The sequence below is a fragment of the Spea bombifrons genome, chromosome 13 (assembly GCF_027358695.1).
Source record: "Spea bombifrons isolate aSpeBom1 chromosome 13, aSpeBom1.2.pri, whole genome shotgun sequence".
NCBI lineage: Eukaryota > Metazoa > Chordata > Amphibia > Anura > Pelobatidae > Spea > Spea bombifrons.
Window position 1 is genome coordinate 27,304,096 of NC_071099.1, and position 122,709 is coordinate 27,426,804.

At 44.0% G+C, this 122,709-nt stretch overlaps 4 protein-coding genes and 1 long non-coding RNA gene across 19 annotated transcripts; 2 read left to right on the forward strand and 3 right to left on the reverse strand.

Moving 5' to 3' along the window:
- Positions 1-3,159: 3,159 nt before the first annotated feature.
- Positions 3,160-51,425, reverse strand: DLGAP4 (DLG associated protein 4). Of its 3 annotated transcripts, XM_053454172.1 has the most exons (13): positions 51,344-51,425; positions 35,639-35,696; positions 35,111-35,223; positions 33,087-34,143; positions 32,318-32,529; positions 30,772-30,886; positions 29,352-29,883; positions 11,753-12,105; positions 10,304-10,392; positions 8,232-8,605; positions 7,712-7,803; positions 5,272-5,424; positions 3,160-4,818 (listed from the first exon to the last, which is right to left on the reverse strand). In XM_053454172.1, exons 4-13 carry the CDS (start codon positions 34,083-34,085, stop codon positions 4,594-4,596), a joined length of 3,144 nt encoding a protein of 1,047 aa, XP_053310147.1. In that variant the 5' UTR covers positions 34,086-34,143; positions 35,111-35,223; positions 35,639-35,696; positions 51,344-51,425; the 3' UTR covers positions 3,160-4,593. The 3 variants fall into 3 exon arrangements, with proteins under 3 accessions (XP_053310147.1, XP_053310146.1, XP_053310148.1); XM_053454171.1 differs by lacking the exon at positions 35,639-35,696 and having other exon boundaries at positions 51,344-51,403; XM_053454173.1 differs by lacking the exons at positions 29,352-29,883; positions 30,772-30,886; positions 32,318-32,529; ... (2 more) ...; positions 35,639-35,696; positions 51,344-51,425 and adding an exon at positions 22,452-22,536.
- Positions 51,426-65,968: 14,543 nt separating this feature from the next.
- On the reverse strand, positions 65,969-68,538 carry AAR2 (AAR2 splicing factor). The gene is made up of 5 exons (XM_053453698.1): positions 68,481-68,538; positions 67,746-68,289; positions 67,366-67,583; positions 66,857-67,086; positions 65,969-66,402 (listed from the first exon to the last, which is right to left on the reverse strand). Exons 2-5 carry the CDS (start codon positions 68,285-68,287, stop codon positions 66,205-66,207), a joined length of 1,188 nt encoding a protein of 395 aa, XP_053309673.1. The 5' UTR covers positions 68,288-68,289; positions 68,481-68,538; the 3' UTR covers positions 65,969-66,204.
- A 1,501-nt stretch (positions 68,539-70,039) lies between these two features.
- Positions 70,040-108,502, reverse strand: EPB41L1 (erythrocyte membrane protein band 4.1 like 1). Of its 11 annotated transcripts, XM_053453875.1 has the most exons (27): positions 108,360-108,493; positions 108,183-108,268; positions 96,317-96,349; positions 90,129-90,304; positions 89,627-89,770; positions 89,323-89,427; positions 88,993-89,035; positions 88,608-88,683; positions 88,176-88,394; positions 85,033-85,120; positions 84,658-84,810; positions 84,441-84,538; positions 83,898-84,073; positions 83,470-83,600; positions 82,427-82,459; positions 81,130-81,288; positions 80,388-80,492; positions 76,653-77,915; positions 75,611-75,721; positions 74,558-74,875; positions 73,964-74,062; positions 72,980-73,045; positions 72,242-72,343; positions 72,030-72,107; positions 71,749-71,829; positions 71,528-71,644; positions 70,040-71,051 (listed from the first exon to the last, which is right to left on the reverse strand). In XM_053453875.1, the coding sequence occupies exons 4-27, from the start codon at positions 90,288-90,290 to the stop codon at positions 71,043-71,045; spliced, it is 3,936 nt and encodes a 1,311-aa protein (XP_053309850.1). In that variant the 5' UTR covers positions 90,291-90,304; positions 96,317-96,349; positions 108,183-108,268; positions 108,360-108,493; the 3' UTR covers positions 70,040-71,042. The 11 variants fall into 11 exon arrangements, with proteins under 11 accessions (XP_053309850.1, XP_053309852.1, XP_053309851.1 ...); XM_053453877.1 differs by having other exon boundaries at positions 80,388-80,489; positions 108,183-108,501; XM_053453876.1 differs by lacking the exons at positions 108,183-108,268; positions 108,360-108,493 and adding an exon at positions 96,462-96,546.
- On the forward strand, positions 107,695-109,672 carry LOC128471893 (uncharacterized). 3 transcript variants are annotated; one of them, XR_008346128.1, is made up of 4 exons: positions 107,695-107,863; positions 108,711-108,983; positions 109,086-109,134; positions 109,230-109,672. It is a non-coding gene; the product is annotated as an uncharacterized LOC128471893 (long non-coding RNA). The 3 variants fall into 3 exon arrangements; XR_008346129.1 differs by having other exon boundaries at positions 108,737-108,983; XR_008346127.1 differs by lacking the exon at positions 107,695-107,863 and having other exon boundaries at positions 108,665-108,983.
- A 4,954-nt stretch (positions 109,673-114,626) lies between these two features.
- SRSF6 (serine and arginine rich splicing factor 6) lies at positions 114,627-120,144 on the forward strand. The gene is made up of 6 exons (XM_053453888.1): positions 114,627-114,781; positions 115,868-116,018; positions 117,688-117,834; positions 118,124-118,326; positions 118,494-118,649; positions 118,986-120,144. Exons 1-6 carry the CDS (start codon positions 114,675-114,677, stop codon positions 119,704-119,706), a joined length of 1,485 nt encoding a protein of 494 aa, XP_053309863.1. The 5' UTR covers positions 114,627-114,674; the 3' UTR covers positions 119,707-120,144.
- Positions 120,145-122,709: the final 2,565 nt, after the last annotated feature.

The window sequence follows — 122,709 nt, forward strand, 5'->3', positions numbered from 1 at the left end:
GGATTGGGAGTAATCAGTACACACAAAAAAAGTCATCATACACGGGACGCCTGAAGCCACAATTTAGTGCCATCCTTTTTGATAAAATATCCAGATTGAAATAGATAAATAACACAAAACCTTTACTTTTCCTCTCACTCATTCAGGAGGGCGTTTTATCTCTGAATAATAAGTAAAAACGAAATAGTTCAATTTATTCCTATAGTAAGTAACCAAATACAACCAAATATACAACCAGGACAGGCTCTGCCACACCGACACCCAAACTAGGGTGTTCTCATTTCCTAACTTCCATTCAGTGACAGTTACTTTGACGGATGCATTGCATCAAAGTTATGCTCGGGACTGCCGAAAACATATTTGCCAGCGCATTTTCAGTATTTACGCAAACAGGAACAAAACAGCTAAACAGAGCCAACCTGGTCCCCAAACAGGGCCAAAACAGCTAAATGGTGCCAACCTGGTCCTCAAACAGGGCCAAAACAGCTAAATGGTGCCATGTTGCTTTCCAAACAGCTAAGTACCATCTTTACACCCCCGCAGCTAAGCAGTGCCATCTTTAACCCAGTGCCATCTTGATCCCCAAATAGCTAAACAATGTTATTTTTGTCACCTTTGTCCCCAGCTTCTTATAGCCATCTTTGTCACTAAACATGGGACTATGGGAAGCTGTTTAGTGACAAAGATGCTTATGGGAAACTGGGGCCAACTCCTTTAGTCCCAAGTTTTAGTCACTAAACAGCTTCCCATAGTCATCTTTGTCACTAAACAGCTTCCCAAAGTCCCATGTTTAGTAATGGCTATCCTATAGCCATTTTTGTCACTATCTTTGTAACTATCTTTGTCCCCAGCCTCTCGTTGCCAACCCTATCCCCAGTTTATCAACTCACCTGACTGAAGACTGCGCTTGATCCCTTCAGTCCTCCATGCGCCCTGACACCTTGCTGGCCTAGTTTAATCATGATGGGTTGACCACCCAATACAAAATATAAAGACCGTATTGGAATTGATTTGCCTTTAATGGGTTAATAGTCCCAATGTCATTGTTACAAATGTACCTATTTAGTTGAGGCAAGCAGATGTAATAACGGTTATATGAAAGAGATTAGACCTCCCAGGGATCCTGGAAGTCATCAAATCGTCATGGGACTTTCATATCCTATTGACCTTGAGTGTTAGTAAAGTGCAGTGAAAACTCTCCACGGTCTGGTTATCCAGACACTCTCTTTTCAGTTTTCTCTTACATTCAGATAAATCCTTACCTGTATCAGCTTTTGTCCGATCAGGTCTTTGTACAGTCCATCAGGTCTTTTTGTAACCACCGTTCTTTCCAGAAGGTCTTTTTTAATCATTAAAGGTTCCTCATGCTGTTCCATAAACTGCTATTTTCTTCCAGCCTTCATAACGCTGCATACATCAATCTAAAAAGGTTCTTGGTATCCCCAACATGCGCAGGTGTCCTCCATCAGCACATGATACTCAAAATTAAAGGCACTTATTGATCCACCTGGTCCTCCTCCCAACTCTACCCAAACCTATACCGATTTACTTTTGCTTAGTTCTAAAGCTTCTTATAACTCTTCCTTATATTAAGGTCGACCGTAAAATAATCCATCATATAAGACACGGTATTTTTATTGAATGATTTGCTGTATATATTTCAATTAGAATTAAATACGATATGTTTGCTCCAAATAGCCCTTATACTTCCTCCATGGGGGGCGGCTTCATATTAAACGGAGACATTTATGAAAAAAATGTATACTGTGGGCTGAATTAACAACCACTACTGCCTTGTAGGATGTATTTTGATGTATCCCAGTTTAAATAGGGATGTATAAGCCATCTCTACCGTAGTAGTTCAATGGAGCTCTATATGACGCTAAAAATATACATTTATTTCCTCTTATATGATACCAAATTGCCTTCCCTGTAACATCCGACATGATATTCACATCACCAGTAACCACGCATAATTATAATTTAATTAATAATAATTATAATTCTCAAATTCCGTCGGCCAGTCTAAGGTTATTTGTCCTCACTGGAGTTCATTATCTACACATTGTGCAGGGCAGCTCTGCCCTTCTTGTAGAATGATCAGGGTTGGTCCTTCGTAATGCAGTTCTTTTGTTACAAAAGCCCTTTTCATCTGATACGCGCCAATGGACTCACTTCTAGAGAATAATAGTACATGTTCTGTTCTAGCCGAGTCTAGCTTACAACGAAGATCTGGGTCAACAGCAAAATATGTTGGCTTGGTCTGAGAAGAACATACATAACCCCGCTATGGGGCCATATTCATTTTGGTTATGTCACCACTGACATTCCATAAGGTACATTCTAGAGTTGCAAAGTTTTTGGTTGAATGTTGTTGGAAATCACCCCTAGGTACCACTGTTGCTTTGATAGCTGATGAACCATCCATGGTTGTGAAGCAAACTGACACTGTCTTCTAGATGAACCCTAAACAACCATGTTTTCAAGATATAGGATGATGGAAACGCCAATATATTCTAGTCAAGGGCAACTAGGCTTAGTGTGGTTGGTGTGGGAGCAGATGGCCCTCTTGAGCAATTGGGCTCCATGATAGGCCTCAGCCTAATAGGCTGGTTGGGTAGAAGCTGTTTTGTATCACTTGGTGAATTTACACTATAGTTTCTAGTTCTCTTTGTGCAGAATATGACTTCATAAAATGGCGTTCTAGAGGTAGAGGAATCACCTTGGCAAGGTAAACGCAAGATGAAGGCTACAGGTACTGCTTTGAGGTCATTGCCCCCTACTTAATTTATGTTGCCCTGATCTACTGTCTTATGGCATAGATTCCTGCTGGCCTCGTTGACATATTACTCGTTATAGTTGGTACCATTTGCAGAAGATGACAGAGTGTGATAGCATTTGACACCACTAATGGAAGTAGGAAATCGTCCACACGTGGACAATGTTGAAAAGTGTGTGCATTGATCAGAAATACATCTCATTTCTCTCCCTGCTCGAAACATGTTCCTTGGCCGAGTGTCCCAGGTGAAATTTAACCCAACTGTTCCAGTCTATTCACTGGTATCGATGCAACTGATTCCATGGACCAGGCTCTATTGCTGTTTATTGGGTGCGTCCCTAGGAATAGATTTTTTTTTTTCTCCAAAATTCATCAAAACATCCGATTTTTCTGAAATTTATTTTTGTCCTAAAAATCCAGTTTCCACGCCTTTAAAGCGTGAAGTTCAGTCCTGCCCGTGTTACATGGGGGAAGAAACCAGCAATCCTTAGTGACATCATCAACAAAAGGAGGAAGGGCACGGGAGATCACGATGTCATCAATCTATAAAGATACTCTGCATCATTATACGGCGCGGCCTGCTCATTATCAGTACATCAACAGCCCGCATCATTATGTAGCATGATGGGTGTTCCGGGAACGTAAAGGGACATTCTGTATCACTAATCGGGGGGGGAACTGAGTCTCTTAGTATAGAAATACTTCACATCATTATACAAGCGAGATGTGCATATTCAAGGTATTGATACTCGGCATCATTATACAATGCAGTATATTCAGTATTAGTGTGTACAGATACCCAGTATCATCGGGGCAACGGGCTCGTCGGGGAACAGTGGTATAATGCATCGTTATACACATGGTGTATTCATTATCAGTGTATACAGATACTCAGTCTCGTCATATAGTGCAGTGTGCTTAGTCTTTCAATGTTTTTGCTGGCCCAGCTGGCACACAAGGTGTTAAAATCAGTGATACGCTCACCTTGCAGCCCAGGAGAGGATATGTTTGGCTGTAGTCCCCCCCGCACGGAGAGAACTCCCCTAGGACGCCGCTATTTTTCAGTAGAAAAGGCATAATTTGTGTTTAAAAATAAATAAGCTTTATGCGCGAGTTAGGCCAGGAAACACATTGTGGTGGAGAGCCCGATACACCGAGCGCGGAGCAGAAGTGGTCTGTACCGTGCTGAGCAGCACCGCGGCGCCGCAACGCGCAGCTCAATGTCTGTTTCATCCGAGCGGTCTGCCGGGAAAGACGGTTACGTTCTAATCAACCACAAAGAAATTTGGGGCTGGATGGGCGGCATACTGCTACGCAACCATCCTACAAACGGCGCATGCTCCTGCTCCAGGTGAAAAGGGGAGGCTGGGCAGGGTAGGGAAAAGTGGGAGCGACTCCTTATTGCGATAGGTGCTACTTACACACACAAGGGTGATACAAAGATGACATAGCGTCCATAAAACAGGGTGCTCTCTTTGTGCAATTGTGAGATTTTGGGATGCCTTATTGCCTCAGCCCTGGATAAAGAGGGGAAGGGGTTCTGCATCGAGAGACTTCCCCGTCCCACTCACCCTCCACTTAGGGTCTCTTCCCCGCACAGACCTGAAAAGCTCCTTAATATTAATAAGAATAATTAGTTAACGAATAGTCCTGGCACGCTCTCTCTCTCTGGTGCTCTTCTGGTGCGAGACTGCCAGAACCAGCGTGCTCGTGTGCCTTCTCCCTGTCTCTCCCATATGAGTCTGTCATTAAGTCTGTGGATGCCAGCGCTCTCTCTCCGTCCCCCTCTCGCTGAGCACCCAAGGCTTAACCACTCAGAGCCGCGTCTGAGCCTCGGGAACGTAAATCTCGATGCTGTCCGCGCTTTCCGTGGCAGAGTTCTGGCGCACCGATGCGGCTCTCTTGGCTGCCATGAGCCTCTTGCGGGCTTCTTGACGCTGCTTGTCGGTGTTGGAGGGTCCGGCTGTCTTGTCGCGACTAAGTGGGGGCTTGGGCCGTGCTGGCTTCTTTGGCACAGGGGGCGGTTGCCTCTTTATCTCCTGTGTGGGGATGGATGAAATATAAAAGTTACATTTCATGTCACGAGAACGTATCCCCAAAGCTTAACAATGGTTTGCAGGCATCTAAGCCAAGTGGGCGAGCTGCTGCAGCGTCCAAGGATCTGCGTAATCATTTCCAAGGATGTATTTTTTAATAAAGGGTGAATATTTCGGTACGTAAACCCCCCCTCTGATTTTTGCTTCAGTTAATTAGAACACGCATGGGATAGACATACGGCTCCTCGATCTAAGACGAGACCAACGACTGCAGGAAAAGTGGGCGATTAGACGAGCCGAATGGGTCAGCCGCCAAATTCTACGCGTCTATGGAAAGCTGAGGATCAATTTACACATAGACGATGGATTCTGCAGGCTCCTAAGAGCTGATCATTCGCAGGAGGAGGAGGACGGGAGTATTCGGAGTTTGGAAACCAAACTCGGAGGGTCACTTACGTTCCTGTCAGGCATCTCGCTCAGCACCCAGCCGTTAGCCTTGAGCTGGAAGAGTTCATCGAACTTCATGCTAATATCCTCTATAGAGAGCTGGAGCAAGTCCCAGAATCCAGCCAGGTCCTGGGCCGAGGGGCGCGGGTTCGAGTTTGGGTTCTGTGGGTAGAAAATAAGACAAACAAGGACCCTATTTAAATGAAGGTACGTTTATCACTCAGCTTATGTCTGTGTATACATTACATACATAAAAGGTACACCATACGACACAAGATCCGGTCAAAAGGGAGAACAAGACGTAGCGGGAGAGCAGCAGTATTTAACCCCTGTCTGATGCCCCATCCTGGGGCCGATGAGCCACCTGCGGTGCTGCCATTGAGACTTTTCTTCATCAGTCCAGCAGCTTTTGGTTATTTTATTTGTTTTATTATTATTAATATTAATTATTTCTCGTTCGCCGGCTGCTAACGTCATCCGTCCGGCCGCTACGGGCTCCATATATTTATCACTCGTGCTACACCCAGTTTGATTATATGCGTATATATACACGTCACACAGCATTATGTTTTACAGCAAACAAAACCTGAATATAAAACAAATAATTACACATAATACCAGGCACACCCTTTCCATGCCAGAGGCCGGAATTACCCCACGCAACCAGAGCTCCCAGTGAAGTAACTGGAAAGGGGACCTGGCCTTTATTGCTTTTACTGGTAGACCATGAACGGGGTCTGGAGGGGGTGAAGGACATCCATAGTGTCACACCTGGGTGACTCAACTCTAGCATTTTAAATCTTACAAAGAACCTACTGTGCTCTATGTGATTCTTACATGTTATTGCAGAGCCGTCATGAACACAATAAAACGTATTACATACAATGTATGAGATATACACAGGTGTGTCACTGTCATTGTCTCTTAACACACAATTGCCGGCATGATAAAACAAGAGACGCCACCAGCCTGACAGTGCCACCTAGTGGCGGCAGTAACCGGCTGGCACCTTTCTGGCCTGGCGGGGGGGCAGGTAAAGCCAAGTAGCCCCTTACCTCCCGTTCCAGTAACTCACATATGCTTTGGTACACGTTTAAACACACACTCTCACACAAGCTTCCATATATACGCTAACACACATACACTCATGCTTACAATAACATACACTTACAAACACATGCGAACGCACACTCCAACATTCATGCTCACATACAAATTAATGCTTACACACTCACATACATACATCTATACACACCTTCAACTCACGCACAGCTTTCATTGTAGCTGATCACACATTGTGCGAATGGCCTCGCTTTTAAAGCAGGGTCATCTAATGTCACGTTATTATGTAACCCTGCTGTGTTCCTGCTTCCCCAGGCCAGTCAAAAAAACTTCTTCGCTAAGAGCTGACCAACCTAACTGAGAGTAACAGTCCAAAGCCGACGGCCATAGGTGTTTTCTCGGCGTATCCACCACTATGGAGATATATATAATAAAGTGCTTTACAAAACTGGGTACGTTTCCCACAACGATTGAAAATGTTTCCGCCAGTGGGCGTTTTGTTTACCGGAAAAAGAGGGGAAAAAAAGCTGGAAAGATTTTCCTACCGTCGAGACAGACAATGTTATCTGGAGCAGGGGTTCTAGAATTACCGTTCTCACGGTGCTCTGCATTTCTAATTAAATCCGCTCAGAATTGTGAAAACAATCCACACTTTGCCAACGGTAATTCAACGACGTGGAAACGCTCGATAAAAATACGGAGGCTGTGTGGTTAATATGACCCCCCCACACCCCCACCCCTGACAGCGATACAGCCCTAGAGGTGCTGACACGTTAATGAAACAAACACTGTATTAAGCGCTAACCATCATCCAAAGCAGATCACAGGCTCCCCGGGGTACGAGACGGCAGAGAGAGAGCGCTGCGACATGTTCCTCTAGAACATCTTAGCATGTCTGATGGGATTAAGCTCAGATAAGCAAGCTGGCTATATTACATGGCTGCCGGTGTTTATTGTTTCATTAGGGTCTTGTGGTATTCCATTCCAAACACCGGCACGCGCTTACAGTAATCTGCCTTAACATACGGACAATTCCAAGATTCCAACCGGCTGGAGAACAAACTATTAGCAGATGCGGAGGTTGACAAGGAAGACGCATTTTACGCTAGTTAGCGTCTTGTACTGTTTAATATGAACTATCGTCCGAGCTGATTGAAGTTATGGAGTTGCTGGTGGAAGAGCCTTCCAGCAGAAGCAGTAGATGATAATTTATGCATGTATGGGAACGGCACGCGGCTATCCTGAAGCCAAGATAAGGCCAAGCAGAGATCTTGCAGCGCGTGGAATGAAATGGCCATGTTGATGCTCCTTTCTGGAATGAAATTCTTTGTTTCTGTGTTTTACCAACCTGTCCTAATAGGCCCTTTTATTTTGAGGTATAACTCACCAGGTTTTGCTCGCACAAGCCTCGGAACTGCTGGAATTTCTGCGACATCAGGAGCTGAGCGCTGCCCACCGCACTGAGGACCTTCCCGATCACTGAGGAGAAAGAAGAGGTCAGAAGAAACAGCTTATAAATGTCATGTCCCACTGGAGTGTCTGTATTATACTCTATACATGGCTGCATCGAATATCTGACGTAACCAAAGTTATGATGCACTGATTATTTACAGTTGCTAAGATTGTTCTTCTTCGACTACCAGGGTCGTAAAACAAGAAGCAATCATTAATGTTACGGGGGAGTGAGTAGAAGCCAGAGATAACCATTTCCACCTCATGGCAAGTATGAAAAGTCTGTTTAATAGGAAATAATTAAGGACCAAAATATAAAAGACGTCCTAAAAATGCACAGATAAGGTGGCCAATAGTGCACACCGGATCGGCTTTGATCTGATCCGGCCATCACCATCGCAAGCACTAGAGGTAGATGGTCATCCTATACCAAAGGAAGTACAAGGTCATGGTACCTTCTTCACACAGGTTGTTATCGCCCGTCTCCCTCTGCATTTGTTTGCACCAGCCCTCCAGTCTCTCCGTCTCGGCTTGTAACAGCTTTAGGAACCAGTGTCCATCCCTGCGGCACGCACCAACTTGGCTCGGCTCCGATGAGGGGGGAGAGGCCGCAGAGTCCAGCCAAGGGTCAGGAGGAGGAAGGGCTGAGGCCTCCGCATCTACGCCATCTCCATAGGAGAGGTGCTTCTTGGGGAGGAGGCCCGGGGGCCCTGTGGCAGGTTGACGGGGTGGGGGGCAGTCAGGAACACTCTTATCCGATGAGTTACTGGGTTCCTGCGTGTCCGAATCTGTCTCCTGCTTCGACGTCATACTGCTGGAACGGCTGTTCCTGTTCAAGAAAAGAGAATCTAGCATTGAAACCCATCCTCATACCCTTGATCCACATAGCACCTTGGCTAGGCTTGGCCAGGGCAATGGCTCCTACCGCGACGAGGGTGGCCGGCACAGTCCCCGACGGTGTAAATGGACCAGTTGGGGAGATCAGACATCTCCCTTGAAAATGGCCATCCAGCATCGAGGGGTTGATCGCCCAACGGTTTGGGGATGTCGGCTTAGACCATAAGACCCCACTGGATGCACTACAGAATCCTCACACATCATACATGAGGTATAACATGGATTACTCTCCGATAGAACATACTCAGGTGTGAATCGCGAGGACATTCGGCAAAGTATCCAGCAACTTCTGAGTTGCAGTGGAAGGGTAAACGAGTCCAACGCCGGCATGCTAAAGAAAGAAATCAATTGGATAACATTGATAAGCGTCTTAAAGGATTTGGCTGCTTATCTCTGACTGATGATTTATCGTACGACCTACAATCACCTGCACAGCCTGGGGTGAAGATCAGGTTTATTCTCACACTTCTATAAAAATATATGTTTGTTCTATGCAGTACAAGAAAAACATTTATCTTCCTACTGGATTACATAATAGAAAATGTTTTTTTTTCTATTTTTGTGTTTTTTATTTTATTAAATGCAATAGTTTTGGGGATATTTGGTATATTGTAAGGGATTCGTTTTTTTTGGTAAAGCTAATTTCCTCCCCGCCATGAGCTCACATCCATTCTATTCATTCCGCCTCCGAAGGCTGCCGCCGAGGATGATGAGTAATCATACAAATCCTCAGAGCAGGAACTTTGAGAGGGATGCTTCCGTGGTTTACACACAAAGGGGCTTATTCACTAAAGAAAGATTAGGCAGGAGAGCTGCAATTTCTTCTCCCAGTTTTCACTTTACATCACAAAGGATCGACCCCAGAGAGTTTCTGCTGGAAGATTAGCTTGGATCGCCCTGTATGAAGCATTTTTAAAATTAGTGAGGTTTCTGGGCACTCGCCTCAATGCTTCAACTATACTTTATGCAGGGCCAGCAATTTGCCGGGGATGACCCTTCATAATGCACGGTGAATTCTACAGCAAACTCTATTTCCGACCCCCACTCAAGTACATACACATTACCGTTCAAAGGTTTGGGCTCACTTAGAAATTTCAATGTTTTTTTTTGGGGGGGGGAAGCTAATTTTGTCCATTAAAATAACATGAAATTAATCAGAAATCCAGCGCAGACGGGGTTAATGTTATAAATGACTATTATGGCTGGAAACCGCTGATTTTTAATGGAGTATCTTCATAGGCATACACAGAGGCCCTTTATCACTCCCATCACTCCTGTGGTCCAATGGCCCTTTATCACTCCCATCACTCCTGTGTTCCAATGGCCCTTTATCACTCCCATCACTCCTGTGTTCCAATGGCCCTTTATCACTCCCATCACTCCTGTGCTCCAATGGCCCTTTATCACTCCCATCACTCCTGTGTTCCAACGCCACGTTGCGCTCGCTGATCCAAGTTTAAGAGGCTAACTGACTAATGACCCCAAACGTTTGAACGGTAGTGTGTGTGTGAATCTGCAGGAGTAAATGCACAGGTTAAGTCCGCTGAGCTGTATAACGTAGGATTGGTGAAGACAGCAGACGGCCGTAAGCCAGAAGAGACGTTTATTTCATAGTAAAGCGTAAATTTACCTCCACTCTTCCTCCACCTGAACCCCAATGGACTGGAATCTGGCCGGAGGCGGGGGCTCGGGAACGGGAACCGGCTGTATACTATCCACCTGCGGAAACATACAGTTATTCGTTTTTTGGGCTAAAAGGACATTAGCAGTCAGCCTGCTCACGCAATGTTCCCATTAGCGGCATACTAAAGAGGAACGCAGGACGCTTAAAAGCCTGTTTCATACCATATCAGACACTCAGGAGCCTCTCCAACAAATGAGCTCTTTCTAGAATAAATGATTAGGTCAGGGGTGTCCAACCTGCGGCCCTCCAGCTGCTGCAGGACTACATCTCCCATAATGCTCTTTAAGCTAAGGGGCTGGCTGAGGAGTATGGGAGATGTAGTCCTGCAGCAGCTGGAGGGCCGCAGGTTGGACGCCCCTGGATTAGGTGGCAACCATTCTGAGTAGCAGATATCTCTCCAGAGTTGTTTTTGCCCGCTCTCTGGAAATGGAAACTGTAACCCAGATCTCAATACTTTGTCTATTGTGTGTAGGAAGCTACACTTCACTGAAGAAGCTCACACAGGCTGAAACGTGAGTCTGGGATTTACCGATGGCTTTTAGTAGTGGGACTAGTCAAAGCATCATGGCGCTGCTAGTAAGTCTCGTTCCTTCTCAGTTAAAGAAAAAAGGAAATAAGCAAAACAAATGCACATCTGCGGCCCTATCAAACAGCTGTTCCATCGGCCGGGGGTAAAGATATCATGCCAGGTTCCGGCAGAGATCAGCCCCGCGTTTTAACTAGCCAGCTGTTCATTGGGACGGAGCTTCCATAATCCACCCGACTCCAGATTTCAGCAGCGGCACTAACTGGCAGCTCCTGGCTTTCTTCCTAGGCCCGTAAGGCCTTTAATTAATGGTAACCGGCATAGTCGGCACTCCATTGGATCATTTCGGGCTAATTAAATGGCACACCGTGTCCAAAATGAGAGGGTACGTGTTTGGTCATAGACTTCATTCTTCACATAGATACTTTGTATCAGAGCTACTCTGTACCAACAGTGAGGGCTTTAAAGAGGTACCAACACCTAAAGGCAAAGTGATCGGCATCCATAAAACATCACGTACTTCCAAGCCGATGTCAATTTTCCGGCCCGTTTGCTCTTTAAGTGGATTTTGATGTGTGCTCATTAATTATCTATTCATAAAAAGCATCGCTATAGAGCGCGCTGCCTGGAAATGCTTATTAAAATACTCATAAAAGGGATCTAGATAAATAACATGGCAGATACTAGAAGAGGGGGGGTTCGTCAATAAAAAAACAAAAAAATATTTTTATAATAAACAATAATTATATTATTAAGGGAAAGGATCCACGCAAAGCCGTATCCTAAATTTATCTTGTGATTAAATGCATTTTTTACTTAAATTTCTACCCCCCCCCCCCAAAAAGGATATAAAGAAAACAAGCACTGACCTGGATGCCGATGGAGGACAGCTTGCGTTTGGGGAGCGGATCCGGGGCGCGCGTCTCTTCTTTGATGGTTTTCACCGATGCATTTTTGGGGGGTATCTCAGGGGGGACTTGTCTGATGGGGGTCGGTGGGGCTACGCGGGTCACGCTGGGGGCCCGGGTGCTCTCCAAGCTCTCGGTGGAGGTACTGAGCCCTGACTGGCTGTTGGCCTCACTCTGTCCCTCCTGCGCATCCAGGTAAGAGTCCTGCGCAGACTCGGTGCTGCTCTGTACAGTCACAGATATGAAGGGTTTGGACGTGGTGCGGGGGGGCACCGGCGGGGGGGTCTTCTTGTAGCCCACCAGACAAGAGGAACCTGGAAGAAGCACAGGAAACGATCATTAGGAACTCCCCGCATAGCTTCACTGCCTGACCCACAGGGCTTGCAATCTAAGCACAGAGCTTTAAATATTTTGTCCCTTCCGGCAACCAACATAAAACAAACCGACCAAACAGCAACCGGAACCGAGCATAGTCTACAAACATTTACGCATACAGTCCAAGTATTTGGCCAAAGCTGTTGCCATGGCTGCGCTAAGGAAGCTCCGCCCCCACACCCAAAGTAGCTACTCTTCTGATCCGGGACGCTAGTCAAACTGCAACTCCCATGACTCCGAGGAGGATGACGGCTGAGTAAACATCAGAGAGATTGCAGACCTAATTACCGCGATGCCATTAACGAACGGCACTCTGTAGGCATGTCGTTAGCTGGCTGAGGGTTATGGGATTTCTGTGCAGAAAGAGCCGGTATGGTTTTTAGGGGATGAATGTCATCCAATCGCTGGGTTCAACGTGTATTTGTGCAAAAAAAGTGGGTCAAAGGAAAAATATTAGCAGGAATGTCCAGGACTGATGGGAGTTATAGTTTGAGAGCAGCTCCAGAGCCTGCCGCTGCCTGCCCTGACGGAACGCGGCAGAGAGAAAGCAGCACCTCTATAATCCTGCGGCAATCAGCGCAGCGAGAGACGCTCACGGGGGATAATCCTGGAAGAATGAAAGCTTCTCGTCACTCACAAGGTCCCAATTATGTCAAGAAGCAGCGGGAGGGGGCTGGGTGCCGGTAATTACTGCTTCCACAAAACTCACACTCCCATCACACCTCCGCGGACTGAAACTCAAACACACGTCTTAAAGGGACACGGTAACCTAAAGCGAGCGCTGAGAACAATGCCAGCGGAATCACAGAGCCACCCCGGCACTTCTCTTAAGAGTTTTACATAAACACACAAAATCTCTTCCCCAAAAGTGATATTTTTTTGTTTTTTATCCAAATATATAAAAACTAACACTGGCTTTCACCCCCCCCTTCACATTATTATTACCACTATAGAGAAACATAGAATTTGACAGCAGATCAGAGCCATTCAGCCCCATCTAGTCTGACCATTTTTCCCTAATCATTCCCCTACAGTATTACCCTGTACCACCTCTGCCGGGAGTCTGTTCTACTTATCCACCACCCTCTCAGTAAAGTAAAACTTCCTTACATTCCATCCAAGCCTCTGATCCTCTAGGTTTACATCATGACCTCTTCTTCTAACATTTCTCCTCCTATATTTTGTTTCTATCGCACCCCCCTCTCTTCTCCCCTCCATACTTAGATCCCTCACTCTTTCCCTTTAATTTTTTTTGTTCATACCAACCAGTAATCTCTCCAAAATGTGATGTCATAAGTAATAAAGCCAGCCAGCGTCTTATTATTATTATTGTTATTATTGACAGGGTCCCTTTATAAACAACACAGCCTAACAGAGCAAACTAGCACAACAGACACACGGAACAGCAGACATGTTCTGCACCATACACATATGTAGACACGCAGCCTGCGCAGGCACACTGCGGGGATTAGTGTCTGTCTTTGCATCCTGATTGCTTGCCTTGATGTCTGACCTACATTTCCTGCTTCCAAGCCCGTCCCGGACTGCTTTCCCCTCCCCGCACGCTCTAGAAATGCAATCCACATTCATGCTTACACTACACATTCCAACACACACAACCCGGCATTCTTTACACATAGCCCACATGCTTACGTTTAAGGGGAAGCCCAAAAATAAAATTGGGGCAATAACGTTATAAACAGAACCGTTTACGTTTTCTATAAATTCTAGAATCTTAGTACGGCGCAAGGGATAAGCGATTTAAATACCGATGTACCGCGCTGCAGAATAATAATAATTAGAATTAGCACAACTCACTAATACAATAATTTAAAAAAAAAAAGGGTCAAAGGTCTAACATCCTCGAAAGAGAACATTGTCGAGCACAAGGAATGCAATAAAAATACGCATTATCGATATTGGCCAGGCTATTTTGGCCAAAGTTCACAGGAATATTTGTTTTTTTCTTTTAACACGCGACAAAATACTAATTTTTTATGGTCTGGCTTAATGCAACATCCTCCAATTTTATTCTAAGCACCGAGGACCCCAAGACCCCAGATACTTGTTTTGCGGACACTCATGCTGTAATAATAATTTTTTTTTTAATTGTATTTAGTATTTTATCCCCCCCACCCCCGATATAAAGGACAGAGCGTAAAATTGTTGGAAGCATGATGTAATCTGGTCAAGAGTGATGTCACAACGCAGCATGTAATGTCATAAGTGTTACGGTTAAACGCTACACGCTGATGACATCACAGCTGCATTCTAATATTGCGAGGCAGAAGATTGGCAGGAATGGGTTAATAGTTTTAAGGGCCCCTGGGTCAGCTCATTCAGAAAATTCCCAGGAATGCGTAGCATGTCAGCGACCTTCCCCTCCTCTGAGAAAATATTTACCGGCAGATTATTAAAGAGCAGAGCTGGTGGGACTGAGACCTGCGTTATTATGTATCGATTTGCGCTGGATCCATTTCTTTCCAACAACTAAAAATATTTGTGTGCGCGCGTTTATTTATTTATATAGTATACATGTAAATAAAATGTAAAATAAATAAAATGAAATTAAATATAATATATAATAGAAAAAAAATAATATATGGAAAAAAATAAAATAAAATTATAGATATGTATATAAAAAAGAATGTATATAAAAAAATACAATATATAAAAAAAAATGTAATTAAATATAATTATATATATATATATATATATATATATATATATATATATATATATATATATATTTATATATATTAATGCTTGGTGTATGGGCCACACTGTGTCTCCAGTTTCTTGTACCGCTGCTCTCCAGGAAATGGCCGCCGGGCCCCAGATGGCGGTTTCTAGGCAACTGCCCCTATCCTTCCTCACGATTGCTATGGTAACACCCAGCCAAGCGTCCTCCTCTTAACCCCTCTGTTACTGAGCAAGGCCCCAAGCCTGACTGGGGACATCACCACGGCAACCAGCAAGTTCTGAACTAGTGAGGGGGGGGGGAAAGGAGGGGAGGGCGGCTGACTGCAGCAGGAGGGAGAGAGGTCCTGGCGACCCTTTCGTGGCCTGCAAAGGGGTGAAAATAATAGGTTTATTAAAATCTATCAGAATAGACGAGAAGCCTCGAAACAAGCGTGCCGAAAATAACTTAAACTACCTAATCACTAGCGACAGGCAACCGCTGATGGCAGGGACTGAGCATGATGGGAGTTGTGGTATGTATATAACTTCTTACAGGTTTAAATGCACACAAAGTCAGTTTGGGAACGGGGGCGGCCTCATTTAATGATGCTGGGACTGTCCCGATAAAAGCGTGATTACTCACTGCTATAACTCACATAGCGCCAAAAGTGCTATCTGCCCGCTTTATGGGCATGCCTCCCAACTGTCCCGTTTTGCGTAGGGCAGTCCCGATTTTGCCACCCTATCCCTCTGTCCCGCCGAGCTCGGGACAGCAGTACTCAGGACCATAATCCCCCGATTTCAGCAAAACCGACCGCTGCCCGGCATAATGCAAAGCCGCCAGCCTACCCAAGAATGATTTGGGGCGCCGGCGACTGATTCGGTGAATTATGATTTGGTTGTTTCATTTCACAGTTTTATTGCCGATCAGGCAAATTTTAGCCTCGTGGAGCCACTCATTTCTCCGACATTTTGTTCCTATTATCCGACGGCTCCTGTGTGTTCGTTATTTGGATGTCTCCTGAGTGCATTTAAAAGAACCTTATTTAAAAAAAATACCAAATATTAAAATTGTAGCCATATATAAACATATAATGATTATTATATTACATAGCGCCATAATATTCCACAGCACCATACAACAGTGTATATATAATATAACATATATTATATATACACCGCTGTACTATAATATATTATATATATATATATATATATATATATATATATACACACACATATACATTATAGTTATATAACTTGCATATTACACCTTAATGGAATAAAGATAAGAGATACAATATAGAGAGATACATTCCATGTATCTGACGTTGTCGGATAGTAGTAATAAGCCCCCTGGCCCGATACCCTCCTGTTCATTCACTGTACATTTCGGGAAGGACTGGTCTTTTAATCCAACATACTGTGCGTGGAGTAGAGTGATGGCGCTGCCCGGCCAGCAGTATGCGCCTCCCGCTGCTTTCACGCACTGACATCAGCTGAGCGAGGAGGCGGCCGCGCTTCTATTTCTGGATTTGGGAATTTTATTGGGCTCCACATCACAAAGGGAGTCACAGGCCATTAATTCTGCTTCCCATAACCCTGCGGGGCTCTATAGCCAAACAGAGTATCCACCCAGCCCTGTATATAGTGATACCGAGTATAAACTTTAGGCCGCCTGTTTTTCTTGCTTTAAAGACTCAAGCCCTAATCAGTCGTTGGTCTCCTCTTAGATTCAGGAGCCGTATGCCTGTCCCATGCATGTTTAATCCCCTCACTGCATTACCCTCTACCACTTCTGCTGAGAGGCTGTTCCATTTATCCACCCCCTTCTTAGTAAAGTAAAATAAATGGGGTTTGGATGACTGATGATGGAGTATTTCGTAATGATAAAGAGCATGTAGACACGGATTGTGGTTATGCTGTGCTATATGATGATCCTGAGTATGTATCTGTTGGCAACTATCAGGCGCATGCATAATGAACCTAGACAGCAGCTGTTGTTGTTGAACTATAACTCTCATTATGCTTTGTCAGCCTCCTGGGATTTGCACTTGCCTGATTCAGACGCTGACTATTAACAGGTTAAAGAATAATACAAGACACGATGGGACAGATATTACTGCAGGGCAGGCACATACAGATACCCGGCATTACTATACACTGCGACATGCTCAGGCATTAGTGGTGAAGGAACAGAGCTATGCACTGATAGGGAACAAGCTGCTCATACGCGATGACCTATATAATGAGATGTTGTACCCTAGCCATGTCTGCCGGGTTGGAATGGCGAAACCAGACAGCGCTCTGGTTCTCGGCGTACGGGGTGGACCTCACATCTCCAAGGATGCTGAGAAGGGAGTAAACTCAGTAACACCCTATTGTATCACAGCGTTACATAACCAACGAGTAAGGGAAGCACCGCACCCCCACCCCTGGGAACATCTGCCCCATCTGCCTCTCTCCCTAGCACCGGGCACAGCACCAACCTGCAGGACTCGCCGCCTGTCGCTCCGCGGCTTCCCACCATGAGGATCAATCCACACTCTGCAGGGCCACGTAAAGACACACGGGACACGTAAAGCGACACGCAGGCTCTACCAGCGTGCTGAGTGATGTGTGTGCGATCACCCGGCGGCACTCAAAGGGTTACACGTAGTGCTGTCACACTGAGAAGTGTGAGCTGGCAGCCCCGCCCCCTTTTAAAGAGACGGAGCGCTCGGAAAGACAATTGACATATGAGTCAGAACAGGCTGGCATCCTGACGCACACCCTTACATGTGTCATGTGTGTTGCACGTACAGCCAAAACACAATGTTTCTGCGCAGTTACACAGTATATACCAGTGTAACCAATATATACATACATAGAGAGAGAGAGAGAGGGCGAGAAAGAGAGGGCAAGAAAGAGAGAGCGGGCAAGGGTGCGAAAGAGAGAGCGGGCAAGGGTGCGAAAGAGAGAGCGGGCAAGGGTGCAAAAGAGAGAGCGGGCAAGGGTGCAAAAGAGAGAGCGGGCAAGGGTGCGAAAGAGAGAGAGCGAGGACGCCAAAGAGAGAGAGAGCAAGGGTGCCAAAGAGAAAGAGAGGGAGCAAAAGAGAAAGAGAGGGAGCGAAAGAGAAAGAGAGGGAGCGAAAGAGAAAGAGCGAAAGAGAAAGAGAGGGAGTGAAAGAGAAAAAGGGCCCGAAAGAGGGTGCGAAAGAGAAAGAGGGCGCAAGAGAGAGAGGGAGGGTGCAAGAGAGAGCGAGGGCGTGAAAGAGAGCAGGCGGGAGAGAGCGTGAGGGCAAGAGAGAGGTATATAATTATATAAGGGGTTAAGATTTTAGCCCTGGGTCCCCCCCTGCTGTCTGGGAGTTATATGGAAAGTGAGATGAGTCGGGAGGGAAGAAGACGCGGCTCTTACAATCGCCAATTTCCAGGAATCCTCATAATGACATTCCCTGCGCGGCGCTCTCTACATCAGGACTGAGTATATGAACACCGGCGCTCTCTACATCAGGACTGAGTATATAAACACAGGCGCGCTGGCTCGTACAGCTGCTTTCCCGTCAGCTGCTCCTCCTCGCTTATCTAAACGGGCACAGGGACAGCTGAGGGACAGCTGGCGGTTTATGTACATTTGTGAATGATAATAATGTGCGTCAACACAAATAAATTCCTCTGCACGGGCTGTCTAAGAACACATCGCCCACTATGGGTTTTTCTCTCTTTACTTTCCTAAGGGGGTGGTAGATAGGTGGAACCGGCTCCCAGTAGAAGTGCCTCTCTTTGCCATTATTCAGCTATAAAGCACCAGACGATAGCGGGATTGTGTCACCCGCAGAGCGAGGCGGGAGGAATATTCCGTATCCCCCCAGGCCGGGTAATATATCGATATTTGTTGCGGGGAGGACGGCTATTAATACCCCGGCGAGTAATGTCAGGCCAGCTATTAATGTTTTATAATAAACTATTTATAACATGCGCTGATTATCCTCTTTTGCCCCCTCGGGTCCACGGACTGGAGATATTATACCCAGCAGATCCCCATCGTGTAAAGCGTGTATATCATACGGATTCACTTTGTACAGCGCTGTGGCATGCGACGGCGCTATACAACACAATCACCATAATCATTCACAAACCTAAGCATCTGGCGTTTTATTTCCGAAGAACAGGCCGGGTTTCCCCCCGAAAACTCTAAATTCTATTACATTTCATCGGCTTATTCTCCGGCGTGGTATGTAAATAAGTCACATTTCCCTTTATTCTAAGCTCCTCTACCACTCCCACTGGAAGGCAAATCCGCATATCTACTTCCCTTTCTGGTATTATTTATATGTTAGATTATTCTCTCGTAGGACGCCTCTCCTGGAAAGATGATCCCGTCACACAGATGGGATAAATAATTATGTGACGCATAGTTGTGTTTTTTTTTACAAATAACTCGTGGAATCAGCGGCCACTACTGAGCCAAGCGGTCTATTCACAAAAACACACAATAACTGGTGGAACAAAAAGGAGCGTGCCTCCCAACTGTCCTGCTTTGTGCGGGACAGTCCTGATCCCCCCACTTATCCCGCTGAGTTCTCCCTCTGTATCTCACCAGGGCAACAGTTTGTGATATACACTGTAACCATGGAAACAACCCCAGGCCTATGCCATAACCAAGCTAAAGTAGCTCCTGTTCCTAAACGCATGCAGGACTAAACCAGTCTGCCGGCTAACAGTACTTACCCAGCTCCGGGAAACAACTCCCATCATGGCAGCCACCCGCGGCGAGCAGCGGGAGGTCAGACCTGATCTTACCCCAGGTCAATAAGAGCCACAAGCCATGAGGATAATCTGTACAGTGCCGTGACCTAACACGGACCCCCAAATCCAATAAAGGGCTAAACAGATCAACACGGAGGGGCTTTTATATACTAAACATCCCGAACTATGGAGCTTTTATATCAACCATTCATGCAAATACATTAAGCAATAATTATTATTAATAATTTATCAAGCCATTTAAATAATAATAATAATACTTATTCAACCCATTTAAATAATAATAATAATAATACTTAATCAAGCCATTTAAATAATAATACCATTAAAAAAATAATAATAATGCTTCAACCCATTTAAAACATAATAAATAAATAATAATAATTAAACTCAATCAGGCCCTTTAAAGAATAATAATAATAATAATAATAATAATAATACCATTAAATAATAATAATAATGCTTAAAGCCATTTAAAACATAATAAATAATAATTAAATTCAATCAGGCCATTCAAATAATAATAATAATAATAATAATAATAATAATATGTGATTTTAAAGTTATAGAAAATGCTATAGAAATGCGAAGGCGATCACGCGGGGCTGCATTATATTAACGGGACAGACCCCCGCTCGCCTGCCAGTAGTTAGTCCGAATTCTTATTTCCAGATGTTTGCGGGGCACACAATCCCCGCTCATTGCTACTATTTACGTTGCGATTTTAAGTAACATTTTGTTTGATGTTTTTTCGTCCGCACAAGAAACAACGCTACAAATATACCATCGGTGAGCGGTGGTATACCGGCAGGTGACCCCCCCTACGGCAGAGTGTCCTTATAGTGTGATACGCATTCTATAAGGGGTCTGTAGGCCATACATCAGTTTAACAACAGATCCCAGAGACACTGTATATCTTGACCATATATAGAAAAGTACGGATATATAAACATACGGTGGCGCGGCACGGTGTGGCCCCCCGGGACAGATTCTGTCGCCTAAATGACAAGTTTATTGCGGTGGGCTCCTGTGTTATGACAGTTGTGGGTTTCGGGTGAATGACAGGTCCAGCATCTGCTCTGCCTGATCACTTGCAGAAGACCCCATTCCCACCCATCCCGACAACACTATCTACCCCAATGTCAGAACTCCGTGAGCCTGCAGAGCATTGCACTAGAAAAGTCCCCGCAGAGCATCGCACATATAGCTGTCAACCTGCCAGGCTGCTATTTAGAGCGTCGGACAAACAACAGGAAGACCGTCGGGGACCCCCATTGAGCACTGTGTGACACCCAGGCTACTGATGAGACATACAGATACCACAAAGGAAACGGGAATCCACCCATACACGGAGCTGCTAGGGACTTCAACTCCCATCATCCTCCCATCATGCCCAGGGATGCTGTCCACAACCTCAAAACTCCTTGAGATCCTTAAAGGCAAGACATAAGTTGTGGCCGACAAGAAGCTCAGCCCCTCGCGTACATTACGGGACAGCGGTCTCAAACTTTAGACAGCCATCGACTGTCGCTGGATAATAGGAGTAGTAGTCCATGAGAGAATCTACCGGGCACATGCCAAATCACTGAGGGACTTACCAAACGGCAGGTATGATACACCAATGAACAATACACCAGATGGGCCAAATTCTTGCGCACGCACAATGTTGTGTAGCTGCATTTAATATATTAGTCACTCTTAATTTAGAGACACGCTTGTACAGCCAAATCAGTACACACGGTATGTCATGTGTGATTAGTCTGCCTAATTTTGCCAGCAACGTAACCCAGGGTTACAACAGATCTGATTCATCGGAGACAGCGCCAACGCGGGCCACATGCGCCTCGAACTAGAGCGATGCCAAGGGGCTACGGGGCACACATCTCGGCCATGCAGGACAGCGGAAAGCAGACTACTAACCGCACGCGGCTAACAAAAGCCCTTCATGCAAAGCGAGCGCATCACGTCTGGCACCAGCCCTGCCAACGTCTAGGTTTTGTTTCCATGCCGCACACATCGTTAAATCCCCCCCCCCCTGGAGTGTGTAGTCTGGACAGGACAGAGCATGGACCCCGTTCACACGCCGGCGATCAGCTGCCAGCGCTGAAAGAAAGGGAGGATGCTAGCACATAAACGGTCCATTCTCTAGCAGAGCTGCTGGCATCAGCGTTTCCACCGCAGCGCACCAAGAGTTAATTGTACCAATCAATACACGCAGGCTAATGGCACTTAAGGAAGGACACCAGCCTTCCCGTGCCCTCCGCCGCTGGCATGGCTGTGCCATCTTAAATCCCCAGCACAAGAAGGGGGTTTCCGAGACACTAAATCACCAGCAATGCCCATACATATTAATTACATATATATACCGTATATATATATATATACATTCCAAACCCAGCCATCACAAAGGGACCCCCACCCAGGAGGGATCACACAAGCCATGCCATGCAAAGAGGGCACCAAAAAGGGTCCAACTCACATTGCTTCAACAGCTCTTGAAACAAAGCCAGGGTGATGGAACCAGTGAGTGGGAGAGACGGGGAGGGGCTCTAGGCTAGCAGGGGCTATATGGGGTATTTAGGAGGGCACAAAGAGGTCCCGGTGCCAAATGAGAGGTGATGGTGGGGGTTAGACGTGGATACGGAGCAGGGGATCCGCCCTACTCATTCATAGGAAATTCTGCAGAGGATTGAAAGAATAAGCTATAGATTAAACCCCATAGAATGTATAGAGTCAGCAGGCCGGAGGGGTGAGGAGGGGTGGTGGGCACTGCCCCTGGTGCTCGGGTGGGCACAGTGGTGCTAGTGTGGCCGGGCCAGGTGACAAGAGACAAGGGGACAGACACAGACACTCACCCTCCTGCCTGCTCCCTTTGCAGCGTCTCCCCTTTAAGAGGCGGAGCAACATTGGTTAAAGCCCAGGAGAAAAACCCCGCCCCCCGCAAACCGTCATGCCAAGCTTGGTGGGGCGTGGCGTGCATTTACTCATTGTGATGTAGGCAGTTAAAAGGACAGAGGCGCAGAAGAGGGGGGGCTCTTAAAGAGACAGACACACAAAGCCAAATGTACATGATGCCAGCGATCCATAAAGGCTGCAATATATCTGCCCACTGCTACACGCTTAGAAGATCCGGCCCAATGAACCTCTGAGCATTACAGCTCACAATAATAGTACTAATGCCATACATCGCCTTAACCCTATCGATGCCACAGGGTGGTATCATACATGGCACATACATATGTTTTTCATACATATTTTTCATTTACCGGGCTTCTAAAGGGTTATTCTGGTCTAAAAATCCATAAGCACATATAGATGTTCTGTGGGCAAAAGAGGTGTGTCCATACTCTTGGCATTAAAACAGGCGATCGGGTCACGTGTAGTTAATGCTAGAATGCCCTTTCTTCTAAGCAGTACGTTTATAACTTGTAAAGTATGATTGTTAAACCGGTAAGTAAAGGAAACTGCCCACCTACCTCTGGTTTACAGGGAAAATGCCCCCTTCCTGGCACTGCCCACACCAGTCTATAAAAAGAAGGCAGTCTTGACAGCGGCAGACAGCCCACAACAAAGTGAACATGTCACCGCTACTGCCGCCAGCAGAGGCACATGCCGGATGCATTGTGAGCATGCAGACAGCCCCGTGTACTACAACTCCCAGCATGCCGCGCAGGCCTTTACATAGCTTTGCACGATGGGAGCTGTAGTTTACAGCAGGCAGCAGCTGGACCCAGCGGTTTCAGAAGTCCCATCATAATACTAGGATAATGCATTACTGAGGTTAAGATCTATTTCGCTGGGGATTCCTTTTCATTAACCCTTTAATTCTCACTCAACCAATGTCACAGATTGTAAGCTCATAGGAGCAGGACCCTCTTCTCCTTTCTGTACCGGAATGTATTAACCTGGGTTAACATAACGTAAAGTATCGCCAAATTCTTCCATTGTAGCCTAAAGCATAACCACGAGATGCCAAAGATGCCTTAATAACAAGTTCCAAAGGTATGGATCCAGTGGAAAGGCGTCCAGAAGCAGGACACTGGATCAATAGCCCAGGACTCACTGAGCTGGCCCAGATCTGGGACAGCTGGTAAGTATGAATTTGTCATATAACTCCAGGGCACATCCAGACACAGGGCTGCGTGGACAGGGTTATCGCCTATTCTGTGATAAAGCGGTTGGGTATTTAAATGCCAATAACAATTCTATTTAACCGATAGCCTGGACAGTACGTGTAATCTCAGGGGTAGTAGGCTGGAATTTCCAACACGACTGGACCTATTTTGGGCTCCATCTATGGGCTTTGTACAGCCATTGACACTCACTGTATATAGAATGCTATACCATTTTTATCATTCGCTTTACAATTCCAGAATATAGAAAAATAATAGGTTTTATAAGAAAGGGGGGTATTTACGGCAAAAGAGTCCCTCTTTTGGACCCAAATCCCCCTGTCCCCCTTTTCCTCCCCTGATGTCCCTCTTTTCTAGGGGGTCGGAATGTTTGCTGGGTATGAGGGTATCGCTGGGTTCTAAAAGTAACAATAATGTGTTTCTAAACAGCAGAATATTTGTGTTTAGATTAAATCGTGTAAGAAAAATATTTTTCTTTTTAGGAAACACTTTATGAACAATAGGAAGACTTAAGGGGTTATATGAGCAATGGGAGGAGTTAAATCCTATATCGTGCAATAGAAGGCGTTATAAGGAGGGGTTATATGATTATTATTATTATTTATTGTTTTATATAGCGCCATCAAATTCCAAAGCGCTGTACAATGGGTAGACAGGACATAACAAGTGGTATGTAACGTAACAAATTGACAGGTGAGGAGGATCAATGGGAGGAGTTATATGGAGGGGTTATATGGATCAATGGGAGGAGTTATAGGGAGGGGTTATATGGATACATGGGAGGAGTTATAGGGAGGGGTTATATGGATCAATGGGAGGAGTTATAGGGAGGGGTTATATGGATCAATGGGAGGGGTTATAGAGAGGGGTTATATGGATCAATGGGAGGAGTTATAGGGAGAGATTATATGGATCAATGGGAGGAGTTATAGGGAGGGGTTATATGGATCAATGGGAGGGGTTATAGAGAGGGGTTATATTGCGCATACCGGGACTAGCTTGAAAACAAATAATGCTGCATCACATACAGCGTATCGGAAAACATTGGTGTTTTTTTTTTATGTTATTAAGTGAAAAGATAGCATTATTATTTATTCATCTGTTTTATAAGTTTGTTAATTAGGATCAGTAGCATATTCTGGACTAGCACTAGGACTGGGCCCGGGGTATCAGCTCCTGACCAGCATTACTAGATGCCAATCCCCTTATTGGGCAACTGGCATCCCTAGTGGGCATCTGCTCTTAATGGCCGGTCGGGGAGATCAAAGATCACTCATTTATTATACTGTGTTGGTCTTTGCAGACCTCGGGTGCATCTTCTCCATGTTATGCAAGGAGTCTCAGGATATAAAGTTATGTTCTGGTGCGCTGAAGAATGAAGACACAGAGGGGAGGAGGACCACCATCATGGTAGGTCTCGGGGGGGGCACTGCCTGAGGTCAGGCCTGGATCAGCAAACACAGGAGTGATGGGAGTGATAAAGGAGTGATGGGAGTGATAAAGGCCTCTGTCCGCCTGTGAAGAGATTCCATTAAAAATCATAATTTTTTTCATCATTTAAAACATTAACCCCGTCTGCTATGGATTTCTGATCAATTTCATCTTATTTTAAGGGACTCCAAACCTTTATAGTGTAACCAAGCGTTACATGACCCTGCCACATGAAGAAGGTTTAGTAGTAGTAGCACAGCAGCTCACACACAGGTGAGTGAGTATATGTGTTACGGTATGGTGTTGGAGTAAGTGTGTGTTAATGTATGGTATTACAGCGAGTGTGTGTTAGGGTATGGTGTTAGAATGCATGGGTGTATGTTAGTGTATGGAGTCAGTGTGTGTGTGTTAGTGTATGGAGTCAGTGTGTGTGTGTTAGTGTATGGAGTCAGTGTGTGTGTTAGCGTATGGAGTCAGTGTGTGTGTTAGTGTATGGAGTCAGTGTGTGTGTTAGTGTATGGAGTCAGTGTGTATGTTAGTATATGGAGTCAGTGTGTATGGAGTCAGTGTGTATGTTAGTGTATGGAGTCAGTGTGTATGGAGTCAGTGTGTATGTTAGTGTATGGAATCAGTGTGTATGGAGTCAGAGTGTATGTTAGTGTATGGAGTCAGTGTGTATGTTAGTGTATGGAGTCAGTGTGTATGGAGTCAGTGTGTGTGTTAGTGTATGGAGTCAGTGTGTATGGAGTCAGAGTGTATGTTAGTGTATGGAGTCAGTGTGTATGTTAGTGTATGGAGTCAGTGTGTATGGAGTCAGAGTGTGTGTTAGTGTATGGAGTCAGTGTGTATGTTAGTGTATGGAGTCAGTGTGTATGGAGTCAGAGTGTATGTTAGTGTATGGAGTCAGTGTGTATGGAGTCAGTGTGTATGTTAGTGTATGGAGTCAGTGTGTGTGTTAGTGTATGGAGTCAGTGTGTATGTTAGTATATGGAGTCAGTGTGTATGGAGTCAGTGTGTATGTTAGTGTATGGAGTCAGTGTGTATGGAGTCAGAGTGTATGTTAGTGTATGGAGTCAGTGTGTATGGAGTCAGTGTGTATGTTAGTGTATGGAGTCAGTGTGTGTGTTAGTGTATGGAGTCAGTGTGTAGGTTAGTGTATGGAGTCAGTGTGTATTGAGTCAGTGTGTATGGAGTCAGAGTGTATGTTAGTGTATGGAGTCAGTGTGTATGTTAGTGTATGGAGTCAGTGTGTATGGAGTCAGTGTGAATGGAGTCAGAGTGTATGGAGTCAGAGTGTATGTTAGTGTATGGAGTCAGTGTGTATGTTAGTGTATGGAGTCAGTGTGTATGGAGTCAGAGTGTGTGTTAGTGTATGGAGTCAGTGTGTATGTTAGTGTATGGAGTCAGTGTGTATGGAGTCAGAGTGTGTGTTAGTGTATGGAGTCAGTGTGTATGTTAGTGTATGGAGTCAGTGTGTGTGTGTTAGCGTATGGAGTCAGTGTGTGTGTGTTAGCGTATGGAGTCAGTGTGTGTGTTAGTGTATGGAGTCAGTGTGTGTGTTAGTGTATGGAGTCAGAGTGTATGTTAGTGTATGGAGTCAGTGTGTATGTTAGTGTATGGAGTCAGTGTGTATGGAGTCAGAGTGTGTGTTAGTGTATGGAGTCAGTGTGTATGTTAGTGTATGGAGTCAGTGTGTATGGAGTCAGAGTGTGTGTTAGTGTATGGAGTCAGTGTGTATGTTAGTGTATGGAGTCAGTGTGTGTGTGTTAGCGTATGGAGTCAGTGTGTGTGTGTTAGCGTATGGAGTCAGTGTGTGTGTTAGTGTATGGAGTCAGTGTGTGTGTTAGTGTATGGAGTCAGTGTGTGTGTTAGAGTGAGTTTGTCCCCCCAGCAGGCTTGGGGGGATAATATACAGTTGCGTTTCCACTTTAAAGCACTTCCTTAGCATTGTCTAGGATACAGAAGCAGAGAAAATTGCTTCCTGGGCTATAAAAAGACCTCGTGTCATTTTAAAGGGTCCTCACCTTTGAGTCTCTGTGAGTTATGCCGAGTAATTGCTTTAGGGTAGAGAGGAGTCAAGGTACTTTAGTACTAAAAAAAATCAATCACAAGCATTGAGTGAAACGTATGCATTTAATGGGACGCTCTAGTCATTATATATATACATTAATGTATATGGTAGCTGGAAGGTCCCTTTTTGAAATGTCACGATGTTCCCCCATATGCATTTTTCCAAACACATCTCCTAGCAAGTAATATACTGACAGCCAGTCAGCTCTAGGGCCCATTGGTTTCAAGCAGCCAATCAGCGGTGAGAATTATCCATGGAGGAAACAGGGAGCTGCAGCTTCTCTCTAAAGGAAGCTGGAAGCTTCTCCATTATTTACCTTTTTTAAATAATGCATATTAAAGTACCGTATTTGCTCGATTATAAGACAAAGTTTTTTCAGAGCAAATGCTCTGAAAAATATCCCTCGTCTTATATTCAAGGTCATCTTCTAATCAGACCTCAAATAGAGGTCAGACAAGACTAAGATCCAGATCCCCCGCAGCGCTGCAGGGGGACCTGGATCCTCCTCTCTGGCAGCCTCTGCTGCTGCCAGCACTTCCTCTGGGGGCTTCGATGACGGAGCGCCGGCATCACATGACCTTCTGGTGCTCCACCATAGAAGCCCCCAGAGGAAGTGCCAGCAGCAGCAGAGTACTCCAGGAAGTCTGAAGCACGGGCCACAAGTAAAGGGATGCACTGGTAAGCCGGGGGGGGGGGTTCAATGGTTTTCTGGAGGCAGAGTGGCATGTAGGGGGTTAAAAGGCATATCAGGGAGACAGCGTGGCATATAGGTGTATAAGGCATATCTGGGAGGCAGAGTGGCATATTAGGGAAGCAGAGTGGCATATAGGGGGTATAAGGCATTTCTGGGGGCAGATGCGCATAACTGGGACAGAGTGGCAAATAAAAGGAAATAAAAACAAAACATGCATTTTTCTCAATCATAGTTTTTATTAATAGTTTTAAATAATAGTTTACATGTGAATTAATATTTACTAGTAAAAAAAAATGTCCTATAGGGTCGTCTTATATTCAGGCTTTTTTTTCCTAAATTCATATTCAAATTTTGGGGGTGTCGTCTTATAATCAGGGTCATCTTATAATCGAGCAAATACGGTACTCACAAAGATAGTTAAACAAATGAAAATTCAGTTTTATGCTATCAGTAAAGGCATCATTTTTACTCCACTGTTGACATTTGTTTATTACAAAAGTACTTTGACTCCTGTCTGTTCTGCTGGCTAACACGGAGCGTTCCTTTCAAGCTTTCCCGACCAAAATAGAATGCGTTATACTGAAGAGATTCTACTTCCGTGAGCACAGAGTTACAGAGCAGGGGGTCCCAACAGGTTTTAACAAAGACCCCCTTACAACCGTGAAACAATGGGGAACTCTGGGAAGCGACACCTCTCCAGGTGGACACCTGATTCCTTCGGGTAGCAGGAGTAGGGTCCTGATGCCACCCACTCCCTGCCCATTTCCTCCTTAAATGGGGGTGTGGCCCATGACATCAATGGGACCACCCACTAATGTTAGCGGGTAGTCCTGGCCACATCCTGCAAGTGGGGGGGGCTCCGGGCAGCCAGAGCCTGAAAGTTCCCAGGTTTGCCAGTGAGACCGACGTTGGCCTCGGGTGCCCTGGGATCAGGGTTTGGGGGGCAGGTGGGGTGGAGCGTATGAACCCACATAAGGTGGTATAGAGTTGCGTAATGTTGAGAATCAGAGCTATAGAAGGAGTAGGAAAGGGGTTAAATGGAGAGCAGTCTTTAAAGGAAGGGGTTATATGGAGTAAAAGCAGACGTTATGGGGAGAGTTTCTATAGGACAAGTTATAGGGAGAGGTTATCTGGGGCAATAGCAGGTGTTAGAGGGAATGGTCATGTCAGCAATGGGAGGAGTTTAGAGGGAGGAGTTATATGAGCAATGGGAGGGGTTACATGCGAGAGGTTCTGTAGAGTATAGAAGTTCTGGGGACGGGTTATACGGAGCAGTAGGGGGGTTATAGGACACTTTCATGCGTGTCAATCAGTTTACATGCATACGTATATATATTTACACAGATACCCTGGTTAAAGCCTGCAGGCTCAGAGCCTTGTCAGTGTCGCCGTGCCGTTTCCAGACACTTTGTTCTCGTGCACTCACCGATGTGTCTGGGGAGTGTCCGGCTGGTGATGGGGAGTGGGGGAGACATAGACTGCAGGGATGTTGTGTCATCGTCCTGGGAGCAGCCCGCCTGGATGGCACGGAGGTAGCTGTGGCTGCGTGAACGGAAGTAATTAGGCAGGTGAAGGTCAAAAGCCTCGGTGTGGACTGGATTAGCATCCCCAAACACCGCTTGGCCCATTGGGTACTGGTCTCTCTTCTCTTCGGACGGGTATCGCTCCCTCTGCTCCTCCGGCACCTGGCTCAGCGGGTATCGTTCCAGTTCCTCTTCAGGCACCTGGCATAGCGGGTACCTCTCTCTCTGTTCCTCCACCACCTGACATAATTGATATCTCTCCCTCTGTTCCTCTGGCACCTGGCACAACGTGTACCGCTCTATCTGCTCCTCTGGAACCTGGCACAGTGGGTACCGATCCCTCTGCTCCTCTACTAACTGGCAAAGCTGGTACCGTTCCCTCTGCTCTTCTGATTCTGGGGTTTGGTACTGCAGGAGGCAGCGAGGTTCAGTATCCTAATTAAAGAGACGAGAAATCATTAAAATAATGGAGAAACAAAAAAAATCAACCATCCTCAACAGCACAAACCTAAAACTATGAATTATGCCCCCCAGACCTACTTTATAATGCATTCTTTAGATTGATTTCAAACAAAAGGTTGAAGCTGCAGCTCTACATCTGCAGCTTACCACCTCCTCTGTTGTCCAATGATCTGAAGACCCAAACGCTGGGCTATGGGCTCCAGACTGATCTGCTTGTGTTTCAAAGCCAATCCTTGGACCCAATATAGTCATTTGTGTAATACCAGAGTCCGCCAGCAGATGGCGCCACATATCCGCTGGCGTAGACAGTGATCTTTTTATAGCCGTTTGTTTGATAATTAGATTTTCGAACGCTGCTATTATCCCCCTCGCCCTCCCTACCCCTCCGCATTCTTTCCACGCTCACTAAATTCATTCACGGCCACCTTAAACTGCTGCGATCTGCACCTTTCCAGTCTGTTGCCGACGACATCTCTAAGATGTTCTGTGATTAGTATAGATTTTGACTCGATAAACGGATAAAATAAATTGTCAGTCGTATCGTACGGCAATACTTATTTCTTTCAGATCTAAACTACAGGAGTAATACGGCTATCCCAACGTACTCAACTAGGTTCATAGATACAAATAAAATGTACATTTCTACTAGGTATCCTGCAACGTGGTCTCACTGTAGCCTGCTTTTACACAGGTGTGTTATTGAGAGCAAGACTACTGTATACATCATACTGTATATCTTATCAATTAACACAATGCCATTTTATTTCCGCTATGTTATATGCGTAGTGGGAGACTCCTCTATGCTTGAAATCAGTTTCGGGGATACTCTGTGACCCCCCAATGTGGTTAAAAAAGACCCACCTGACACAGACTGCTCTCCTCGGTTGCGCTCTCGGTCAGCTGGTTATAATCCTCCTCCCAGCTCTGGAACTTTGGAGGGGACAGAATGTCCATGGAATCCACACGGTCCAGACTCCTGGGGGGGGGCACCACAATAAAGCAGAAGAAAAAGGACCTTTTACTGAATGACAAACAGTGACCAAGGAAATAATTGCTGACATCTCAGCGTCCCATTTGGAAATCCCTGCTTAAATACAGGTGACCCACTTATGGAGTATCTTCACCTTCTAACAAGTTCTTAAGTATGATAATGACCATTATTACAACCGCTTGGTTGCCAAAATGATCAACAGAATCTTTGGGAAAGCCACCTACCCCATTGCCGGTTGTTAGAGAACCGCCGGAGGAGACGGCATCTCATTGACAAGACAAGAGTTAGGGTCCAGAATCCGGAGATAAAACATTCGTCACGCGAGATTACTTTTGTGTGCACATAACCATATTTTGCTCACCAGGGGGAGCTGAATAATATTTAAAATTTACATTTTTAGAGTTGGCCGTATATTTTCGGAAGCGCGGAAAATGTATAATTAAAATTCTAAGACAATGCAATGAAAACCACCCTAAACTAATGCAAGATTACAAAAGAACCCCCAAATAAACGGAACTACCCCCAAAAACGCATGGATTAAGACGATACAAGTTTATAAATAAATTAATTAAAGAAAATGCGGACCTGGTTGGCCCTTTGTGTATTTTATAAAAATACTTCCCATTATAGAAGGTTTTTTTTTCCATGTATTTAATTTTTTTTAAAGGGGATATTGTGCTGTTTTCAATCTGCTAGACAAACGCCCGGACCCCCTATCATACTACCCATGGGAGTCAATAGAATAGAATAGAACAGTTTAGGAAGACCCTCCATGACTGTGCCTAAGCGCACAAAGCAATGTCCATAAAGACACGGTTGGATGAGTTTGGGGTGGAAGAACCTGACCGGCCGCACAGAGCCCTGACCTCAACCCCACTGAACACCTTTGGGATGAATCGGAACGGAGATTGAGAGCCGGGCGTCTCGTCCAACATCAGTGGCTGACCTCACAAACACTCTACTGGATGAACGGGCAAGAATTCCCACAGAAACTCCCCAAAATCTTGTGGAAATCCTTCCCAGATGAGCGGAAGCTGTTATAGCCGCAAAGGGGGACCAACTACGCGTTAACGTCTATAGGCAAACCACCCAAGTGGCCGGTCCCTAAAACGGCTTGTATGTTTTTTTTGTGTGTCAGTGTATTTGAGGTAAAGGGAGTGGGGAAATCTATCGCGGTCATTAAAATCTGTTTCATTTTAACATGGCCTCTAGCAAACGGGTAACTGCTAACACTGATACATCTCACATCCAACCTGGTGCCATAGAGGGCATGAGTCACGGCAACTGTCTAACAAAGTGGCCACAGGGGGGCGATCAAGGCTCACAAACAAGTTCTAACTGGAAGTACATTAGTCCATTCTGACAGAATACTCTTTTGTCCCCCCTCCTTTTTATTATTATTTGCCTTTCTTGTACCTCTGCGTGGTGCTCTGCTCGCTCAGTGACTGCTGCGTGGCCTTGAGGTAGCTCTGCCTCCTAGCTGCAGTTTTTGGGGACGGTTGGGGGCTCCCCTCCGAGTCTTCGCTGTCCGCATCCCCCATTGCTTTGATGTAGCTGCCACTGCGCATTCGCCGGCATGGGATGTCATCGTCTTTACATGGGGCTACATTCCATTCCCCGCTTGGGACCTGAAACCAACACAGCATTCACGTATCAGCGACGGAACGCGGAGATAATCCCACCAGGGGTTGGGACAGGGATTGAAAATCAAATAACACAGAACAGTCAAAACAATGAACATCCCCTCAAGACATTTCCTTGCCTTATCTTCTTTCTCTCAGGACCCTTTCTCATCTCAGTTCCAAGACACACTTCCTATCCAGTATCGTCTTCCTTTTCCGTTGTCCTCAATTTCACCTCTATAAGGATCTCCAGTAGATCTTGACTTGAGGGCCATTACCTGCTGGCCTTTCCCAATTTGAAGACCTTGGCAGTAACATCTGTACTTTTTGGTTTTGTTTTAGCAACATAATGTGTATATATTAACTGAGAATGAGGTTATTTCTCTTTGGGTTGGGTACTCCTGGGACAATATATGCATCTCCTTATGGTAGGTCTGGATTCTCTATAAATTCTATTTTCTTATCTTACAGGTAAGCCAATCCCTTCCTTTCTCATTTTAACCTATTTTTGCATGTACGCTACACCACCAGAGCCTATGCCTCCTTTCACTTGAGTCACTCACCTGTAAATACTGGTAGCTGAGGTCCTGGTGACATGACTTTGACTTGAGCAGAGCCTTGTCGATGGTGGCAGATGCCTTCTGACACACTTCTCGCGCATGGCTGAGGGTCAAGGTGGACCAAGATCCTCTTTTTAGTGAGGACGTTGAGTTGGCGGGGACCACTTCATGGGGTGTTGGCAAAGGGGACAGAGTAAGGGATGGTGGTTGGAAGGGCGTGAATTTGAGGTCATTATTGCTTTTGGAGGCCTTCAACATGCTCTCACTGATAGTGTTGTACCCGCTCAAGAAGTGTCGAGTCGAATGCTCTGGACGCCTTCCCAAAGTCATCATACCCGCCGGATTGCGATAGCCCCCTGTATCACTGTCCAAATTATCATCTGAACTCCACCAACCAGATACCGCACTTCCCCGTTGCTGTCCCTTGCCATCCCCCTTGCCGCGTTCTTTACTCTTGCTCCGCCTTGTCCCCTTACCATCCTCAGATGCCCCCTTCTTGCCATTTACACTGGCTCGACCACCACCTTCAAGAGAAGGAGACTTGGCAAAAAGTTTCTGCACAGAGTGAACCAAGTGCCGAATGCGCCCGGGGCTCTCGCTGCGGTCTTTGCCCTCCGGTGCCCCTCGCTGGAACTGTAGGGTGCTAAATCCATCTCTGTGGATGGGCAGCTGTTTCTCGAACTGGTCCAGCAGGCTGGCCGGAAGCCGGTTGATCTTTGCTGGGGGAGCGTGCGGTGTGGGGTAGGGTGGACTCTCCTCGGGGGGCTCATAGTGCGAATTGAAGTGTATACGAGGGAAAGTGCTGCTGTTGGAGAGTTGGTTGTTAAGGGGGTACAGGCAGTCAGGGTGGAGGGAGTTCTCAGGGTACCTAGGCTCCGGCGGATAGGACTCAGTGGAGCTAATAAGATAAGGAGTACGTTCCTGTTGTGCAAAGAGCGGGTCTGGGTGCGAGTCCAAGTTCCCGGAGAGGTGCCGGCCGCGCGAGTCCCCCAGACCCTTCATTGCAGTCGGCACCCGAAGAGCATCTCGTCACAGCTTGGGGATGAGCCTTTCTGAAACCCTGCAATGAAGGCAGGTGTTAGCCTTTATGCCAAGGACGAGGAAGGGCACGCAGGTATTAGATGTATCAGATAAAAGCGCCGTCCCTTTAAACATATACTTAACTATATAGCAATGTCCTAGGACACTTTGAACGTAAGTACATGAAACACCAGAACAAAGAGTCGTTACATCAGGTTAAACGGGCAGACTAGATGGGGCCGGATGGGCCTGATCTGCCGTCACGTTCTATATTTCTATATTTAATAAAAACGACAGGATTTCCCCTTTAAGAGCATCCCTGGCGTGTCATTTACTCTCGCTGTCCTTGACACTCATCCTCCCATTGATTTCTCGTACACCCATCTTGGGATTAGGGATGAAAAAACATTATTAGAATTTACAGTCTCCCCCTCTTTGCCCCCCCCCCCACTCCTTCTGCATGTCATATAACGAGGAGAGCGGAGAGCGGACCCCAGACGGAGCAGATCATACACACAATTCACAATATTAATCTTCTCCGTTTAACCCTTTTCATTAAAACACAGAGCTATCCCGCATTACCTCCCTGCCGGAATCGCAATACTCTCTGCTTCTCTACGGGCGGTAGAAAAAGTAGAATAGCCTCCCAGCAGAAGTGGCAGAGGCTAATACAATGACGGAATTGAAACAGTCGTGGCATAGGCATACGGCTCCTGGGTCGAAGACGGGGACCGAGGACTGATTAAGGTTTGAGTCTTTAAATGAGGAAGAAAAGACAGACTAGATGGGACGAAAGGCTCTGATCTGCCACGATATTCCACGTTTCTACGCACTTCTTGCATAAAATCTAAAAACCATATAAGTCAGCGAAGCAGGCGACGGAGTTTAATTTTGGATCGTGTTCTAGTTGATGGTACCAAGAGATAAAACCATGTCCTAATTACCTCCCCCACCAGTCCCCGGTCCCGATCTCCTCGCCCCCAAGCCACGCAGCTACAGGGACTCACTTTACGCATAATCCATTCCCTCCTTCGCACTCCACCTCTGTCTAGTGACTTGCTCCATCTTCGACGTGTCACTGTCTCTTCTTCCTCCGCAAACTCACACTTTATCTCTTATACTAAAAAAAAAAAAAGAAAAGAAATAAAATGGTTAGGTGGGGATCGGAATCACGGAGTGTTAGGGGGTACATCATGGGGGGGTAGAAAAATAGAGAGGTGGAAAGATGGCAACGAGACATAGAGACGAAGGATTCTGGAGGTTCTCGGCGCTGATGGGGAGGGAGTGATGCAGAAGGGGAGCGAGAATGACAGGAGGAAGGTTGGAAGTGGAGGAACCGGTCAACAAATGGAGGAACGGCATAGCGCTGGGTATCAGGCCGGACGGTGACGGGCTAAATGTGCCAGCGAGGCAGCTCCAGATCTCCGCCTGCGTGAGATGTGCCGGGGCGAAGCTCGGAAAACGAGCGCGGAGTCCAGGGAAGGCGGCAGCTGCCGCGTACGGCGAGGACAGCTGCTTCGGCTGCGGCCTCATACCTCAGCGCGCAGAGCCATGATACGGAGCGTCTCAGGAGGGCCGACCCTTGGATCACAGCTGGAACACGAGAGGCGAGGCGGTGAGGGAAACAAGGACAAGAAAAATGGATAAAAATGGGAAAAAAAAAATAGTCCTAAAATTATACTCGGAAGACATTTGTGCTTCTATTCCAACTACATAGAACTACAAAGAAAAGACCCTTCAACCCAATATCGCTGCACTCACATCAAATATATTATATATATATATATAGATCAAATATCAAGCTGTTTAACGTTTACCCCGATCCGTTCTAGATTCTGTTAAAAGAATAAAATCCCCCCAAAAAGTCCTGGCTTTGCATTCCTAGAGATTAAAGTCAACGGATTCTGGAAACCCGATGGAGACTCTGGAGTCCTTTTTGTGACCATTGTGGGATTTCATGTGATATAACAACGTTATAACCCCTCTGCGTATAACGCTCCAAAAGAAGACCTTTTTTGGGGGGAGAATGTCCTCTTTTAGCGAGTGTTTGGATCGTTGGTATGATTTTGCTTGTTTTTTCCGTTTGGGTCGTGCGGTTGGATACGGACTGCATGCACCATGACTTTGTAAAAATAATTTTAGAGCAGGGGTCAGAGCGCTCGTTGCGCAGCCTGCAGAATTGTTGTGACCTGGAACGTTACACAGGCTTGTAACGCCGATGCCAGCGCCCCTCGTGTTCGGCGCAGGAGGCTTGTTTTTAGCCGGCGATCAGCTGGGATAGTGAAATGCTGGATTAATGCAAAAGACCCGATGTGGCAATAACTGGAGCATGCATTGATCTGGTATTTAAATCTCCGGGGACACGGGATGTATATTATGTTTCTCGCTAATGCATTTTAAATATCATCCCAGCATCGCTCCCAGCAGTCCCAGCTCCGTTCACGGTCACCGTGTCAAATCCCAGTGACGGTGTTCATTTATTTGGGTCCCCGGTAGGCTGCGGCACCTTCTTCCGGGTTTATTGGTAACAGACTCAATGGACTGTGTTGGCGGGGAGGGGGCATTTGGATTGCTCCAAGGCTCTCGGGTTTTATGTGCGCCCCCTAGGGGTCTGGAGGAAGGGTACAGAAAGATCTGTGACCCCACAGACTGCCCCCGTAGATTGGATACCCATCAGCATCTACGGGCCAAAGAGCAGATTCTGAGGGTCACACAATCTGGAGCTGACTCCTTCCTAGTCTACATGGCTCCCATGTGACTCCCAAATTGGTTCTCTTGCTCCCAGTATGTTATGGTTGATCTCCCTACTTGAATGCAGGACACTTAATTAAGTCTATCTTTAAATAATGACAAGTCAAGGTTTCCTTGAGAAATGGTATTAGAGCCGTTTGGAACCATTTGGCGAATCACTACAAAGAATCTTCACGATGACCTATTAGAGGGTCAGCTCTTTTAGAAAGTTCCCAGTTATGCCCATTATGTGACTGCCGTGGAAGGGATGGCAGCATTCAGCCTGGCGGGAAAGTCCAGCCAAGCGGCCTCATCTGGTGATCGTCTAAAAACCCAGGGCTATGGAGATACTTGGCCCTGCTGGGTTCTAGCCACACGCCTATTGGTTGGAAGTTCCACGTGTCATCAGGAGACAATGCGCCAGAAAATGATGTCATATCTTTGCACTGTGCATCATCAGGGGCCACGGAAGGGTGCAATAGCAGGTTTCTACCTTGCTTAGGGCTCCGTGGAGCCTTTATCTGGGGCCGCCACAAGACCTAGACACTTTATAGACGTATATGTTACACTCTGGTTGATTTTTTTAACCCACACGAGGCGTTTTATGTCATCACCTGAGCTGTCGCTCGCATCACTTCAGGTAATCTGAGGTTTATTCAAATGCTTAAGCATGATGGGTTATAATCCACCCTCAGATGGAGGGCCGCTGGCTGCCAAACCTTAATTTATCTTGATTGCTTTCCAAAAAGAAACATTAATCTCTTTAGACTATTTATAGCGCCAACATATTCCACAGCACCGTACGTTATACCGCATCTCTACATATCACATACTCTCCAGCGTGTTATTCCACCATCGGCTACGGAGGGTAAGATGTGGGTTTGGATCTCATTTGCATATATTAAATATGCAACTCGTAAACTATGCATATCGCCCATGCTAAGAGCTCACATACAAGACGTGCATCATGTACTAATGCGGTGCGTTCCCTCCGGCGTACACCCTCAGGCTGAAAAACTAACTCCGGACTAAAGAATTCTACATCTGCACAGCTCTGGCGTATTGACCCCGATATATGCCTTTTACATTCCCTTTATAGTTGCCGTCTTTCCTCCTCCTCCTCCTCCTTTCCTCTCTCCCCCTTTCATCTTCCACGCCATCCCTCTCCCCGTCCTTCATCTGGTCTTTCCAAGCTCTCTGTATAGAAATCAGACCCCTTACGGCTTCTTAATTAATATCATTAACAGGATTAAATGTCTCCGTATCAGAGAATTTCTAGCCTACACCAGCATTCCTTCTCATTAAAAAAAACCCTTTTGTGTACTCAACGGCAGGATTCTAATACCCTCTGCCTCTTCCCCTTCTGCCCCCCCAAACCTGCCCCTCTAACCAGACGAGGGCCTAAGGAAGGCGCTTGACCCTTTCAAAGAGCCCTGAAGTTATACACTCCATGCTTTTAACAATGTACATGACGCTGTAGAGGGCCTATAGCCAGCTCAGGGGGCCACAGGAAACAGAATTGTGGCCCCGCATTCTCTACGCAGCACGTATATTGATTATTGGATGTACATGCCCAAGATCTTCAAACTGGGCAGTTACCCTCGAATACCTGGGGTAATTGTTTCTTTCAAGAGCGCTGCCCTCATTATATCCCCCCCTCACTATATTGTGTCTTCGTTTCATACGGCTCCTAAACATCGCCCTTCCCTCTGCCTACCGCTGCAAACAGACTCAATATCATGGCCCGCTTAAATACAGCATCGTCACCCGTCCCGTGGAATAGCCACCCAGCGGAAGCCTTCACACCTCGTGCTATCTGTCCCAGCTCAAAGGTCCTAAAATAATTATAGAGCATCATGAATCAATCCGTTCCTCGTATCCACGCGCCAGCGAATGAATGAAGACAAGAATGTTTGCCCCCATCAGCATTAGCGTCAATCTCATCTACTTCCTCCATCTTTGACTCTTATTTTTGTGTGCACTGTTACAATTTTGACACCATACACCGAGTTGTGTCTTGTTTCCGCCAGAACCGACCTGCTTCTGCTTCATTCAGTGCGTTTCCACAGGCTTTTGTATTAAACTCACCCCCACACCATCTCCCTCCTGCCCTGTAATCATGACTCACTCCGAACACTGCCCGTCCTGCGATCCGTCGCTGACTGATATGTGGGCCTGACCCTCTTACTCTTCAAGAACTCACAATCAACACAGATGACAAAACATCGCTGGACTTTAACACATCGCATGGATGCCCACAGATGCACAACGCAAGCTTATTAAGGGATGAGAGGTGTCTAGGAACAGATGGAAGGATCCTATTGGCTGGCTCAGCCGGCTCATTCATAAAAAAAAAAAAAAACGAGGAACGCCGAGAAGCCGAGAAACAAAACAGAAACAATTGTATAAAATAATATACAATAAAAGCAAAAAAGACAATCGCATAATCTGACAGGAACATCAAAGAGACAACAGCAGCCTGTGAATTATACCGGGAGCTGCATCCTGTGACAGCGAAAAAGAGATGGTCACTCAGAATGACATCAAAAGACAGCGCTACATTGTAACACACAGACGTTGTAATCACACGTCTTAACATATACATTGACATCGGGGAATAACAAACCGCCAGATAACGGCAAACACAAAAGGTACCGCCGGCACGCGACAGGAGCCGTGGTGGTTGTGTGCATTTTTGGGCATAGATCTACATTTTGGAAAATGCATACACAATATAAAAAAATTTACAGAAAGATATACATTCATGATGTATGCAGGGACAATGTAAAAAAAAACATGAAAAAAGACACGTAATAAGGTCTGGCTCGTTGTCCTGGGCCATTTTGGGCTCATTAAGACCTCTATAATCCAGAGATCTAACCATGGAAACACTCCACCATCCACATTATTATTTACTATTACTTTTATTCCGCACTCAAAGTATTAATCCATGCTTTCTAAATATATATTCACAATATGTATAAGTGACACATAAGTAACAGGAACGCGTGTTTTAAACACGGGATAGAACGTCTAGAGGGTCTCTCTGGAATTCTCGTATGATGTAGTAAGTAGGGACACGAGCTCTATCGCCATGAAACCAAATAACCATAGATCCTTGTCATAGAAGGTCATTACTTCACTCTGATATCTACAAGAGGGTATGAGGACTCATGATTAGAGGACATGGACATCCTCCACCCCTGCTTAAATTTTACTCCTCTGCTCTCTCCTCCACTGCTTCAATAAGAAGAGCCTACAGCACTCCATCGGTCCCACCATCGGTCATCGTTTGGCACTGTATGTATTTATGCTTTGTGTAATAATCAGATGACATTTGGTCACTGAGAAGGTGAGATATTTACCAAGATTACATCTAACAACTAAGCAATTCCTTTAACCAGAGTTCTTATTCCCATGTGGGTAAGTAACTGGCTCAGTGATAGGAAACAGAGGGTGGTTATTAATGGTACATACTCTGAGTGGGTGACTGTTACTAGTGGGGTACCACAGGGGTCAGTTTTGGGTCCTATTCTTTTTAATATATTTATTAATGACCTTGTAGAGGGATTGTATAGTAAAGTATCAATCTTTGCAGACGATACTAAGCTCTGTAGCGTGGTTAACACAATAGAGGACAGTGCACGATTACAAATGGATCTGCATAGGTTGGAGGCTTGGGCTGGGATGTGGCAGATGAGGTTCAACACGGATAAATGTAAGGTTATGCACATGGGGAAGAAAAATCCAGGCTGGGAATATGTATTAAATGGGAAAACACTGGGGACGACTGACATGGAAAAGGACTTAGGAGTCTTGGTTAACAGTAAATTTACCTGTAGCGACCAGTGTCGGGCAGCTGCTGCTAAGGCAAATAAAATCATGGGGTGCATCAAAAGGGGCATGGATGCCCATGACAAGGAAATAATTCTACCATTGTACAAGTCACTAGTCAGACCACACATGGAATACTGTGTACAGTACTGGGCACCAGTGTACAAGAAAGATATAGTGGAACTGGAGAGGGTTCAAAGACGGGCAACCAGAGTAATAAGGGGAATGGAAGGACTGCAGTACCCAGAAAGATTATCAGAATTAGGGTTATTTAGTTTGGAGAAAAGACGGCTTAGGGGGGACTTAATAACTATGTATAAATATATAAGGGGGCAGTACAGAGATCACTCCCAGGACCTATTTATACCCAGGACTGTATCTATAACAAGGGGACATCCTCTACGGCTGGAGGAAAGAAGGTTTCTACACCAGCACAGACGGGGGTTCTTTACAGTAAGAGCGGTGAGACTATGGAACTCTCTGCCAGAGGAAGTGGTAATGGTAAACTCAATAAAAGAGTTTAAAAGGAGCCTGGACGTGTTTCTTGAAAGCAATAATATCACAAGTTATGGATAGTAGATTAATAGGGACAGAACGTTGATCCAGGGATTTATTCTGATTGCCATATTTGGAGTCGGGAAGGAATTTTCCCCCTGGTATGGGGCAATTGGCATCTGCTTCATAAGGGTTTTTTGCCTTCCTCTGGATCAACACGGTAGGGACACAATATGTATATAGGTTGAACTTGATGGACTTTGGTCTTTTTTCAACCTTATGAACTATGTTACTATGTTACTAAGCTACCCCACCACACTAAGCATGGATTCTTGAAGCCACCATGGCAGTGGGCACTGATCCCTCAGTTACTCCATCTGTAGAAAGCATGACACGTAGAAGCCATCTCTAAGTAACTGCAAAGTGCTGATCTCTGTTACTCCACCATTCGGAGTATGGATCCACTAGGTACTCCATCAGCCACTGAGCCTCAATGGTTCCATCAGCTATTTCAAGATCACGGGTTACTTGGTTATACCCAAGTCCCAGTTCCAGAGCGATCACCATCCAGATTCCTGGCATCGCGGCTTTCTTCCTTCTTAACGATGTCGTGTTACTCTATCGTCTGGATAATAGATGACGGGTTACTCCATACCCCAACTGCTGATCATTAACTTACTTCATCGGCCAACTACTGATCATTGTCCGTGGACACAAAAAGCTTCGCTCATTCATTATTTTTTGCCTAGGCAGCCTTCTGCACCTGGAACTGGCTACAAAGTGCATTGTGCCCATCTGGCCAAACAAGATCTAATCCGTGCCACAGCTGCAGGGCCAAAGGTGCATCACCCTCCTGCTTTTATAGAAACACAGAAAAATACAATCCGACGGCAGACAACAACCGTATATATTTATAAAATAATGTTTTCATGGACAAGATAAGACCCTGGGATAACAGAATGTGAAATAATGTATGTTCTATTGCGCATGCTTCAGCACCATGGACAGATCACAAAGGATTTCTTTCCAGTCCAAGGAATCTGAACTGGGGAATGTATAGGATACAGCCACACCGCACACTCTTGGCCCTAGGGAGGGTATGTAATGCATACAAATATGCAGAATCCCAGCATGCAATGCACAGATCCTTCCAGCAATAAGCATCCCCGGCACAGAAAGAGCATCAATGAAGCAGCCAGCCCCTTCATCCAGAATGCAGACTCCAGATACTATACCAACGAGTAAAGCATCAACTCCTACTGACGGTATGCACTGCACAGTCATCCAGAATACACGGCCCATGGGAATCGCTGAGAGTATACCTTCAGCACATACACCAGATACTCAGAATGCATCGTGCGGATAATCAAACAAGTCGGGGTTACTCAGACGTCTATTCCAGATGCTCCTTGCTGGCAGGTGTGCAAGATCGGGCATTTAAATCCGGCCAGCTATGAAAGATACATTCCTAATAATTACATGAAACAAATCTAAATTTTTTCGATAGGTTTAACAAAAGTTAGTTTTAAGGTATCTGATTCCTTCATTTTTGGGATTTCTTAACTAAACTGTGAGTTTGCAGGTGAATTTGGTACTATCTGGTATAGACGGAGGTCCCGGTGAGCTTCTCCTGCATGAAGAGCTTGGTGGGCCCTGTGTAATATCAGTAGAGGTTCTTCAAAATCACTTTTCTATCTGAACGATGCATTATGGGGGCAGCGGCGTAATTAAATCCGACTCTGCCATAGGACTAACCCTCCTCAACGCCACTGTACATACTACTCGGCTTCAGGGTATGACATCATATCCGAACACTCCACTTCTGCACAGTGCAGAACTATGGAGGACCGTGCCGGCTCGGTTAATGGGCTGGTTGGGGAGATCAGTGACCCCACCCCTTTTAATTGAGTAGTGGTGTAACATGGCTCATTGAGTAGTGGTGTAACGTGGCTCATTGAGTAGTGGTGTAACATGGGGAAGGACTGCCAGCTTTACATAGTAAAGCCTTAAGCCTCATCCTTTTACCTCCTTTATCTCCTCTCTTCCATTCTCTTCTCTTTCGGCACTAAACATGTATTTTATCTTGAGCATTAGCGTGTTACCTGCTGATACTTTCATAAATAAAACATTCTTTTAACTAAAAAAGAAAAAATCCCTCTTCCCTGAATATATTGACTGCCATCTAGGTCAGCGGAGCCACCGGTTACTTATGCGGCTTTGTAATGACCTCTGCACAATTAATGAAAGCCGAGAAGACGACCCTCCCTTTTTTTTGGGTTTCAGACACTTATCTCCTATTTTTTTTCCCCGGCTGATCTACATTATTTAGGAGTCGGTGTCAGGGGAAATCAATGGAAATTAGTTTCACTAGCTTATAGCCGAGTCTCTGTAGTTTGGGGAAATGGTCACGGAATCAATGTCAGGGAGCTCATCCGCCGTACCTTTCTTATCTTAAGAAATCACAATAGACACTCAATTACATGAACGATGATTCTTATCAGCTATATGACATGTTATTCACACTCAACATACGTACACAACATACTCAACAACACACGTACACAATGATCTTTTGGTTTGTATACCGGCCCGCACATTTAGCACCCTTAAAAACTGATTTATGGCATGTGACATATCCATACGTTTTTATTTGAAATATGTAAAAAGCATGAAAAGCATAAAAGCATACATATTCAGCTTCCTGGGTTAACTACACAAAAAGAAGCACGATTTCTGCGCATACCCAGCAAACAAATACCATTTGTGGTGTCCATTGCATGACAGTCTCCTTGGGGTTAAAATGCAATGCTCCTTGGATAGCCATGAAGTATGACAGGGGGCGTCCAACCTGCGGCCCTTCAGCTGCTGCAGGACTACATCTCCCATAATGCTAAGAAGCAAGGTGAGGAGTATGGGAGATGTAGTCTTGCAGCAGCTGGAGGGCTGCAGGTTGGACGCCCCTGAAGTATGAGATAGGATTCGCCAAACTTGAGGTACTTTGACGTAGTGGTGGGCTAAGCAATATGTGACCATACAGCGTGACGGGATCCCCAATATTTGTGCCATAGATATTATTTGCTGGGGATGCGCTGAATTCTTGCTTCATTTTTATTTGCAACAACAACTTAAGATGGCAAGCAGACAATCACGCTTCAACATGTTAATTGTTGACCATACAGAAGTAGAGAGCTAGAAGTGGACCACTGAGTCACCAGAAGGGGGAAATGAGTTAACGGGCATAGAATATTGCCAAGCATAATATATGGTGGAGCCAACACCAAGAATCAGCTTCTGTAACTTCCGTTGAGCTTAATTATGGCGTCCATCCAAATCTAGACACGTTCTAGGGGGTAACTACCTTAGGAAGAACTAGATAGGTCACAATTGCTTGAGATCATGTGAACCACGCCGTTCTAGAACAACATATGTGGAACCGAGCACTAGGAAAACCATCTTGGCCAGAGAAACCTTTATAAAATATTGTCCTCTGTCTCCTGTCTTCTTCTCAGTACCTCCTTTGAGTTAAGGTCCCAGGTTACCGAGAAGCAGGCAAAGTAATTGTATGAAAATTGCAGATCGATTGAATTATCTATGCAAATCGAGTAAAGATGTTCTCACAAAACCACGCAGTGCTGTAGGTGCAGGATATTAACAATAAATTACAGATTTGGCTGGCAGATAGACACAAGTTGACCCATCTAATCTTCCATTGCCTATAAAAAAATGTATTCTGTTTCCTGGCTGGCAGTTATCTCTGTATCCCAGGCATTCCTGACCTTCAACACCAAATTCACTTACAATTTATGTTCGGAAAATGCATTTCCTGGTTAATAACCCATCTTTCCATACTAGGCTTCAGTCAAGGGGTGGAGAAGACCCACCAGAGAGTCTCATAACGTTCCAACCCAAAACCCATTTGATACAAGATGGTATGGTGAAGAAAACCCAGAAAGGTTAAAATCAGAGTATAAGAGAAAGGTTAAGGCCAGGGTATAAGAGAAAGGTTAAGGTCAGGGTATAAGAGAAAGGTTAAGGCCAGGGTATAAGAGAAAGGTTAAGGCCAGGGTATAAGAGAAAGGTTAAGGCCAGGGTATAAGAGAAAGGTTAAGGTCAGGGTATAAGAGAAAGGTTAAGGCCAGGGTATCAGAGAAAGGTTAAGGTCAGGGTATAAGAGAAAGGTTAAGGCCAGGGTATAAGAGACTGGGTTGGGTTGGGAAAGAGAGTTTAGTAGAACAGGACTTCAATTCCTATCATCCGCAAGCAGTTGTACGCGTATGACAGTGTGTTATCAATTAAATTAATATATAAGATAACCTAGGCCGGCTTTTTCATCTTTGGTTAATTTGGATAATTTGATCATTTCTATGGTGTTCTTTATTAACTGTTTATTATCCCTCTCTTCCACTTGCACCTGGTCCAACGTGCCTTTTCTATGTAGCGTCGATCTCTGCAGCACAGCCGGATAGTCAGGCCGGGGAACTATGTACGGATTAACCGGACCCGGAAGAAACTCAACCCTTGGCTTCCCAGACAAATTTCAATTCCATTGATCCCAGGGTGTCCAAAATCTGCAAGGAACTGCGTGACCTTGTAACGTCCTTGTCATGCTAGCATGCTACTGTGCTCATCTTTCTGCTCCCATACCAGCCGAGTGACACACACTCCCCAGGATCCAAAGAAAAACTCATCCTTGCATTGCTCAGCAATAAAAAGGGTTAAATCTTTGTTGGGCCATAATTCTTAATGAAATTACAAATTGATGGTTTTCAGAGAAAAAAAAATGTAAGTTTTTAGACAGTAGAAGCTTCTTGGTCGGAACAGCGACAATCATTAAGACCAGTATGAATTGGGGTGAAATACATGAATTCAACCAAAACGGGGTACCCGGCCCTGAACGGGTGGGCTCGTTCCAAGTACTGCAGACACAACCAGAGGACAGACGGCTTCAAAGCCTAACTAGAACAAAGCATCACTCAAAGAAAACAATTAACGAGAATGTTAAATCTTCCCAAGAGAGGGATCTGATACCAAGCAAAGGAAGAGAGGATGTGTACTAGGCCAGAGAGTGAGATAACGGGGGGGGGGGAGAGACAGATCTAAAGAGAGAGAGAGAGCGTCTCGGAGATTCATTCTATCGACAGAGACAGCTACAACCAAGATAGAATTTAGCTATATTAGAGGGAGCGTCAGAAGGAACAGGGGGATAGCTTAGTCATGGTGGTTCGGATTAGACATGTATATATATATATATATATGAGCGGATAACTGATTATCTATCTGTAATATATGTATATATAGGGGGGGATAGACGACATTGTTATGGAAGTTGCTACCAGTTACGTCAGAGCGAAAGTTGAAGGAAGGATGAAGATTGAGGGCTTGAGATGGTGAGACGAGAGAGAGAAACAGATGCACCATGGGGGGGTGGGGGGTTCTCAGTATAAGGGGAGGGTGGGGAGGGCAGCAGATGATGGCGAGCAGGATTAACCTGAGGGAACACAAGACAGCACAGTGCAGATTACACAGGGGAGAAGAGAGAGCGGAGGAGAGGGGGTGGGGAGTGAGAGAGGGCAGACACAGTGCGAGAGATAACAGGATATGAGGACTATGGAAGAGAGAGAGTAAGGGGGTACATAGAAGGAGCAAACTGAGACTAAGAAGAAGAAATATGGGAAATTAGGCCATAAGGAGGGGGGATATAAGGGAATAGCAGAAACTGGGGGATAAGTGAGACAGCAGGGGGGTAAAGGGGGTACTAGAATGGTAAATGTGTAATAAAAGAAAGCACAGAGGGCAAAGGGGGAAGAAATAAAAATGTGTAAGAGAAGCAAAGATGGGAGAGGGAGGATAAAACCATTTAATATAAGCCCTAAGCAGGTGCTCACCCCCATGATACGGGATTGCTTATAAGACCGTGGGTCAGGTAGCTATGACTGGGTTCCCATTACAGCAGAATACTTTTTAATAGAATAAGAAGGGGCGCCCCCACCCCAACCTAGTCTGACTACGCTTCTCCCTCCTTTCACCTATGACAGATTTGACAGGAAGGAGGCAGAAGGTGGGAGAGGAAGAGAACGATGAAGATGAAGAGTCTGAGGAAGTAGGGTCATGCAGTATTAGTCCGTGAGTGTTGGCCGACGTGAAACGCCGAAGATCTTCTTGTTTTTCAAAGTCCACTAATGGAAAAATAAAGTTGGAGGTTTGGAAGCAAGTGATGTCTTGTCTGGAACATCACAAGTCCAACCTCAAAGAATTTGATCACAAATTATTTTTCAAGAGGCCATTGTAGACAGGACTGGTCAAAAGGAGTTGATGACCAAGGCTCAATGACTTGACTTGGACCTTTACCTGCCCGTTTTCCTAATACTATGGTGAAAATGTTTATGGGTCTAATAAACAGGATCCTCCACAGCTCCGGTACCTATTTAACTCGTTATTGTCTCTATAACCCATTGTACAGAACTGTGGAACGTATTTTTCATATAGATAAAAGATAATAACACAATAAAACAGGGCGATAGTATCTTACCGTGCTCCCAACATACCACATGCTGTTGGGCGAAAGTTGACAAATGAATGCAGTATTTCAGACTGCAAAATCTGATATAAAGAGCTTCCAACCTTTTAGGAGGCCTTCCGGCAGAGCCATGTCAGGGGCCCAACAGCATTAAAGACTGCCTTGTCCATAGACGATAATAGGGCCACTGTCAGTGAAATACTAGGGACGCATTTTAAGCAGGTAACAGATTACTGTTCATAGTGAAAGTTACCCCAAAAAAATGGTGGCGGGGAGGTCTGTGGAGACGTGAAAGAAAAAGGAGCTGGGGTCTCATCTGACTCTTGTTGGACCACAATGCCCCTCAAACCCAAGCAGGTGGAGAACTGTATATTCCATATCATGCTTTATATATATATATATATATATGAGGAATGATTACTAATCTGAGCAAAGGTTTCTAAAGGAGGAGAAAGATAAAATGGCATAAGAAGATGAGACACGGTGGGGGAAGGAGGACATGATTCAGAAGGGAATATTAGTATAATAATCACTGGCTGCTAAATTTCCTTTTGCAAATTCTTTACAGTTTTTCTACCTGATTGCAAGAAACACAAGATGTTTTTTCTATAGTCATATGCAGTGAAAACTCTGATATTACATTACTTCTGTAAAAATATAACCGGATATTCGATTCGATTTACACCGACGGACTGGCAGTGATGAGGTGGCACTGGCACTTTAAGGCCAGCAGCCGTCTGATGACATAAGTGCAGACGATGGCTGGATTTGACAAGTTGGGTTGTATGGTTTTTTAAGCTCATCTAGCGTGTTGCCGGGTGTATTCTGCCACTGGCCACACGCTGCATATGCCCAGTGTGCAAGATGGCCAGTCCGGCCCTGCTCAGGTTGAAAAAACACATATGATCCATTAAGGATTACCCTTCCAGGTACTCGTGCTGATCCTGAATAAGGTTTCTTCACTCCAAAGGCTATAAGATCTTTCCCCGTATGAACAAAGTTAAATTGTTAGCACCCCTAATGCTTGTGTTTGCCAGAAAAGCTACTAAATCGACCAAAACCACTTCCATTACCAGTGTATTCCGCATCTTAACTGTCCTGACCAAAAAAAGGCAAATTCCTTTCCTCTAATCTTAGATGATGCCCCCGTGTTGACATATAAAGGCAGTTAATTCTTATTATACAAATCACTATGTTGCAAGTGTGTTTTTAGACAGTGTAGCTGCCGTGCACCTGCTGTCCATTTTTTAAATCACCCCATTGTTTGAATGGACGGACTGCTGAAGGAACAGTCACCTACAGAGCTAATCAAAGGAACATTTATTTATGGTTTCAATAGTAGGTTCAGCAAAACCAGAGGAGAAGTGGGCTATAGATCTTGGAATTGATACATATTAGACAGATCAGAAAGATAAAGGCCAAAGAGGCAAGGCTAGAACAGTATGAGGCACGGTGGCAAAAAAAATGTAAAAAAGGAGATACAGCCAAGGAATGGATAGAACAGAAACAGTAGGAGATGTCAAGGAAGAACAGAAGTACAAGTCAGAACATATCAAATGATAGGAGAGGAATAGAGAAGGAGAGAGAGAAAGACAGAAGATAAAAATGAAGAGTGGGGAACAGTAGGATGCACAGTGAGAACTTCTAGATCGAGACACAGAGCTGGAGAGACGGTGAGATGGTAGGAATAGGAGAAAGTGTAGGTGACGCAAGACGGGCAGGCAAAGAAGTTCAGGAGAATCAGAAGGGAAAAGAATATAGAGAATGAAATGAAGAGGCAGAGAGTTTGAGATGTAGACGTAGAACTGGAGGAGTAGCGAGTAGGTGACACAGATGATCGGTGTAAAATACACGAAGTAGGTGATGAAGATTTTCAGAAGCAGAGATTGTAGTAGATGCACAGAGAAAAGGGGAAGAGGAGAAAGTGCAGGAGAAGCAATCGCAAGTAAGAAGCACAGAGGAGACGGGCAGCACAAGGAGCAGTCAGAGAGGGGAAGACGCAGAGAGATAGATAGATAGAGAGATAGGAGAACCAGAGAAACAAAGCAAGAGAAGTAGAGCAAGACTTGGCAGTATCCATCCACTGATGATCTGTATCACGTACAAGGGAATGGTGGGGGTTCTCACTATCAAACTGCTATCTGTTTAGGGAAGGTATGAGAAACTAATCAGAAGCGTGGAATCTCTGAAGATTTATACAGTGGGGTGTCCACAGGTTTGGCCTGGTCCCAACTAACTAAACACATCCCTCGGCAGAAGACAAAGGGAACTGAACAGCCAAGACAATCTGCAAGAGGAGGCAAAGGCATATGGTGGAAGAAAGGGTACATAAAACAAATATAGAGCAGGAAAAGAATGGGAAAACAAGGAATGAACAGGGACAGAGGGCAGATGGACGGGGTATACAGGGGAGGAGGAGACAGACCAATAAGAGCAATGGACAGACATGGCAGGCATGGGTAGATACAGGAGAGGGGGAATGTATGCAGGCAATGTGTTTGGGGGGATGGGTAGCCTGTTGCCAATGCAGCTTTCCCCTCACTAACAGGTGAAGAAATGACCCAAACCAGTCAATTTACACCGAGCACAGCCTCAGCAGGAAGTAATGCCTCGCTACTGGATGATCTCAAGGCAAACACAGGCTCTCTGCAGTGGGAAGTCATACCCAATACTTCTGTATTTGCAACCTGTCTGCCTGGGGGAAGGAGTGGTCTGTTGCTGCTGATGATGTCAAGATGCAGGAAATCCTAAGTGACATCACATTTGACATAGTCAGTGACATCGCAAGAGGGGGATGTGACATCCAGAAGTAAATACAGTATCCTGGTTAAAGAGATACAAAGAAAACAGATACACAGATATGAAGGCATGCCCAGGCAATGCTGGACATGCAAGTGGACCTCTATAAGGACACATATGTGGGTGAAAGAATGAATGAATGAATGAATGAATGAATGGACAAAATGTAAACAGGCCTAACAGCATGTTTATCCTACTCTGCACTGCATCCAGACTATGTCTGCTGCTCTACACTGTACCCAGACTATGCACACCCTTGTCTGCTACTACCACAATATACCACCATACAGCCTTAACAGCAGAGAGTTTGCCCCTGCTGATGGCAGTAAGTGGCAGTATAGGAGTATCATAGGGGGATGCAGAAGGGAAGGGGCTCCATAGAAGTACAAGAAGGGGAGGTCAGGGGTGGACAGTGGGGGTTCAGGAGCAGCAGCAGGGGTGGGAGTTCAGGAATAGCTGTATTGGAGAAGGTAAAGAATTGCACTCTATGAGGGGTTGTATTGTACTGTATACAATACCAGTTGTGATTGCACTGGAATAGCAGAGAGATGCTGTGTTTATCTCTGAATGTGAGCAGGGAGTAATAACCCTATGAGCAGCTACCTCCATATTCAGTAACAGGGGCCTCTACCCCCTGTTAATGAATCATTGGGATTATGGGGTCAACACATATATCCATTTCATAGGATTAACATTATAAGAGCCCCCAACACAGTCCTATACATATTAACAGGCTACTTCTTTTACAACAAATAATAAAGCAACAGCATCTATAGCCAATTGGGGAAGCTATCCCATCCCCTATACAACACCCTAAATATCACAGCACCCTCCCCACCTTACAGAAGAAATAAACATATCTTACCAGGTGACGTTGAAGATGGAACACGGTTCCGCTCCCCCTCCTTTTGCTCCTTATTCTGTGTCTTCAGGTACAAACCGGCTTCACCCCCCTCCCTGCTGCCCCCACCACCACTACCCCCTCCTCTGCCCCTTTTCCACCTCCCTCTCCCCCAACAACAAATATCTCCCTCTCTCTCTTGTCTGTTCCTCCTTTCACCTCCTCCAGACTACCCCACAATATTCAGGTGAGGTGCCCCCCTTGTTTCTCCCCCCACCCCCTGTATCCCACTCTGGTGGATGATGGAGAGCAGAGATGCTGTAGCTGGTGCTGATGCAGGCACTCTATGCTCTGCCTCCCTACAGAGGAAAGGGGGAGAGGAAGGGGGGGAGGAGTGGAAGAACAGGCCTGGAATCCTGGAGGGATGGGGATTTAGGACATAGGATCTGGAGCTGTCTGTAAATCCATACTCACAAGATGCTCCCTCTTTATACATGTGTGGGAATGATGAATGAACTGTGCATTAACATACAATTCATTCATTCCTACATACGTACATATATTATTTATATATTATATGGATGAATGCATGAGTACACATCAGCTATAAGAACTAGCTACATTTAGTATATGATATATATATATATATATATACTATATATATGTGTGTGTGTGTTATATATATTATATAATATATATAGATATGTTATATATATTTTATAACATATACATTAATTATTATGATTTTATTTTCAAATTGTCAACCATAACTGGAAAAATATACAGAATATAATAATAATAATTATAATAATAATAATAACACATTATAAAACATAAATATATGATATTATAAAAATATATTATTATTATAACAAATACAAAAGTTAATAGGCAAGCAAACTGGCCTATTAAAGAATAATATGAAAGCAAGCACTATAATCTAAATATATATATATATATATATATATATATATATATATATATATATATATATATCATATATGTTATTATATTGATAAATATGTTACATGTATAGGAAAATGACCGGAATGCTGTGGATGGAGGAAGACACAGTACATGTCACTGGATATGCTTATGTCTCTGTTTAGTAATGGATGGCACAGTGGATAGAAATTTAATCCAAATTAACTGCATAGAAATGTAATCCAAATTAATATGTATCAGTAAGACACATGGCTCCCTTCTTAGGATGCTGGAGTTTTAAGTAGTTGGGGGGGGGGGCATGGTATTTTGAGTCAAATCTTACATTTCTGGATTGCAGTTTCTGGAGATCTGTCACCTATGAGAATTTACAGAATATGAACAATGGTCAGGTTTACATTATTTAATTGGTTAAAGATATTTCTGACTCACTTTCTCCAGAATTTGTATCTTTTGGAATATCTGTGACGCCTCATTTCAGGAGAGGAATTCGAGAAACCGGCTGATGTACCGGTATATGTTTTCTGTGGTATATAATAATAATCTCAGTCATTTACGCTGAAATGTAATATTTTCCTTTAAAATAACTTCAAGTGCCATTCTAGAGGATGTGGCTAGGAGAAGGACTTTATCAAGACTTGGTTTGTGACTTTGTGACCTGTTTTGTGAATATTTATTTATAAGGCCTTTATAAAAAAACATACTTAATACATGATTTAATTTGTAAACATGTTTATTGTTGTTAATAAACACATTATGGTTACTTTTGTGGCTGTAGAACCCTGTGATCCCCTCATACCCAGCAAACATTCTGAGCTCCTGGAAAAGAGGGCCAAAGCAAGTGGAAAATTTGGGTTGAATTAGCCCAAAAGAAGATAGAGTCTATAGTCAATACCTTTTATTGGACCAGTGTAGAAAAAATCAAATACGCTTCTAAGGAAGAGACCACCGAGGTTCAGAAAGCTAATGTGGCTTTAGATCTTTTTTCTACATTGGCCTAACTGATGAAAGTAAAAATCAAACATAAATTTTATTGATATCATGGGTCTCATACTTTCCGCATCTCCTGGGGGGACCCCTTATACTAAAAAGGGCCCTAGGCAGTTATTTAGTCTGTTTATATGTTAGCAACATGAGAGCTCTGAGAATGTTGTACCTTTGAAATACCCAGGGATAGTTCCTAATCATGGGTACCTGCACAGGGAGAGGGACTTAGCTTGGCAGCAAGAGTTTGGCCAGAAGACCTCACTTTGGGTGGCATGACATGCCGCAGACCTGAGTGCCAAGTATTTAGATCTTGTCCCTCAGCATCTTTTTTAATTAGGGCAACCATACCCCTTCAATTCAATTAAACCAGACAGATACCCGTCTACCCTCCTTGAGTGTTAGCCTCCTCTAGGGTCTCACAGAAACTTCTTCTGGATATGTTGGGTCTCACAAAGTAAACCAAAGTCCAAACTAGGCCAGCAGTGCTTTTTAGGTTAAGACGTACAAGACCTAACTCATCAGGACAACCAGCTTGGTGTCACCAACGGCACAGATCTGTATCACTTGCTCCCTTTGACGTTGGCTGGGATGAGATATCATATCCAGATGCTCCACACTGAGCATTCTCCGCAGTGGTTCATAAGTGTGCTCTGCCATGGACCGGCTGGCACAGAGGACAGGAGATACTTTTTAGGGGCTTTAGAGGTTGTTGCCACTATTGATACCTTGGATGGCACCTCCACTAAATTTATCACTGACTCACATGGGGTTCCTCCACTAAACTCTGTAGGGAACTTGCTACTTGAACTTAGTAAAATGTGGTCAACGTTGTAGAAAGGTTTGTCCCATCTGAGACAAGCTCAGGGCATGCCTATCTCTTAAGTTTTAGGCTACCATCTCAATAGCTAAACGCCGTGGACGCGTTAGTCCCAGGGATCTGGTCTGCTCCGCCGTGGCTTTGCTTTCATCTCCCATGAGAAAAAGAGGATTTAGCCAACTTGCGTGTCTGGTATCGGGCAGGAATTAGACTCCTCTTTGCAACATTGAGCCGGATTCCTCTATCTGTGATTAAATATATATCTGGTTTATTCTCTACATACTTCCGTAAGCAATGGCCTGGATTTTATTACCTGTGAAAATGTATAATGTGCGATATAAGTCTGCGCGTACGGCTTGCAGAGACAGCCAATAATACATCGAGCTTTGTATTTCAATAGGTGGGGATTTTTCTGATTTTTTTTTCTCTATAAACCAACAAGAAAAGCCAGGATTAACTTTTCTCAGTAAATTGTTTCCAGTTCTCAGTTTCTCTGAGAGGTGGAAATGAGTCTCCCCTTCTCCCTGACCTATAAAGCTAAGCCAATAACTCATTTTTTTAGCATGGTTAGCAATAATAATAATAAAAAAATATATATTAAAAAAATAAAAATAATATTATATATATATATTAAAAAATAAATATATATATATATATATATAATACACACAGTAGTATTTTGTATGAAAGGGGATAAAACATAACATCCATCCCACACAGGTATGGAGTTAATTGATCATAGATAAATTCAATACATGTTACGTAATATCATCCAAAAAAAAAAAAAAGGTTTGAGATGAACTCACCGAGAGCCAGACGTGGACCTCATTGCTCCCTTGTGCCTGGAGCAATATGAACTGGACCCGATTGACGAGACCCACGATCACCAAAATGTTCCTATGGGGTTGTTGATGCCCTCGTGCAGAGGAAATTTGACTCACAATTCGGACACGGACTGCCCCTGGGGCAGGATCAGACTATTATGTCGGTGGAGATTTTTCCCATGTAATGGCAGGAGAGGTAAAATGTGAGATGCGAGGTCTGACTTGGCCTCAAGAATAAACCCAAGAAGGCCATTTCCAACTCGGGGTCGTGACCATTGAATTTACTTTAAGAGGTCACTAAGACCCTCTTGCAGCGGAAAGTCACTGGAGTTGGTTGTGACCACAGGTGAAAAGCCCTCTATATTTTATTAATATTTTAATATTTGGTTTTAAGCGCAAACATCTGGCTTACATTTGGCAAGAAGATTGGGGAAAAAACTCAATTTTTGTTGCTTGTATTTTTTATATATTAATATATTAAGTTATTCCAAGAATACCTAAACTCACACAGTTCATTCCTGATATATTACTATGTCCTCCCACAATCTATACACATAACAGACCATGGATATCCATGCCGGGGCATGGGTGAATAAGTAGTTGTGACAAGGATATCCTCAAAGTACTTTATGAGTTCCTGCTGCTTATATATATATATATATATATATATATATATATATATATATTATATTATATTATTATATATATTATATATTATTATATTATATATATATATATGTTTAAAGGGTCTTCCTAGCCCCTAAACATAAGATCTTTTAAATAGCATCAGAGTTTGTGTTGAAGATCCATGCATGGCTCTTTTATGGATGAATATCAAACAGTATTTAATACCAATAAAAAGGATTTTATGAGTCCCTTAATAATATATCAACGTATTTTATGTTTTATTTACATAAACAAATATATATATATTTATCTAAAAAGCCTAAAGCCCAAACACTGCGGTATTATATAAATGGTAATGTTTTAGCTATCTTGGGGGGAAAAAGGTATAAATGGCATTCGGAGTGCTAAACATCATTTGCAAAAATCCTATTGAAAGATTCCGCTCTAATGTACAAGTTAAATCTAAAATGTATCCATTTAAAGTGCTAAAAAATACACTTTATGCCTTATTGTAGCTGTAAAATTCATTAAGAATACATAAGAAAGTTCAGTATGAAAAAATGAATACTTTGTAACCTATTTACGGCAAAGAAAAGTTCATAGAGTGCATGGAAAATGACATGGAACGACAAAAATTATTACAGCAGCAGGAACAGATATTGGAAGGGAGCCTGCATAATAGAAAGAGAGGGTTATATAGGGTTAAAGGGACCAGGCAGCCTTTCAGACTTAGAATGCACGTTAAAATGCTACGTAAGTAATTTAATAGGTTTTCTTCACAACTGTCAAAAAAAAAGAAAATATAAATCACGTATCTTTAGCAGAAGCTGCAGCTCTAGAGCTGCAGCAGAACGCTTCTTCCATTTTTTCCGACGTTTGATGCCACTGGTTGTTATATTGAGCAATTGGAGGTATTCGAGATAGCAGGTTGTAAAAAAAATTAAATATATATATATATATACGGTATATAGGAGCACGTATATAAAGCACGTAATTATGTAAAAAAAAAAAACAGCCATAATAAAAATAATAAAAAAAAATCCATAATAAAAATAATATTAAAAAAAGCCATAATAAAAATAATATTAAAAAAATCCATAATAAAAATAATATTAAAAAAAGCCATAATAAAAATAATATAAAAAAAAGCCATAATAACAATAATATAAAAAAAAGCCATAATAACAATAATATAAAAAAGCAGCCATAATAAAAATAATATTAAAAAAAAGCCATAATAAAAATAATATTAAAAAAAAACCATAATAAAAATAATATTAAAAATAATAATCAGTAATTAGGTATGGCTGTCATGCTGTCATGTCTGTGCATACATATTTGGTACATGCCTGATTAGAAAGTCATACAGTGCCCACAGCACACGTATGACGTGACTTTTTCCCAGTGGCTACTGGTTATTTCTTTAGCTGAGAATCTGAAATATACGCAGGCATTAGCTGACCGTATGTTCGAAACGCTCGCTATCATCTCCCAGCGAAGATTATATTCAAGGTGACCTCCGCTGTATCATGAAATTGAACACGTCTGTTGACTTGTATCTCGGAGGTGGACCAGCTCAGATTCCCAAAGCCCATAATTCCCGCAAAAAAAAAAAAAAGAAGCAATTTCCCTCCACCATAGGCTATGGAAGAATGAATAGTCAGATAAAACACCGAGCGAACGGAGATGTGGACCCCGTCCCTAAAAACCAGTGCCTTGCTTTGAGAAACGAGAGTCTTCCATGTTTGATCTGCACAAACCCAAAAGCGGCATTTCTGTAGTGATAATAAATACCTTATTTAATATCATGGAGACATTTGCTGGCCAAACATGGGCCTTTGGAGGCCAAGGAACAGAGAATGTACCAAGCACACCTTTGATTATAGTTTTAAAGTATAGGCCAATATTATTTCAGCCGACCCTGGACTGGCCCTTTAAGGCCTGTGGCCGCCTGATGCTTGGCCAACTGTTGGCCGCACGCTGCAGCAGCTGGGTCTGTGGCCCACTGGGCATTTGCCGACTGTGCCAGATGGCCAGCACAGGCCTGCATTTCAGGGAAAACTGAAATGTGGGGCAAAATGTAGTAATTTTCTACTTTCTCCTCCAAAGCCAGTATTACCCAACACAAAAAGGCTAATTTATTTTAACGTAAATGCAAAAATATATATATATTGGCCTATTTTTCTAGAGGCTCATGTGTCTTGATCCTGAGTAGGGAATTCCTTACCCATCATTCTTTCTGGAATCCGAATAAATTGTGTTATATTATTGTGTTTATTTAGAGATCAGCTTCAACTCGTTAAATTATTTTATTCTTCCCCAAAAAAATAACTTCTATTTAAATATAAATTCACAACGTTGAAGGTAACAAGAATTTCGATATATTTAGTAAAAATGTTCCACCCTTTCCCCCCCTTTTTTACATAAAAAAAAAAAATAATTATAAAACGTAATATTTGTTTCTATTGCAAATGATCATAAAAACAGACAGGAAACGGATCCTGCGCCTACGGTGCTTCAAATGAAGCTGCAAACAGCGGTCTATGTTTATCAAGGAAAATTGGAGCAATTCTGTTTGCAAAGTGCTAAATTTAGGGCAATCATCAGAAAAATGATGTAAGTTTACTCCGGGAATATTTCCAAATTGAGTGCGTTGACCCAGACGTGAACAGATTTTGCCGTCGTAAATACGACCCGTTGTGTGTTTGTTCCTTAAATCAGTTTTGTTGTATTAGTATACATGGTTATGTATGCCTGTAGATACGTTGATTGCATTACGGATGCACGGTGCTCGTTTACTGCTGCTGTAGTGTATACCCTATGGTGTGCAGCCTTCCATGCACCGTGGTGGGACTAGATACCTGTTGTAAAGCAGGAAAATCAGGATGAAGAATGCATCCAGCGAATACATAGTGACTGTATATAGGGATGTGCAAATACTCTATGAGGCTATGGGTGGGATGGGGGGTTGACAAGCAGACCAGTAACAGACAACTCACTCATTGCACACTCTCCAGTCCTGTGGAACATACACTCGAAAAAAAGTGAATCACAGAAAAAAGAGAGAAAGGGAGAAAGGAAGAGAGAAAAAGAGAAAACGAGAAAAAAAGAGAAAACGAGACAGAGAGAGAGAGAGACTTTGCTCTTCCAAAGTTTTTATGGTGCTACAGCAATATAAATCTGGGTGGCAGACATGGTTACCAGTTACGTAACTCTTCAAAGGATACTAAGCCTGCTATTTAGGTCACATCTTCTTCTAGAGGAGCGCACGGTCTAAAATTATTACCGATAAAAAACGCTCCCTTTGTGCAGCTAAGAAGAACCTCGTAATATTTATTTTAATTCCGTGCTGGAGTCATCTGTAAGCGATTTGAAAGTCGCCGGAAAACCATGAGAGAGAGAGAGACAGAGAGAGAGAGACAGAGAGAGAGAGAGACAGAGACAGAGAGAGAGAGAGAGAGAGAGAGAGAGAGACAGAGACAGAGACAGAGACAGAGACAGAGACAGAGACAGAGAGAGAGAGGCAGAGAGAGGATCACAATATAAATAGGGACAGTAGACAGACAAAGCTCCACTTTTACGGAGAGATGCATGAGCCCCGTCCAGGCTTGACGATTGCCCTGGGCAACCATCTGCTGCCATGCCTAGGAACTCTCTACGCAATAGCAGGTCTCCGGGTCAGTTTTTAGACCCTGAGAATAGAGGGTGGAGCTTGGCCACACCCACTCCCCACCCAGGTTCTGCCCACTTCCCCATCAATCTTTTTTTTTTTTAAAGCATTTTGGGCTGGTCCCACCCTTTAATATGGCCACGCCCTTTTCCATCTCCTATAAGAAGCAACCGCTGAAGAGCTCCGGGAGGCCAGCTCTGGGACATTCCTACATATCTATATCTCACCCTCAGGCCTCGACACTTGCCTGCTAGGCCGATGGCTGACACCGCCCCATATTTACGCAACGCATGGCTGCCGGCTGTATGTGCCCCTGCACTCACCTCGTTTGGCCTTAAAGTCCCGGGGCAGCCTTATCACCCCCAGTCCAAATACTGTAATGGCGCTTTGTTACCGATAACAACGGGTTTAGCATTGTGAAGACCGGGCGCATCATCGACCCGCGGCAGCGATCTCTCCGTCCTCTTACAGAGAAAGCCCTTCTCTCATCGTGAAAGCGAGTTAAAGTAAACCACACGCTTTTTATGCTTTTCCTGGCAATAATGATATCTGTCAGCTAAGTAAAATATATGTAGGATACGAAGAAGTGAATAACATTTTAAAGACATAAAAAGAAGAATGGAACGGCAACAGAAGTAGCTAAAGCAGGCACAAGGCGCTTCTATATATATAGCATCAGGGGTTACACGTAATACATACGATGAGTATGAATAAATATTCCAAGCTACTGTCACCGACGAGCTTACGTATGGATGCTGTTTTGTACGTTATCATGGTAACGAGGAACCGATTGCCGATTTCAACATTCCGTTACAGAGCGTATACAACCCAACACACCCGACTAATCTGACTCGGTAACTAGAAGACTTCTGTCTGACCTCGTGGCATTCTCCTCTAACCTCTAGGGTGTTTCTGCATCACCACATGACTAGCCCAGACACCATGACATCATACGTCGGGCTGTAGATAAGCTTTAGTGTACAATAGTATCGGGCAGTAAGGGGATGTGGACAGAACGACAACCGAATAACGCGTTTCATTCCCCAAACGGCGCGTAATCATAGCTGTGTGATTTAAGCCTAGCCTAAGGTGAGTACTAAGGTGAGCATGGAGTTGGGCATTTGGTCAGAAGGCATACAGCACACACACACTTTCCCTTATCTCAGTGCATTGGAGGTGTTTGGTGTTTAGGTCGTTGTTGCTGGACTTGGCACTTTTCCTATCTCATGCAATATATGCATTTCTAATATAGAATGATGTGCGATGGGTGACCCACATATTGCTCCACTTCTCAAAGTTCAGACACTCAGGTTCTGAAACTGAATTACTGTTTTACTGGCGGCTAAGCTGAGCATTAAGGCCTGGCTGAGGCTTGTGAGTAGTGTGTGTGTGTGTTGGTGTGTGTTAGTGTGAGTGTCTGGCAGTGCGTGTTAGTATGAGTGTTTGGGCGTGTAAGCGTGTGTTAGTATAAGTGTCTAGGCGTGTATGTTTACATTTTTCACAATCGGCTTATCTGAGGGATACACAATTTAATGGTATTTGCAAGTAAATATGGTAATTTGGTACAGAGCATGTTACGGGTCTAATCTGTTTTTATTTGGGGGATTGCATTTGCAAATTTCGTATTCAGGTGACTAATTGTAACAATACTTATGATTCAGACACTTCAGTGCTTGGTGTGTGTCCTCTGGTTTCAGCCGGACTCAATATCTACCCACTGTGATGTTCCGTGTGAGTTTAATCTGCTGTCTCCCCGGGGAATGCTGTTTGGTTGTTAGTTGAAATATCCTTTCAATGAAAGCAGTTATTATCCACAGCCAACGTGGTGCCACGTACACCTTGCAGATCTCCGAACGCCCTTCCTTCGTAGGATGGTTCGAGAGGTTAAACAATCAGTCGCTTTGGTGTACTCATCCTTTGGTGGCCTCTTTAGTACTCTGAGGGGTCCAATCTGACCAGATACCCCAACAATACAAGATGAATTACGCAGGCACGTGGGGCATTAAGGCTTAATCTAAGGTTGGCTGACATTGACATCTACAGCCTACAATTTGGGCAAGAGGGTGGCATAGAGACGATAATACTTGACTTATGTTAATGGCCACATCAACGCTTGCATGAAGCTCCGAGGACTTTCTGTTTGGCTCAGTAATGATGGCATCTCCAGGATGGGACTAGAGGTGGCTGAGCCGGCTGTGGCCAGAGCACCTTTGTAGTTAGGTACTCGTGCAGATACAATTGTATATCGTTGGTAAGACCACCTCTTGACTATTATGGGCACCAGTTCATAAAAAGGACACTGTGGAAGTAGATGCAATGAAAGATCGTAGCTCTGAAGAAGGACTTTCCAAAACGGGCTGGTTCACTTCGGGGATATCGGGATATATATGAGGATATTCACAAAGGTCTGTCTGGGAATCTTTCTGTTCCTAGAACTTTACAGTCAACAAGACGCATCCTCTAAAGGTAGCGGAAAAGAGATTTCGTAATAATCAAAATATTTTTACAGTTAGGGCAGTTAATATGTGGAATTCACTTACAGGTGAAGGGGTATATCGGTGGTTTCAGATGATCCTTCTAACGTTAGCTTTGTTCATGTTGATCCAAGGAAAGATCTGATTGTCTTTTGGCAAAATAGACTTTATTGTACTTCTGTGGTCCCATTTCTTGATGTTTTTGTTTTTTTTTCTGGGTCAACAGATTATGGATACTTGGACTGAAGTCAATGGTAGCCCAAGCCCACATTACCGTGCCCAGCAATTTGGGTGACCTACTTGTCTCACCATCGATAGTCCTCAAGTATCTTTGTTGAGCAGCACGAGCGCAGATACTTGGTAATTTCTCCCCTGTGGGGAAGTAACAGATGCTGTTCTCCGTACATATATAATATATACAGTATTGCTTATTTTATACCACTATCTTGGCCTTTCTTGTAGAACAAATAAACGCTTAAGGGAAAAAATATATCCATACCTTCTGTGTTGTCAAGAGCTCTGCCAAGATCATGTCATGTCTCAAAGCAACCCCCCCAACGGATGCGTTCTTAGCCGTAAATACAGTGATGTTTCTGTTATGGAAGCTGCCTCCACCGGGAGGCGCCAGAGAGCAGGTCCTTGTCACAGACATCTCCATTTCTTGGAAGGGTGTTAATAAAACGGGATGTTTGTCGTTTAAACCCCTAAATCCTTTTATCTAAGGCGGCTTCATTCTCTCAGGATACAGAGGTGACGTTAGAAACTAGGGGGCCTCAAGCCACGATACACTTGCGGAAACGTAAATGTGCAGGATAGACATACGGCTCCTGAATCTAAGACGAGACCGAGGACTGGTTAAGGTTTGAGTCGTTACAGCAGGAGGAACGGGGAGACTAGACGGGCCAAATGGGTCAGCAAATTCTATCTTTCAATATAAATCAAAGAACGTATAATCTGTAGCCTGAAACAGCGGGAGTCTTTGGTACGAAGATGAAAGAAATTGGGATACTAGGAAAGAATAAAAGAAGAAGTCGGAGGAACGGAAATAAGCCGTGCAGCGGCACTCGAGTAGTGAGAGCACCTTAGGAACCGATAGCTTTCAGAAGCATTGCCGTGGACTCCTTGTAAGGAGCCTTTGCGTGTTCCCGGTGCACATCTGCATATCTACAGTCACATACACCGCATGCCTGAGACGCCTAAGCCCAGGGTGACCACGTCAGCCATCTTTTCCATTACATACAATTTTCACATATTTCTGACCGGCATTTGTAAAGTGCTGCCCCCCGCAGTATGTAGGGGGTATAACTGAGTAGCTGATCCCTGTCTGTGAGTTATACACCCTGTGGACTGTAGGGGGAAGCACTTTACACGTGATGGCCAGCCATATGTGAAAATTATGTGTATCCTGGAAGAAATGGCCTATGACTATGTGATCATCTAACCTAAGCCTTCCTTATTACAATGCCACATGCTGATAACCCCTCCACCAAAGCATGGTTAATTCAGGCAAGACAATACCTTATTGTATGAAAATATGGAATGCACTAGTGTCATAAATAAATCCTACAATGATGGTACCATGATGGTACATGTATAACGATAACGTATAAAGAACAATCCGAAGATACGCAGTATAAGTAACAACCTGTAACTGCTGAGACAAACACCCCTGCGCTATAGTCGGGTACAAAATTATACTTAACAGATATTTATAAAGCATCTCCACGTGTGGTGTTAGTGTGTGGTGTCGGTGCGTGGTGTCAGTGTGCGGCGCGTGGTGTTGGTGCGTGGTGTCAGTGTGTGGTGCGTGGTGTCGGTGCATAGGGTCAGCGTGGGGTGTCGGTGCATAGGGTCAGTGTGCGGTGTTGGTGCGCAGTGTGTGGTGTCGGTGCGTGGTGTCATTGTGGGGTGTGTCGGTGCGTAGTGTCGGTGTGGGGTGTCAGTGTGCGGTGTCACTTTGCGTGCACGGTGCATTTTGTGATGTTAAATTGTTGGCCTGTGTAGACTAGAATCAAAGAACGAGGCTGGGGGAGGAGGGGGAGGTGATCAGGACATTAATCATCCCGAGGCAGCTCTCAGCTGGACGGCCGGGGGAGGGAGGTAATGAGTATGAATGAATACAGCCTCTCGGTACATATGTAGCAGCGTGCTTCTATATATGGCTATGTATGTGTGTTATACGAGTATACTGTACAGTCTGTAATAACAGCAGCTCTACCTATACACATAGAGATATATTTAGAGGGTCCCTCCATGTGTGTCAGGCCCTTTTCGGGGCTCAGATGCTCCCTCTTTGCTGGGTATGAGGGGATCGCAGGGTTCTACAGCCCTAAAAGCCACAATATGTACAGAAGCAGCAAGAAATGGGTTTATAAATTAAATTGCGTAGATAAAATACATTTCTCATGGATGAATAGGGGTAACTATGCCTTGAGGCCGTTGGCTCGATGCGTGCGGCCGCACATTATGTCTCTATACTCACACATCGCGCGCTCAGACATATCCAGCTCGTGGTCGCACTCCGTCGGAGCGGCAGATCGAAGGAGTGCGGTCCCGCTGAACATTAACCAGATGGCTGGTCCAGACTTGGTTCGCTATAACTGCTTATTAAGTTGTATAAATCATGAGTTAAAAAAACATATATGAAGTATAGCTACACCCCCTAAATCAAAAGTGTCATTGGAAACATTGTTTTTACAATAGATTTCCCTTATAAAAGATAAAACAGGCTCACTGAGATCAATCTCACAGAGTGAGTGATACTCAGGTCCATCCTTAAGTCAAGGAAAGCACTGCTCATGCGTTGGCGCTGCTCGTCACACCTTATGATATCATATCCCAGAAACCACAAGCTCACGAGGGCAGAACCTCTTCTTGCTCCTTCCCGGTAGGGACCCGGGACCCAAAAACCCCGCTGATACATATACGTGGCTGTATTTACTAAATAATGCATGGAGCTGTGCTTCTGAGTTGGAGAGCTTTGCTTTATTTCGATATTGATCATAAAACGATGTATGAATTTTGTATGAAGAGGCATTTCTGCGCGGCGTAAGCCATTGATCTGGCCAGCGGTGAACGGCCAAGGAGGACTTCTTCTATAGAAAACTTCATTTTGACTTTGTTACCATTTCCCATTTTTTTAGATCTCGTTATTCTTTTGTCTGGCCTGTTCTAATCTCATTTGGCTACATTGTTGTTAACAATCGAAGATGGCGTTCTAATCAGCTGCATCTCTGTATAGATAGAACGTTGTCACCGAGTCACCGCCTGGTTCATTGACGTGCCTGAACTCGGCTGTTCGTTTTTAGAAGCGAAGACGCAGAGCCGGGTCACGTGATCACTTTGCACGTTTCGGCTGGGAGAAAACACTCAGAAGTGCGAAACGCGCGAGGCACGGTTTTGTCTGTTTTTGCTTTATTTGTACATTTACTACTCCTCTCTAATGCCACCTCTTTTTCAGAAAAAAACTTCAGCGATGGCTACAAGATTTTAACAAAAATTAAAGCTCCTGGTGACCTCCAGGCTGGTTAAACCCACTGTATGGTTACCCCTGGTAATGCAGTTTGATTCCCGTTGCAGTCTGTGACCCACTTGATGCCGGCCTGTGGAATATGACATCATATCCATTATTAAAGGAGGTCTCTGCACCCTGGCAGCTGTTGAGGGGCCCGGTGGCTCGCTGCTGTCGATCCCTAAGGTACAAATGTGTTTAAGGCAGTTGACCCCATGGAGCCACGGTCTACCTAGAAAAAATATTGAAAGATGGACTGATTTGGGTCTATGCCATCAATTAGGATTACAAAACACCAGGCTGGCCCTGAGTTTCAATAAAATGTTCCACCCAAATTTAGTCTAAACCTATTACTGTTGTTAAATCCCCTTCTGTCTTGCTCCGGGTAGATATCCAGCTGACAGCTCATTTTAAACGTGGCCAAGCGTGTAGTCACGTGCGATCCAAAGAAACCTTCTTAAACATTCATATGTTGTTTTTCAAAAAGTGTCCAACTGTGGATCTTGGATACAATGTGTCTGACCCACAGGGAATATCACTTAGATCCTCACTTTTACAAAGCTTTCCCAGCTAGAAAACTATTGTAGCGCAGGATCGCCCTCTGGTGATCATTATCATAACTGCACCTTTAATTAAATTTGGTTATGCTGAAAGCTGTAAAGGTGACAGTTCCCCTTATTTTTTATTACACATTAAAAAAAAACAGAGAAATTGTCAAACAGGCACAGTTTAAGCGCCTGTCTGCCTTAGTAGCTATTGTGAATCGAATTTCGTGATCTTGAAGGAGAGATTAGCTCTTGTTTTTTTTTCCTTTTATATAAATATCAGTTTCCATGAAAACGGATTACAAAGAGTATGGTTTATCAGCATGCCCCAGAGGATGCTGCCCCGAATGGCCCCAACCAATAGCTCCACCAATCCCAATACCTTAAGAAGAGGACACAGTAACTTTGATTTGTAATACTCCATCTCTTTGACCTTCCTGCTATCAGACAGACCTATTTAAGTGAAACCAGTCTTTTCAGAATATCCCTTAGGAGGTAGCATTGTGGACCAGGGCGTTTGAATCGCCTTCCCCTGCTTCAGGTAGCTCCACAACAAGAGGTGCACAATCCAGAGGTTCTTCCTCAAAGTCCCATTGGAACTTCTTGGTGAGATGGGCTCGGAATCGCATAGCTTTCTTCCTGAGGGCTTTATCCATTGAAGGGGAACACAAGAAAGAAAACAGTACCTGGAAAGGAAGACGGAATCACCATGTACCACTACAAAGACTGCACATCCCAGTAGATACTGGAAGGAACTGGGTACCACACAAAGAATATGGTAGACACGAGTGACAAGATATCCCAGAAGAAGCATTCAAAAGTCAACATAAAACAAAGCAATGGGGCATGGTCATATATGGGGACCTCACTAAGTACTAAAGGATTGTGCATGCAGACCCCAAGTGCAAGCCTTAAAAAGGGGTGACTTTGGTAGCCAGCATAGGGCATGGTTGCGTTCAGAAGGTAAAAACTTTTATCCTTCCTTTTGTATTGTTATGATGTCTAATTTTAGTACCCACTATTAAGTAGTGCAAAAATGACTGATGATTAACACCCTCTGCCAATAACATTCACTTTTATTAAGACTGGACTTTGGTGAAATCTACCAAGGTGGGAAGACAGTTTTGGAATTTGCTTTACCTGGAGCGTACTGGTAAGAAAGTTGTCCTGGGAAACAATATCTATGAAGAAGTCGGTAGGTACTTCAGCCAGCTGGTGGTAAAGTACAGATATAACTTCGATGTATAAGGCAGGGTGCTGAAAGGCAAACGTCTCCGCTCGGCACAGGAGGTTCAAGAGCATCTTCCACTGCTCAAACCCCTCGTAGACGTTTCCCAGCAGGAAGCACACAAAAGAAAACTGCAACTCACCTGGGAAGGAGAGAATGGAGACAGGGATCAGTGGAGCATATCCCAAAACACGATGCCCTCGACACGACAAATGACGTTGTCTGCCGGGAAGAAGCTCGGCCGTTTTACAGCTGGGCTTTTTCAATATCTAAATATTATTTACTTATTATACAAAACAGTGTATTCATTATTGCTAAATAACATGAGCGATGTTGAACTACATGAACCCTGACTAGCTACAGTTTATCAGGAGCTGCAGCTCTGTTTATTGGCTGCTCTAGATTAAGGGATGTCACTAACCAAGTAGTTCTAGAGGTTGTCCGGGGTAATACGTCTCCAGCAAACAACCCAAAGCGTAAGAAAGATCCATGCTGTGCTGGGTAACCTCGGCAGGGGTGGCATTCTCAGGGTACATCTTTGCCGGCAACTGGCTGAAGCGGATCTCGGTTCCTTCTCTCTGTTTCATCAGCGGAAGTCTGGCCATGCCTTCCTTATAGCTCTGACACACAGAGTCATACCTGAACGCGTACAGAACAAGACCTGATTAAAGTTAAAAGTACTTTTGTCACACAAAAAAACTTTGTATTCACATATACAGATGTAAGGCACTCGTGAGCCTTCCTTTTTTGGAACTGGGAAAAAAAATTGTGCTCAAGTTTAAAAGATTTTTTTCTACAAACCTAGGTAAGTTGTGCCGAGTCCGGTCTTCCGTGTGGGTCATCTGTTCTGTCGGCAGGACCTCTGGGAAAGCATAGATACTGCCACACTTTGGCTGTAGTTTCGTTATAACTTCTTTCTTTATGTGGCTGCTTAGCGAGACCCAGCGACGCATGCTCTCATAGGGGTACGGCCCCAAGAAGGGGTCCAGCGACATTAATTGTTCCCTCAATTTATCTGCCTCCTCTTGAGGGGCCGGCACCATCTCCTCATCCTGTGGATTCCAGTGCAGGAGGCGGATATCCTTCTGTTCTAAGTGAAGGAAGATACCAGTGCGGGGACCTGTCTCTCCGGGAGCTCCACCATTCCTTGTAACGCAGTAGTGGATGAAATGCACTCCCGGGGGTACCATCTTTACCCCCCTGAAGCGAGGTCCCACTTGCCAACTGTTGGCATCAATGCCAAATTCAGATCTCTCTGGAACCCCCAAGATCACCAGTGTCGCTCCTTCAAAAAACAGCTGCCGGGCTAGTTCAGGATCCATGTCTGCAGAGGGACCTTCCATTCCTGTTATGAGGAAACACAAGCAGTTAGCTGACTTGAAAAAATAAAACCTGTAGGGACTGCTTCCTGTTTTCCACATGTGGCCCAAATATATCATGCACCCTGCACGGAAGTCTCACAATACCTTTACCTCTTGCGTAATACACCCTAACTCCCTCTAGATTGTAAGCTTCTTTGAACAGGACCCTCCTCACCTGTTGTGCACTATCCCTGCTGCTCTCAGAATACACCGTCTGGAACGTACGGTTCTTCAAACTGTCACTACATTCTTCCTGTGCAACGCGAATCTTGTCCCCGGCAAACTAGAACCCGACACAAAGGTTCCTAGCTTTAGCTGTCACCAAATCAGGTTTCAGATACAGACATCCTGTAGCTAGAACTTCATTACAATAAGCCTGGGTCCCACAACATTAGTAATTTAGTAAAGGGGTAATAGTTTAATATAATTTTATTTCATTGTTTTAACTTTTTTTTTTTTTACGCTACGACTAATAATTATATGAAAATAAAAGAAACACTGATATAGCCCTACGCTTCTCAATTGCCCCAGGCCGGTGATGCTACCTCCTTGGGTAGCCCCCTTTCCATACCATGGTTTGGGTTTAATTATTACCCTTTTTTTTGTCGATAGCCAGCCGGTGAGGTGCTGGACTAGTTACCCTTTCGGCTGGGGTAGGCAACGGTCTGTGTGATGGGCATTTGGGATGGCAATACCGTGAACATATTAAGCAGCGTCTTTGGGCCCCACGAAAGAGGGTGGATATTTGCCTAATAATAAATCCCAAATAATTTCACATGGAACCCGTAAAATTCTGTAGCCACCCCTAGATGGGTGCACCATGTACAGAAGTGTTCTGCCCCCCCAAACAGAATACCAAAACCATTAACCTTAACGTATGTAACAGAAGAATGTATTCGGCGGCATGAAGCCAAAACTGGGTTTCTGTTACCATCGCCAACTAATTTGCTCATGCAGAAAGGAGATCCACCCCAGCGCCTACCTTTTAGTACATTTACTTTGCAGGAGTTGACTACAATTGGGGTCATAATTGGCACCATCGGAGTGTCGGGGTGTCCTGATGACAACTAGCACCAAACCAGAATATGGTGGCCGGTAATATTATTTCACCTTCGGATACTTTTATATTTATAAAAAGCAATTCCATGGAATCCAGTTGAAAAACTCCTTCTGATTGCTCCACTCCCAACATTTCGACACAAATTTGTTCTTTAAAAATACGGTATTCAAGGAAAAATTCGACAAATAAAAAAGGATATATTGTAAATATTTTTACGATATTTGTTAGGTAATCTTATTCCGAGCCATAATAAAGAGGTTAAGTAAACGAACATTGGCGGAACGCTATCGGATACGAGATGCTCTGATGTCATGAAGAAGATTCCTCAAACTTGGGTGCTTGGTCACAGGCAGCTGAGCCGAAATGGTGGAATTTAAGAAGGTTGTGTGTTGAAAGAAGGTTATTCTATATTATTAATATAATATTCCTGGTCTATTAGCAGTCTTCTAGGTCTGGAGTTTGGCACCTCTCTAGATTGTAAGCTCCTTTGAGCAGGGGGCCTATGTTTTGTTACTATGAATGTGATTTATAGTTTAGATTTAGTTTAGATTTCGAAGCGATTGGGGAAGCTTATACCGTGTGATAAAATTCAGATAAAGGCTTCCGTACGTGATGATATTTAGTGCTTCTGAACCCAAGCGTATAACGGCCCCACAATGAAGACGAGGAGAGGGTTATCACACTGACTGTTTTTATTGGCTATAGAGCATTGATCACCGGAGCACAGGGTGGAGGGGTAACGGGGGGAGAGCACAGCATTGCAGTGGGTGAGGACTCCCCCTGTGCGGCATTAACCCTTTTCACACGCACACACGGCTCAGCCGCTCCCCAACTAGCAGGGGCATCTTCAGGCTCCATAACAGACGACAAACAGAATAATGCAGTGGTAATGTCAGCCTCTAAACAACTTATACAACCTGTAGATGAAAAAGTCCACAGTCTATATTCCAGAACGCAAGCAGATTGTTCATCTTGCGGTAACTGAGGAATTATATTGCTAAGTCTGCAGCACAGGAATTCCCAATGCCGTTGATAGCTAATGTAGGGGCGACCTCTTCGCTGCAGAGGATCCGGACAGATGCACAGAGCTCTAGGCTACCATCTAATATAGGCTAATGTCCAGACAGCGGGTTGTCTGCTTCAGACAGTTCTCGGCTACTATCTAGTATAGAATGACGTCCCGACTGCAGATTACATGGAAAGGTTTCGGACAGCAATGACGTTCTACCTACATGAGGAATGATCCTGTGATGGACGATACAACCCCCTTTCGCGGCTGGGGTGCCTTGAAGAGCACTGAGGGATTTGATCAGAGAACTCTTTAGTAATTTAGAGCAAAAATTCCCTAACAGCGCAGACAAAATTAACCCTGTAGATGCCGCATGCAGTCACGCATTGCCACGCATGCTTCTCGTTAGAGTATGGTGCATGGGGGGAGTAGGAGCAAAGAAGGCGTCTCGTTGCCCCCAGGGGGGGCAGTTTTCTGCTCCTGTGAGGGTAGTAGGTCTCCTTCTGTTAGAGGGTGCTGTCGGCGCGGTTTCGGATACCCTCGTGCCTGGTGTGAAGGTTGTTGCAGCTGGCGTGGTTTGGGATCAGGGAAGGGAAGGGATGTCTTTATTTCTTGGGTGAGGAACAAAGAAGGAGGCAGAGGGGAGATTTCACATCCAAAATCTGAGGTCAAGATTTCTAGGCAAAGGAAAAGAGAGATTTGGAAATATAAATAGTCAGTCGTACACTTTTACACAAAAGACACCGACCAACACAGTATAATAGGAAAGCAGAGCAATTACTGCATACAAATATATGTTTTGTTTTTTACTCAAAATGAATATTTCCCTTTGGAAGGGGAACTACACCTTTTATTTGGCCAGGGGTAGATTTCGCCCCTCATGTCGGTTTACCCATATCAGCCTTGGTGTTCTTATTTATTGTAATGTGAGAGTTTTTTGTTCTATTTTGTTCTTGTTTTAAAACATGTTCCACACCTATTTCTTTACTTTTATACTTCTTTTCTTTTAAGATGTAAACAGATTTTTGATACATTTCCCTATACCTTCCAAGCAGTCCCATGAGCATTGTTATTGGAGTGCATGGTAAGCTATATGTTACATGTATGATTTTAAAACCAAAGCAGTGAAAAATCCCAGACTCCCTGCCCTCACCTGAGCGCTCTCTCCCGACTCCTCAGGGGAGGGTTCTGTCTCACAATATACCACGGCCTTGGTGACCAACATGTCTGGATGCTGTAGCTTTGCCTCCTTAATGGCCATAGCCAAAGCCTAGTGGAAATAATACAAAAAAAAACAGGTGTCACGAGAGGAGGAGAGAATTTCCATTTTCTGAGCTTTTGGCTTAAGCCAACCAGGTGTTGCTATAAAGCTACCTGCTCTTGGTCCACATCTTCGTCTCCAGTGATAATTATCCGTTTCTCTATCCGTGTCTCAGAGAATCCTCCTTTCACAGTCTGCGTAGAAAAAGAAAGGCCATTGGTGAGTCAGAAATTAAAAAGTGGGTTCAGAGTCTACCCAGAATTTATACTTTTTTGGAATAATCGCCTAACCGCATTCTCTAAAGGCTTTTCAGGGATAACTATGTGTTATCTCGTGGATTAAACCTGCACCATTGAAGCTGCGCGTGCGGCTTCCCCTTCAAAATGTTTCTTACCTTGGTGACATGAGTTGTTGTGGATGACGATAGTGTCTCTGCTGTGGCAGCGTGGGTGACACTTGTCCCGTGGACAGTCTGCAAAATAAGATGTACGGCCGATTGATAGATTGCAATCAGAGTGAACGTCTAGACAAAATAACTGTTGAGCTGAATGAAAGACCGATCTGTAATACAAAAGTCGATAACTGATTTCAAACATCGCAACTCACATGAGCCTGTGTGGCTTCTGCTTGCGGCCCCGGTACACCCTCTCCAGTTGTTACTGCCTGCACTTGTTCTTCACCTGCTTTGTTTGTTCTTGTGTCTTCAGCCTGGGTGTCAAATGAGATAGAAGCAGTGAACACTGGAAGTTCTCGCTCACCACCTGAAAAGACCTCCAGCCCAGGGGGAGTCGAAGCAGGCAACTAGACTCAGTGGCGGGTAGCCACATATAGGACTCGTATTAACATTATCTGACTTAATGATCAGTTGCATGCATTAATACGCTTAACTAATGAACGGGACATTCTTAAGTTCTAATGGGCACCCTAAGCCAAGAACACCACCTGGACAAACTGCTAACTCACTTCACTAAACCCTTAGTTTTTAAATTGGATCCAAACTTGTTTCCAAAATTACTGTTTTTTTTTTTAGCAAATACCATTTTTTTTAGCAATGAGGGGTTCCTGGGCACCTGGCATGAGATCGTTAGTTGGTTTCCAAATGCAACCGACATAAATCACTTTATAATATATCCACAACAAGCCGTAAAAGGGGCTTCGGATGTGAAACTTTATGCAAAGAAGGGAAAGTTTGCTCCTAAACATGCTGGTTTTGATGGTTTTAAAGGAACAAGAAAATAATTTCCCAGATAGTGGGAAGGCATTGGAAACCCTTTCTATATCACAATTCCAGGTCAAGGAGGAAATAAAGGGGTAAATACAATGGGGCATTAAGGGGAACCAAACCTGTGCGGGGGCTACAGTCTCTGTCTTTATGATCTCAGTGCTGACAACGGCATCTTTTTCATCCACCTGAGGACAAGAAGTGAAACGGGCCAATGAGAGAGGGCGGAAAAGCAAGAGGAGAGGGTTTACTTTATTGCACACGGTTAAGAAGATTTAGGTCACGCCTTGGAAATATCATCACTGAGTTATCCAATTGAACGCAGACATTAGCTGGTACTCCAGAGGCATGATAAAAGCTTAATATAGACATTCTTGTCATATTACTGGAATTCCAGATCTCATCTTTGTTCCATTTGATGTTGTAGACGTTTGGACCATGTAACTTGTTTATAATGGAAAGATCCCATTGTGGCAAATCTCCACTGGTTCCAAAAGTCTACTATAGATACATAGATAGTGGTTATGAAGGTCATGAAGGTTGGACGGACACCACTTTTTTCTTGGATTATTTAAGATGGACCTACTAGAAAGTGTGAGGGATTTCATTTGTTACAGAACATCTCTGCCTCCATATTAATTTCTAGAATGTGGAGGTAAGGATAGACAAAGTGTCCGTGTAAGGACTCCAGTGTCCGTAATGAGACCTGTGACGTTCATTGACGTCTCACAAAACTTGTTGCTGCTTGCCAGCGTATGGAGGGCTTGCTTGTCATCTCTCTGAAACGGATCCTTCAGGCTACCAGTGTTCTAAACATCTGAGAAAGGCTATCTGTTGCTTATAGCTGTACCTTAAGGCAGGCAAATAGTAACCCTGATTACGAAAGAAAGAAATCAGAGCATTTGGGACTTACAGGTACCCTTGGATGCTTACCGGTATATTAGCCCCTCTCACAGTACAGCTTTAATATCTTCCCTATATCTATGTCCTCCATTTATTATGAAGCTTTACAACCCTTTTCACAGAGAGCCAAGTGAGAAAAGGCTACAGTCAGACAATGTAATAAAATGACGGCGAGGTGGAACAGCAAGTATTTGTTATCTTACCTGTGTGGTTTGAACTGTCGTAACTTGTGTGTGTACAGCGCCCGCTGCCTCTGCCTGGCTTACGCTGGTCACAGAACTTGTGACCTCTCTTTGCGCAGTCTGTAAATATGAAAATATAGGCCAAAGGTTTTATGACTTTTGTTTAGAAACATAAATCCATACTTGTGTGCTTGGCACATGTGAGGTTAAACTGGGAGTTAGAATATACACTCGGAACAGATGACATTTAGTAACATGCACAATATGGGAATATGACATTGGAATGGATATGAAGTCACACCTGATCTCACAGTATGAAGTCTCAGCACATGGCATGATGCGTACATATGATGTCACTAACATGCAACTCATGATGTTTATCCATGCCAAAAGGAGGGAGACGGAAACATGCAATGAGACGTGATGATAAATACTCTGAACATAAAGATGATGATGAATGGAAATGATAAAAAAAACACTGAATGTCTCATTCATGCAAGTCCTCTTTTTTTCCACCATGTCCCATGCATGGATAATTCTTTGTGTGAGCAAGCTGGGCATTCTGGAGAAAATAAGGCAGGATTTGACAAACATTCCCATGCTGTACCCTTATACCTCAGCTTGCTCGACCTTATCTTCTCTGTGCTCATCTTGAGGAGCTGTTTTGGGATTATTTTCTGGGGTACTTCCTGCCCCATCACCTTGGTCTCTGTGTAACTCTGGCAGGCTGCGGGTGAAGTCCTCAAACCCTACATTGGAGTGGTAATCCCCGATGACTGTGAAGTCCACCTCGGCTTCCAGGCTGGACGTAGAGCTGACCGTTATGCTGCTACACTTCCTCTCGATACTCAGCTGGTTCTCCTTTAGAAGCCCAGTGCTGTGTTCTTCTTCTCCACCTCCTCGTGCTTCATCTCCTTCTCGGCTGCTCACTCTCTAGAGGATTGAAAGAGCCATGGATGGGGAGGACATTGGTGAGAGAGCCTCACAGTTGGGGAGTATAAGGGTGACTTCTTCTGACCAAAATCTAAACTGTTTTAATGTGTAGTACCATCAAGTGATATGAGTAGAGAAACCACGCTTCTCTAGACGTTTGTCAACACACATTTATCAGGTAAGTACACAAATAAGGTAACGCAACTAACACCACATTTAATGGATGCTCAAATGTCCTCAGAGAGGATATTTATATCAACTCTTTGTCACTGACACTGTGAGGCATACAGGTTGGGATGATCCATCTACAAACATCTCAGTAGACACCTGTCTGTTGTAGATGGATATGAGAGAAACCTTTCTATTCTACAAAAAAAAAGCATCATGAAGAAGGTAGAAGGCAGGGATCTAAGTTAGTTAACGCAGTCTCTTTTGTGACTTGATTTGGAAGGGAGGAAAACATTATAAAATAAACCTTAATATAATGGATGGAAACACAACCTTTCTATGTTGTCTCGATGAGATATCTATCTGAAGCCTTGCATTTCTATACGCTTTTATTGTATTTTTAGACGATTGCTATCTGTTGATGGCTTCACAAATGAATTAAGAATGCTCGGCATAGACATACATAGGCTTTTTTTTATCAGCACATAGACAGGAAAACATTGTCTTTTTTAATCATATCACTGGGTACAGGAGGGTCACTATGAGGGCAGGCCTGGCCCCCCCGACCTGATAAAAGACTGTCCCGGATTTCCTAAAACCCTGGTCCGGCTGAGAGACCTCTGGCAGGGCGGATGGGATGTCCCTTTCCTCCCAGGATGTCGGTTCAAGAGGCTGACACTAGAGTGGGAGAGAAGGATTAGAGAAATGGAAACCCCAGGGACAGACAGCAATACCCGTGGCGGGATGCATGAGACCGATGCTGAACAGAACGGCATCAAAGCAAGTGGGCGCAGACTCATTAAGCTGTGATAAATTTATACTATAGCGTTACTAAGTGGGGGGGGCGTTCTGCCATTTTTTTTTCTTGGGTTCACCAATTGAGAAAAGAAGTAAATTAGGGGTAAATAGAAGGTAGGGAAACGTTAAATCTAAAGCAATATAAGGAAACATAAGGTGAGATGGCAGAAGGGTAGTAACGCAAGTAGTACAGCTATCCATAACCTTAACACAGCCTAGTGACTCAGTGCCTGAGCAGCACAAAAAGCAAGGAATCAGCGGCCTCGGTGCAGGGAGTGGGGAGGAGGTGGGATGGAGATTAGTATTATTCCTTCCCATGAGGCTAAAGGCACCACTCCAGGATTTTCAGTTTATTGATTTTGTCAGCATGGGGCAAGAACCTGTTGGGTACCAGCCGAGCAATGCTTTCCAAGTCGAGGTTAAAAAATACAGCAGCTGCAGTAACCAATGAAGCACTTGAAAGTTATTGGGTTTGTCCAATTCCTGGAGTGGGAAAGATTTTTTTTTAACAGCCTAGTTAAGAAGCAACTCTGACTTTACCCTCCCCAGTTACCCCTTCTACCCATTCTCCCTCCCGTCTCCTCTCTTGGTTCCATGCGTTTCAGATATCACTGCGCTCAAGCCAGAAGCAGATTGTGGGAGAGCTTTGGGATGTACAAGCAGACAACTCCCGCTATGACACCATGCCCCTCCGTACACATACAGAGGCCCGGCGTGCTGGCCAAACCGCGACATGTCCACGCAAAGCAGGATCGAGGTCTCCCCCCCCCCACCCCCGACACACATGCTGCTCTGAGCTGAGGAAAGTTACCGCCGCATCAGTCAGTGTGATTTCGCATCCAGAATCCGGAGAAGAGATGTCCCCAGGTGTGTCTGTGGAGTCAACAGGGCTAGCATCTTCTCCTGGGGAGGGGGCTGCTGGAGCTCTAGGGTTTGGTTGGAGGAGAAGTCTCTCTGTTGGATTTCTGTCTGAAGCCTCTTCTTGGTGACCTCTGTCCCTGGGCAGTGACACTGGCAGTGGTATAATGGTGGGTAACATAAAGTGCAACACTGGTGGACCCCAATCTTCAAATGGAGGATCCTCTATATTTCTCTCTACGGTTACATGTACACCAGAAGACAGAGGTTCATTCATTACTGAAGAAGCTTCCAACGCTTCCCTTCTTTCCGCATTTCTCACAAGGTTATCTTCTGATGTATCTTCTAATTGTGAATCCAACATTAACATATTGGTGGTGACATATTCCTGGACAGCCTCTTTCCCTCTCTTTGGAGGCAACCCTGCCTCTTCTGGGGTATTTTTGTTCTCTTCTAGCCTACTGTTAAATTCTGGAACACTAATCTGCTCATCTTGTTTGTGAGGCTTTGCACTGCTATCTTTGTCATCCTCTTTTACATGCTTATGCTGGTAGCCAGAACTTTCATGCCACACCAGCGGCCTCTCTAACTCATTCCAGTGCATTCCAACAGGATACTCTTTCTCAGTGTCGTCAGCGCTGTCATCTGTTTCGTCTTCACACACAATGACACGTCTACTTTCTCCATAGTCCATGATGCCCCGACCTCGACTTCTGTTTGATGCTCCCAATACCAAAACTCCCCCACTAGCTGTTTTTGAGGAAGTCCTCTCTTCACCATCTATTGCCTTCTCCCCTCTTGTCTCTGATGTTTCTCCCTGCATCCAGCCAAAGCCATGCTCAGTCTTCTCCACCCTGACTGTCCAATCCCTGCTGTCCTCAGCAGGTGCCCCATCAGGAGCTGTCCGTGCCTTGTGCTCAACATCATCCAGTTCGCTGGTCACCATCACTAGACGTTCCTCTCTCTGTGTTAGCCTGATTCTTCTCTCCACTCCTTTTGCGCCTTGTAAAGGTCTGTCTGCCCCCCTCTCTTCATGTGTCTCACACTTCTTCTGTTCTTCTTTCTCCCTGGGGTGAAGTTGATTTTGGGAGAGCTCTTCACCTTCAGGAGACAAATCTGGTCCAGAACGCTGAGCATTTACATTCTTTTCCACTCCTCCAAAAGAAGTCTTTGCCTTTTCTGATGGCCTTTCTATAAAAACCCAATGCTCCATATCCTGCATTTTAACCGGAGCAAAAGCAGTTATTTGTTGGTATATGATGGAAGCAAGCATGATTGTTATGTGCTTCCTCATCCTTCTAATTAGTTTCAGGACAATCACAAAATGTATACATCACTTACTTATACTTGTGAGAACATTCTATGCCCCTGATAATGTTTAAAATAATAACAAGGCTTTCTAGCTACACCCATTGTACAGTATGTTTTATTCCCCAGCATTTGTTAAAGTAATTATAAGGCTCTGTATTTTGATAACTAGTAGTAAATATGCTACGTTGTTTGATAAGACTCAAATGCAGCTTAGCTATTAGTATACAATGACTGAAGTTCTTCTACACAGCAATAAAAAATCTGCTAAGAGCTTTGTCAAGAGAGAGGAATCCTAATGGAACTGGTTGCAGGGAATCTGGTAAATACATTCCTATTTTAGGGCAAGACGGGAAAGGACAGAATGACCAGCTGTGAAAATAATACATGCATTTACAAGATTTTACTCTGCGAAACCATTATATGATGGGGTCGAACGGAAGAACTATATAAATCAAGCAATAATTCCATCAGCTGCTTACAGGACCAAGAGAAGGTTATGGAGCACCATGGTTTCAAAGCCTCTGTTAACAATGGTAACATATCCTACCTCTGCAGCATTCCCGATTCAGATTTAAAGCAAGAATAATCCAGGAATAAATGAGTTACCAAAGTTTCTGAACTCTGGTCCTCGTCTTCTCCCGCGAAAGAAGAGTTTTGGTCTATCTAAGCTTGAGGAGAGTTGACTCCTCAATTAATGCAGGTCTGATAGGAAAGCACTGGCCGGGCGACTTGTTTTTATGGGGAGTTGGGTGTTTTTCAGGACACATTTATCATTTTTTATTCATGTAAATCAATCTATATAGTGGTCTTCTCTAGAAAGAGCCTTGTATAACATGATAATCCTATTGATCATGTGATAATCACACTTGCATATGGCTGCCACAGAAAGAACGTATTCTCCAGGAGACAGCTGTGGGTTGTGGGTTTTGAGATAAGGAGATAAGGAGCTCCATTCAATGAGCCAACGAAACCTTTATTGTGACAATGGTAGAAACGGCATGGTTTGCAACTTTCTGACTACACCCAAAACAGCAATCGACGATTGTAGAATGTGAACGCTAAAAAAATGGCTACATGATGGCCAATAGAAACAAACTAATATTTGGCGATTCAATGGGGTGCACATTAAGTGTCTAAATAGATACATTTTCACACGTACATTCTACAGACGAAAAAATAGTCTAGAAACATTTAGACATAATAATGTTAATAATGTTAACATACCCTATAAGGATAGTATAACGGTTTACCCTTTCAAGATAAATGTTTTGTCCCTTTATATGGTTAACTGATCATGATTTGCAACATATGGACTTTAAACCACTAACTCTCAATTAATTTACATTCAGTTTTGTTACAAACATATATATACCACCATTCACAAGTTTGGGGTCGCATAGCTGTTTTCTAGCTGTAACATAATTACAAAAGTATTTTCTAACCATCAATTAGCCTTTGAAGCTTAAACTTGGATCAGCAAGCACAACGTGCCATTGGAACACAGGAGTGATGGGAGTGATAAAGGGCCATTGGAACACAGGAGTGATGGGAGTGATAAAGGGCCGTTGGAACACAGGAGACATGGGCAGCCACATGTGCCAGGGAGCTCATGGAATGTCCATTTAAGAGACGGACAGGTGTGCTGGATTTGTGGAAACAACCAGGCATCGCGTCTTGGAAAGTTAGAACTGGCCATGTGCATTGGATCATATCCAAGAGCTTTGAGGGTCACAGTTGACTGCATGGCCCCTGGGACATCATTTGATGTTTCGGTTGGAATTCAGAGTGGCATTTGGATCTTCCCTATCGCCAACCCAGCTCGGCCTGCTCCCCACTCCTTTTCAGGAGGTCTGGCCCCTGGAGACCCCCAGGCATGGCCATGTTGTCTCCTCTGCAACAATTCCTGTCCTTACTCTCCTCTCCCTTTTCATGGGGATTTTGTTGTTGGCTGTTAAGCCTTTAACTTTATCAAAATCATTACCAGAAGAGTGTTTACTGTATTACTCAGAAAGAAGTATCTACATAACACATTGGCATCCAGCTACGAAACCAAATTAAATAGCAAACTATCTACAACGGCTCTCCGGATATCTGAATAAGTAAAAAACAGAAAATGATTTCAATGTGGTTATATAAATAGGCCCTATATATTGCACCAGATGTAGTGTAGATTATATCCTTAGGGTCCAGTTAATTCTGTCTCTCCAGACTCCATTCCCTTCCGTTGTGTCACATGGTACATGAAGTGTCCAAGGATTTGGTCTTTAGACCTTTATTCTACGGTGATTGTATTTACTGAGCTGTGACGGATTTGTTCTGGAATTTCTTGACATTTATAAGCAGGATAGGGAAAGGGTGTAAAGACAAGGATAGGTACCTCAGGAGAAGAAGCCAAACTTTTCTGAGTGAAAACTTCTGAATCCTGGGCATTGGTTGCATCGGTCTCGTGTTCTTCTCCTCTTGCTGCGTCTTCTGTATCCTGCTGGGGTTAAAGATAAGGAAGGGAGGACGGAAAAGAAGACGGGAAGAAGAGGTGTAAGGAAGTCTACTAATATAATAAAAGGTACACTGTGCCATATATATATATATATATATATATATACACATGACATGTCAACCTCCCTCGTCCGTAGAAGAACAGGCAGCATATGATGCACACCAGCCTTGTCTAGACTTATTCTGGGACTTATGCCACAATTCTACAGGTTCACAGCACACCAGAGTCCCTCTACCCCGCAGCAAATGATTGTAACATTGTTCATAATTCACACGCATCATAAAATAAAGGGTGACGCATACATGGGGCATGAGAAATAGATGGAGTCATGGGAGGGTTTCCACCTACTGTAGTTCTGAAAGAACTGATTGTTCCGTGTCATTTCTTCCACCCCATCATATTGCTGTTTCCATTATCCTTTTCGATTGCTATTGTTATCCCATTACTCCACCCTACTTTGAAGTAATAGCACCTACCAACCGATGTGTCACATGCCTATCCTTTGGATTAGTATCTCGAAGGTATTTCTTCCATCTCTGTAACTCGGTTTACACATATAAACCTTGGGTGTATAGAGACACGGCTAATCTTTGGCTCGCACATGCCAAGTACATCCACTGACCTCTGGTTTGGGGGACGAGGAGGTAGGCGAAGAGGGGAGCCGCTTCTCCCTTCCACGTTCCCTGTGGACCAGCTTGCTGTTCGGCTGTTTCAGAGTTCTCTTCAGCTCATTAATACTGGCCTGATGTTTCAACAGAACATCTTCTGACTTGTCCAGGAACTAAGAAAGACATTTAAAGCTGAGTTAGTGCCGTATGGATTCGTTTAGCTCTAAGTAGTAAAGCATAATAAGACATTCTCCTTCTGTTAACGGGCTAAAAAGTAGAAGACCTATTTCTAGATATTGTATGTAAAATGTCTGTTAGGTATGCACAGTGCTTAGCTGGGAGTTGTGGGAGTTGTGTGTCTAGTAGATAGTGGCAGATGATGGGATACTGGCTGTGGATATTAGGTATTTAACGCTAGTATTGAGTCTAATGTATCAAAATTGAAGATAGCATTAGCCGTAAATGTTGAATCCATCACCTAAAGGAAATAGATTGTATAAAGCCTATATAGGTTGGGATAGACCTGAGTGGAACACTACGAGCTCTGTATTTACACAGCTTTCTGATTACAATATATATAAATATCAGTTTTCTAATTTCACAACATCAATGTGACATTAAGAAATGCCTAGCTGAGGTTTGTATCCAATTGTTGCTCGTATCGTAAACCAGGAGAATCCGCTGGTTGAGGTCTACCATGCAGAACAGGGTCACATCGATGTCACAGACTCGGCAGTAACATTATAGAGAATGTTTTATGTTGTACAGGAACATCTTGAACCAGGGCATCCGAGAGTCCATTATCCCCAATGATGTGACAACCCACCCACCAGTGCGGTGGATCCAGAGCGACCAGCCTTGTGTAAGGCACCGTGTTCCCTTATGAGGTCAGAACATGAGGTGGTGACATAGAACTGGGAAGGGTTGGTTTGGGCTTTAAGAGATCCGCATATAGTCTGAAGAGGGTAAATGTTTAAAAATTTCTGTTGTACGGTACTTGGTATATTGCTGAATAATACGCTGAATTTATGAACAGGGAAAGACTACTGGGTTGATTAGATTATTAGCTGGATTGTGTGATGGGTAAACGAGTATGTAATGGCAGATGGGTCATTATTTGGAGGTAGGAGGAGAAAAACAGGCAGGATATAGGAGAGTACATAGGACGGGTAAATGGTTTTGTGGTAAGCACTGGGTTACATTTGTGGGTATTTGGGTAAGAAGTCAGGTGTGGGGTTAAATACAGGGATTCTGGGATAGGTGAATGGGAGCTGGAAAGATAAATGGATTTTGGGTTAAGTTGGTGGGTACCTCCTTGTGCCGGGGAGTGCCCTCTTGCTCCGACTGGTAGCGATAAGTAAGAAACAGAAGCAAGCGAGTGAGAGGGAGAAAATGCAGCACAAAACACCGCTGTACACAAAGGGATGCACATATCGAAACAAAAACACTGCAGAGATACACATACATACATAGGCTATTCGAGGCAAGCAGGGAAAAAAATCATTACATAGACTACAGAGTGGGCAACGGTAATTGCAAGAGCTGCTATGTAATCACATAGGTGGCAATCAGTGCATCAGACATTTAGATTGACCCAGTTGCACTTATGTAGGGATATCCTTAAATTATGGCTTGTTAGTAGCACCATGGGACTGGGATTGCACTAGGGTGCTCCCACGGACACAAGGACATTGGAGCAGACAATTCCAGTCCTCAAATGCCACTAAAAATCAAACCCGCACCAGCCAAGGTTCTGGAGTCTGAGCCACATGTATGAGCCTTCTTAGCTGGTCCCTAGACATGCAAATGGATATACACATGGACATACTCATATATGATACCTATATAAAGACAAATGTATACAAAGACTATGAGGATTATGTATAGAAAGTGCCATTCTAGTGCATTGGTCTTATTACCATAGCAACCAGCAGGAACATTGGCTTATTGCTATGGTGATAACATCATGCTTCAAACTTTGCACCAGAATCACTTTTCATACCTGTAGCCCCATTGTGCCATAAATTGGATACATGCATTATCATGTGAGTGGCTGTACAGACACATAAGCACATACGTGTATAGACACAGGAAACATGTAAAAAGCATGTGCATTCACAAACAAACATAATCACACCGAGATACATATAACACGTGTGTGTCCGTGTGTGCGCTTATGTGTTTTCTCAAACTGAATCCCTAGGGGTTCTGGCACAACCCAAAGAAAAGCGTGCGGGCGATTCACACATAGACACAAACACAAAATGTACACATGCACATATATACAGTCCATGCGCAAATAAGAGCACTGTCTATTGTAATGAACATCCACCAATAACCACTAGCTCGCTCACCTTCAGCTCCTTGATTTTGGTCGGTGTGGTCACCTCTTCTTCTTCTCCTTCCTTCTCTCCCTGAGAAATCTCATTGCTTTTCTCAGGCGAGGATTCGTGATTCTCATTAAAAGTGGCTTGTTGTGAAAATCCTAAAGGGTCAAAACAATGAGACAAGTGGAGGCATGAAACATCTGATACGTTAACCGAGTTATCCAAATTATCCATATACTGCGATAATCAAACCACAGAAAGACTAAAGAAATGATCCAGCCAGAGGGTTCGTATATCTCACATGTGGCGCTATCTAGTCAGAAGTGGCATCTGTGCTCATACCAGTAAAAGGCTAAATAAATACCATTGGCCTCCACATACTCTTCCCTATACCATGTCCCTTTGGCCGGCCCTTGTTGTAAGACTGCCCCATATAACTAACCTCCCTTGCATACCTCCTTCGGCGCTCTGGGACAGAGAGTACCGTTTGCTCGAGGAGCGTTTGAAGTTGGGAGCCGGCCGATCTATCAGGGCACTTGCTTGCTGAGTTTGTGCCTGTGTGCGCCCACTGTAACGGAATTTGGAGCCCATCACCAAAAAGCCCTTCGGGGCCGGCTCTGGGGACACAAGCCTGTTGAAAATACAGTAAAGGAATAAAATGAATCTCTGCCAAACCAGACATCATTCTTTATTCACATAGTTGATACCAGCATTTTCCATCTACTCAAGTATTTATCGGCTATAAGCAAGCTGAGAGCTCTGTGACACCATTCGTCTCAAGAGTTCTCCAAGAACATAAAAGGTTCTCTAAGCTATTCTTCTACTGACTGTACACACGGACTTCAATCTCTGTACCACCAGCTTGGCCCGTAGATAATTACACTGGTTCTGTCAATGCAATAATAACGTTCTGAATGGTGTTATTATACTGAATATGTAGCCACCTTAAAAGAAGTGATTGAGATAGGTGTTGGAGTCATAAAGCCAGCTGTACCCACCTGAAGAAGGTATGATGTTCTATGCAGACCTTCCACAGTCGTTTCGCAGCTCGGTGATTGGGTAATTTAAACCCAATAGTGCTCTCGAACTGCTCGTACTAGAAAACAGGAGAATGTGATGCACTTACAGTATAATATACAGACAGAAAAACTCATCATATGAACAATCCTTTCCTTCCAATCCATTATACTCTCCCTGGTCTATCTCCATCCTCACCTCCCCCGGCCGAATCTTGATGTAGAAATTGCTCCTTTTGTAGGAAATTTTTAGGATCTTTGGCCAGGCAAAGCGGTTTATCCTCAGTCGGTCTCTGTAGATCAGTAGTCCGTTGGCACAGACGCCCAGCATTATATCAATGCCTTCAGAGTCCTGTGGGAGAATTGGGAGTCAGAACAGCCTACAGAGGTAAGTGGGCAAACAAGACAACAGGAGTTTAATGATGAACTGAACTTGTGAACTTAAAAAGCCAGGGGAGCTTTAGAATAAGTTAATGACTGGGTGAAAGTGGACAAATCCTTAGATACAGCATAAAAAGAGCAGCAGACATAGTGGAGGAGTGGATATCAAGAGGTCCATCTCTCCCGGCCATACCTTGGCGTGGTGTAGATCCACTCCATACATTGACAACTTCTTGGCATTTTCTAGAAAATGTATCTCTGCTTCAGCTGGCGTCATTCCCCTGTTAGACAAAGAAAGAAAGATTATACGTCAAATCCATTCACTAAGACAAAAACAGACCACTTATGGTCCTGCTTTATCTCCTTTGGAATGCAACCCAACCCAGGACGGCGGATGGTCCTTGAAGACTGCTTGGGAAATCTCCACGCATCACTGCATCCTTTCATCCTCTGTTGGATCAGACCTTTTTGGTTATTTTTTCCACTACCTAGATCCTCTCTGGTGGGGCTATACTCTCTGTTTCCATTGTCATTAGCACAGCTGGAAGAATGGTGCCAATTCTGTTGCACCCTGGGGAGCGGAGAATCGTATTTCACCATCAACATGATAAGAGAAATCTGTTCTGTATCATTTTTATCCTCAATAAGATGATATGTGTTCACCACCATCCTACCGTATTTATAGTTATTTCTTTGAACTGTGTTTTCTTCGGCAATAAATTGCAAAAATGGAGTTGGAATAATTATATAAACTGTCTGGGATGATTTGATCTCCTTCCAAATGTCTACCCTGCCGTTGCCTGCTGGGAGGCTTAATTTATCTGTTATTTCAATACAATTTTGTGATTTATGTTGCTGTGACTTCATTACTTTGATGCAGTGACAGTAGAAGAATTGAGATATTCCTCCAGGGTGATATTAATGTTTGAAGAACACACGAGGAACGCAGTCAGAGTTTTGATTAGGAACATACTATAACATTTTATAATTTTTTACATATGTGCATAGAACCGTGATGCTGAAGGACCACACGAATCCTGATGTTGATGACCATATAGGAAAAGCCATAAGAGTGCCCGTGAGTTTTCGATGAGGTCTTGTCCATTCAAAGTAACTATTACTTATGTTAATTTATATACTCCCGGTTGGGAGCTTAGACACTTGAGCACCAATGTGATATCCATGGTGACCTTCTTGGTGCAGAGTCAACTTTCTGCTGATGTCTTCCAGCCAAACCCGGGATTCCTGTGAACGTGGTCTTCAACGCCATTCCCCTCTTAAGTATCTAACACAATGCCTTCTATGACAGATCTTAGCATATTTTGTTAAAGCTTTTTATATGATGTCTAGCGAAGAACAGAGAACTCCTCCATGAACAGAGTGTAACTAGGTTGACTGTCTCGGCCGTGAGATTCATTGTACCCGACTCCGTTATTGCCTTCAGATGTAAATTATTCCTGCTCATTATTGAAATGAATTCAGGGAATTTATTCCCTAACCTGCAAGTCTTTGGTAAACACAGCACAGCAGCGAGACGGTTTGTACTGCGGTCCCTAGCCTTTTATGTTTGACTGTCTCTGCGTCATACTGTTCGTATGATTACTTCTGAAACCTTCGTCCTTGGCTACATCACCAGACAATGAGCTCAATGTCAGAGAGAAGGTGGCTTTTTCATTTAAAATCTACACACCAAGATATTTACAAACAATGCAAATGATTGTATATATGATTGTATTGAGGGGATGGTAACCCATTGTGGGTCAGTGGCACTCAACGGTTAAAACGGATAAAACCACTAAACATCAGGTTTAGGCCAACTTTGATTATGAGGATCCATCGCCCATCGACAGATCCACTCGTGTTATTATTGAAAAGCCGTCATATTTTTATACTTTATGCTGATTTGACTTTATCCGTTCTTTAGAAACTATAATTAAATATTTACACAGTAGACTATTGTGGAACAAGGAGAAAAAACAGATTATTTTTTTGTTTGCAGATTCGATAGGCACAGACAGGTTAGAGAGATGCATAATGCTGTCATAATTAATTAAGTACAGCTATTAAAAATATAACACATCTCCATAGCAACTAAGAAAATGTCCTGCTGTTTTCATCCCAGGCACCAAGAATGGTGTCAGCTTCTTCTCGTAATAGGGGACACAGATAGGTCCTTGAATCTCCCATCATCCTGATCCAAGTTTAAGTTTAAAAGGCTAATTGATTGTTAGAAAACCCTTTTTTTTTTTTTATATTACAGCTAGAAATGTCCTTATTTTCCATGGAAACAGCTCAGTGACCCCAAACTTTTAAACGGTACTGTACATAATTAAAGAATCACTCCTGCGTGTACAAACACCTCCTGTGCGCTATTATGGAGCTTTCAGAAAAAAAGGCAGATTGGGCTGAAATCCTCCACATGGGGAGAAAAAAACGACAAAATTCCACATCTTCCAGCGCCCTCGGGGGGTTCCGATGATGAGCGCGGAGATATCTGATGCGTATAAACAGTGTCTGTAGATCCCTTGGTGTTTCAAATTAAAATGAAAATGTGAGACATTTACAAGCTGCATGCTAATTAGATGATTGCCAACAATTGCTGTCCCCATTTAAACGTCCTGGCAGAGGCTGGGTACAAAACCCATTTTGAGAAGCGAATGAAAAAAAACGTTATGTAACGAGCGTAGAAAGAGATGGAACATTTTGCCATAAGCTTGTGGACCAATACTGCACTACAAACACACAAATAAATATATTGCTCCAAGATCAGATTCCTGAAACAGAACAATGGAATTAGCGCTGTTAGGGGCTTATTCACTAAATAGGGAGGTCCTGGGCATTTCCACAGCAAGATGGGCTGAGTTGGAAATGCATACTGTACGTTGGTGCGATAGAAAAGTAAATGAATGATGAATTATTGTACATTGAACGTTTAGTCATGGCCATGCACGGAGCGGTGCAAGGAGGTGTATACAATGTGGATTATGAACGGCCAACACCAGTGAGTTTCTAAATGGTCCTGCCGAACGCAGGGTTAATATGGTAAGATCTCTTGAATGCACCGCGCTGATTTAACGATGCATTACGGACCACCCCGGCCCTTCCACATTTAGCCCACCATATTGAATAGCGAAGTCACCTAAAAATACTCAACCCCCTGGAAGCTCCCCATTTAAATAACAACGCTCCAAAATCTCCCACAGGAACAGATCTGACGTTGGATCCGGTATTATAAATAGACTGTAATGATACGTCAATACGTTGGGTGGCCGCACAGGACTTTGGGGCTCAGCTACCTTTCCACGCAGCGTCACGCAACCTTTCCTGATTCCTCACCTGTAGGTTTTGTGCAGCTCCATCACCCTCTCTTCCAGCTCTCGCGTTTGGTTCGGGGAAAAGCGTAATTCGCTCACGTAGTTCCCATGATGTTCCTCGCTGTCAAAGTCCCCGAGCTCAGCCTGTACAGTGTACGACCCGAGCAGTGCATGGGTGACAAAGGAGCAGGGGAGACGGCCGCTGATGATGTCGGCGCGTAGCTGTAGGCACAGGTAATACCTGCAGGAGAACAGGTGGGATCAGTTATCGGTGGTATTTCATAGGAAGGTTATGGCTCTGTGCAGCTGACATCCCAAGCGCTGCTCTAAAGGACTGGCTATATGAATACAGATGTGGCTAGGGCATACACGGCTACCTGGTAACTGGGAAATAATTAAGGACATGTGGTACATGTATTTATTTAACTGGTTCTGCTTAACGCACGCAGCATACCTTGTAATATCTTCCGTCAGCTGTGCGGGATCTGGAGGATAAAACTTTACTGTGAAGCCAAATGTCCAGGGACCACCTGCGGAGAGAGAACAGCGGTAGGCGAAGGAGGACGGGGAGAGGGGGAAGATAGCGGAGAGAGAGGAGTGGGTGGCAGAGAAGATCAGAAGCAGTGTTATGAGTGGGATGGTAAAAAAAGAACAGATAGTGGGGGAGGAATGAAAGTATCAGGATACAAATTAAGACAGAGAGGGTCTGGGTTAGGCAGGGAATAGAGAATGATGACCATGCCAAGTCTTCTGTGAAGGTGTAACACCTAGCATTGAAACACAATGCAGAGAATATGGAGAAAAAATAACGTGGGTCACAGCAAGACTCGCAAACTTACTTCTGATTTGTTTTTTTATTTCCTTGGAGGGATCCAGCCAGTTCTACGACACAAGAGGAGCAAGGTTAGTAAGGAGATGAATCAGGAATCCTGACAGTGGTCAACCCCTTTTGGGAACTGATCCGGATATTGGCAGGAGACACCACTGATGGGATCCTGATTCTATCTCATTCATAGCTCAGAAATCTGGACCCTAATACCAGTTCAAACACCTGTGTCAGAGGGCATATCCTGATACAAGCTCGTATTCACCCCCCGATGTGGCCAAGTTCCTAAAGGTTCCATAGGAAGATTATAATGTAAACACACGGCCAGTGGTGATATGATTACCTTTTGACTGTCAGAGTCACAGAACGTCAGACCAAAATAATCCTTCTCCAGCAGGTTGAGGTGTCCACACACAGTATCAAACAGCACTTGCCCCCGGGCGTGCTTCTGTAACAGAGAAAAGAAACAACCATTCTCGGGGGCTTGTCACACTCCTGACTGCTACCATACTTCAATGCAGCAGAAGTTGACACCAATGAATTTGTGACTCAGTGTTTAACTACAAAGACTTCTGTAGGAAGGCAAGTAGCCAATTGCATCTTGTAGCCCCCCATGGCCTGGGTTATCCACGTAGGGCAAGTCTCACCTCCACCTCGCACTCGTAGAATGAGGAATCCAGCAGGGTCACTTTGCAAAGGGCACTCTTAGGTTTCCTGGGAGTTTTTTGGGGTGATCTCTGTGCATGAGTGGGTGTTGTTCTGTCCTGTGCTCCGTCCATTCTCTCTTCAGCCTGCGGGTTACCCCAAAAAGAATTAAAAGGAAAAAAACAAGAAATTCCATTTTTCCAATGGTCTACAAGGGAAGGGTGCTACCAATTTTGAAACAGGGACGGAAAGTATTATTTAGTTATACTTTAACAGAGAACTAAAAATGGGGTTTATTTCTCTTTATAATTTTTATGTGGAGGAACAAAATATTCATTTTTTTTAAAAAGCATAGATTTCATGATTACTGGTAATGGTTCTGTGAACGAGAATATGGGTCTATAACATAAGACTACTGCATGCCGTTTATATAACGGCTTTCTGATGATGTAATTAATAAGTGATGTAATAGGTGATGCTGCTTTGGTCTGAAATTTTACTCACCTCTACGGGTCGCCTTGCATTCTCGCTGGCCGGTCTTTCCACATTATTTGCAGGGCTGTTAGCGGTATCTTGCGGGTGGAGAGCTGGATTGGATACTCCATCCTGGGAGGGCCCCTCTGGACCAGGCGTGAGCTCAGTTTCTGATCCCATCTCGGTCGTCATTGTGGCTTGTCAGTCTGGACAAGTGGCGAAGAGACAAGAACACACACAGATTGCTGAGTTCCGGGTAGAAGAACAACCAACACTGAATATAAACCCAGCACTGTCTGAGCCGGTCCTGATAATCTGCAGTCTGGGGGTCCCTGTACATTAGATACAAACCCAGCACTGTCTGAGCCGGTCCTGATAACCTGCAGTCGGGGGTCTCTGTACATTAATACAAACCCAGCGCTGTGTGATCCTGTCCTGATAGAGTGCTGTCAGAATACTGCATCGGCCTGTCCTGATTTCTTTTACAATACAATAAATCCAGCATTGTCCGAGCCGCTCTTTATATTTTGTAGATACTGTAGATTAGGGGGAAATCCGGCATTGCTTTCCGACCAGCAGTTTTGAGGTCTACCTGTACCACACAGCAATTCCGCACCGCGTGTGAGGGTGTCTTTTTATCTCTTAGCCCCTGCCTTGCACCAAAACCATTTATCCACCTACACAAAGCCTCCGCATAGCAGGCTGGGGGGTGTAAATGGAGAAGACCCCCTCTTACCAGAACTAATTAATAGATACTGCAGCAAGAGCATGATGGACCTGAGGCCAAATAACTCAGCCTCTAACTGGTAATCACCCACTGTATCTCTTCATTCTCCTCTATTATTATTTTGTCAAACTCCTGCCTCTGCCTTTCATTCTTGTGATCTCTCTCTCTACATCATTCTATCGCTATACATTTCAGATGGAAGCCATGCATGAACGCAGAATGAAATCACAACTGAAACTCATGTTGAGCTAGAAGATGTCAGCTGGCGGACATAGAATGAGACCATGGCCGGACCACGTGGAAAAAGATCACAGCTGGAGACACGGAATGGATTCACAGCTGAATGGTGGCTGGGAGATCTAGCATTTATATCACGGCTGGAGAAAAAGGGGAATGAGAGATCACAGCTAGATCAGGGCAGGGAAATACGGAACAACAGATCACAGCTGGATGAGAGAGAAGAAAACCACAGCTGGATCACAGCTGGAAGATACGGAATGCGATCACAATCATAACGGAATTAGATAACAGATGATAAATTAACGAATGAGCTAACACATTTAAATGATGGTATTGAAAATTGTAGATCATCACATAACAATTTGAACTCAAACAAAAGGTAGCAAGGGCTCTGCTCAAATGAGTCTACAATCTAGAAATATAATAATAATAATTATTATTTGTATTATTACATCATATTAATACATTATACCTGTGCATGTAAAGGCAAGGAGGGGTATAGTGAGGGCTATAAGGAGACAATTCTAAAATATGTGACCCACCTCTAGATTATCTGACATTGATTATTCTTCTGACCTATCTTTGAACTGGAGAGATGAGTAGCAGGGGTTACTATGTAACGCACTTTCTTGGAGCTAATCCACATCCAATTAATGTCACATTACAGGAAAAAATACAGTCCACCCAGCGTCCTTGGAAATAAAGCAAGCTAATAACTGGGACAGAATTACAGTGAATCAATGCAATGGCCAACATTCCAGAATGTAAATGGTTATATTTTTAATATTAAAGAAAAAGATGAGAAACAACAATGGGGACTCCTCTTTTGATGGTTGCCCTCACCAAATGTCTAGATGGCTCAATGGAATAAAATGTCTTTGTGTTAATGGCGCAGCTTCTCTTTGGAGAGATGGAGATGCATCACAAGCCCTGGTCGCCAACACATAATGGAAAGGTTATAAAAACAGGGCAAGCTGGCAAATTTCAGCTAGGGAGGCAAGTCGAGCCAAATGGTCCAGTAACACGGCATCTTAAAACACATAGCAAACAGTCAAAGACTCCCCTGACACAAGCGATATCAATAAACCAGCCTGTCTCATACACACACATGTTACAAACATTGCCAAATTCGTTCCAAATAGGCAGTTACCCCTAATGTCCCTGAACATCAGCAGGTCCCTGGTTAATAAACAGATTGCACCTACCTATTTGCCTAAAAAATGCTTCCCCGGTGCCCATCTTTGGGACCCCGGTCCCTCTGTCCCCATTTTCCTACCCTGATGCCCCACTTTTCTAGGTCACAAAGTCTCATCAATATTTTTATACCCCCCTGTCCCCTGGCTGCACCACGAATCACACACACTCACGCACACATACTAACCCAAGTGTGCCTCATAGGCCACTAAATGTTTGGAGGTACGCTAATATTGTTGCTCAATTTTAGTGAATGGTCCCATATGTTAAGAATATATCCTCTTGAGATTCCTTTATGTACATATTTATGCTGAATTCATGTTAAACATGTGAATAACAGGTTTATTAACAGAATAGTTTTTATTTAAAGTGTGCAAACCCTCCCAATATCTCCTCCTATTGCTCATATACCCCCTCCTACTCCTTCATATAGCCCCTCCCAATAACTATAATCTTTTCCTATAACTCCTCCCATTGCTCTATGTAACCCCTCCCCCACTCCTTTCTCTTTACAATAACTGCGTGTCCTTTGCTATGAGCCCAAGCCAATACCTTGTAATCTACCCACGCAGTGCCCGCATCTCCCGTGCTGCCATCCAGAAATCGCAGGGCCGCTCTGCAATGTCACCCAACTGGTTCTGCCAGGTGGAGTCATGAGCGTGAGCTGCAGTTGTTGTTGTCTTTGCCACACACGGTTATCACCAGACAACTACCTGTTCCGGAGAACTTTCACACATGTCATCTCCAGCTATTAATTGCCCAAGGACACGCTTCCAATAAACCGCCGCGATGGGACTGCGCACCCATATCACGTTAAGATGGGTGCCAGCAGGGTGATGATGAAAGAAATAAATTCTGCACACTTTCCTAAACAGCTATGTGAGCACAACCTCTATCCACAACCCTTAAAGCAAGTGTCCTCCGAAAATGTTTAGCGCTGGGGACTCTCAGGGTTTGACCCTGAATCTCAGATTGTTTGCCCCAATATCAGGGTCTTAGGGTGAAGGGGCAAACTGTCAGAGTCACACAGCCCGTTTGCTTCCAGTATTTCATGGTTGATATCCCTGCTTGAATGCAGGTGGCTTAATTAAGTGTATCTTTAAATAATAACAAGTCAAGGTTTCTATAAGGACCGGTATAACAGCTGTTTGGGCAACATGTTTGCCGAGCCACTACATAGACTCTTCCCAATGGGCTAGCAAAGGGTTAATATTTTAAGAGCCTCGGGGGGGTCAGCTCTTTTATGGCGGTATGTCATTGTTATGGTGACTGTACATCCTTACATTTTATGGACAGCCCCTAATTTAACTATTTCAGTCCTGAGTAACACCCCGGGGATTAGTGAGATTGTGTGAAGACTTTAAGTCTGTTCCAAACACGCTTGTCGCCTCGGGCACAGAAGGACTCTACAGGTAAGGGTTACTGTACAACGTCTTGCGGCTGAGCTGTCAAACCGTGTAACTGCTTGACGCAGGTATGTCTCCCAAGGGGTCACAGTGGATCCCTTGCACCGTATCATTTTCTAGGCGTGGCTGCACATAAATAAATGCACAAAAAAAAACCATGACAAACATATGTGAACTAATGCAAAGGAAATCATGGTATCATGGTACACAATATTTCTCCTTTAAACGCGGGCACATATATTTGCAATCAGTGTATTATAATATTACATCATCCCCACATGTGACTTATTCTGAAGGATAAATGTCTTAACCCTGATAGTCGGAGCTGGAAATTTACCCGGTTTTACCTGGAGTCTCAGGGTGAAAAACTATTTCTCCGAGGCTCTGAGTGTCTTCAATCACTGGGCGGGGATTGGCGCTTCACCATGCTCATTCCACACCCAGGTTCTGCTCATTTCCCTTTAAACACTAACGAGGGCCAGCCCCACCCCCATGTATGGCCTGTCCTGACCCCTTCTGCCACACCCCCTTCTGCCTCCTATAAGAAGCAGTACAGGAGGAGCCCAGTCAGTCAGCCCTAGGAGGTTACCAGGTATGATCACAGTACAGTTAAAGGGTTATGATGGCTTCATTCCATCACCACTGCTGAACAATTACAACTTTATTACATATTTGTTTCAACATCACAACTACACGGCATGTTGTAGTACTAACATTACAACTATACAGTCTACTGTAGCACTGACATCACAACTATACAGTCTACTGTAGTACTGACATCACAACTACATAACTTATTATGGTCTAATGAGTCTGTGTACTTCTAACTGCATTTAATATAAGCCAGTTGAATTTCTATTAGAGGTAGGCAAACAGGCCGGTACATGGCACAACCCCAGGCTTGACTCGTGGTGCCCTGTATGAGCTGAACTGGATTTATCTTTATCATAAGGCAGGACCAGACAAATTCCCTGCGCATGCAGAGGCCGGCCACAAAATGCAGGCGCCTGGACCTCCGAGCTCCCACCATGAGCTCATAGAAAGCAACAGAGCCGACTACTCAACATATACTTCTGTATAGAGTAGGTCAACATGGCCAGTAGGTGAAACACTACATGCCAGGGGGCAATTCCTAGTCTCCATGGCAACCTGGAGCCTGGGGGATTGCTGAGATTTGTTGAGCCCTGTCCTAAGCAAAGTCCAAGTGTCTGTATGGATGCCTGCAGGGACCAAAAAGCTGGAAAGTTTGAGTCAACTCGGCTTTCGCTCACATTTTTCAAGCCAACACCAGCTCACAGGGCTAACATTCAGAAAACACCTTCATTCATGTTTTTACGTTGACGACAGCTCAACAAAGTAAATACTAGTCAGATTAAAACAATCAATACATGTAGGCATTCTCATTTTAGAGGAAAGGTCGAGTCAAAGAGGAAAATTCCGAAAGAATGGGGACATTATAGTCTGTACATTAGTGGCAGGGCCGGGTTTTTTTCCCCGTGATACATAATAACAGTAGATGAAATACTTCAAAACAGTTAAAGTGATGCCATAATTATACTAATGGAAAATAATATCACGCATCTCAATTAACTGCTCTAAAACACTGGAGTGCTTTATCACAAATGCCGCATATACCGAAGGCTTAATGACTGGCCCTATGGGGCCTCCTAATTGCCAGCGGGGGGGGGGTCGGCTGTGTACAGGGACACCCAGTAATGGCATCGGGAGCGCCTCATACAGGAAGTGCTCTCAGCCGCTAATTCCCAATAACCATACCTGGGAACTTTCGAAACCAGCTAACTCTGCGATTCTTAAAATATTAACCCTTTAATAGCCCATCATGGAGATTCTGTGTAGTGACTCGCCAAACCTTGACTTGTCATTATCTAAAAATACACTTAATTGAGTCACCTGCATTCAAGTAAGGGAGATCAACCATAACATACTGGTAGCAAAGGCACCGCGTGGTAGAATAGGAAGGAGCCAGCTTTAGACTCTGTCACCCTGAGAATCTGCCCCTTCACCCTGAGACCCTGAGATTGGGTTAAAACCCTGAGACTCCACGTCAAACCCTGAGAGTCCCCAATAAAGAACAGAGTTGAGAATGCCTAAAAACACCTTTGGTTTGTAGGGAGGGTTCATACAGATTGAGAGATGGGATAGCTACCCATTGTACAATGCTGTGGAATATGATGGCGCTATAAAAAACAATAAATAATAGTAATATTGGTATTACTATATTATATATATTAGAATGGATAAGCAAGGGACCAGGGTTACAATTATTTAGTAACATTTAGGTAAATCACTATACTATGTCATTTACATAACCCCCCCATAAACATTTAATGCAAGTACACACATATTTATATCACTGGGAAATAGAACAGTTTGGAATGGCTTACAATAGTACTGCTAACCAATTAATAATAATAATAATATTGGCACTTGGGAGTTATGTATTTGAAACTTAATCAAAACTTATAGAGCTGATAAACTGCCTAGACTGTAAGCTCTTTGGAACAGGGTCTTCCTTGTAGTATCATCACTTATGTGTATGGTATACCTGTCAGTAATATAATACACTATGGAATATGTTACTTCTTCATAAATAAGGAGTAATAATAATCGTTATTGCACTTGGTACTTACAGCTCCCGCACTCCACAGGACTGAACTTGGGGGCTGTAGAGAAAAAAAGGGAAAATTGATTAGTTTCCACTTATTTCCTTAACATGAATGCATAATTATCTGCAATGCAGCACCTTCGATGCCAAAACTTAAAGAAGTTAGTAACCTTGCAGAATCCAGAGTGCACACATTCCTTGGGATATGGAGAGGTGGCAAAAGTCTTTGGCAGGGAAAGGGTAAACTCTCCAGGGAGGTTAGGGGTGTAAGTGCAGGAACCGGTAAGCCGGTGGACGGAAGGCAGGGGCAGGTAATGCTGACAGTAACAAGCCAGCTCCTCCTACGGTAGCCGAAATATTACCTGGATAACCTCCCACCTCCTCTCACTGCGACCTTCACATACTTGTCACAAACATAATAACACAACACGGCCTGACCTTCGTAGTCTTGTCTCGCATAATAAAAAATAACACAGCCTGCAAGGAAATAAGAGAGACTCGGGAGGAAAAACAAAAGCATTTTCACCCTAACGGCCATTTTGCTTCTTTTTCCCAAAAATATTTGAAATAAAAATATTTTGCAAAACAAATCTATACTTTTCATTCTGTTTCTATATTGGTGATCGGTGCCGAGAACAGAAATCTGTGTTTGTGAGAGAAAGTGAGTGAGCCTGGACTAGCCGTCCATGGGTATATAGGCCAGACCTGGACTAGCCGTCCATGGGTATATAGGGCAGACCTGGACTAGCCGTCCATGGGTATATAGGGCAGACCTGGACTAGCCGTCCATGGGTATATAGGGCAGACCTGTACTAGCCGTCCATGGGTATATAGGGCAGACCTGTACTAGCCGTCCATGGGTATATAGGGCAGACCTGTACTAGCCGTCCATGGGTACACAGGGCAGACCTGGACTAGCCGTCCATGGGTACACAGGGCAGACCTGGACTAGCCGTCCATGGGTATATAGGGCAGACCTGGACTAGCCGTTCATGGGTATATAGGGCAGACCTGGACTAGCCATTCATGGGTATATAGGAAAGGGTCAATCTGGGCTCGGAGCAGCTCCTCGAGGAGTGAGTTCCAAAGCTAAAGGAGGTTCACTTTTACGGATCCAGAAAGAGACGGTACCTTTATTTACTAACTGAAGTATAAAATAATGTAAGCTTCTGGGTTCCTTCTTCAGGTTTATAATCCAAGTTTATCATGAGACAACTCAATGGTCCATGATACAAATTCTATTAAAGGTTCCAATGACAGTCCTTCTGAAAACCATAGCTTTGGAAATATTATGCATTAAGTCCTATATTCAATCCAAAAACAGTGAGAAAAGCACTAATTGGGATGATCAGGTATTATTATTAAATCAGAAGCACATCAAACTGTATGACCCCGAGAATATGCCCTTAAACCTGAGATTCAGGGTATAATATGCCTGAAAACTGACCTAGATAATCTCAAAAGCTTGCCATCTATTTTACTTCAGTAAACCAATAAAGGTATAACCTTTCCCAAATTTATACCTAAGCCTAGGTTCTCCTTTAGATCCACGTGGACTTCCATTGGGACCTCTAAGGAAAAGGCTGGATTTGTAGCCATTCTGATTCCAATCATACTAAACAGTGCAGTGTTAAATGAAAGTATCAAGAATAAAGATTGTTTGTATATCTTGAAGCTTGAATTGTAGTAAAAATGTTTTCCGAATCAGATTTCAAACAAATGTAACTAATTGAGTGATGTTTTCACAGCAAATCGCTAATGTTTGTGCTTGTGATTAAAGCAGAAATTATTTGACTACATTGTAACAAGAATTCGAAATTCTTGGTCTAGCCTGCAGCATCTCTCCAGAGCTCTGGATATTGTGATGGACAAACACTTTCATCCACCCAATTCCAGACAGAGATGTTCTCGTAGTTCTATGTAAAAGCTCCAGAAATATCTCCTGTGCTCTGCTAGGGCTATTATTTTAATATTTGAGTTGCCAAGCGAACATCAACCTTTCTTTTGGATTCTTCTCCCATCTGATGTCAGTCTTAACAATGACTCACTTTCTAGCCCACGCTTTATCTCTGCTTCTTGCCACCGCTCCTGACCTTGATTGGGTTCCTTTCGTGCTGCATCCCTATCTGACCAGAGATGACCTTTTGTGTTGTGAAGTCCACGGCTCTGTTTACAGGGCTGGGCAATATAATGGGAATTTTAGGAGGACGTTTGATTTTGTCTTAGCACAAACATTAAGACACCAGCAGCGGGATCGCAGGAGCCATGGAGACCAACTCCTGGGATTTCTTCTGGCCCTACTGTCTAGACATAATCCTTATTATACTCCGGAGCCGTCTATCAGTGTTTCCCAAGCATTGACAACAAAGGACTTGATGATATTTGATTCATTTATCCCCCTGCTTCTATACCGTATGGCAATGCAGATCCCACATAGTTTATACATATCGTTTATATACTGGTCTCCCAGAAAACATCAAATTATCAAATGCAAAAGATGGTCCTTCTCAGTGTGGGTGGAAAGATGTGCGCATGGACCCAACTGCTTAGATCCATTGGTTTATTGTATGTTTGGACTATTGTATTAAAGGAATATTATTAAACCTGGAATATTATTAAACCTGGATCTTCTCAACTAGCTGATCTGGACACTTTTCAAATATTAACCCTTCCAAAGATCATCACACGTATTCTATTGCAGTGACTTGCTAAGGTAGCAACCAAATGGTTCTAATGCCAGTTTTTTTTTAACTATGACTTTGGAAATATTCTAAATATATAATCAAATACCTAAAAAAAAACATTAATTGGGGTGTTTGGGTATATTTATAAATCAGAATACAATCAGACTGTAAGAATCTGCTCGTTCACTCTGAGACCCTGGGATTGGGGTAAAAACCCTGAGACTCAGAACCAAGCCCCGAGCTTCAGGATCACACACACCATTATATTAATGATATAAAGCTGGGGCCTCGGGTAAGCCCTGGAGGGACACATCTGACAAGAGGGGCATCAGCTAGACAACAATGAATCACAAGGTTGCTCTTTTGTTTCATTCCAGAACTGAAGCATTATTGTCAGTTGTGCATTCTCTCCCCAATAAGGTCCTCTTTTATTCCTCCCAAAAGTTGAAAATGGCATATAAATAAAATACTACTAAGTAGGGTGAGATGAAAGAAGAAACTCAGGTTCAAGTCATGGGACAATGTCTAAGGAAAATCATCAAGTTAAAAGAATCACACAGTAGAGACATGGCGCCTCCTAAACCCCTGAGAGGCAGCTTTTATAGTGAATGTTCTGTTTTCTTTTTAATGAAAATACTTATTTGTATGTGTCAGAATTACATTGTTGTTTTTATATTGAACACATTTGTAACCAACGTTAGGAAAATGGTTAATGTGTAACTTGTGACAATAACAGCTGCAATAATCTTTTAGATTAGAGTAACAAGTATCTCCTATAGCCACAAACAGGGAATGTGTCAGTGGAGTCTCTTGTGAATGGTTTCTCCATTGCCTCCTTCTGCATGCGCTTGCTTACAGTACGAGGGGGACGTGGGAGAGACCCCTTCTACAAGCTCCGAGCCGGAGGCAGTATATGGCAGGTCCAGCTCTGTGTGCATTCCAAGACTACGTTAAATCATCGCTGCCATGCCTGATGGGTTTACTTTTTCCGTTGGTTTTTTTTATATGCATTCTTCTTTCATGGAGTAGCAGGGACATTAAACCGTGTCTTTAATCAGCACTTGGTCTTGTGAGTTGTATGTAGGGTCAGTGTGTGTGTGTGTGTGTGTGTGTGTGTGTGTGTGTGTGTGTGTGTGTGTGTGTGTGTGTGTGTGTGTGTGTGTGTGTGTGTGAGTGTGTTGGGAGTATTTTATGTCTTGTTGACACTGGCTATTGGCTGTTGCCCTGAATCGTCTCTCCCCGTGTAGATATCATATGACTGCAGCTGCACTCATCAGAGCGTCCGCTATCACGAGATAACCACACGTTTCAAAACGATCAGCACATCTAAGGATAGTACGGGACAGATGGCGCTTTAACCAGAAACTAACGCGCAATTTGACTTTTATGAAACAATATGATAAATAAATATATATATAACCGCATCAGGAAAAAGAGTATTTCTATATAATGCAAACTATCTCGCAAAAGGTCACTGTCCTCGGGAACAAGGACACTGCATACCTGATACAATATACAGCACACGGCACAATACACATGCACTGCGTATAATACAGATACACGCCGCTCTGCGTATAATACAGATCCACGCCGCTCTGCGTATAATACAGATAAACCGCTCCGCGTATAATACAGATACACGCCGCTCCGCGTATAATACAGATACACACCGCTCTGCGTATAATACAGATACACTCCGCTCTGCGTATAATACAGATACACCGCTCTGCGTATAATACAGATACACCGCTCTGCGTATAATACAGATACACTCCGCTCTGCATATAATACAGATACACCGCTCTGCGTATAATACAGATACACGCCGCTCTGCGTATAATACAGATACACTCCGCTCTGCGTATAATACAGATACACGTCGCTCTGCGTATAATACAGATACACGCCGCTCCGCGTATAATACAGATACACCGCTCTGCGTATAATACAGATACACGCCGCTCCGCGTATAATACAGATAAACCGCTCCGCGTATAATACAGATACACGCCGCTCTGCGTATAATACAGATACACCGCTCTGCGTATAATACAGATACACGTCGCTCTGCGTATAATACAGATACACGCCGCTCCGCGTATAATACAGATACACCGCTCTGCGTATAATACAGATACACTCCGCTCTGCGTATAATACAGATACACCGCTCTGCGTATAATACAGATACACTCCGCTCTGCGTATAATACAGATACACCGCTCTGCGTATAATACAGATACACCGCTCTGCGTATAATACAGATACACGCCACTCTGCGTATAATACAGATACACGCCGCTCTGCGTATAATACAGATACACCGCTCTGTGTATAATACAGATACACCGCCCTGCGTATAATACAGATACACGCCGCTCTGCGTATAATACAGATACACCGCTCTGCGTATAATATTAACACACGCACTACTTTTGTCAGCTACAGGTATTACAGGTCTTTCTAACAATGAAAGTGTTAATCTAGAGCCAAGTCCCAAAATATGTACACAACCTACGATGCACAGGCTGAAACAGGTAAACAGCACCTGGGCCCAAGTTACACCCCGGCCTGTGCACCTCGCCCCAAATTACCTGCTCCCTTGACCATATAGGTGTGTCAGGAGGAGGGGGGGTCCTCTGCCCCCTCAATAACCTTCTGCTCTCCTGAGTCATCCCAGGCAGCGTGAAAATCACTAACAGGAACCATTTCGGTGATCTGTTGAAATTACTGTCAAATTTCCTAAAGCAGTGTTATAAAAAAATGCTGCCCCCCCCCGTGAGACCTACGCACACAGTAATATAATTACACCAACACACTGACATACTTATGCACACGGTAACATACTTACACACACTGACATACTCACATACACACAGATACACACACTAACATAGTTACACTAACATACTTACACACACAGTAACATACTTACGCACACAGTAATATAATTACACCAACACACTGACATACTTATGCACACGGTAACATACTTACACACACTGACATACTCACATACACACAGATACACACACTAACATAGTTACACTAACATACTTACACACACAGTAACATACTTACGCACACAGTAACATACTTACACACACTGACATACTCACATACACACACAGATACACACACTAACATACTTACGCACACAGTAACATAGTTACACACGCTGACATACTCACATACACACACAGATACACACACTAACATACTTACGCACACAGTAACATACTTACACACACTGACATACTCACATACACACACAGAGTCCGCAGGAACTGATGGAGGGGACGGGACCCAATCACCACGCGTGTCTCAGGATACCAATCCCATAGTGTCCATGAGACAGACCTTCCAAGCTAAAGGTTATACACATTGGGACACATTTCCTAAAGGTCACTGAAATCAGCAATGTGCCCCCCCACCAAAAAAATTTAAATAAAGTGTGCTGAAAAAGGTACTTGGGCTAAAATACAGAACTAAGCAGGAACAGTGATGTCTTTTCCATTTCCTGAGATGTCTAAAATGGTCAGCTTGCCCGTGTGAAACCATCCCCAGTGTCTGAAGCTACCGTTTCTCACCACTACGGTTGCTGTCGGCAACTTAGTGCATTGCCATTTAAACCCTGCCTTCACCTAAACCCCTACACTGTGCCTGTTTAGGACCCACATCTGTCCCTCTTTCCTCCCCTAATGTCCCTCTTTCCTCCCCTAATGTCCCTCTTTCTTCCCCTAATGTCCCTCTTTCCTCTCCTGATGCCCCTCTTTCCTGGAGCTCGGAATGTTTGCTGGGTATGAGGGTATCAGAGGGTTCTACAGCCCTAAAAGTAACAATAATGTGTTTATAAAATATGAAATGTGTGTAAACAAAATGCATCTTCTTAATCCCCGATTCAGTTACATAAATAACTATGATGAGGTCATAAAATGACATCAAATGTCTGTGTGAAGCCCAGCCCCCTGGCCCCGCCCCTCACCACACCCTCTAAAATAAAATTGTCCGTCTCTGGCCATTTGAAATATTGGGATGTATATAACCTTGAAAATGTTTGAAAGCTCACGCTTTCCTTACTGTAGTCTTTCCCGGAAAAAGGTGAACATTAACTCTATTAGTACAAATGGTGGCCCCGAGCTGTGTTTAAAGGGACAGTCACCCCCACCCTTTTTAATGGATCAGCCTACCTGGGAACGCTCAGGGTTTTAATGAAGACCCATAAAAGAGCCATTTGGTTAACCCATTTGGCGGGTCGTTAGATAGGATATTCACCATGGGGTATTGAAGGGTTAATGCGGGGCTTAGTGAAGCAAGCCATGTGTGCTTCACTGTCCATCCCTGGAAGCAAGAAGTTCGGATCCCAAAATAATATTTGAAGATTTACATCTACGGCGAATTCAGTGACTTAAGGGAATATTTAGCATCAATAAAAAACTGGGGATGAATTAATGCCAAAAATGAAGTGGTTAAACCACGAGCGTCCGTGCAGGAGAGGCAATAATTATAACCCTTCTCAACTGTACAGGTGTTTAATACCTGTCATTACGCTCAGATATGACTGCGAGGAGTGTTTAGGTGTTATGCCAGCTAACAAGCAAAGGGTTCTGGATCCAGGTTACAGAAAACCATTAACTCCCCATGGAAAGTGTTTTTTGAAACGGTTTCCTCAAGTGGGACAGCCTCCCTGCAGAAGTGGTAGAGGTTAACCCATGCGTGGGACAGGCATATGGCTCCTGAATCTAAGACAAGACCAATTTTAAAGCAGGAAAAAAAAGTAGGACTGGATGAGCTGAAAGGGTCTGCTGTCCAATTCTATGTCCCTAATTGTTTGCCACGGGGTAACCTTGTGGGCTGTCAATACAATAATTATTAACGTTGAACAATTGATAAACTGTTTTTGCTCGGCCACTCGAACACAGGGGAGAGGCAGGGGGTTAATTCTACTAATCTACTGTTTCCAGAACATAAAACAGCGGGAAAGCAGCGGAGATACAGAGTAAGAGTAATTCTTGTGAATTTAACATGTCGTTTTCCTTTGTGAATAGTCAACATTCATCCATAATGGGCACCTATTTAGTCTACGTGTTTAATGGTTAAAAACACATAGCTAGGGACTTGTGTAAGAAGATTCTGGTGCAAAGTGGTGCAGTTGCCATAGAAACCAATGGGATATTCATACTGAGCACTCTGTTTCGCTTTCCTATGTACTTTTGGTAAGCGGGAACCCTGTCTCCCGCCTCGTTTGCTTCTCTCCCAATCTGATAATCCACCTTCCTTGGGTATGGCAGTTTGAGTTTTGGCCGGGGGCCACTGTCCCCGGAGAGAGACTGTTTGCGAGACCAGGCAGGCAAAGAACATCACATTCGCCCAATGAAAACATAAAAAAGAAAGGATCAAGAATGCCAAGTTCGCCTCCATAGTTCCAGGTAATACTTCTATAGCGTGAAGAGGATGAAGCAGAGGAGGCAGAGGTCCTCCTCGCTCCTCACAACGAACCTCCAGCTCGGCCACCGTCCTGCCACTTGTGAACCCTGTTGTTTCCCCCTGCTTGTCGAATTTATTGTACAATAAGACTGCCAGATATGAAACTATGTTACTAATCAACTCAACAAGCCGTTTTGATATCTCCGTTTGGTCTCGTCCTTCTCATGCCAACCTTACCAAACCCAATTATTTCTTGTACCTATCACGCGCTTTAATCCCGGCCATAATTACATACCCCGTCCGGAGAGAGCGGCCTGAAAACCGGCATTATCTTTTCCACCCAACCTTTCCAAAGCTCGTAATAAAACTCCGACAACCTTTAATTAGGAAGCTACCTTACTTGACCACTTGACCAAAAAAAAAGCTGAATCGGAAGTGAGATTTTTTTTTTTCTATGGCTTTATTACTACGCGTCGCCTTCTCGTACGTTGGAGGGTTCGGCCGAAAGGTGAGGAGGCCACTGGCGGTAACGGCTTTATAGCAGGAAGCTGTAATCACGCTAATCTCTTTTATAGATCACATAAATGGCTGAGAAAAATAAGGCCTAAGGCAATTTTATCGTTGGGGTCCACGTAAATATTTCTAGGGGGAGGTGAAAGCCAAAATCAGCATTTCCCCCCGTTTAATAGTGTTTACAGATTATAATAAATATGTATTAGAATCCTGTTTTTTGTGTATACTATGGAGACAGCCATCTTAACTTCCTGTTCTCGTGATTATTCCTCCCCGAAAAGATATTACTCCCTCATTAGCGAGAGTGATTGGGTAGCCTCTGTTTGAAGAGGAGAAGGGAGATAACGTCGGGGTAGGAAGCTGATTAGATAATGCTTCCCGGCAGATGCATCAAAAAGGAAAAACCAATTACAGAGACCAACAAAAATGTACAAGCTCTGGTTTGTTTTAACAAATTCATTTATTTTAAGAATATATTTTGAATCGTCGGAATAAACGAAAACTGAGAACGCAAAACGGAGGTAATCATGTGCCAAATTACCAAATAAGACGAAATTCTCCGGGGGCCCGGGACATGGGAGAATGTATACCGCGCATGCACAGTTTGAGTCAAACACCATCATGCGCGGTATGTATTCTCCGTTTTTCTCCGAGCATGGGAGGTAGAGTGTCACTCTTGTGTTTGAGTGACACTGTTTGAGTGACACACTAACTTCCAAGCTCCGCCCCCCCAGCATCCTGATTCGTCGGGGGATGGGAGGCACGCATGTCCGCAAACAAAGTGTACACCACTACGGAATATGATGGGGCCATATAAATCAATACATTTGCCGAGAAGATTGCGAACATGCGCATCCCCTCCCACTACCGCTACTTTAACATTTTACCCATACATGTGCTAGTAAGTTGGCTTGCTTAATGTATAGGTAAGATGTCACTATGGAATGATAGGTGCGCTCTGACCCCATTCATTAGCGATGATGATCCTTTTGGCAGCCCTCGGCATGATGTGCAGCCAATGTATCTTATCTAAACATTTCTTTATTTGCAGAATGGAAAAAGCTTTCATCGAAACGCAGCGGGCAGGAATGGCCTCTAAACATTTCCTTTCCAAAATATACCCATATCTCGTTTATCCCGGCTCTCTTATCCGTGTGCCCCCCCCCTCAAAAAAAAACATACACGTATCTTTTTAACTTTTCCTTCCTCTCGCTGTCAAATTAACAACGTCGCTTTCAAATACCAAAGAATTTCTTTTTGCTGGAGGGTTTATTTAAAAATGGCTGCCACGGAATATGAAGCCTTGTGACCTCAGTTACAGGCATCTAGGCCTGGAGAGCAAATAACTGAACTACAGTTAAAGATACAACCTTTGTAGTATGTTGTGGCAGTGACACGTTTTAGCTACATGTCTAATTATAATGATCAGCACATAATACAAACGCGCAAACATACACACACACCCTCACATACACACCCACGCACACACACATATATATATACAAATATATATTATATTATATATTATATTAGAAATATAATAAGTACCGGTAACAAATTACTTCATTCCTGTAGCATGTTAGAATTATGTTAAAACAAAAAAATTCTATCAATCGACCTGTCATAGCAACATAGAATTTTAAGGCAGATAAGAATGGCCCATCTAGTCTGACCATAAATCATCTATATATCTGTGTTTTCATCTATATATCTGACTGTCTTTCTGTACATGCATAAACACTTTCATATTAATGCTATAAAGTAAAAACTATAACATAACATATATATGCAAATCATATATATATATATATATATATCATGCTATCTTATATATATACATATATATATCATGCTATCTTTTTCACCTATTCCCCATACAGTCATGCTTCGGCAGCCTCCACCCCCATCCATGCAAAGGGTTAAAACGATTCCTATAACTATAGCAAAGAAGCTAATATTATCTAATTATCTACTAATTGCAATAAGGAATATACAATGATAGTGGTTAGGATTTAAAATACGGATTAGAAATGAATGGATAATCACCCGATAGGAATATCAATTAAAATCCTGGCATAATGTACTGAATATTAATTAGCCATCACTGTTCTGCGTGGCATATAAACAGTGGCATATTTGGTTTCTACTTATAGGAATAACAATTACATTGTATCAATGGGTCTGATGATGTCATAAGCGTATTGACAGATTAATACAGCGGTAATGTGACTGTTGGTATTTTATTGATCAAATCATTCTGGTTCAATGTTACGCAAGATAGCCATTTTTTTTTGTTACACCCCATATTTTAGTGTACAAAGAATATCTCTCCAGATTGCAAAGGGAGTGGTAGGGAGATTATATGAGCGACTCTGCGTATGTGCTGATGTCTGTACAGTAAGGCGTGTGGAAGCCGATCACCGCGCAGTCCACGCGTGTCTGCACACAGGTGTGTAGACAGATCACCGTTCATTAACATGCACAAGGATGTATGTCTATACATAGGCAGGAGGAGACTGGCCACTACACGGTACCGTGTGCACGCGTGTCTACATGTGCAGGCTGAAAATGACAGTCCATGCTAGTCTTTTGCTTCTCAGTAAAGCGTGACAACACACATTAGACTGGTCATTGTCCAGGGAAGGGGTGTTAAAATATACCATCATTTTACAGCCATAATCCCAAAATGTAAGGCGTGTGCGTATCTGAATGCAGGTTTGTTCTGTGTGTGCATAAGCAGATGACAATGCATAAGGGTGTGTGTGTGTGTGTGTGTATCTGTGCATAGATAGGTGTGTACAGATTGTATACAGACTCATTTCAACATTGAAGGGCGTGTGAACAGATATTTCTTCAGCAGCTGATATCGGTGGCCAAAACACAGCCAGGTTGCTGGCACGGATTTGTGCGAATGTTCGGATACACATTAACTCATCGGGATACAAATAGGTATCGGAAGGGGGTATTCTGCGAGGGGTGGTGTCGGGGAGGGCGTGCATGACAGATCTGTGTGTGTGCATTGCAGACAGATGTGTGCAGGATTATCTGATGGCTTCTGATGTGCAGAATCGAGGGTGGGAGTAGAATGGTGGAGGTGGCATCAGAAGCAATCTCTTGGTCTCCTATTTAAACCCTGTGCTGATCAAAAGGGCCTATCGTGATGGGCGCAGAAAAGGGACATGTAGTGACGATAAGGCGAATACAACGCAGGAACACAAAACTGCCCAGAAATGACCCATTCCAAACCCGCATGCAAGCAGTGTCTTACCTGTCTCCAGAAAGAGCGCTTCAGAGGTGGGGTTACCCCTCAACGAGCCATAGAGATCCTTCAGCGCACCCTCCACTGGCAAAGAACTGCAAGATGAGCAACTGTAAGGGGCAAATGGGGGGGAGGGACCGAAGCGGAGGAGGGTAGTTGCAGCCAATGTCTCCTATATAGTCTTACCCCCTTTGCTTAGAATAAAAATGGACAAGGGGCTTTAATGCAGTAGAGAAAGAGACACGGCGCAAAGGTAATGCTTGCAGAAGAGGCTGGGCTGAGCAGGAAAACAAGAAGGCAGGAACAGAAAAGAGAGAGAGAGAGAGAGAGAGAAAAGAGAGAGGGAGGGAGAGAAAAGAGGGAGGGAGACAGGAGGCTGGGCTCAGGAGAGACAGATCCAACCTCCAGAGATGGAAAAAAGATTTCTGTGTGTGTGTGTGTGTGTGTGGATGCGTGCAATAGATGCCCCACCTAGTGTGTGTGTGCGGGATCATTATTGTGTCCCGACAATCATGTCAGTGTCCCCTCTAATGACAGGGACGTTCCCCTGCTGATCTACTCAGATCCCTGCCTCCCATCAGCAAGGGACAAAAAGGGTTAACAACCTCATCTGGATTGCAGCGACTGACAATGACTGCAATCAAGCTAATGCACTCTGCAGCTGAACTGCTGGCATCCGCGGTGACACGGCCAGCCTCCGTGTACAGCTATTCTACACGCTAACACACGTATGTGTCTATGGGATCACATACAACATGGGACACACGCCAACGTATCCCTGCTCTATGCATATTCTATAAGAACCGACTGGTAATATTACGCATGCTATATTGTCGCAGTTTAATCTAAATTTTAAACATTAAAAATAACAATAAAATATTTGCCCTTTTATGTTTTTGGTTGCTTTCACAGAAATACGGAACACGCATGATACCAGCGGCCCGGGGTTATAAGAAGCAAGGTACATGTCCTTGTTTATTTTACTGATCACAGATCAAATACTAGACTGTCCGGTTCAAAGCAACATACTGAATGTCATTGTTTTTTTCGGGACAGAAAACCTAAAAAGTGGAATGTCCAGTTGAACGCCAGATACCGTACCCCTAGGCATGGCTGGTGGGAACGACCATTAACCATTAAACATGCAACATGAAATGAGCTGCTAGCCAATACCTACTGGGCATTCTGGTACCAGAACTGCTAGCCAACACCTACTGGGCATTTAAGACTGGAGATGGAGCGCAGGGGAGGCTCAGGGGCCGCATGGCGGAGCTAGGCTGACCAAAGCCACGTTCAGGATTAACCAGGTGGGGTTTTGGGGTGCTAAAACGGTTGACAGGGTGGGTTTTCGAAAGGGATTATGGGTAGGTCTGTAGGATATACATGTTCGGGTCAGTTAGGTAAGCCAGTGACTTGCCTTGGAGATGGAATCATTGTTTCTGTTTCAACTCCATGTTTTTTACGTTTGTCAATAAACATTGTGGCCACTTCTTTCCAAACTGTTACGTGTCGCTTTTGAGTTGTTATCGAAGGGGAATAACATATGCGATGAAATGAACACACAATGACACATTCCTACGAATAGATACATACACTGACTCACGCACATTCACATACAATGGTCATCATATATGCACGCAACTTTATATATCCACTACCATTCAAACGTTTGGAGACACTTAGGAATGCCCGTGTTTTTGAAAGAAGAGCAGATTTTGTCCAATAAAATAACATGAAACAGATCAGAAATCCAGCGCAGACGGGGTTAATGCTGTAAATGACTACTGTAGCTGGAAACGGCTGATTGTTAATGGAATATCTTTATAGGCGTACAGAGGCCCTTTATCACTCCCATCACTCCTGTGTCCCAATGGCCCTTTATCACTCCCATCACTCCTGTGTCCCAATGGCCCTTTATCACTCCCATCACTCCTGTGTTCCAATGGCCCTTTATCACTCCCATCACTCCTGTGTTCCAATGGCCCTTTAGCACTCCTGTGTTCCAATGGCCCTTTATCGCTTCCATCACTCCTGTGTTCCAAAGGCCCGGGGTGCTGGGGGCGGAGCTTGGGAGACATTCAAACTGGTAACGCTATTGCGCATGCGCATGATTCTGCACATGTGCAGTATGCATTCTCTGGTGTCCCAGAGGTCAGAGGCAGAGCTCAGTAGGACAGCGGGTTACAGTGTCAAAATCAGGACTGTACAGCACAAAGCAGGACAGTTAAGAGGCATGGACACAACTCTAAGGCCCGTCTTGCATGGAAGTGTCCGCTGCACTGATGGATCTTTCGAGCCGAGCTCTTTTTCCCATTATCTTTGGGTTAGATTATTGAGACTGTCCATCTCCAGGCCAAACTTTCACCCCAATATAGGGTCAGAGGTTTCAGACACATGACTCATGCCTCTTTTTCTAAGGCTTCAATGACTTTGTGAAACCACAAGACTGGGGTCGGAATCGTGGGAAGACCGTGTTCTCCGATTCCCGTTTCCGTCTCTCTCTACCGAGTGAATGTTCCACGCAGGCTTTCCCTGATCGGAATATTTTCCATTCTGCGCTCTTTTTTTTTAAATTTTGCTTTGGTTTGACTGCTCTTTGTTGGAAACTTCCTCCTGTTCATGAGCTTTAGCAAAATATACCATTTTAGTTGCTGTAGCGGCCCCCGGCACACAATATTTTTAACGGAACATACAGCGATCCTTAAAACCTGAATGCTTGTCCAATAAAATGTTATTTCCAAACATTTAATAGATATGGCCCCAAAATCTAAATATCAACAAATGTATGAAGCAGACCTCAATAAAACTCAATCCTACCCCAATACCAGTCCCTTTAAGAAGGTAGGAGGGGTGTGTCTGGTTGGAAAGGGGTGGGATTAGCCTTGTATAGGGGTGGTGTAGCCCCACCCCTTTCACTCAGACACACCCCTCCTGCCTATTATAAGTAGTAGGAGAGCGGCTGGAGGGCCGCCTTTGGAAGCTCCCGGGTATGGGCACCATTGATCAGGAGGGGAACTTACATCTATGCAATAGTAAATAGTTTTGGCATCTCAGGCATGCTAAGGTCACATGACCCCTGTGTATTTCCCTGTGTTTATTATGCATACAGACATTGAGACAAAGTAACACAACGAGCAGAAGTAGGAATTACAAGAGAAATGATCATCCAATAAAAAAGCTGGATAGAGATGCTGGTAGCTACCCGAAAAGACACTTAAAATATGCAAGTGATGTGGAAGGGAGAACTAAAGACAGATGGATATTAATAAAGAGAAAGAGACAGATGGGGTGATGGGGAAGAGATTACACAGAAGCAAGTAGAGAGAATAAAAACTCACGTTATGAAGAATCCACATAACAGAATTGACAGGGGCGCGCGGAGCGTGACAGCCGGACACAGCCAACGTGACAGCTATGGCAGAGAGCGGAGTAAACGTGCTGTCAGCTCCGTGGCCAGGAGCTTTATCATGTGATCACCAACTCTTGGTGAACTCTGTATACTTTTTCATGCTCCATTTAACCCTTTAAATCAGCAGCGGAGGGCTTTACAATGCTCTGAGGAACTTAAGAGAATCCACACCAAGAACAGGTTAATTATCAAGTGGTCACAATCAAAAGAGCGAGCAGAACATACAAGGGCGCAACAAAATCAGGACTACACAAGAAGCCACGGCTGGTCATATTAATCATAATTCAGATTCCGGTGACACCAGCAGCTGCGTTATCATTTATTTCACAGCAATCAACATTATGCGGATCCCAGCAAAGAATGTGCCCATCCTACGCGTTACTTATTTTACAACAAGAACAAACAACAAGCACAAAATGACTTTTTGTAGTCAGTAAAGTACACAAATACACACAATAGCAAACAAAACAAAATAAAAAAGCAAACATAGAAGCAAACACACGCAGTAATCTGATAAAAGCCTTCAAAGAGTTGGCTATATATTCAAAAATATGGCTATATTTATTAAGGCAAAATGTAAGCAAAGGGATAAATTAGGAGTACTCGCCATGGTAACCAATGGAATGTTCTCGTCGACTGCTCTGAATTAAGCACTTCTGAACCCGGTTTATAAATAGATACACAGATGTATACGCTTTACTCTCTGCGTGTATCTACCCAATAGTGAGAACCTAGGGGAAGAAGAACAGAAAAAAGAAATGTTTGTGACTGTGGACACCTAGGGTCCTTCGCTGATCTAATGAGTACCTTCACCCAACACTTGTTGTCCAGCATTGATGGACTGTCCATCCTGAAGGGACAAAGACCCTCAAAATGCAAAGATCAAAGCTGGTGGGATTCTACGATGTAACTGCTTCTCATTACTGAAAACTCAAGGATGTGTTTTAGGAGATTATAGTTTGTAGAACCTTCAGTGGTATAAGACCATTTACTCTTGTATTTTATTTTGGATATGAAGGTCTTCTGCTGGGTCCACCACAGAGGCCACCAAAGTGCCACCCCATAACTTAAGGAAGAGGCGTCATGGAGTCATGGATTTTTAAAACGCTCTTGCTGCAGATGAGTGAGGAAGTGATGCGTCTTTCTTTTTAGTAGTTGTATTGTTAGGGTTGAGACATAATCAGGATAGACACAGAAACGTTATTTATTAATTTACATTTAACAATTTAAGGGAGAGAAGAGATGAGGGCCAAACATGCGACCAACGCACTTTGTAATAATGGAATAGGACGCCATATTGTGGTTTCAGCTTTAATACATTGCCAAGGTGGCCATGTGCGAGTTACAACACCGATGACACCTTGAAAACCTACGTAAGACATTTATGCAGATCCTTTTATTCTCCAAGCATGCTTTTGAATACCCGCTGCTACTTACTGACACTGTGCACACCTCAGTATTCTTCAACAGTGAAGAAAACATGGCGATATTTGTACATTTATCCAAATATTATATATTTGGACATTTATAAATGTGTATTTCTTTCTTTCTTTTAAATTTGCACTTGGGTGAACTTAACTATTCCGTTGTTAAAAATATATAACATTTTTGTGATTATTATAATGTTGTTATCCCTGCAAAGAGATGAATCAAGAAGTCATTACAGTGTTTATCTCAGCATAGCGGCGAAACCATCAGAGAAACCGTTGACCTTTTCTTTTAGATGGAAACACATTTGTGTTATTTCCTTGCGCTGAATTTAATCATTCCTGCGTTAAACCGCAGAGCGCGGCTGATATTCATATAAATACAGATAACTTTTATTTTAGACTAGGAAGTAGATAACCTTTACATTACAGATTGTATGGTCGCCGGGTTGCCGTCATGATCGGCTGGAGCCGACCAGAATTGCTGATCGTAGCGGCCTGATAATGTTTATGTGAGGGTTTGGCATGCAGGTAGAAGGGGAAACCTCGCCCAGGTAGTGGAGATAAGGTGCTGCTTTCCATATCTTACCCATATTGATCCCCTAACAATCACATTAGTCACTTTTACGCCACATCCCTTTGGACTATATGGATTCCCAAAAAAGGCAAATTAATTATTTTTATTATTTATTGTTTTATATCGCGCAAGGGAAGGCTCCGAGTAGCTGGAGCCCAGAAGTTCCCAGGTATGGTGATGACAGCGTGTGATGACAGCGTAAGGCAGCAGGAAGTAGTATTTTTAGACATTTTTAGATCAGTCGTTAGCTTTAAGCGATTAAAGTACACTTTTGGGAGCCTCGTACTTACATATATACTGAATTTATTGGAATATTTACACCTAGTGGGAGATCTGAGTAAAAGCTGTAATGAGCTCCGCTGTTGTGTGAAACGTGCCGTGGGAGCCGCTGTCGCGCAGGCCACTTGCAGCTGTCCGCTTGGAATGTTCTCGGCTATCAAGCAACTGGACTTAGAATTTTACTTTTATTAAGTGTGTCGTTGAACACGCGTGAACATGTTCATTTAGTGCCCGTCTAACCAAACGATACAAGACTTGTCATTTTCTGGGCTTTTTTTTGAGAAGCTTTGCTTCCATTTAGCAAAAACCTATTGTTTTATCATAAATATTTTATTTGGAGTAAAATATAGCCTTCGATGGCTGCAGATAACCCTCTCAGGGTGATTTATAGAAAGAAAATGGTGATAAAATGATGACTTGCCTGATTGGAAAGGTAATTGTTATTTCTTTAACAGCGGTCAGTAAAGCAGCTGTTTGTGGGCCTGGAGTCGCCCAGCCTTGCTTTAGCGGGTCAATTAATAGTTTTATGCGCCGTTATCTCCAGTCACAGCTGGACAGCGTCCCCAGAGCACAATGTTTATATTTATATGGCGGGAGAAAAACCTCATCCCGAGTGCCGCTACCTCAGTTCTACTACGACATTGGGCTTCCGTCCCACGTGCTGGGGCAGAAGGGGAGTGCGTGAAGCTGGGGAAGTAGAAAGCCTAGTGCGCAGACTCGGTCCCGCCTCCAAGTATATAAGCACTCTCTCCCTTCTTTGTGGTGTCACTCTGCAGCGGAGCTGAGCGCGCCATCTTGTTAACTAAGTCATGCCGCGGGTTTATATAGGGAGGCTGAGCTACCACGTCCGGGAGAAGGACATCCATAGGTTTTTCGGGGGTTATGGCAAACTCCTTGAAGTGGACCTAAAGAACGGGTAAGGAAAACTCGACATGAGGGGGGGCATAGAGTCGTCTGGGGCAGGCAGGGTGGCATGCGAGCGCGCCGCGGGGCTGTAAGTCGATGTGCGGCGGTGTAATAAGGCCTTTACGGATACGTTTTTTTCCCGTGGCGCTATTGTGGTAATGCGTGTTCGGTGGTGTCGTTATAGCGTGGACGCCATTTTGTTAAGGGAGATTGGAGGGGGGCGTCGAGGGCATCTATTCTGGGAAGCGGAGAGTGAATTGCCGCCCTCCAATTCTCAGTGTTACACATGGTGGGGGGGCTGTGGCTGCGTGGCGGAATCTTGAGCTCAAAATGGCGGATGGCGGGGTCACGTGGGGAGCGCGCATGTGTTTGCGTAGAGCCTGGCCTTGTTTGTATAGGACAGTAGTAGGCCGCTGCTGGGCATGTTTTCAATTGTGTCTGGGCTCTTAGTTATTTGGGCCTTACTACGTTAAAGTATGTATGATCACGCACGCTACGATGGTTTTATTATATAGCGTTATAGTATTCCTCAGAGCTGTGCAATAGATGTTATCTATGTTGGCCAAATAAGCATGCAAATGAGTACTTTTTGGCTGTTAGAGCACATGGCAGTTGAGGTGTCCCTTTAACGGCCTTCCTGATGGCTTATAAAACGGTCGTTGAGCCTTAATTGGCCACCCCCCATTCACTGAATTGTGTGTGTGTATAGATATATCTATCGTTATCTAACTGCTGAAGGATTGCTGTAAAATCCTAACTCTGACCCATTTAAGCCTGTAAGGCTGTTGATAGATTTTTGTGTGTAAGGGCTGGTGTTCAACCCTTAAAATTAGCACTAACCAACAAACACATGGTGGGAAGCTGCACAGGAAAGGTGTAGGAAATGCCATCAGTTAACGGTTTATTCTCTTGCTTAAGCATGCAAAGGGAACTGTACAATTAGCATAATGCATGCAATGAGTACGTACAAGTTAACCACCTTTTTAATTGCAGGCATCTGTTTTTTTTTCATAGTTAAAGGAGCCACCAGTATGATTTCACTTTTTTTTTTTATCTGATCCGACCATGTGTTAACTGTTTGAATCCCTGTCTTTAGATACGGGTTTGTAGAATTTGAAGACTCCCGAGACGCAGATGACGCGGTGTACGAGCTGAACGGCAAAGACCTATATGGGGAGCGCGTGATTGTGGAGCACGCCCGAGGGCCGCGTAGGGACCGTGACGGATACGGTTATGGAAGTCGCAGTAAGCATTGGCAAAGCTCTGGGTGGTGCCATTCATGTGTTCTAGGGGCATGTTCTAGATTCTTATTTTGACCACTGGATGCAGATAACACCTGTTATAACACACAGGCGAGTTTCTATGCTGGACCATTGAATACATCAGTAAACGTAAAAAGGGGCAGCTTTAAAAGACCATGGTGCTATACTGTGTCAACGTCTCTCCGAATCCTAACCTCTTCCATCTCTTCATGCCAAACAAATCTACTTTGGATGTTGTCCGAATCGAGACTCTTGATATCTTGGTGAATGTTAAGAAACGGGCAGTAACACATGAGCTGTTTCTCCTCTAAGAAGGGCACAGAGCATACACTTAATCTGTACATTGTGCTATCAGCACACGTATAAACAGTGTTCACACGCTGCCCTCTGTATTCACAGAAGAATGGCATGCTGTGATCAGAGCGTTGGGCGATAATGTGTGCATATGTCTGCCAGCAGTGTATATAGAATGACATGCTTCACCTCCTGGTAGCTGTCTGTCCCAATACATATCTTTTTCTTGTAAGACCTTTGTGTCTGTCTGTTTATCAGCAACACATTAAAAATCAACTACATGAGTTCTTTCATTGTAATCTAATGCAGCGTGTGTATTGGATCTGCCTGCCTGGTGACGACTCTCCTGCGTACCCGGACTGCTACCAAACACACAAACCCCACTCTGTATTCTGCAGTGTATTCAACTCATTGGCCCCAAAAACATGGGGAGCAAAACTCTACCTGTGGGAATCCAGTTAACCAATTAATGGTTCACTTAGGCAGACCAGGTTTCTTTAATTCGGCCTCTTTGACGAGGTGATGATAAACCTGACAGCTGCTGCCGGTATCTGAGTGTTTCTGCAGCGCTACGATCTATGGCAGCTCCGTGTCTAAAGGCTCAGATACTGCAGTAATCGGACGATATGGTTCCATGCTGGGGGGTAACTGGCTTTGGGAGGGCTAGTAGGGTACTTTTAATGGGTAGGTGTTCTGGGAATATTTGTCTTGTTTAACTTGTATATTCTTAACCTTTTTGCATGTTCAGTTCCAAAATCCTTTTTTAACCGTCCTTGATGTTTCAATTTGAAAGAGACCAGTGGGGGCTGAGACCATTGAGGCTTAAGATGACTGCCTTTCCTGGTTGGCCTTTCCAAACATTGTGTGACCCTTGCCCTATGACCCTTTGGCTGACCTTACCGGAAGCCATGACGACTGCAGCCTATTGCCATTAGACGCAGGGTGATGGTGAGGATTCCAAGGGTTAGCACAAATTGGTTTTCATCTGAATTAGGCGACTTCCCTTGCGTGTGCTTCCAAACGCCATTTCTTACACCTCCTGCCTTAAAGTAAATACAGTGACTGGCATCTTGTGTTAAAGTGCATGTAAATGAGTTGTCTTAGTCTTATAGTCATGTGTTCTTTGAAAACCCGTAGCAAATGTTGCTGGAGTGTTTTCCCTAACCAGTCCCTTCCCAGTAACGGCAGAGGCGTGTGTAATGCCGCGTTCCTGCCCGTCATCTCTCGCCAGATTCACAACGACAAAGGAGGTTTTATTTAAGATTCACACATCTCTTTATATTAAGCCCTCCAAAAGAGACTTAGAAGTGGCTTGTGTACTGTAGATGTCAAGCTGATCTCCTCTTCTCTGTGCGATAAAGGTGGTGGTAGTAGTGGCGGAGGCGGCGGCGGTGGTGGATACAGGAGTCAGCGCTCTGGTAGAGATAAGTATGGACCCCCTGTGCGCACGGAGTTCAGACTCGTTGTTCAGAACCTCTCCAGTCGATGCAGTTGGCAGGACCTTAAGGTGAGTGTTGGCATGAGTGTGCCCTCATACATGCAACCAACTTCCCTGCCATTCCTATCTCTAAAGATTATATGTCAAGTAATCAGGTGGTGAAGCAGGATTGTCTCAGAATGTTATACCTACAAGAAATGTATTCTTGTAATGCACATATTCTATTCAATATACAGCCTTCATTGCATTTTGAGTTGAGCTAAAGCTGCTTTTTGCAAGCGTTGGGTAAACATTTGTAATCATTTAAAGTGTTCACATCAGATCAATTGGATTTAATAAAACTCCCTCTACCCTGCAGGATTTTATGAGACAGGCCGGGGAAGTGACCTACGCCGATGCCCACAAGGAACGCACCAACGAGGGAGTCATAGAATTCCGGTCCCATTCTGATATGAAGAGAGCCCTGGAGAAGTTGGATGGCACAGAGATAAATGGGAGGAAAATTCGGCTGGTGGAGAGCAAGGCTCGTCACAGGAGGTCATATTCTGGGAGCAGGTCCAGGTAACTGCTTAACGATGACTTATATCTTAGTTTGAGTTCCACCGTCTGTCTGTCGCTGACTTGGAGGTGTTAAAAGGTGACACTGCAGCTGGATATTGTGTATTAAAAGTGCATTGCGGTCTCACACTTTAAAAGCATGTGCTAAGTGTTGGCTTTCTCCCCTGTAGGTCACGATCCAGAAGCAGGAGGAGATCCCGCAGTAGGAGCAGGCGCAGTAGCCACAGCAGATCCAGGAGCCGTTCTCGCTCCCCTACCAAAAAGAGCCGCTCCCGCTCACCTGCTAAACGCAGCCAGTCCCGCTCCCCTGCCAAAAGCCGTTCCAGGTGAGGATTTATTCAGTCTATTTGCGTTGCCAGCGTTACATCTGTTTACATGTATGCTGTGGTGTGTAATGAAACATGGCAAACTTGTTCATGTTGCTTGCAGCTGTGGTGCTTGTACAGCAGGCGTGTTCTGTGCAGGGATCTGATCTGTCGCTGGTATAGAGCATAGTGAGCACATCATAGTAAACAGATGTCTTAACTCACTCACTGCAAGGAAAGTGGCAAGAATGATGAACTAAACATTAAAGCGTGTAGTGATGGCTGGAGTCTCACTTCAATCTTAATATGTGCTTGATGGCTTCTTCCAGTATTCATTTTTTTTTTTTCTTTTTTCAGGTCTAAATCTGGGTCCAGAAGTAAGGAGCGTTCACCATCAAAGCAGAGGAGATCAAGATCAAAGAGCAAGCCCAGCTCTGAACACGGTTCCAGATCCCGCAGTCGTTCAAAGGGCAAACAGAGGTCTCGTAGCCTGTCAAAGGGCAAAAGGGAGAGATCACGTAGCACATCTAAAGACAAACGAGAGAGGTCCCATAGCCCAACTAAGAGCAAGAGAGCAAGGTCTCGTAGTAGATCTAAGGGCAAGAGAGAGCGAACCCGTAGCAGGTCCCAAAGCAAGGAGGAACGCTCCAGTAGCCGTTCCAAGGGCAAAAGAGAGCGGTCTCGTAGCAGATCCAAAAGTAAGAGGGAAAGGTCTCGAAGCGGGTCTAAAGGCAAGAGGGAGAGATCTCGTAGCAGATCTAAGGGCAAGCGTGACCGGTCTCGTAGCCATTCCAAAGGCAGACGGGACCGATCTCGCAGCAGGTCCAAGGGGCTCAGAGAACGCTCTCGGAGTCGTTCCAGTAGCAAGCAGGAGCGTTCAGAAAGTCTTTCAAAGAGGGAAAGGTCCTCACACAGCAGGTCCAGGTCCCGCTCCCCCAAGGAAAATGGCAACGGAAAAGCCCGATCACGTTCTAAGTCTCCCAGTCCACCTAGTGTCAGTAAAGAGGGATCTGCTTCCCCACCCCCTCGGGCCGCCTCTGCCGCCAGCTCTAGGTCTCGCTCCAGCTCCCGTGAGTAGGAACCTAATGTTGCAGGGGCCCGGCGTTAGAGCTGTGCCCTTACTACTCTATCCATTGTTAAATTCCTTGTGTGATGTTCTGGTGCTGACACACCTATGTGAATCTTTGTTGTTTTTCCGGCAGCGAGCGGGTCACGCTTTGCTCTGGCAGGTGAAGGCGTTAAATCCCAGCTGTGCAAATTCTCATAGGCTGTAGTCTAATCCTTTCTTGCATGTCCTGGCACTGAAGGGGTTAGCAGTTTGTAAAGGCAGGTATTGACAGCAGCATGAATCCCTGGCCCTTTGTCACGTTTTTAGAATTTACAGAAGCTTCCTTCTAAAGCTGTGTTCTGGATGTTATGGAGAATTAACCCTCAGAATGCTGAATTGGAACAATAGTTTGATCCCCAGTTAACTCTTGCTGCTGACTTTGTAAATAAAGTTACGATTTGTATTGTCCTCGGCTGGGGCTATTTTTATTACCTTTTTTTATTTTGGAAAGTGCTGTATGTACATTTTGCAGAGCCAATAAAGTGCGTATCTGCGGTGCAAACGTTGTGATTGCGTCATTACGGTGTCCTGAGTGCCGGTGGAATGTTTGTGAGTTGGAAGACAATGCAGTTTATTACAAAAGGAACACAAACCTTCTTGATAAACATTCGGTATCCAGGGCAAAGTCCTCTAAAAGAATTCTACCTTGCCTGGGTTAGGTTTAGTATTTCCTACAATCTCTATATTACTTAGAAGCAACCAAAATATTGTCAACTTAATGTAATTTGTCTTTAGAATAAACAGCAAAATACATAAGATCAGCCTTCAAACGTTAGTTATTAGAAATACCGGTGTTACTTTATAAACTCTACTCCTGTCCTTGCAACGTAGAATGTTACACCCACAGAATTCCCATAAGAAATCTAAACTGGAACAATGTTACAGAGCTCCCTGGGGAGTCATCCTAAAATGCGTATTCAGATACTGAAGTACAGCCGATGCGCGTCACGCGAAACGCTGGATTCCTCCCGTGTACCGAGAAGTATTCAGTGTTTGACAATGAAGTGGAAGACCTCTACTTTCTTGCCATCACTGGATGAAATAAAAGTATTTTTTCCTGGCGGATCACATCCGTGGAACAAATACCAAGTAAAGCTAAAAAAACATGGGGCAATGCCCTTCCCCCCCCAATTCTCTTGCTAGTTTTATCTTGGCGTCGGTGCATTTGCATTTCTGATCTGTCACTCAGATACATTTCGGTCCCACTTACAATGAGGCACGAGCTAGAGGGGTTTCTTACAAACCAGTTTTAGCCAAAAGCTGCGAAGGAACTAAAAGTTAACTTTCAAATTTCATTGAAAATAAAACCAAACATAATTAACCCTTTCACAGCAAAGCCTGTGCATGTGCAGGCTCACAAGGCATTGTCAAGGGGTTAAGCTGTGATGCTGCATGATGTCACACATCGTTACAGTGTCACATTGTGAACATGGAGTTTATTTTCGCTGGTAAATCATCTCCTGACGTTATGAAGGATCTGGCAACCTGCGTGACGACCGTGTAATGTGCCAACGCACGCCGTATCACCCGGGGCGACGAGCGCCATCTTCAAATTAAATTTGGTGGAAATCTCTATGTAAATCATAAGATTTAAGCAGATTTATTTAAAAAGTTGATTTATGTGAATTAGTGTAAACCTAATAATAGTACTTGCACTGATCTCAGCAAACAAGTTCATCCATTTCGTTGCGTTAAATAAATGAATAGCGGTGAAGATAATATGGTGCCCGTTTCCATAACAACAGAATCCTGCGCATAAATTACTGGCGTTGCCTGCAATTAACGGCTTTGAAACGTATGGCGGAGAGACGAGTTGGATGGCGCGTATCTGCAGGAATATTCAATGCTTTTGTGGTTTGTGTAGCTACAGGGGGAATAACCCATAAATTCTCTGTCCATCATCTTGATGCCATCACGATAACCAACTGCGTGTAGCACTGCCGAGAAGGCATGGCCCTAGTCTGATGGAGAGAGGATACATGAAGTGCGTTCCATATATTCTAAGTCAGTGCTAATAACGTTCCGGAGATCCGCCACGGCTCCCGACGGAGGAATCATCGCCATAAACACAACGTTTCATTCAACAAACAAGAAGTTAAGGAGGTTGTGTTAGCGGATCCTACATACAACCCATTGTACAGCGCTGTGGAATATGATGGCGCTATATGAAATATTTACAAAGCAGGACACAGCGACAGGCGAACTAAAACAAATAACTCGCTGATATTCATAATTTAAGACCGAGTCATTTTTCTCTTCAGTGAAGGATGTAACAGGCCGGGGCTCTCAAAGGGTTAACTGAGCATTTAATTTTAGTAATTTTACGGTTTTATTATTCAAAGCTTTGCATGCTGCGTTGGTATCAGCAGAGTTGTACGCACCTCGGGGTGGCTTATTAAGCTTGCCCAGGCACAAAATGGGGTAAAATATGCAAAATTTGCACCAGTGTTTGGTTTTGTGACATCATAAACCCAGATGTGATGCGATAAATTCACTCTGAATGGTGAGGGGCGAAGCCACGCGTCACACAAGTCTCAAAAATTAATCCACGCAGGAGATGTAAACGCTGGTGACCTGTGTGACTGCTGCAAATACAGCAACATATACCCCAGCGCTGTATACAGTAATATATACCCCAGTGCTGTATACCGTCATATATACCCTAGCGCTGTATACAGTAATAACCCCCAGTGCTGCATACAGTATTATATACCCACCACACTGTATACAGTAATAACCCATGGTGCTGTGGACAGTTATATATACCCCAGCACTGTATACAGTAACATATACCCCAGCGCTGTATACAGTAATATATACCCCAGCGCTATATACCGTAATATATACCCCAGCGCTGTATACAGTAATATATACCCCAGCGCTATATACCGTAATATATACCCCAGCACTGTAAACAGTAATAACCCCCAGTGCTGTATACAGTAATACAAATAATGACAAATAATAATCTGT

What these genes read in the sequence shown, in the direction of transcription:
- DLGAP4 (XM_053454172.1), bottom strand. Translation starts at nt 34,085, where the DNA reads ATGAAGGGTCTGGGGGACTCGCGCGGCCGGCACCTCTCCGGGAACTTG. An exon ending in TAACAACCTGTGTGAAGAAG is followed by an intron (nt 7,804 to 8,231) that starts GTACCATGACCT and finishes CTTTCTCCTCAG; the next exon opens with TGATCGGGAAGGTCCTCAGT. An exon ending in GCGAGATGCCTGACAGGAAC is followed by an intron (nt 4,819 to 5,271) that starts GTAAGTGACCCT and finishes ATCCCCACACAG; the next exon opens with GAGATAAAGAGGCAACCGCC.
- AAR2 (XM_053453698.1), bottom strand. Translation starts at nt 68,287, where the DNA reads ATGGAAGGTCCCTCTGCAGACATGGATCCTGAACTAGCCCGGCAGCTG. An exon ending in ACAACCTCTAGAACTACTTG is followed by an intron (nt 67,087 to 67,365) that starts GTTAGTGACATC and finishes TCTCCTTCCCAG; the next exon opens with GTGAGTTGCAGTTTTCTTTT. An exon ending in TTCTTACCAGTACGCTCCAG is followed by an intron (nt 66,403 to 66,856) that starts GTAAAGCAAATT and finishes CTTCCTTTCCAG; the next exon opens with GTACTGTTTTCTTTCTTGTG.
- EPB41L1 (XM_053453875.1), bottom strand. Translation starts at nt 90,290, where the DNA reads ATGACGACCGAGATGGGATCAGAAACTGAGCTCACGCCTGGTCCAGAG. An exon ending in GCACTCCCCGGCACAAGGAG is followed by an intron (nt 81,289 to 82,426) that starts GTACCCACCAAC and finishes TGTCTTTCTTAG; the next exon opens with TTCCTGGACAAGTCAGAAGA. An exon ending in CCGGGACAGTCTTTTATCAG is followed by an intron (nt 74,876 to 75,610) that starts GTCGGGGGGGCC and finishes TCAATCCTCTAG; the next exon opens with AGAGTGAGCAGCCGAGAAGG.
- SRSF6 (XM_053453888.1), top strand. Translation starts at nt 114,675, where the DNA reads ATGCCGCGGGTTTATATAGGGAGGCTGAGCTACCACGTCCGGGAGAAG. An exon ending in GAAGTGGACCTAAAGAACGG is followed by an intron (nt 114,782 to 115,867) that starts GTAAGGAAAACT and finishes CCCTGTCTTTAG; the next exon opens with ATACGGGTTTGTAGAATTTG. An exon ending in ACGGTTATGGAAGTCGCAGT is followed by an intron (nt 116,019 to 117,687) that starts AAGCATTGGCAA and finishes CTGTGCGATAAA; the next exon opens with GGTGGTGGTAGTAGTGGCGG.